We start from the raw sequence: 113,866 nt of genomic DNA on the forward strand, positions 1-113,866 counted from the left end.
TTCTATTTTTAAAAGTCATTTGTGCTCTCTCAAATCTTTTGAGAAGTAATTTGGGGGTAAGACTATTATTAGAAGTATTAGTATTACATGTTTATATTATAGTAGCGCCTAAAAGCCACAATCTGTTTTGAGCCTCCTTGTGTGGGCTGCTGAACAAATATATGAGCCTAGACCAACAAAGAGACATAAGTCTCTAACTCTTATGCATCTAACCACCCAGGGGAATTCACAGACCCTCAGTTAGGTGCACAAGCTCTCTATACAGTGCATGAGGGGAGAGAGGCCCCTAAGAATGGGAGCCACAGAAGCCAGCCTGCTAGGCAAAAAGCTACATAAACTAGCCAATGGGGAGATCTGAGGAGAGGGATGTGTCTGAGCCCCACTTGTCTGTGGGAGTTAGATACCCAGATTTGGTCAGGAGGGAGATAGATACCTATCCACACCAACCAAACAATTTGGGGTTGCTTCTCTTTGGCACCCGTAGAGTCCTTCCCCTGCTTGTGGTATATAAGAGTTTCTCCAAACAAAGAAAAATGGTTCTTTCCCTCTCCTTCCTTGAGGACCAGCAGAATCAATTGTTTTTTTGTTTTTTTTTTAAGAGTGTTTAACCTCTTAGGCAGTCTCTCAGGCACCCCTTTGGAGCTCGGCTTATCTGCGGGCTTTCATGAGGCAGAAGTTTAGGTGCCTAATAACTTTTACAGTGAAAATGTAGGCACCAAATGAGCTTAGGTGCTTACAGGGTTGGGCAGCAACTGAGTGTGGGGGTTGTGGGTCACATGGGCACATAAATCCCTTTGTGGGTCTGGGCTGTAATATGTAACCGTCGCTGCCCAAATAGCTTACAGTCTAAAGACAAGACATAACAGGAGAGGACACGACCAACGCACAGTCTGTAGTGGGAGACAGGTAGAGAGGGTAATGTGTCAAACAGAATGTGTGCAATTCTTAACTTGTCAGTAGCAGTGAACACAACTTGCCACTTGCCTAGCCATTATGATGCAATTCTCCTCTATGCATTCCAGCAGTGGTGAATTTTTGAGGAGGGATTTGTCTACCTGAGGGGTCATCTCTCTCCCTGGGCCATATTGCCATGGCTGCGAGCGGCAGAGGTGCTGCAGCTGCATCCTTCTTGGCATAAAACAGGATGGAGGGAGCAGCAGGGCATTCTCTGTGAGAATGTTCAGACTCTGGAACTTGCTCCCACTAAATAGCCCGAATTGGGGACTTCCCAGGCATGCTGCAAAATACAGCTCTTTGAGAGGTTTTTTTGAGGGCCTATGGTATGCTTTTTGTGATTAAAGTGAGAGGTTGTTGGGTGCCTGAGTTTCCATGGAACTGATGGCTGCTGCTGGGATGTAACTGAAATTGTAATTCCTGTATCACCATGTTAGGGTGCCAGCTTTGGGCAGGCATCTCTATTAATCTAAATAAATTAAAATACCTATATCAGTATTTTCCAAATCAGAAGAAAACTTGAGCTTCTATTTTCATGTGTTCTTTTGAGAATCCCTTCAGTTACCTATATCTCCAAGTGAACATTACTGCAAATTAGGATGCATCTATTCAACAAATCTCAGTGAAAAGATAATAGTATTGCTTATTGATATAAAATGCAGTATAAAAACTATATCTAACTACATCTATAACTACACAATAGAACTCTGCAATGAGCTGTCTTTTTGCATGTTTACTACTGCCCTCTGCTGGATAGACTATATCAGGCCTATTCAAGCACTTGTCACCTCCTTCTTCTGGTTGAGTGAGTACAGCTGCTCCTTAGGTCAATGGAGGATGTTTCTGAAGTGGAAAGACTTCAGTGGTAACCCAATGCTGCATGCATATATTCTGTTACCATTGTGTCTGTACACTGTCAGGGTAATATTTTTCATAAAATGGCCTATATTGTTGGTATTAATTGAATCTCATATGAGGCTGGATGAGATTGGTAATGAATTATAAACTATAAGGCCACTAGTGCAAATCCATCCCAGCTCAATGGCACTGAAAAGCTATTGTAATCTGATTGCTGCCTGGTCGTCTAAACTTTTCCTGATCACAATAAAATAATAAATAAATACAAAAAACCCTTATCTAATCAACACCCATAGTCGCAGTCCCAGAGGCCATGCACTGAATACTGAAGATGGTGACTCCTTTGACGCAAGGTTGTGGCACGTTGGCAAGGCTTGCACTTTCCTGGACTGTCCCTGTAGAAAATGTGAGGAATTCAGTTTCCAAAACTGTTGCTGTGTTGTCTTTATCTTTATTCAACTCGTTTGTAAGTCTTAAAAAGTGGGGGAATCACTGAACACAATTGCTTTGTTTGAATGAGCACTGGAGGTTAACCAGGTTAAACAAAAAACCTGCCAACAAATGGTGGAATAAAAATTCATCTCTTCTGCTTCCACACAGCTGCCTTATTTTGTAAACCTATTTACTAAAAAGCATTTGTGCTTCACATTTTTCTATCAGTGAGATACAGTTCTATACCCAGGTGTCTTTGAACTTCTCTTTTCCCTTTTTAACCTTCAATATCAACGTCCCTAACTAAATAATTGAGAACATTTTATTTCCTTATTTTGGTCTCCCATTAACCTTTCCTGTATCTCAAAGATTTACTGTCTATTCTTTGCTTGCCAGTGAATGGAATATATTTGTCATTTGACCACTGCGAGAGCTGTTGGGGGGCAGGGGGAGAATTCCCTTCTCTCAAAAATTCTGAGGTTTCAACATTTTGGTTTCATTCTGCATTGGGAATGAGGTCTTGCCAATTTTATTGGCAAAAATATGAGTGAGTGAGAGGGAGAGTCCCTCCCCTTCCTCTCCCACCCCAACAATAGCCTAGTGGCTTGGGCACTCCCTTGGGATGTAAGGAGATGAAAACATGCAACATTTTACAAATAACACCTTGCATGGCTCTGTAGTTGATGAAATCCTACTGCGAAAATATATTACATGATACAGCAAATACATTATACAATTAATTAGACTGGTATTTGCTAAATGCTGAGAGCCAATAAATGCAAAGCAAAGAAGCTGTGTGAGACTTTATGACGTGTAGAGTTGAAAGTCTGAATTGTGACCTGACAAAAGACAGACTGAACTTTTTTCTCTGTACTACTTCATTCTTTTACACCCTATGTCACACCCTTATCCCGCTGTCATTGAAGTCAATGGCAAAACACCCATTGGCTTTTATGGGAACAGATTCTGGCTTTTAGAGATTCAGCACTGGAGTTTATCTTGCTCTACCCATAGGCCAATTTCTGGCTCCCTGTTTCATCTGCAATGCAAAGAAAGTGGAAAGCCACCTTAACTATCTGCTTGGAGATTCCCTTGGTGTGAGGGAATTCCCAGGTGGAATAGCAATCCCTACATCCTCCCTTCTGGTGCCAGTCTAGAGGGCATGTCAGAAGTATATGGTGGAAAAGGGGTACCATCAAAAATAGCCACATCCTGGAGACTCCCAGCTGGCAGAACCATCTCTTGGGAGCAGTTGCCAGATTCTACAAGTTACAACAGCTCTGAAGTTGCTCAAAACAGAGCAAAGAACTGCATCAAGAAGAAGCAACTTTCCAGTTAATCATTGTTTCTTCAGCATCATGTGTGAGATAGAGTTTGCAAACATGGCCAAGGAATTAGATTTAAATGTTTTTTTGTAATGATTTTAATAGGATATTGAAACGCTATTGTAAATTAAAATCCTTACAGCTTCTCCTCAAACATAAGATGGTATGCGTTATATTCCTGGAAAGCAACTTTGGTAAACGGAAAAATAACAGGATTTATTTGGAATATAAGATTTTTTTTTATATTCAGGGGTTTGCTTGTGTCAAGACAGCTCCTTGAATGGTGTCTTTTTTGAGTAACTGATTTAAATACATTTTTGGTTCCATAGGTCTTTGGCCATTTATAAACTGTTGAGTTTATCCATGATGTACTGAATAAGTTTTGTCAACCCTTAAATTAAATTATTTATCCATGTATAAATTGTTTTAGTTATGATACACTAAAACAGGACTTGCCATTAATTTTGGAAATAAGATATGCTGGTCTCCTGCAAAGGTAGACCCGCTCTCGAATGTGTAATCTCTATCAAAACTCTCCACAGAGAGACATTGTAACTACAGTTTTTCTGTTTTGTTGGGTTCACCCCTTCTTTAATAATAGTTATAATTAAGAGTTGTGATTATTTTGCTCTTCTCTAACTGAGAGATCCCCTAAGGCATAGCAAAGAAATGCCCCTCAATTGGCATTGAGAGACCATTGGGTTTGTTTTGTCTGGAGAGAAGAAAACTGAGAGGGGACATAAGTTTTCAAGTACATGAAAGGTTCTTACAAGGAGGAGAGAGAAAAATTCTTCTCTTTGACCTCTAAGGATAGGACAAGAAGCAATGGGCTTAAATTGCAGCCAGGATGATTTAGGTTGGACATTAGGAAAAACTTCCTAACTGTTAGGATAGTTAAGCAGTGGAATAAAGTGCCTAGGGAGCTTGTGGAATCTCCATCATTGGAGATTTTTTAAGAGCAGGTCAGACAAACACCTGTCAGGGATGGTAGATAATACTTAGTCCTGTCATGAGTGCAAGGGACTTGACTAGAAGACATCTCGAGGTCCCTTCCAGTCCTACAATTCTATGATTGTTAAGATTTGGCCTGCTATTTCTTGTTTCTCTAGACTATCATTTTTTTGTAATTTTGGGGCCAGGGAATTACTTGAGGCTCAAGAACTGAAAACTCCTTTTTATCCCATATAATCCGAATCTAGGAAACCTACAAAATATATTTCACCTCTATTTATCTGTATGGAGATCACTAATACCTTATGAAATCAAGCCCATAGAACAAATAGAAGATCTTTCTGAAGATCATGGAGAAATTACTTTTTCAGTGCGCTATTGAATGACCTTCGGATCCTAATAGTCTAGAAGTAGCTGGAGAAGCTCCAAGACTTAGAATGTTTAAATGTATATGACATATTTATGTTAGTCTCTAAGGTGCCACAAGTACTACTATTTCTTAGAGCACTGATGTTTCATCACAGTTCTATTACTGTTGTATCCCCCAGTCCCTCTGCTAGGGGTTTTTTACAGTTTAATTTTTATCAGGAGACTTTGCATCAGTGTAATATTCCTTAGAAGTCTAGCATACACAGTTTAGCTGCTTATGGTTTCATAATGCTGCCAGAAGTGAAAAATACATGACATTTAATCCTTAGTCTTCAATTTATGAAAATGTGATTATTAAGGAAAATGAGCAAACCATAAGGATTTATTCTTTTATATGATCAGCTATGTTGATCTCAGATTATCATCTTAATCTGAGGATTATTTTGGCTGCATCTTTTTAATAGAGATCCTCAGAAACCTTGCCAACAACAAATAACTTTACATTGTATCTGCACCACCTTTGCCTGGGGGCAACTATAACTCCAAAAGGCAGTACATATTGGCACATGGCAGGCATTTTTAGCCCAATGTATAATTGTCAATTTTTACTCCCCAGTAGATTCCCAGATGTCAGTCTATTAAACTTGTTCTTACATTAGGTGGGATAATTGACATATAACAGATTGCTTATGCAAAGACACATGATCTATATGTATGTATTGCAAAGGAATACCTGAGGATAGATATACGTTCTTAAGTGTGAAGCTTCCAGTACTTATATGGTGATCATGATTACATGGGCTTGAGACATTCTTTGGAAGATTTCCATAAAGAGAGGAGTGTCTTACTCCTCAAATCCCTATGGCATTTTGGAATAGTTTTAATCCTACTTTCATATCTTTCATTCTCTCTCTCCTACCAGTCATCTGTGACATCAGAAGGTGCACATCTATCCATGTGAGGGTAAAAAGGAAAGAACAGAGCAAATCCTCAGCTGTCACAGAGCTCTGCTCAGCACAGCTGAAGAGAGGTAAGCAAAGTTCGCTTTAAGCCACCTCTTAGCTCTTTCAGTCTCTGGTGGTGCTTCAGGACTGCTTTAAATTCTTCCAGTTTGTACCAACAGGCTGTTACAATGGCTGGGCTTTGCCAGAGCATAGCACACTCTGGTGACACCCATCCCTCACAAACACGACCCCTCTGGCAAGGGGCTGGGAGTGGAGTGGCTGAGAACCAGCGCTCTCAGCTCCTCACTAGCTGGGAAAACACTCATCCTGGGGGAATCCTCATCTGCTCCATTACGGCAGCTTTCTGGTTGTTTTTGTCCACTGGCACAGCAGGTGCTGATAGTGGCGTGTGTGGAACAGGGGTCAGAATCTAGCTCTGAATATTTATGAAAATGTGTTTGGTATCAGCTTTTACACATCAGACTTCTGTGATGAGAGAAACAGTTACACTTTTAACTGTGCAGTAGTGTATGAAATAATGGAATGAAGATTATTTATCCAAGATGTGTGTACGTGTGTGACCCGAAGCACCCCATATTCATACTCTACATGCTATTGTAGTAATCTTTGTACAAAATAAGCCTTGTGAGGTATCATTTGAAAACCAATAATTTGCTGGTCAATAATATCATGGTGAAATGTATGTAGCAACATTATTGTAAAGTTATGAATTCCCCCATGTGATGTTATTTGTTCAAAACCAGACAGCCCCACTGAGGCAAAAGAGTTAAACGAGCCTATCCTAAACAAAGGAACTTACATTTAAGTAGTAAACAGACCCATCAAGCTAACAAGGGGGAAAACAAGCCTCCCACTAACAAGTAGGGGAGAAGACAGCATGGTATCTTACACCAAGCAGGAAAAAGAGGCTTGGTCTGGGTTTTACTTTTCAGAAGAATTCATTTACTGGTCTATAAGGATGGGGCTGAACCTCAAGTGACAATCAACTGATTGTATACAATATTACTGTAGTATAAAAGCATAGAGTGAGGTCTGTTCTGAAAGCTAATTGCACACTGGTGATTAATATCATTGTGAATTGTATGAATTAACACTACTGGAGGAATTATGCATACTCATATTATGTCTTAAACAATGGCTGTACAGTCTGCTCAGACAGGAGTGAATGTCACAGCTCTCTACCTGTCTCCTATGTAAATTAAGCCTGGTGGAATCAGAAACAATGGAAGCTTTATTTACATAGAAATCATAAAGGGGGATGGAAAGCCCACAAAATGGGAAGAACAGCATGAGGTCATCCTGCCTCTTGAAACAAGTTCATTGAACTTTGTATGATATAAGCAAGGAAAGAAGGCATCTTTGGCATCCATCACTGGACAGACACAAGGGAACAGAGCCCTTGCAAGCTGAGATAGATGGGTCCATCAACCAAGAGAGCGGTGAGGTCTCTGGAACTGGATGTAGATGAGAAACCTCTGTAGGCAAAGATCTTTCACCTAAAACAATGAGGGAAGCCAGCACCTTGTAGTTTTGTGGAAGGCGCTGACTGAGGGAAATTCAGCCAGGGCTGGAAAAAAGAATGACAGGTGAGAAAAACTATCTTGAACAAAGCCTGTATCTTGGTAGATTAAATTTTAGAAGCATATTTTGTTTTGTTTTATTTGTAACTCTTTATATCTTAATTCTTTGAAGAACTTGAACTCACTTAATCCTATGTATATTTTGTTAATAAATGTATTTCATTTTATAAACCAACTCAGTGCTATGTTTAAAAGGAAGTGTGTATTTACCTCCAAGTAACTTAATATGATGTAATATGGTTTTGTGTCGTTAGAGAAACAAATGAACCATATTATTTCTCTGAACCAAGGCTGGTGAAAGCAGAGTGGGGCGGTGAACAGCCTGCTATCTAGCATACACAGACATTAGAAGATAAGCACCTATCCCTGTGAGAGGAAAAAGGAAAGAATGGAGCAGATCCTCCGCTGTAACAGAGCTCTGCTCAGCACAGCTGAAGAGAGGTAAAGCAAAGTTTGCTTTAAGCCATCTCTTAGCTCTTTCAGTCTCTAGTGGTGCTTCAGGACTGCTTTAAATTCTTCCAGTTTGTACCAACAGGCTGTTACAGTGGGTGGGCTTTGCCAGAGCATAGAGCACTCTGGTGACACCCATTCCTCACAAACGCAACCCCTCTGTGAAGGGGCTGGGAATGGAGTGGCTGGGAGCCGGCGCTGTCAGCTCCTCATGCTGGTAGATGGGTTGTGAGCATCGCAGGTTGGGATCTACAACCGCAAAGCATTGTGAGGCACCCAAGGTTACAGAGCAGGCAGTGACTCAACCCCTCACTAGTTGAGATTGCACCCCAGAACGTAACAATGTTCACCTTTTGCAAATACAGTGATCACACAGAAGGGGACTGTGGCAGCCAAAAAGCAGGTATGTGGCTTCGTTGTGCTTTGACAAACATGGAACATGTCATAAAATTGTTCAACACCGAACACATCCTTAATTACATATAGGCTTAATGTAACATGGGGTCCAGCACATGAGCTACATAATTTTTGTCCTTTCAGTGAGATCTTTGGTAAATCTTGGCCAGAATACTCCATGGTGACACTATCCTTTGCATTATTTGTTGTGACCATGTTCTTCTTGCACTAACATGCTTCAGCTAATATTAGTCCCAGTGAGGATTACTGTCTGTGAAAATCCAAGATAGAGAACAGTAAGAGGCACAGTCTTTAGCGCCCCAAACGATTCTGCCTCTGTAAGCATATGCCTGACTCTAGAACAGATATAGCTTATTCTATTAGATGAACTCCCATTATGTGTTTAAGCAGCACAGAACTAGAAACTAGGGCTGGTTGAAAGTTTTCTGTCAGAACTTCACAAAATTGTCTTCAAATTTTGTTAGGGAACCAAAATATTATTGACTAAAATTGAAAAATATTCACAATTTCAGTTTGCTTTTTTTGACAGTCTAAAGTTCCTATGGAATAAATTAACACTTTCTGACCAGCTCTACTGGAAACCCATGCCTCAGCAAGATGCAGACTGTACGTAAGTGAGGGATTCATTTTAATTTCTCCATTTTTGTCTAGTAATCCATTGAACTCTCAGAAAGTAGAATTTAACTTCAAATAATGTCTGTGTGATAAACAACTGGGGCTCAGTTGTGACATTTAGCCACAACGCAAGTTGTAGCAATGAAGGGCGTGGTGTACTCCGGCAGGAGCTCTCTAAGGCATTGGGACTTTTAAGCAGGCACAGTGACTCCAGAGCAACCTGGCATGCAGGGAACATCTGTGGGGAAGGATGTAGGGTGTATTCCCCTCAATGGCTGGCCAGCTATGTTCAGAGTGGAGATGGACCTTTTGCAGAGGCTGTCACTGATAGTCCTAAGTAATCTTTGCATTCCCTGAAGGCAAAGACTTCCCTAGTGTCTGGTCGCCTTGTGGACAGCACAAAGTGACAGAAGCTTATTTTGCCTTTCTTGTATTCCTGAACAGGGACAGAGCACAGGTAGATCTAAAGCTACAAACTCTTCTCTAGAACTCACTCCATAGTCATAACTGAATGTTTTCATATTTTCAAAGAGATAACTATCCCCCATAAAGTAAATGTCTAGCTTAATGTTGTAGGCCTGATTTTTAGAACTGCTGAATATCTCAGTACCTCTGATAATGAGGCCGTAAATATCCTAGACTGGAAACTCAATATTTGAGATCCAAAATTAGTGGACATCTTTGAAGCAGTAAAAACTTTTCTCTAGGCCAAAGGAAAATTAAACAACTGAAGCCAAAATACTGCATTTGGAAAATTAAAATAATTTAAAAGCCTCAAAATAGTTCTAAAAGCTAGAACATATTCACATTTTTTGCTTTCTGGAATATTTATACAGGGCAAAAGTCTAGCATTGCTTAGTATTCTAACTTAAACATGTTTTGTATGAGTTGCCTAATTGCCTCCCTGTGTCCATAATCTATACAGGTGTAAAAAATAAATATGTAGATGGAGAAAACTACAAGGCCACCTATTCCCTCTCCTCCATTACAGAACCAGCACTTAGTTTTCCTGAATGGGAGTCATAAATGTTTGTGGTGATCATCTTCACAGCAATATCCTGGCTAGTATGTATGTTGCGTTGCCCTCTACTGGATGAAGTGTTCATTGTTTTATGATTGTCTTGCCAGGAGAAGCTAGTGTCGTCTAAAAAGGTTATATAAGCCTCATTTCTACTGATAGCTAAAGGTGATTCTCCTTTAGCTCACATTGTACAGGCCTGCTTGACTGACAAAAAGACTGAGAATGCTAACGCTGCATATAGAGTATGAGGTTAGGTCAGGGTGAGCTCAGGAAGAGTAGTCCGGTGATTAGGGTGCTAATTTGGGATTTAAGAGAGATGTTCAATTCCCTTCTCTGCCACACCTTCCTGCTTGACTTCAGGCAAGTCATGTAAGCAGTAAAATGAGGATAATAATACTTCCCTACCCACTGGAGAGTGGTGAGGAAAAATACATTAGTTTGTGAGGAGCTCAAATACTTCAGCACTGGGGACCATATGAGTACATAAGATTGTTGTTGTTTGCATGAAAGAGTCATGAAACTTTTGATATTAACATCCAACTGTTGAATTTAATTCCAGTTACTCTACAGTGCACTTAAAAGGTGATCACCCTTAGCTGGAGGAATTATCTAAATCCCTACAAGTCAGAGGTGGGTGATTTGGTTAGAGGTTAGTGATTTGGGGGGAGGGGGTTAACACCAAGGCATAATACAGGCTAGACAGCATCCCAGGAGAATCTAATAGTGAATGATAGATTCTGTAGGATGTAATACAATTCTATTAGCAAATTGTAGAATTTTCACAAGTATTTTCCCACTTCTTGATGCAACCCACATGTAAACCTTAGAGGGGACTCTAGTTTTAAGTGTTTTGATTAAATGAGGAAGGTGTTTGGAGGGAAAGTGCATATAACTGTGAAAAGTCTTTATTCCACTCCTATCTTCAGAGACCCATACCTTCCACATAAGAATAAATTGCAAAGACTCTCATTTGCGAACACTTCCATGATTTTCTTCCCAAGATAAATGTTTAGGATTAGTTTCCCTCCTCATACATGAGTCATTGGAACATTCACCTTAAGAAATCTTGATAATTGGTCTCAACAGAAGTCAGTACTTGTTTCTGCAAAATCATTTAGGGTCAGATTCTGATACACTGGTTCACAATGATTCCACAAGTTGTTCCATTAAGGTGAATAGAATTATTTGTTAAGCAGGGTACTACTTGACATGAATAAAGGGTATAATAATTTGGCTCTTCAAAACAAATTTTTAAATAAATAATGCACCCAAACCTGCATTTCCACTTAATGAAATATTGACTAAAAATTTTCCAATTCACTCTATTTCCTTATTCTTGGGTATGATTGTCATTCCTCACAGTTCTGGGTCAAGACATTCTAAAATGACCAGTTGAGATCAGAATACAGTGAGGATCAGCTAACTAAATTCTAGTTAAGTCAATATGGAGTAAAGATAAAAGTTAATACATCAGCCTGACTGAAATGTATTAATATTCTTTTGTTTCAGCCACTCATTGGCACAAAGGCTAATAGAGTAAGGCAGTGTTTCCCAGTAAACTAATCTGGGAAGGCACCTTAGAGACTAACAAATTTATTTGGGCATAAGCTTTTGAGGGCTAGAAACCACTTCATCAGATGCATGGAGTGGAAAATACAGGAGCAGGTATAAATACATGAAAAGATGTGAGTTGTCTTACCAAGTGTGAGGTCAGTCTAACAAGACAAATCAATTAACAGCAGGATACCAAGGGAGGAAAAATAACTTTTGAAGTGGTAATGAGAGTGGCCCATTTCAAACAGTTGACAAGAAGTTGTGAGTAACAGTAGGGGGAAATTAGTATTGGGGAAATTAGGTTTAGGTTTTGTAATGATGCAAGCACTCCCAGTCTTTATTCAGGCCTAATCTGATGGTGTCCAGTTTGCAAATTCATTCTAGTTCTGCAGTTTCACGTTGGAGTCTGGTTTTGAAGTGTTTTTGTTGAAGAATTGCCACTTGTAGGTCTGTTATTGAGTGACCAGGGAGATTTGAAGTGTTCTCCTACTGGTTTTTGAATGTTATGATTCCTGATGTCAGATTTGTGTCCATTTATTCTTTTGCATAGAGACCGTCCGGTTTGGCCAATGTACATGGCAGAGGGGCATTGCTGGCACATGATGGCATACATCACATTGGTAGATGTGCAGGTGAACGAGCCCCTGATGGTGTGGCTGTGTTTAGGTCCTATGGTGGTGTCCCTTGAATAGATATGTGGACAGAGTTGGCACCGGGGTTTGTTGCAAGGTTTTGTTCCAGGGTTGGTGTTTCTGTTGTGTGGTGTGTAGTTGCTGGTGAGTATTTGCTTCAGGTTGGAAGGCTGTCTGTAAGCAAGGACTGGCCTGTCCCCCAGGGTCTGTGAGAGTGAGGGATCGTCCTTCAGGATAGGTTGTAGATCCTTGATGATGCGCTGGAGAGGTTTTAGTTGGGGGCTGTAGGTGATGGCTAGTGGCATTCTGTAACTTTCTTTGTTGGGTCTGTCTTGTAGTAGGTGACTTCTGGGTCTGTCAGTCTGTTTCTTCACTTCACCAGGAGGGTACTGTAGTTTTAAGAATGCTTGATAGAGATCCTGTAGGTGTTTGTCTCTATCTGAGGGATCAGAGCAAATGCGGTTGTATCTTAGAGCTTGGCTGTAGACAATGGATCGTGTGATGTGGTCTGGATGAAAGCTAGAGACATGTAGGTAAGTATAGCAGTCAGTAGGTTTCCGGTATAAGGTGGTGTTTATGTGACCATCGCTGGTTATCAATGTAGTGTCTAGGAAGTGGACTGGTCCAGGACTGGTCCAGGCTGAGGTTGATGGTGGGGTAGAAATTGTTGAAATCTTGATGGAATTCCTCAAGGGCCTCCTTCCCATGGGTCCAGATGATGAAGATGTCATCAATGTAGCGCAAGTAGAGTAGGGTTGTAAGGGGATGAGAGCTGAGGAAGCGTTGTTCTAAGTCAGCCATAAAAAATGTTGGCATACTGTAGGGCCATGCGGGTACCCATAGTAGTCCTGCTGACTTGAAGGTATAAATTGTCTCCAAATCTGAAATAGTTGTGGGTGAGGACAAAGTCACAAAGCCACCAGGTTTGCCGTGATGGTATCAGGGATGCTATTCCTGAGGGCTAGAGGGAGAAAGTACAGGGTCCACCCCTTGGGAGCAGTGGACAACAAAGAAAACAGATACACCCAATGTAAAACAGCAAAAATAAAAGGAAAGAGGAAAAAAAAGAGAAAAACACACAAAAAAGAAAACCAAGATAAAGATGAAAAAGAAACAAACAAATACAAGAGAGAAAAAATAGACAGAGCAATGTAAAAGTGATGGTAACTGTGCCAAGGCACGAGAGGTGTCAAGGTTCCTCCCCTACTCTGAACTCTAGGGTACAGATATGGGGACCTGCATGAAAACCTCCTAAGCTTACTTTTATCAGCTTAGGTTAAAACTTCCCTAAGGTACAAATTAATTTTATCCTTTGTCCTTGGAATAACCACTGCCACCACCAAACTCTAACTGGGTTTACTGGGAAACGTAGTTTGGACACGTCTTTCCCCCCAAAATCCTCCCAACCCTTGCACCCCACTTCCTGGGAAAGGTTTGGTAAAAGTCCTCACCAATTTGCATAGGTGACCACAGACCCAAACCCTTGGATCTGAGAACAATGAAAAAGCATTCAGTTTTCTTACAAGAAGACTTTTAATAGAAATAGAAGTAAAGGAATCACCCCTGTAAAATCAGGATGGTAGATACCTTACAGGGTAATTAGATTCAAAACATAGAGAATCCCTCTAGGCAAAACCTTAAGTTACAAAAAAGACACACAGACAGAGATAGTCATTCTATTCAGCACAATTCTTTTCTCAGCCATTTAAAGAAATCATAATCTAACACATACCTAGCTAGATTACTTACTAAAAGTTCTAAGACTCCATTCCTGGTCTATCTCCGGCAAAAGCAGCATACCGACAGACCCAGACCCTTTGTTTGTCTCCCTCCTCCCAGCTTTTGAAAGTATCTTGTCTCCTCATTGGTCATTTTGGTCAGGTGCCAGCGAGGTTACCTTTAGCTTCTTAACCCTTTACAGGTGAGAGGATTTTTCCTCTGGCCAGGAGGGATTTTAAAGGGGTTTGCCCTTCCCTTTATATTTATGACAGGAGGAGACATAACAAGAGTCACCAGTAAATTAATGGCTTGATCTTGCAGTTTTTCCATATGCTAAACACTCAGTTGATCAGTGTGACACTGCTACAAATGTGTATGTCCTAGAACAAACTTTTGTGGTGTGTCTAGACTGGCATTTACAAACAGAGGAAACTAACCTATTAACTAAGTTAACAATTCTGTGCTAGAAGTTCCCTTGTAGTTTCCTTGATTGTAGCAGTAGTCCCCCTATATAACTGAAGAAGTGTCAATATTTAAAAATGTGTACAGAGGAGAGTAACAATGATCATAATAAAAAGTCTCTCTTTTACATTTGTAATACAATTGCTGGCCTTAAATAATTGGTACTGGTTGTTAGTAATTCTTGCTTTTATTTAATCCCTGTATCAGGCCCATAGAAATAGTCTGGAAAAATAACTAGTCAAAGATCTTTTTCTACACTGGTAGAAGGTTTAAAACTTAAAAACATGCCTGAAGTATTAGGAATAGAGTTTGTAGAAAAAAACTGAAATTTTCAACTAGTTCTCTGGTAGTCAGAAATATACTGAATTTTTCTTTGCAAATTTTATGTAAAATTTCATAGAATCATAGAATATCAGGGTTGGAAGGGACCTCAGGAGGTCATCTAGTCCAACCCCCTGCTCAAAGCAGAACCAATCCCCAACTAAATCATCCCAGCCAGGGCTTTGTCAAGCCTGACCTTAAAAATATCTAAGGAAGGAGATTCTACCACCTCCCTAGGTAATGCATTCCAGTGTTTCACCAACCTCCTAGTGAAAAAGTTGTTCCTAATATCCAACCCCCACTGCAACTTGAGACCATTACTCCTTGTTCTGTCATCAGCTACCACTGAGAACAGTCTAGAGCCATCCTCTTTGGAACCCACTTTCAGGTAGTTGAAAGCAGCTATCAAATCCCCCTTCATTCTTCTCTTCTGCAGACTAAACAATCCCAGTTCCCTCCCAAAAATTTGACCTTTTACTTAGGAAGCTAGGAGTAAATATGAAACCTGGGTACAAATACTTCCTGCAAAAGGTAACAAATAGCTAGAGTAGTGATGTTGGAATACAGTTGAAGCAGTTGAGTCTTGCCTTCGCAGTTTGAAGGGCACGGCGAAAAAGCAGATAAGCCAAGAAAAGGCACAAATGTTGGGCATGGTGCTGTTTAGCTCTTCCTCCTATTGTCATGTTTTCTTAAGAATGAAAATAAGGCTAGGTTGAAAATAAATCTAGTTCTTCAATTATCAAACAAAGCATGATCTATTCAGAGTACAAAATCCAAGATAATAAACAGAACAAGTAACAGTAGTTCAGTCAATATCAAAGAAAGACCGTATACTAGAAGCTGGGTAGAAAGTTGAGGTTTGTTTCCTCAGCTGTCTGAAGCCTGAGCTCTGTTTAAATGACAGAATTTTCATGTCTCTGGATTTCAATTAGACTGTGCCAATGGACAAGTGGGGAAGAGAATTTTAATGGTACAGATGAGACCCATGGTAGGAATTAGATAAGCCGACAAAACTCAGTAATTGTTTGTTTTAGGTTATAGCACATTAAACACTTACTTTGAAAATGGTGATTAAGAGGTTAAAAAGGCCACTGCAAATATTATTTAGCATTTAAGGGATTTCTTTCTTCCCTACTTATTCTTGTACAGACAAAGCTATTTTTTTTTGTGTGTCTTATCAGTATCTTACCACATTTATGTGTTCACGTTTACTCATGCATTGTCACTAGGGGAGGTCGTGTCTCGTGTATGTTTAATATGCTCATATCATCCGAACTTATGATTCATCAGTCGTGAAGAAAGAAATTAACCACGCAGCTCCTCTCTTTCCCGCTTTGCATTTTCACAAGGGTAGCACTCTAAACACACCCAATAAGAGGCTGTGTCTCTCTTTTCCTTTAGTCGTCTGCCAGTTTCATCTCAAATTAGATGCATCAACAGAAGAAGGTACCTCTTTCGTGCAATCGCCCTGTTTGCATTTCATCACCTGAGATAAAACAGACTACTAACAAGGAAGATCAAACACAACCCCATAGAAGAGGGTGGATAGGGCTTTGCAGCTGAGCTCTACATAACATGCTCTTCAATGCACATGGAGCTGACAAGTGAAAGGCTAAATAAGGAAACAACCCCACCCTCCTCCCCACTCTATCTTGCTTCAGTTGCTCTAGCTGCTGCTCGGCTGGTGCAGCGGCCGCACAAGTCACATTTCAGCTCCTCTCTCCCTCCTCCCCTTTCCAGTGCAAACTTCTTTGAACTCGTTGGGCTGGGGTGCGAACTGGTGGCAGGGACGATTGCGGTGGCCTGTCCGGACAGACCAGCGAGAGGGATGCCCGGAGGGGAGCAGCTGCAAGGGACAATCGGAGCCCCAGGGGGCGGCTGCTGCTGCTGCCCCGAGAGGCTCGCTGGGGGGAGGGGGCCGCACAGGGGAGCCCGTGCTGTGCCCCCGGTGAGGTCTGCGGCTGCTGAGAAGGAGATGAGGGGCAAGGAGGTTGGGCTTTGCTCCAGGACGCTCCTCGGAAGTGCCCCGCGCTGGGTGGGGTGCCTGGCGCTGCAGGGCAGCGGACCAAAGCATTCTCTGGGGCGGGGGAACCCTGGGCAAGCGCCTCCCTTGCCCGGGGTGGGCTGACGAGCGCGCGGGAGCCGCCGCTGCGGCAGCGCGCGGACTCCCAGCCCTCGTGCCGGCCGGCCGGCGGAGAGTCAAGCCCTGCGATTCCACCTCCCCCTCCTCTGGGGGGAGGGGGAGCGCGCGCCAGCTGTGTGCGCGCGCGCACACTCTCCTCCTCCTCCTGCCGCCCCCCCGTTCCAGCAGGCTCGCGCTGCTCCTCCTCGCGCACATAGCACTCCGGAGCGGCTCCTCTTCGCAGCGCCGCTGCAGTCTGGCTGCTCGGCTCCAAGTTTCCCCATCTTCAACATCCTCCTCTCTGGTGACTAGCGCACGGGGGGACTCCCCCTCGCCCACCCTTCCTCGGAGCGCCTCCTGCTGCTGCTCCCAGGTAGGGACCCCGTCGCCTCTCTTCTTGCGCTGCTGGGCATGCCCCCACCCCCGGAAAGTCTGAGTGTCTTCGAGGGGAGATGGAGAAGGGAGGGGGGGGGGCTCCGACAATGGCCCCCTCCCTTAACCTCAGACAAGACAGGCACCCTGCGTTGCATTAGCTAAGCTCCTTGTATTCTGCAACTTTGACCTGCACTGTGGTTGCCCCTTTTTGCTTTTTGATGTGAGTCTATGTCCATTATTATTATTTTTTAAACGGCTGTCCAGCATGTTCCGCCTTTGGCAGCAGCTGCACCGGTTGGTTCACAGTCATGCCATTGAACCTCTGCAAATGAGCATGATGATTATTTTGGGGTGAGTGGGTTGCGGAGTATTGTAGTGAACCGAGGAATGATTAAGAACTGATTATTTGTTTGGTCTTGTCGGGGCGTTCATATTACAGAAAAAAGAAGCATCTGATGCGTTTGCTTACATGCCACTTTTGATTATGAATTACATACTTGTACAAAGCAGGATCCTTGCAAAAGATGGAGCTATAAGTTGCTAGTAAGGGAAAGTGCTTCAGGAATCCAGTGTTTTCTCATCTCCATTGAAGTGGCATGTATTTTTCCTTTGGTTAAGTTGAAAGCCTTGCTTGGTGGAGACTCACTGTAGCTCTGAGTGGGTTTGTATTTTTCTTGCATGGTTAGGTTTTGCAACGAGCAGCTATGAAGGGGAAACTGACACTCTACAAGATGCAGTTGGGTCTTCTCCTTTTATTGGTGGGGGTGCCAACAAGGTGAGCACAACGTTTCTTATTGCTGTTCAACAGAAACGCATATTGTGTTTTGATCTGCTCCTAGTCACTTCCTGTAAGGGGTGATAAAAGCTAGCAGGGGATAATATTTCATAAAAAGTCTTGGTTAGTTGTTTTAATACAATATTTGGCAGATTCTAGATCAAGTGCAGTGACCAAAAGAGTTCTGGGGACAATGTCAAGTTAATTACTTACCTTAAACAATTCGCTACACCGGTGACTTCACATTTTTAATTCAACCATTTGAAAGACAAAAAATACACCCTTAAATATTTTCTTTGTAACATTCTGAGTTGTAAGAGATGTATTGAAATCAGTATGCCACTGCCAATTTACACCATAAGTTAATCACATAGAACAACAGTGTAGGCAAAGTAATAGATTGTTGTGAAGTCAAATAGCAAACTACAATTTCTAAAATAATGTTGGCATTTTTGAGTATGGGCTTGTCCTTTTTTTTTTTTTTTTTTTTGGTCAACACAACAGACCCCAGAAATGATATTTAAGCTTTAAACCTCTAGGTGGAGATAGCATACAACTTCACAGACCCATAAAATAAAAGAATAGCCTGGTTGATTAATCAATTTTTCATGTTGTTTAGAGATCTCCATTTCTAAAGTGACAACATACCAGAAAGTAATTTTAAACATAATTAGTTTAGTGTTGCCTACGCTCCCTAAATATGCAATTAATTGTAATTTGTAACTTCATTTTACTTGTTTCAACTGTGATCGCAGTACGTTTTCTGGATAATATGATTTTCAAAATTATAGGGGCCTCATATGGCTGAAAATCTCTTCATTTATTTTGGTCTGATACAGTTACCTGGTGGTTATCTCTCAGTGACTAGAATTACCTAATTTTTAAAAATAGGTCATCTATCTTATTTTGCACCCAAACATGGTGCAGTATTAGTTAAATCACAATGAGCTGAATCCTGTAGTCCTTACTCACATGAATAATCCCATTGATATCAAAGAGACAGTTTGTTTAATTAAGGGCTTTCATGTGAATAAGACTTGTAGGATTATGTCGTAAGGTGATATAACTATCTAAACTGGGGTTTTCAATCATATCTTGACTTCAAAAACTATTCTGTTTTTACAAGAGTAATATAAAAGGCAGATATTCATACTATCGAAGTATAGGTGAAGAAAAAACAGCAATAGTTTTAATTTCCACACAGAGCTTTTAATCTTATTTTACATGTGACATCTAGGTATTTGGTTTGTAAATTAACTGATTATGCTTGATTATAAGGGTAGTATCTTGGAAACCAGACTGCAATAATTTACATTTAAATACTTCCTCCATGATGTTTAATTGTAGGGTGAAAGGAAAATCCTTTCTTTGTTAATTTTTAGGTTGTTTTGTCATAAATTTAAAGATGTCACCTGATTACTTTTGCTGTAGATCAGACAAAATGTGTTAATTTTACATAGTACAAATTGTTCAATCAAAATTCCTTGATCAACACTGCAGTTGCAGAAGATAAGCACACAGAAAAAAGAAAAAATCTGAAAGATAAAAATACCTGCAGATTTTTGAAAAATAGCATGAACTGGTAATGCATCTAACATGTTGTTTTACTGCCCTAATGCTCCACACAGGTATTAAATAAAGATGGTGTTCTGATATAATTTATTTCACATAAATGATGCTTAAAATTTGGTTACACAAGAACATTTCAATATGAAGGCTCTATATAGAAGAAACAATTAAGGGTATACAAAGCCATGGTTTGGGTTTCCACACCCAGATGATATGTTCAGCACCATTCTTGACTGGACAGCAGAATCATATTTCATTGGATTTATTGCTGTTTTCCAAGAAGAAATGATCAGTGAAGAGAATTGGGTCTCTTTCTTCACCAAGGAAGTCTGATAAATTTAGATGATCTATACACTCTCCTTGATAGATTAATTTATGGTTTCACCCCAACATTTACAAGATGTGATTGGATCTGGTAAAACATAGGGAAATACTCTTGTCTTTTGAAAGACAAGAATTGTTTCTAAATACCATTTAAATCCACTACAGCTCTTGGGCTGTTCACAGCTCTCGCCCAGCTTGCTTGCTGCCGTCGGCTTCCTTGTGCCCACCCACTATGTACTGACATCAGAGGACTCCCTGAGCATGATCAGTGGAGTTTTCCCTTATGTCAGTAGTTCTGCTCATGTACGTTATATGGCCATTGGGTGGAGGCATAACCAAAGTATCTGTTTGAGAGAGAGTGTGTGCAGGGGGTGAGGGAGTAGGCCAGCAGCTCCAAGGAGATAGTTTTGTGTTGGAACTAAGGACACCGATCCAGGAGTAATGACCTGTGGAAGCATATGGCATTTTTGGGGGGTTCTGTACTGGAACAGCCATATTTTTAATTGAGCTCTTAGGAAGCAATATTTACTGTATTTTAATATGTGCTGAAAATAGAGGCTGTTAGAAAATGAAGTGCTTGAAAATTAAAACTGTTTTTCTTAGTATCATGTTTCCAAACCATTGTTTAATATATAATTAGTGTATGCATATACACTTACACTACACAGCACATATTTTTCATGTTTCAGAATACTCCTGAATGTACATTTTTATAGGGAAAAGGTGGTATGATTAAGATAATGTAGGTTATTAGAAGGCAACAACTGACTCATTCAAAGCTAAATGATAACATTAGTTGCATACTGAATGTACATAAACAAATATTTTAGTTTGTAAAATGTTGTTTTAGATCAGTGCTGGCTGACTCCCTAGAAGATGAAGCTAAGAATAACATCACCATCTTTACAAGAATACTAGACAGACTTCTGGATGGTTATGATAATCGTCTTAGACCTGGATTAGGAGGTAACAAAACATTAAAACTTGTTTTTTTAAAAAAAAAAAATATAAAATCAGATTCTATATTGCATAATTTGTTGTTTAAATAAATATATATTTTCCCTTAGGAACTTTTTTCCAATGATTTGATTACATATTGCTGCTAAATCATTTATGAATCCATATTTACCTGTTTGACAAAAATTAATGGAACAATAAAGGTATAATGGAAATAAAATCTCTTAACTAGTAGCAACCATTTATCTTTTTTAAAAAGAAAAGAAGTCTGGTGGTTAGAAAACTGAAATAGGATGTGAACAAAGTCTTCTTCCATATAGATAGAACTCCTTCAGCATCAGTCGCTTTTACTGTGAGATCTCGAAGGTGCATATAGGTCTGATCATTCCTTTGCACATCCCAAACCCTCATGAATGTCCATGGGAAATTTGAGTGAACAAAGATCCCTTGGAATTGAATGAGTATATGAATAGATACATGTATTCACAGAGTATTGGTGTCAATAACACTTGTTTCAGGCTAAATTCTCGCCCTGTTGAAGTCAGTGGGAATATTGTCATTGGCTTCATTGGGCCAGGATTTAGCCTTTAAAGAACATGATGTTAGGCATCTTACCCCTATTTCTTATTTTGAAAGTGCCCAAATAATAGAAAGATTATAGGGAGGAGTCAGGGGTCTGTTGTGTCCTGGTTGTACGTGATTTTTAAAATCTTTGTTTGTCGTATTTGTATTTTAATTTAAAAACTTTATTCCAATGAAGAAAATTATCCAAGTGGCAAATTTAAAGAATTTGCTTTGGCTACAAGTGATGGCATACGCTCCATGGCGTATAAAGAACGATCAAATATCTTGCTCTTGATATTTTGTGGTTGTGTCTATTTTTATTTTGTTTGAAATTTTAGTAGGTACAGTGCTAAAGTGTGAAACTGTTACAACTGGCTAAAGCCATGCATAGTGTGGGCAAGGACAAATTTCCTGAGAGCCCACTTCTGATCCCATTCATTTCTTTGGAATCAGGCCCTAACTAAGCAAGGGCCTGCTTCAGCTCTCCTTGAAATCAGTGTGCTGGTAGCTCCCCTGCTGTTCCAGTTTGGAAAGCCTTGGCTAGCTTATGACCAGCATAAAGTGGCACGAGCTACCTATAGCTCTCTCATTACACATTAATCCTGACATGGAATCCCTTTTAATTTCCCATCCTGGCATCCCTTCAGTAGATATTTGCAAATACATTATTTTATATTTTAAAGGGCTTTATATGTAGATAATTCATAAAATGAGAAGTACAGTACAATAATTGGATTTATGCACATTGTATAGTGATTGATTGCAAGGAGATACTATTTCTTTGCAGAATTATTCATCCTTTCTTAACCATTTTGATGTAGTAAGAACAGACTGCCATACAGATGATGTGCAGAACTAACTTGTCAGAAAATTGAATTTAATTTGTAATTATTTAAAAAACCTTTTTATTGCAAAAGTAATGGAAAAATTCTCTGCCTGTTTACAAAGAGGAACATGCTAATTAATGAAAACAGTCTGCAGTTGCTTTGCATATGGATCTTTAAATTGAGAAAATTGGAATTAAACATCGAAAGCGTGAATTTAAGGAATGTAAACTATATTTTTATCTTTTTCTGATGGATTTTCAAATTTTGAAAATAAGTCTATATAAATATCTTTAAGAAGAAAATCCCCAAACCTCCCAGGTAATTAATACATGTTTGGTGAGCATGAAAATAAAGGAATTAACATCTGTTCAGTATTGACATACATGCCATCAACCAATGCAGAACATGTGTGAAATGAAAGTGAGTCATGCATTTTGAACCAATAATGATTCATGATATGTGATAATGTTAGTCTGCAAGAATATTGGTAATTTAACAGAACATCAGTTTAAATCAGTTACATATCAAAGGCCTGGTCCTGGATATTATATATCTTACATAGCCTTTTTAGAGAGAGTATGTTATTTCTACAGAATATTACAAAAATTGTATAGACTTCTCTCTTTCTTTTTCTTTCTTATAATGGCTACCTATGGTAAGAATTTGAAAATATTGGTTACTGAAGTTTTCTTTTAAATTGCATTCTTGGTAGACGTTGGTAGGTTCTAATTGTGTCTTCATGTAGACTACTGCATTTTAATCTTGCCTCGATGTTAATCTTGGTATATATGTCATTATTTTGAGTTACTTGGACTAGATTCTGATCTCAGATAAACTTGCTGAATCTGAAGGAACTCAGCTGAAGTCATTAGAGCATTTACTTGGGCATAACAGATTAGATCATACTATTACAGTATTTACATTAGTATAACTCAGATCAGAACCTGGAACATCAGAACCTGTCTTAATTTATACTAAGACATAACTATCAAACGCCTAGCATGGATTCCTTTGAAGCCTTTTGAAAGGAAAATCCAATGCACCAGTTAATTGTTTATCTGACACATTTCCAAAAGTGTCACTTAGCTGAATTTTCTCCCCTATACTTAATTTTTATTGAACTCCACAGTTCCCTAATACCTTCGTGCTTAATATCGAAACAGATAGTGTTAGTTTAGCACTAAATGTTTTAGCTGATTATTGAAAAATAAAATGCAATACAAGGAAACTTTTCTAATAACTGCACATTCTGTCAAAGGGATTGTGTAATCTCTAGCTAAGTGGGAGTCTGTTTGTACCCCATTCCTAAATTTTGGAATAAATTCAGCAACTCCTAATATCAAGCCTATTGAGAAATTAGGTGTGTGTGTATGCTACATGACTTGATTTTTTAAATTATGGGTGCATACGTTTCAGTTCTGAACTCTATACTCTCCAGAGTGTTAAGGCAGCTTTGTGTTGTGTTGTTGGTGCAAAGCTGGTGTAAAACTAATAGTATTGATCACTGGAGGCCCATCCTAACAGCAGGAGTCCTCAAGTTGGGTGCACAACCACTGTGGAGACTTATACAGCACCTCCCTTCAGCCAACAAAGAGGATGCAGTCAGGGGCAAGGGGACAATGCAGTGTTCCTTGGGGCCATAGGTAGCAGGCAGACGTTAAAGCAGGTCTCAGGCTATTCTAAACTTGTTTCTATGGACCAAGCTGTCATGGAGTAGCCCTAGGACTGAGCCTGCAGATTGGTGGATTAAAGCCACTTCATACCCCTCTCCAGTTTTGCCTGACACTCCTTGGTTGCAGCTGCAGAAGTGGGCCAGAGTACCTCTTCTAAAGTATGTTGTTCGCTTAAACTTAACAGTTCCTTGCAATCTTCTGTTGGGACATCAGACTTACTGCAAATGTTGCTTTAACACAATAAATACATAAATATATGTATCATTTGTAATATTTTATATGGTTTAGATCCAAATTTATTATCCTATTTTCATGCAAATATTTTAGAAGGAGTGTCTACCTTATCAAGGTTTACATACTTTAAGTTGATTTCTGCTGATGTGGATGGGGACCAATAGTCCGATATGGACATTTTTCTCCAAGATAATTTATTACATTGAATCCTGGGGTTTTTACTCTTTTATGGGAGCAGCTAGTTGGGAGTATGCTTTAGGATAAGGTGGGCACATCACACATGTTCAATTTTGTGTGCTTGCAGAGAACAGACATTTGTGGATCTTTGTCCTTCCTTTTTTTGTATGAAAAATGTAAAGACATCAGTTTATTTTAATTTAGCTTCCCATAAATATAAAGTGCCTCCATGTTTTTTGTTCTGTTTGCACAGTACCTAGCACAATGGGGCCCTGATCTATTACTGAGGCTCTTAGGCACTACCACAACACAGATTACAATGACAAAGATAGTACCAGCTTTGCTTTCTCAATGTAGTTTTAGAAGAACAAATACAGGTGTGACGGGTTCGGTCACAGAGACCCCCTTGGAACTGTCACCTGACATGCTGAGATTACCTCTGAGCCTATTTTCCCTGCCAGCTTGGGACTCCAGAACCTTGCCTTGTTGAGCCAGACACGCTAGCCTGCTGCAATAAAGTCCCAAGTCTGGTCCACGCCCCCAGAGCTGCAGACTTTAACCAAAAACTGCTCAGCAGGTCGTCTATCTCCAACACTCAGCTCCCAATGGGATCCAAACCCCAAATAAATCCTTTTTACTCTGTATAAAGCTTATACATGGTAAACTCATAAATTGAGTTTACCTCTATAACACTGGTAGAGCTGATATGCACAGGTATTAATCACTTACTCTGGATGAATTAGTAAACAAAAGTGATTTTATTACGTATAAAAAGTAGGATTTAAGTAGCTTCAAGTAATAACATACAGAACAAAGCAAGTCACCAAGCAAAATAAATCAAAAACACGCAAGTCTAAGCCTAATACATTAAGAAACTGATTACAGGTAAAATCTCACCCTCAGAGATGTTCCAATAATCTTCTTTCACAGACTAGACGCCTTCCTAGTCTGGGCCCGATCCTTTTCCCTGGTACAGTCCTTGTTAGTTCCAGCAGACATCTTAGGTGTTAACTAGGGGTTTTCACGTGACTGGAAGCCCCCTCTGTCCTGCTCCATCTCTTTTTATAGCTTTGGCACAAGGCGGGAATCTTTTGCCTCGCTGGGTTCCCACCCCTCTTCTAAATGGAAAAGTATCAGATTTAGGATGGATTCCAGTTTCAGGTGACAGGATCACATGTCCTGTGAGACATCCGATGAAGTGAGCTGTAGCTCACGAAAGCTTATGCTCAAATAAATTGGTTAGTCTGTAAGGTGCCACAAGTACTCCTTTTCATGTTAGAGAGCTTATTCCTTCACTCTCCCACTTCCCTGGTCCTTCTCGCGTGAACAGAGAGCAACAATACCCGAAGTCCGAAGGTGCAAACAATTCAATGTTTATTGGGGTGAACTTCCAGCAAGCTTAAATCCAAGTTCCTTTTTTCCTTATTTTCGAATCCCAACTTACTTCCTGTTTGCCCCTAATTTATATAGTAATATTCTTAGCTATACCTTAACCATTCATTCTACTGAAATTTAGCTAACCAATCCTAAATATTGTTAGCTAATCATGTTACCAATTATATCCCACCACCTTAATTAGTTTACACCCAGCAAAATTAATTATACAGCAGACAGAAACAATCACAGAACCAGACAGAGACCATGCCAATAAACAATAGCAAAGTGGGAACTATAATGACAAAACAATACAGAAGTGAGGATTTCACAAGTACATCTATAAAGACATAAGGGTTTCCCAGCTATGTCTATTGATAAGTGAGTTCTTACCAGACGGAAAACTATCAACCTAAATTTCCTTTTACATCTTCTAGGCTCTTCCCTTTCTCTGGAGGTGATAGATCGGATCACCTTCCTAACAGCCCCATATTGACTAGTTTGGAATGTGAGGAGGTGACTGGTTGCTTCCCAGCTTATGGCTGCCTCTACTGCTTAGCCAAAGGCATTGGCCTAAGAACAGGGCCTCAGACTGTCACAGTGAGAGAAGGCCCTTACACAGATTCTTTCTTGTGTACTTCAATTAATAGCTAAATGATAAACATATACGCACATTCTTAGAGTATAGGCCTTTACAGACAGGCCTGAATATCTATATCCTAACATTATACTTCATATTTCTAGCTTCAGATACAAGAATGATACATGCATACAAATAGGATGAACACCCTCAGTAGATTATAAGCTTTGTAATGATACCTTACAAGAGACCTTTTGCCTAAAGCATATTCCAGTTCACAGTATATTCATACTCATAAGCATATTTCCATAAAACATATGGAATGCAACATCACAGCGGGATCTATTTATTTTCTCACTTGGACTAATTTTATTCTGGGACAGTTCTATTGACTTTCAGCATAATTAGTGCTGATTTACAAGTGGGGGGAGCAGAAGATTGCTGCAGATTTTAATTTTAATCGGTGACAGGTGAAAGTATAATAAATTTGACAACTTCAGTCCTTAACTACAATGTTAACCAAGAATATATATTTAAGTGAAAAGATGAAACTATCCGAAGGAAGTAGAAAATCATTCATAATTAGTATATCGATGACAAGGTGGAAGAACTGGAGAGAATTTGAGAGGGCTGGGAAAGTCTAGAAAACAGATAACTTTGCTCTCTTGGATAGTCTTTGCCTAAGACTTGGTGGTATTGTGAAGAAGCCAGGGCTGCACTGGCAGGTGAAAAGTGGACCAAGCAATGTATTTTGTCCAGTTCCCACAATACCATGAGATCCTACGAAGTGTTGGGTGCCCTTAGTTTCCAATGAAGTCAATGAGAGTGCTCAGCATCTTTCAGGGATGCACAATACTTCACAGAATCATTCCAGTAAGGGACTAATATGCGATACTAAAGGTAGGTGTAACAAGTCAGTAGTGGCTCTGGGGGTCGGGTGGCATTTGAAGGCGGGAATATTAACACCTTGGAAGAAGGTCTTTGGTATCCTCCTTGAAGAATAAAAACAAAACAAAACAAAAAACCACCAACAACAAACCCTGCCCTTCTGCACATCCCACAGGCCAAAAACAAACACTCTCAAACCTTCCCCTTCACAAGTATCTTTGAGGCAAATTCTTTCTCTCTTCCCCTTTGTAAAGTTTCCTCTCTCCCCTCTTAACAAAAATCAATCTTTCCCCAAAACTCCACATCATCTGTTATCCTTCCAGAAAATATCCCCCTTTCCCCCTCACCCAAAATTCCAGAATTCGCTCCACTTCATCTGAAAACGCCCATAGTTTCCCAGCGCTGGTCAGCCCCCCGACCGCAACTCTGTCTTTGGTTTTGACCCCAATTACATCTCACTGCAATCTCTCACTGTCCCAAACACCAATTCCATTGTTGCCTTTGCCTCTTCTCCTATACCATCTCTCATACACGGCTTTCTATTCTGTTCTGTTCTATGTATTTTCTTATACTACACTAATTACTCTAGTGTATGAGCACCTTCCAGTAATGCGCTAAGCAATGTGATTAACATCTGTCATGTGTTCGTTCTCTCATCCTCCCCCCTGCGGGGAGAAGCATATGCAGTGGAGTTCCTTGTTGTGGTAGGTTTTAGGGTGTTTGTGGGTTGTTTGTTTGTTTGTCTGATTGATTTGTCTAATGAAATCAATCTGTCGTGGGATTGGGTAAGCAGAAAAATCTCAGGGCGGCTTTCTGGCTGGACATGAGAGGACGGGTTCCACTCCATGCCCAGCGTAGCCTAGGCTCTTATTTTCCGTTCATGCCAGTATAATGCTGTTGGTACTAGTGGTGGTCTATCGCAGATCTGCTGCTTCTAGTAAAATTCCTGATTGCATACCAGTGATGCTGTCTAAGAGGGATGCCATCATTTCATCACCCTCTTTACCAAACCATCCCCTCCCAACACACTGAACTACTGCACTCAATATTTACAGCTACTAGGGTGTGGGGAGGATGTAGTTTGATAATAGGGTGTGTGCAGAAGGCCAGGTTGTGTCAGTTATGTTTTGTGTAGTAACTTCAAACATTTTGCAACAACATATTGTGTGTGTTAGTTATTGTAGTTGATTATATATATTATGGTAGCACTCAAAGATCCCAATCAGGAGCATAGATGAAGTGACAGTTCATCATATTATTAGCATACCCATACAGGTGGTTTGTTAAATCGTTCATTTAGGTCTGTAAATGATGCTAAGTGATTAGGCACAACACAGGGACTGAAAAGGGGATACCATACATTGGTCCGTGGATTAAACAGGTGACAAATTAAGGATGATAGTATTTTCAAAAACCCAGCTCAAAACTTCAGAATGAAACACTTAACATAATCAGTTGGATCATGATGGTTCATCCATTTTTTTTCATTTCTGACAATGGATTCGAATGATGAGTCAGTCTCAAAAGCAGATATATTAGTTAAGCTGCTGTGTTGTTTTGTAATGCACTAAATTATTAAATCAGAACAACAGACAACGAATCTGAATTAAGATAGTAAATTATCTAATTGTTTTTAGTTATAAGAATCGGAGAGCTTTAATATGTCAAGATAAATCCTGCAGCAACTGGATGTGTGAGGTAATATATTTTATTGGACCAACTTCTGTTGGTGAAAGAGACAAACTTTGAAGCTTACTCAGCGTGCTTCAGGTTTCTGAAGAAGATCTTTGCAAGCTCGAAAGCTTGTCTCTTTCACCAATAGAAGCTGGTGCAGTAAAAGATATTGCTTCATCCATCTTGTCTTCTAATTTCCTGGGACAAACATGGCTATAGCAACACTGCAAAGATAAATCCTCACGTGCATTTTTTTTAAATGTCATCTTTTCAGGCTGATACACAAATGAAGTTAATCACCAGGGAAAGGAAAGTTTTATTTACGCCCCAAAATATTTGCTTTTATATTTCAAAATCTATGGGAGCCAGGTTTCTAAACATTTGGATTTGTTGGTAGGGCCTGATCCTGCTAACCTTTACTCATGCATGTGGTTCCATTAATGCTTTGCAGAAAGAGAGCTCTTGGATATAAATTCTACTCTTGCATGCCATATGTTTCAGAATACATACTTAAAGCAGGTATTTTAGTAAAATATGCCCCAAATCAGCATTCTGTTGTTTGGATTATTATGTGCAATTTGGGCCACAAAATATTCTAGGAAAGTTATTCTCTGGACCAAATTCTGTCGTTGGCTACACATGTGCAATTTCTGTTGAAGTTAAAGGGAGTTATGTGCATATGTCAGAGGTCTGAATTTGGCACTTCTTTAGGCAAACTAATGCGTGCCTTATAGTCACTCAAGTGAATCTGTGATATGTAAAAATGCTAAGTAAAAGTGTTACATATTTAGTAATCTCATAAATATATGACTAGTGGAAAAAAATCATTGCATACAAAATTTCAGATACTTGACCTTTGAAAATCCTTATATTCTTGTATGTATATTCAAAAACTTTCACACACAGTTATCTAAGCATAATTAGTTAAAAAAAGCATAAAAAAGCATATTTTGAGTATATAAAATATAACAAATCACGTCATAGCATGTCTCAGACCTGTAACTAAAATTAGAAATATCAGATGTAGATCTAAAATACCAAATAGCATAGGAATGTAAACATAATACATTTTAATTGAATATATTATTTCTACATATGTTCTCTTTTTTATACAGATTACTTTTCTCATTGAAATATACAAAGGCAGTGTACGCACAAAAGGCCTATTCACACAGGTAGCTGTGTGGTTTCCATGGGACTACTATCATGAGTAGAACAATGTGTGTCCCAAAGATGTTTTTGATTTTAGTTTGAATTTAAAAAAAAAAATTGCACCCACCTAGTTCAGTTTTCTTCCACAAAGATGTGGGAGAAAAACAATATATCTTGTGATCAAATGACTGCCTTGTCATTTAGAAATTCCTAATCTTCTTGGGTTTCTCTGTAGAGGAAAAGCAAGGTAAACTGTAAAATAGGAGAAGTTGTAGAAATTTTGTGATAGGCTAATTATATAATTAGCCTATCACAAAATTTTTAAAAAGGTGACCCTACTCTGTTAACTTGTCAGGTCTACATAGGACTTCGGTTAATATTTCACTCTGTTTTTGACCTGTAGAATGCTCTTCCCTTCAGCTGCATAATTACAGTCTGGGAGCATCACTGTTTTACGGAATGACTTCTCAGAAATAGATAATTATTTTTATGGATGAGCTGCATATCCTGAATTGTTTGAATTGGTCATTCTCATGTTGCTGAGTCTCTCATCCAACAGAGGCAATTGTCTCTCAACACATCCATTGCTCTTGCACCCATCCTCTGGTGCCCTGAGATGATAGATTCTTTTAGGCCACTTTTTGCCAGGAGATAGAGAGTGGTTAGACCTCCATCCATTTCCACCCCCTTCACAATTTATAGGGTCACTGATTGAAGGATTAGACATCTCTGGGTGAAACACAAGTAAGTGGCTGTAATGGGGAGTAAATGACAGTGAAAAAAGAGAGGGGAGAGTGTTGGATTCAATATTGTATTGATAACAGCTCTGTATCAGGCTGAGGACATACCATGCTATTTTCACTGATGTCTTTACCAGTGTCCACATGGTTGATAAAGGGCAGAATGATGAGCTTCTTGCTGCTGGGTCTTCCTTTTGGGCTTGGTTCTGTGTCACCAGCTACCTTTTGTGGGCGAAAGGGAAAGTATTACTACTGGAAAAGTTTTTAAAGAAGGAAAGGGGGAAAATATAATAGCCTGTGATACTGGACTACAGAGCATCACATCATTAACTATCTCTTCTGTTCTGTGTAAGGTTTTAAAGCTCTTCACCGAGTGTAGAATGCTTTATTCCCACTCATTCATTACTTTGTTGATCATAGGACAATCAAAGAGAAAACCTTGCTGGTTACTAAATAACTGGTTACCCTGTACTTATAAAAACAAGATATTGTGTTCTCTGGTAGGGCACACAATGTGCTAGGTGCTGTCCATGTAGACATGAAGGTATGATCCATGCACCAAAGAGCTCCCAAGCTAAGAAAAAAGAAAAGGAGTACTTGTGGCACCTTAGAGACTAACCAATTTATCTGAGCATAAGCTTTCATGAGCTACAGCTCACTTCATCGGATGCATATCTAATAAGATCAAGCACGGTCATGGAATTCCCTGCAGCCAGTCTGGATGTACACATTTGCATAGGTGATCTGACTGGATAATTTTGTTCCAGATCTTGGTATGACTGATTTTCAGCTCCAGACTGCTCCCGCCCCAGCTGCACCACGCTGTCTCAGCACTGCTGCTGATCTGCCTGCAGCAGTGGAGGCAGATCAGCAGCAGTGCTGAGACAGCGTGGTGCAGCTGGGGCGGGAGCAGTCTGGAGCTGGAAATCAGTCATACCAAGATCTGGAACAAAATTATCCAGTCAGATCACCTATGCAAATGTGTACATCCAGACTGGCTGCAGGGAATTCCCTGACCATGCTTGATCTTATTAGGTATGCATTCGATGAAGTGAGCTGTAGCTCACGAAAGCTTATGCTCAGATAAATTGGTTAGTCTCTAAGGTGCCACAAGTACTCCTTTTCTTTGTGCGAATACAGACTAACACGGCTGTTACTCTGAAACCAAGCTAAGAAACTGGATCATATTAATTCAAAGTGATGGACTCATATTACACATTTGTTAGACAACATTTTGAAGAACAATTAAACTTTGTGCTTTCTCTGCAAAAGCTTCATGGTTAAATGTTAAGGGTGAGATCTTCACCTCCCTCCCCATTCCAGCCTGTTTACACTACCTAAAAGTGCTGAAACAGTAAAAAGGAGCCCCCAAAGCCCCATATCTGGCCAGGGGAGGATTCCTATGCTGTAGAAACGGTGGAAGACAGCCATAAGGCTGCCTCCCGAGGGCCCACCTTGCAATCCCCATCACGGGGGAGCATGCTGAAGGTGGGAGAAGTGTCAAGAGCCAGGATTCCAGGCAACCCATAAGACAGCCTGGGGAGGGTGCTGTAATTTGGACGCAGGGCTGTGAGGTCTGTGCTGTGATGCTTACAGGGGCAGCACAGAATCTCTCCCTAAGTCTTTGCTGTTCTTTTTATTTTTAAGTTTTAACTATGAACAGGTGTTAATGGAGAACTAACTGAAAATGGTAATTTACGTATGGATGACGTGTTCAACTTTTGGTTACAAAAAAGATGTACAGTTACCCAAATGTCCAAATTCTGATTTCTGGCTTCTTGATAATGACTTTTTTCCATTTGAATTAAGTCAGAAACTAAACATTCTTAACATATGTTTAAATTTTAATATGGACCCAGTCCTGAACCCCTTGCTTCGTCAAATCTCTTATTTGGCAAGAAGCTCGATTCCCTTTTCCCACCCCTTTGATTTCTGGGGAAATCCTGATGAATGAGGTGTGTTAGGATCAAGAGAAGGCAGGCCCCTGAGGCTGCTCTGACCTGTGCTAGGATACAGCCCCGGGGATCAGGGAAGTGTAAAAGTTACTTAATTGCTCTGGTCCATCTGAGGCTCTGAGCTGTTAACTTTAATGGGAGTTTTGCTGGAGCGAAGCGTTCAGGATTTGGCCCTAAAAAAAGCTACTGTAAAACATGTAAATAATATAAACCAAACCGAAATCTATACAAAATTCAGCAAGGACACTGCAAAGCTCCCTGCACTGGAGTAGCTCCCAGTTAAGGCTTAGCTACACAGTGAACTATAGATAAACAAGGAGATGCAAGGTGAAATCTTGGCCTCATTGAAATAAATAGGAGCTTTACTGCTGACTTTAGCAGAGTCAGGATTTCTCCCACAATACATACAAAAAATGAGTAGTAAGTAGGGCTGTCAAATGATTTTTAAAAAAATCACAATTACTCATGAGATTTAAAAAAATAGTCATGATTAATCGTCGTTTTAATCACCCTGTTAAACAATAGAATACCAATTTAAAAGTATTATAAATATTTTTGGAATTTTTCTATATTTTCAAATACATTGATTTCAGTTACAACACAATACAAAGTGTACAGTGCTCACTTTATATTTTTTTTTAATTAAAAATATTTGCATTGTAAAAAGGATAAACAAAAGAAATAGTATTTTTCAATTCACCTCATACAAGTACTTTGATTCACGGGGTTATAGCGATCCTGAAACTCTGTAAGCGTACTCTGTTGTGGTTGCCGGCATTCATTTGCTGCCCGTGGGTTATCTGTAGCACAAGAACTTGAGGCAAAAGCATGTTTAGTGTGTAGGTGGGACTACAGACTTGAAGCACTTTGATGGTATTGGAACTCAACCTTGCAATAGCTACCAATAACCATTTTTTTTTATCCAGAGAACCATCTGGAAGTTTTTTTAAAAAGAAACTTCCCATTCAAAAGACCTGAACTTTTGCGTCTTTCCTCCATTAACTTTTTCCTGATATTTAATCACTCCAGATCATGAGAAAAATCAGTAGAACTGTGCCAATGTCCGCCAAGTGATGAAGTACAGTAGGTGAAGAGGGTCAAAACAGAGGTGTGTGATTAACTCTCGTTAAAAAAATGCAGTAATTTGTTTTGTGTTAATCCAGGGGTGGGCAAACTTTTTGGCCCGAGGGCCACATCGGGGTTGCCAAACTGTGTGGAGGACCAGGTAGGGAAGGCTGTGCCTCCCCAAACAGCCTGCCCCCCGGCCCCTATCCGCCCCCTCCCACTTCCCCGTGACTGCCCCCCTCAGAACCACGGACCCATCCAACCCCCCCTGCTCCTTGTCCCCTGACCGCCCCCTCCCGGGACCCCCCACCCCTAACCGACCCCCCAGGACCCCACTCCCTATCCAATCTCTCCTGCTCCCTGTCCCCTGACTGCCCCTAAGGACCCCCTGCCCCTTATCCAATCCCTCCCACCCCCTTACTGGCTGGAGCCAGCCATGCTGCCCGGCAGGAGCTTGCAGCCACGCCGCCCAGAGCATGGGCTGCGTGGGGAGCTGAGGCTACGGGGAAGGAGGGGTGGGGGGGACAGCACGGGAGGGGCCGGGAGCTAGCCTCCCCGGCCGGGAGCTCAAGGGCAGGACGGTCCTGCGGGCCAGATGTGGCTTGCGGGCCATAGTATGCTCACCTCTTGTGTTAATCGCTTGCTTTAACTGTGATTAATTGACAGCCCTAATAGTAAAACTTCTAATTCTTGTAGGAGAGAGAATATTAAATAGATTCCAGACCCAGAAATATAATTACTAACATATCAACAACAGTTGGCTCGCTACAGATGGTCTATGCTAACTTTTTATGCAAGTGTATTTATTAGAATACTCTGGCTCAAGATTAACTTCCTGTGCTTAATAGTTCTTTCACCTACAGTGAAATAGGGACTGCTGTCAGGTTGATAAATAGATTTAAAGGATCTCTAGTTTCGTTTGGGCTTCTCTAATTGCTCTGCCTCAGCATCCTCTGCCGAAATTCTCTTTTGTAATTTCTTACAACATTTCTGATTAAAATAAAACAAATATTTTTGAGCCTCTTACTGCAGCAGTACATTGTCAGTGCTTCACTGACACAAAAGCTATACTTAATGAAGACACTTAGCTTTTCTACCCTGGTATCAGTAGCTTCTGTATTTCAAATACTGAGCTAAGAAGGAAAAATAAAGGTATATGAGCATTTTTAATCCACCCATCACTATAATAAAATAGTCTGTCTGAAAGGACCATAGTATCCTTCATTTGCAGTACTTCCATAAGTGAATGTTCTTGCTTTGTCTCCAGGAGAGACTGTGTCAGCCATTCTGAAGATGTTTTATTCATGGAAGGCTCGTGCAGAAACATACAGGCAGAAAGACTTGGGCACATGCTGACCTCCGGTGACACATGAGGGCTTGTCACAGAGCAAGCATGGTCTTTGGCTTCCCAGAGTTTCATCCTGGGCTCCATCAACTGCAACAGCCCAGTTGATTGTATGTGTCATAGTGGATCACAGAAATGGGGCGGGGGGGGAGGGAAGAGGGAAAAGGTTGTTCTCTAAGGGCCTCATCCAAAGCCCATTGATGGAGTCTTTTCCACTGATAGCAATAGTCTCTGGATTGCCCTTCACTGCACAGTTAACTTAGGTCTGATCACCTGGGTTGGCCGAGTCCAGGTGTGAACAGCCACACTGCAAAGCCATACCCAAGTTACTGTGTTCTACCTCGTGGTGTACTCACCATGTGTGTCGCTAGGACTTCTGGGGGCATAACCTATGGTTCTTTGTGCTACAGTAAAATGAGCCACTCTGATTCTTTCCCAGTGAATTGTGGGAGACCTTGACTGGGCATGTGGGGAGAAATGTTGGAAGGACTGTCAGCACTTGGGTTATTTAGCCTGCGTCTTCACTACAAAGTAGGTGGCTTACCTGTCTGAGTGAGAGTAGCACCTGGGCTCTAGCACATGCCCCCAGTTGTGCCAGCTAGCCTGGTTGAAAGCACCACTAAATTTGTGTGAGAGGGTTTTGTGTGGGGACGGGAGGGAGATTAGGTGCAGCAGCTGAGTGAGAGACCAGGTTAAGTCTGCAGGGAAAACATACCCTAAGATAGCTGGGCCTCAACCTATTGATGGACTTCAAAGAGAAATATCAGGAGCTTGAAGCCTGTCTGGAATTGGGTAGGGAGCAAGTGCAGAGTACCAATGCTGGTGTGATGTGCGTTTGTCAGTCTGTTATCTTGTAGGCAGCCCACTGCATATTGGACTGGTCGAAGCATCTGTCTGAAATTCTCAGTCAAATTAAGTCAGATCATATTGCTTGGAGGTGAAGAAGATTAGGTCTGCACCTGAAAGGAAGGGGCATTAGGCTTATGAAGATGGGGAAAACATATTTCTGGGTATTGCTTCTGTTTGGAGGGCTACCTGTACTGATCAGTCCAGAAGAATTCTGAAACTGCATCAGACACCCCTTAAATCCAGTAATAATTAAGGAGGAACATGCAAACATAGCACTCTTTCCCTGAGATATAATCCACAGTCAGGGGAAGAAACAGGCACCCACTGCCCTTCAGAAAGATAAGGAAAGCAATGTCTGATGGGACAATTTCATTACTTTTTAGCAAAATGTTATGGTAGGCATAGCTTATTTAAATACCTTTTTAATATGATATTGCTTCTTTGGAGGGAGGGGGAAATGATTGGTGGAAACAACAGAAGCAGACTGGGTCCTGAGGTGCAAAGATCCAAATTTGCTGATCAGGGAACAATACATCCTTGCACATGCCACTGAGATGTTAAACCAGGAATGTGCTCAAAGAGATACTGCTGCAGAGACTGACAAGGGTGTTCCTGACTGGCAAACAAATTAAGGTTGCCAAACTCAAACATTTAAAAAATCAGATAAGCCTTTTGCATGTTAATTTCTAACCTGAAATGCTGACCTGATGTGTTTCCAGTGTTTAAACCACTTTGTCCTGCATGTGTATTATGATACCATTCCAAGTAGCCCTGAAAAGAGTAGGAACCTTAGAGGAAAACACCCTAGGATGGCAATGACAAGCAAGGTGGGTGAGGTAAAAATTTTTATTGGACCAACTTCTGTTGGTGAGGAGGACAAGCTTTAGAGCTTACCCAGAGCTCTTCTTCAGATCTGGGAACCATACTCAGAGTGTCACAGCTAAATACAATCTGTTCCACCATGTATTTAGCTGTGACACTGAGTACATTTCCCACACCTGAAGAAGAGTGCTGGGTAAGCTCGAAAACTTGTCTGTCTCACTGACAGAAGTTGGTCCAACAAAAGTTATTACTTCACCCACCTTGTGCCTCTAATATTCTGGGACAGACTACTGCATACCAGGATGGGAATGGATATTTTGTTTCGCTGTTTTGCCAGTCAAACAGCATTGATTCAAATGGGCCCATATCAATTCCTCCTCATCTCTACCTCACCAGAGACTTCTATCCTCCCACCCCAGAACTCTCTCTCATATTTTGAACGGTGATGCAAGCCCTTGGGCTTCCCAGCCCTTTTTAGCTTTACATCATGCCCACCCTATTGATCTAAACATGGTAATAGCCCCATTAATAACTCAGACCTGGTTATTATATGCAAGCTCTTTGGATCCTGGGGGAAGCTGTAATGGCTCAATGGATGAGGCTGAATGCCAAAAGGTTTGCTTTTTACTTTGGTTGACATAGTTTTGGCTCACTGCCAAACACCTTTTTTTTCACACCAGATAACTAAGCTTTACCTCAGTCTTGTGACGGTTGGACTATCTCAATACAATCAGACATTTTAGAGCCAAACTCTAATCTCCTTTCAGCTTCCAATTTTAAATCTCCAGTACACTCTGACTGAAAAGAAACAAGCAGAACAGGACCCAACTCAACAGTTCAGCTTTATGCTCTTTAATTATCAGTTTAGAGCAAGATTTTTATATGTAACTGGATATTCCCTGTTGGGGTTTTTTTCCTTTGGTTTTTGCAGCACGTGGGTGGGTAAGATGCCTGGATTTTATTATGAATTTGTGAGGAGTGTTTTATCTTCCTTTTAACAAATCCATTTCTGTTTTAGTCAAAAGCTAGCTTTATGGAAAGATAATTAGTTTTATCTTCAGGTCACAGAATCACAGAAGTGTAGGACTAGAAGGGACCTCGAGAGGTCATCTTAGTCCTGCCTTGAGTGCAGGGGACTGGACAAGTATTACCTGCACAATCCTTGACAGGTGTTTGTCTAACCTGGTCTTAAAAACCTCCCATGACCCAGATTCCACAACCTTCCTAGGCAATTTATTCCAGTGTTTAACTACCCTGACAATTAGGAAGTTTTTCCTAATGTCTGATCTAAACCTACCTTGTTGCAATTTAAGCCTAATGCTTCTTGTCCTATCCTCAGAGGTTAGCAAGAACAGTTTTTCTCTCTCCTCCTTGTAAACGTTTATGTACTTGAAAATGGTTATCCTGTCCCCCATCAGTCTTCTCTTCTGCAGACTAAATAAACCCATTCTTTTCAATCTTCTGTCATAGGTCATGTTTTCTAGACCGTGAATCATTTTTGTTGCTCTTCTCTAGACTTTCTCCAGTTTATCCTCAACTTTCATGAAATGTGGCACCTGGAATTGGACAAAATACTCCAGCTGATACCTTATCAGCACTGAGTAGAGCAGAAGAATTACTTCTGGTGTCTTGTTTACAACACTCCTGCAAATTAATTCCAGAGTGAAATTTGTTTGCTTTTTTGGCAACAGTGTTAACTTTTGACTCATATTTAGCTTGTGATCCACTATGAATTCCAAATCCCTTTCCTCAGCACTCCTTCCTAGGTATCGTTTCCCATTTTAAGTGTGTGTAACTGATGGTTACTTTCTACATGGAACACTTGCTTTTGTCCTTACTGAATTTCATCCTATTTACTTCAGACCATTTCTTCAGATCACTTTGAATTTTAATCCTATCCTCCAAAGCAGTTGCAATCCCTCCCAGCTTGGTATCGTCCACAAACTTTATAAGTGTACTCTCTATGCCATTATCTAAATCATTGATGAAGATATTGTATAGAACCAGACCCAGAACTGATCCCTGCAGGACCCCTCTCAGTATGCTCTTCTAGTTTGACTATGAATCACTGATAGCTACTCTGGGAATGGTTTTCCAGCCAGTTATGCACCCACCTTAGTGTAGCTCCATCTAGGTTGTATTTCCCTGCTTTGTTTATGACCTGCAGCACAAGGGTCTTTCTCTGTGGATACATGAGGCTCAGCACCCCTGGATTAGTGCAAGTGAGTCTAATCGAGCCAACATAAAGGGCTGCTAGTAGCTGTATTTCTTTATATTTATGAGAAGGTCATGCAAGACAGTATAAAAAGCCTTACTGAAGTAAAAATATACCACATCTACCACTTACCCTCCCCACCCCATCCACAAGGTTTGTTACCCTCTCAAAGAGACCTATTAGGTTGGTTTGACATGATTTATTCTTGACAAATTTATGCTGACTGTAACTTATCACCTTATTATCATCTAGGTGTTTGCAAATTGATTGCTTAATTATTTACTCCATTATCTTTCTGGTTACTGAAGTTTAGCTGTTTGGTCTGTAATTCCCCAGGTTGTCCTTATTCCACTTTTTATACATTGCCACTATATTTGCCCTTTTCCAGTCCACTGGAATCTTTATCGTCTTCCATGACTTTTTGAAGATAATCACTAATGGCTCAGATATCTCCTCAGTCAGCTCTGTGAGTATTCTAGGATGTATTTCATCAGGCCCTAGCTACTTGAAGACATCTAACTTGTCTAAGTAATTTTTTACTTGTTCTTTCCCTATTTTAGCCTTAGATCTGACCTCATTTTCATTGGTGTTCACTATATTAGATGTCCAGTTGCTATCAAACTTTGGTGAAAACTGAAACAAAAAAAGTTGTTCAGCACTTCTGCCATTTCCACATTTTCTGTTATTGTCTTGTCTTCCCCCCACCCCCAAATTGAGTAACAGGTCCACCCTGTCATTTGGTCTTCCTCTTTCTTCTAATGTGTTTGTAGAATATTTTATTGTTAGCTTTATGTCTCTAGCTAGTTTAATCTCATGTTGTGCCTTGGTCTTTCTAATTTTGTCCTACATCCTTGTGGTGTTGGTTTATGTTAATCCTTTGTAATTTGACCTAGTTTCCACTTTGTGGAGTGAATTTCAAATTATTTGAATTTCAAATTATTGAAGATCTCCTAGTTAAGCCAGGGTGGTCTCTTTCCATGCTTCCTATCTTTCCTATGCAGTGGGATAGTTTACTCTTGTGCCCTTAATAATGGCAAAAGAGCAAGCTATCCTATATCCTTCCCATGTTTACCTCCCAAGTAACTTATTCACTTGTTTATTATGCATCTCTTATCTGTTTCCCTATTAGTTAATACAAAAAATCATGCACAATGAAGTACACTATCTTAAGTACTTTTATGGACCCCATTGTCTGGGCAACTGAGTCTTCAGTGTATTTATCCTCACATCCATGTGGGGTTGGCAAGTGCTGTTACAGCTGGGAACAGAGGCACAGAGAGACTAAGTGACTTTCCCAAGGTGACTCAAGAAGTCTGTGGCAGAGCGAAGAATTGCGCACACGTCTCCTGAGTCTCAACCTAGTGCCCTAACCACTGGACCATCCATAAGTTAAGTTTATTTCATTACAGTAAATAGGATTCCAAAGTATATCTCTGTTATGGTAAACGAGAGCAAAATAGAAAAGTTTAAGTGAAGGGTCTCTATTATGTCAACGTTTGTCATAGATTCATCGATCCATAGATACCAAGGCCAGCAGGCACCAACTAAGCTGACCTCCTGTATAACACAGGCTGTAGAACTTCCCCTAAATAATTTCTAGAGAAGATCTTTTAGAAAAAACATCCAATCTTAAATTTAAAAATGATCAGTGATGGAGAATCTGCCATGACCCTTAGTTAAATGTTCCAAAGGTTAATTACCCTCATTGATAACAATTTATGCCTTATTTCCACTCAGAATTTGTTTGGCTTCAACTTCCAGCCATTGGCTTGTGTTATACACCATTGTCTCCTAGACTGAAGAGCCCATTATCAAATATTTATTCCCCGTGTAGGTATTTACACACAGTGATCAAGCCACACTTTCATCTTCTCTTTGTTAAGATAAATTGTCATATGGGGGATTCCCAGGGTTTGGACAAGGATCCCACATCCCAGCCACATATCTCTGCACGAACACCAACCCTGCCACGAGGAGGGTCAGAGTAACCCCCTGGAACAAGTACCACACTGAACAATAGAACAACAGCATTATCTAACCCATGCAAAACCAGGAGTAGACCCAGGTCAGGCTATCTAGCTCTTGTTAGTAGTGTGTTGTTCCCTCAGATGCGTCAGTCTAGGTCTCCAGCTCCGTAAGCGGTGGCACAACTCATTTATCCTTAAAGACTGTCCATAAACTGGGTGAGTTGCCTTGGGATGTGACCTGAGGCTCTTTGTTGATATTTTGACATGGAAGCCCTTACATAACGATCATATTTCAGCACCATGCAAAAGGAAGCCTGTTTAAAAAATTACTTCATGCTGCTGTGCCAGCCTGGGTCTCTTCCCTCCTTCGTGATTGGGGAGTGTTGTTTGGAATTTCCCAAGGGAAAACTTGGTGAAAGTGGATCATGATAAGGTTAAGGGGTGACTAGATCACCATTTAAGTACCTACAAGGGGAACAAATATTTGATAATGGGCTCTTCAGTCTAGCAGGCTAAAGTATAACACACTCCACAATCAAGATTGGATGTTTTTCTCAAATTTATGCTTGAGGAATTATTTTGGGGAAGTTCTATGGCCTGTATTATAAAGGAGGTCAGACTAGATGATCACAATGATCCCTTCTGGAATCTATAAAACTGTAGGTGCTACTGTATAGAAATAGATAATAATAATACAATGCAGATTCATTGGTTTTCTGGACTCCAACACCTTTCTGGTTTGCATCACTGGAAATTTGTGGTCTAGGACTAGTTCTACATATGTCATTTCATCAGTCTTTTCTCATCTTCCTGTTCTTCTCATTCACTCCTCACTCTGTGTGAGTGTGTGTGTGTGTATGCGTGCGCACACACACACACACAAATATATGCTTCAGCAGCTGATCTTAAGGAATCTTCATCTTGGCTGGTTACTTGTGACATAGGTATCTCTGTCCTTATCTCGTTGGTGATAGGTGCCATCTTCTGTTCAAATATCTAACCTAGCTTCTTTCTTTGGGTTTTTACATAAGACTGAAATTGCAATATGGTATTGCCATTCACTAATAGAATATGACATAATAAAAACTATCCATTCCTTCAGAGTCATCCTTTTGATTGCATAACTTGATATGCTTACACTTCAGGAGGTATAAAGAACAATTTACAATTTTTTGTCTCAATCTTATTCCCATTGGAAGTGGGATCAGACCCTTCCTACTTCTGTTCCAAAGAAACAGTGAAATTGATTTTCCTCACACTTTTGCCAGGTTTATACCAGTGTAACTTCATTGACTTCAATAAGAATATCTCCTAATTTACTCTGGTGTGAGATTAGAATCAGGCACGATAGTTGCTTTATCATGGCATCAGTTTTGAAGCTATAATATTGCCATCAAGTAGCTTTGTTCTGTGGCTACCTTTTTGGGACTGGCAATACCATTTAAATAGCTTTTGTTAAGCACTCCTGTTGCTGGAGTGGACAGGAGTGGTTAAATAGAGTCTAGTCAAGTAGACAGAATATGTACGGGTACTTTCACATATAGATAGCATTAAGAAATCTTCTTGAAAACAGATCAAGGGAAGGCTGAGGAGAGGGCAGATGAGGTATTGCAGTCTGGAGTGGGGAAAATTAATCTGTTTCCTTTTCTCCCAAAACCCAGCTTCAGTTTACAAGCTGAAATCCCTATGTACATCCTTACTTTAGTACCCATACGTGGTTCAAAAGTGTTCTATTATAACTGATGACAGTGGGTAACAGTAGAAAAAGCTGAATAATTGGACAGGTACAGCTGTCCTTAAATCAGTGAAGCAAAATATTCACTGAAATATTTACATTCCCTTTCCTTCCTCCACTCCTGGAGCTCCCAGTTATCTAAGCCCCAGCCCTAAAGTGTCTTCAGCTGGCACTTTCAGCTATACTAACAAGCTTGTCAGCTAAGGAGAGAATGTTGAGTTGGAACACTGATGGATTAAGGCTCTGGCTGTTTTACTTGTCCAGCTCCTGGACTGTATTATGAATCATAATTTCAGTGTCTTTGGGCAAAATTGCCAAGCATGTCTGTAGAGACCATATTACAATGTCAGAACAATGTCAATTCTAGTTAAATAATATATTTTAATCAAAAATAATTAAAATAACATCAGGGTTTTGACAGCTTTACCACCCAAGCTGGGAAATCCTGGCTTAAGGCTCCCATAGGACTTTAAACTAGACCCTCTTTTTAATTTTATGTTGACATAATTAATAAACAATGCTTCATTTTCACTTTGTTTTATGTCATAACAGCTCTTCAATCCAATTACAACATTGTAGCTTTCTCCAGGATACTATTTATTGCACGTACAAAATAATCTTTATATGATAAAGAGAAATTGTTGCAAGCTGTGCGTTAGAATTGTGTGTTTGCATATTTTGGATGCCCTGTCCTATTAAGAAAAAATGGGGTGTTTAGCTTTGTTAAAACAATATATTTTCCTAAAGGCTGCAGGTTATTCATAGATCCTCCCAACACAGCCAGTCTGAGCTTGGCTTTGGGGTCCATGTAAAACCATGGCATAGGTTCTTTCATTTTCCAGGGGAAGATACCAGATCAATTTATAGCTGAAGGGGGCAGTGCTATTCAGGCTGTCATTGATGGCACTAAGGCCACTGCAGATTTCCTGCCGACTGCCTTCAGCTGAGTCAGCTCTTCTGCCTACCAGCCAGACTGCATGACTGGAGGCCACAAGGAGGGCCAGCTCAGGAACATGAGAGGTGGCATGGTCAAGCTGACTAAGCAAGGGCCTAATCCCAATGCTGACACAGACTCCCTCTGTGACCTTTGTCCTGTTACATGCACACAGGTCAACATTTTCAAACTTGGCCCTGGTACAGTTTAGATCAGCCTAAGTGGTGCTCTACATTGCATCTGGCTGACAAAGTTCTAGCAGCTGAGAATCACTGTACTGTTTGTCTTTTTCTCCCAGCCACATCTTTGACCTGCTCTGAGGTTGGGGCCTCTAAAGGAGGTAACTTAGGGACAGCTAGAGGAATCTCCAGATAGTTACAACAGCTTTTCAGCTGTTCAGTGTTGCCTCTTTGATCTCCCTCAATATTGCGCATTCACTTTCTGTTTTTCAAAGGGGGACCAGGCGTTTAACCCTACTAGTGTGTTTATAGTCTTAGAATTTGGGACTGATTTGCTCGCATTGATACGTAAAACTGAAGCCAAGTTCAAGGATTGTGTGCATTATAGTTTACTGTATGTAAAATTGGTAATGAAATTCCAGTTTGTATTATATATTGTATTATTTGACAAATAATGTATAACAATATCAAGATCTATTATAAGATATAACAGGACTATGTTGAGGTCCCTATCATAGCTCTACTTTTTTTGGATCAGTTTCAAATCTGTTATATTGGAGTAACTCCCGAGTGACTCCTTTGCCTGCAGTGGTGTTACTCCAAATTACACCAGGGTAACTGAGATTAGATCTGGCTTCCTGCCTTTTGAAAGCTTGATTGTCAGTAATGCATTAACACCTTTTTTGCATAGAATTATAATTAGGGTTGTGAGTTTTTGAAATAGTGCAAGCCAACTTTCACAGTTAATCTCTATAGCACTGTTTGATGCCCTGGAGAGAGAGAGATTCTGTCTTGTCACTTTTAATTTCCTCTCAGCCTGTAACAGGTGCCCATTTGGAGATGACTATCCTTGATTTGAGATTTCCTGACAGACAATATTCAGTCTCTGTATTTTTGAACCATACTTGTGGTTTCCATATGTTATTTCAGCGACACCTATGCTTACTCCTAGCCAAATACTGAGAACATTAATGCACCCCAACATCTTATGTTGTCCCTTGTCTTATACTTAGATTGCAAGCTCTTTGGGGCAGGGACGGTCTCCTTGCTATGTGTTTGTACAGTACCTAGCACAGTGGACGCCTGATCTACAACTGAGGGCCGAAGTGTTAATACATAATACAAATATATAATAATCTTCATTTGGACACACTGAGGAAGGATCTTTTTTTTCTTTTCCTTGTTTTTCTTTTTGTTTTCTAAAAAGGCAGATAAAATATAAGTAATCCCAAAATAAAAGTATTGTGAGGAGCAAAGAATATATTGAATACTATACTATAACAAATGTATAGCTACCTAGGAACTTTTGCTACTGAATATGGCTACTTGGAACTTCATGGTAGCTGTGGGGACAGAATTTAGATTGCCCTACTCCAAAAGCACAGGCCCTCACCACTAGATTGAGTGGCCCCTTTAAGGTGTACAGGCAGGAAGGCGAAAAAAGGCTTTTCCCACTTTTCTTGCACTTCACATCCCCCTGTGTAGCAGCAAGGCATAATTACAAGCTCCGTGCTCTCCTTCAAAAGCTTCTTTTAGGACCCACTGGGCACAGCTGGTTGGCTGTGAGGGGGAGTGCATGTTTCATCATAAGTGACAACGTAGGGATGCATTTCCTCTATGCTCCAAGAAGCTCCAGAAGGGATTGTACCAGCACAGTTCCTCCTGGTGTTCCCTCTTGGGTGGGGGTGCATCTCTACACCATTTCCAAAGCACAGCAATATATAATGGCCCTTAGCTGTTAATAAAAATAAAAGGGACTGTTCGCCTATAGAGCCTATATAAACAATTAAGCACTTTTGATTTTATTCAGTAGAGGGCAGTGGCGCACACGCACACTAGCATGTTCAACTGCACTGCTCTTTGTCAGGAAAATATTGATTATATAAGAAACTAATCTGTGCAGGTCTCCATTTTGTGCTTCTAATGCAAAGCCTCCATTATTGTGTTCATCAGTGGAATGAAAAATTTAAATCTTATCATACAACGTCTTGATCAAAAGATTTTTTTTTATAACAGCTTTTAACCAGAAATAGAAAGGACTAAATGTCTGTTCCTGTGTTTTGATCAAATATGGAGGTCAAGATAAAGCAAAGAGCAGTTACGAGGTGCAATGCTCTTTTTAGGAAAAGGCATGGTACTTTCATTGTCAAATTGCACTTAGCTGTGTTTAAGTATCCCTTTTTTTCTTCTTCCTTTTTCGTCTAAAAATTTGTTGTAAGGCAGATTTCAGAGTAACAGCCGTGTTAGTCTGTATTCGCAAAAAGAAAAGGAGTACTTGTGGCACCTTAGAGACTAACCAATTTATTTGAGCATGAGCTTTCGTGAGCTACAGCTCACTTCATCGGATGCATACCGTGGAAACTGCAGCAGACTTTATATACACACAGAGATCATGAAACAATACCTCCTCCCACCCCACTGTCCTGCTGGTAATAGCTTATCTAAACTGATCATCAAGTTGGGCCATTTCCAGCACAAATCCAGGTTTTCTCACCCTCCACCCCCCCCCACTCTCCTGCTGGTAATAGCCCATCAAAAGTGACAGCTCTCTACACAATGTGCATGATAATCAAGGTGGGCCATTTCCTGCACAAATCCAGGTTCTCTCACCCCCTCACCCCCCTCCAAAAACCACACACACAAACTCACTATCCTGCTGGTAATAGCTTATCCAAAGTGACCACTCTCCCTACAATGTGCATGATAATCAAGGTGAGAATATTCAACATTCTAGGTGCCTGATACCTACGTGGTAGTTGGAAACCGCTGTGGGAAATTTTCTGCTGGTGTGGTCCATCCTAATTAGCTCATGTTATTTAGTTTGAGCCTCATTGAAAACTGAAGATAGAAAACTGAGCAATTATTTTTGCCTACAGCAAAACAGATAATATGCTGGTATCATGGCTGTCCAGCTATAATCATTAGGAGGACATTTTTTTCTGCAGCTATAACAACAGTTCAGCAGCATGGTGAACACAGGGAAGGGACTATTGTGCTTAAACATCTGTCACTTAAAAGCAATTGAAATATAGGATGTGGTTGCACAATTATTTTTAGCATCATTAGTAATTGTATTGTAAGCAGTTTCTTTGGCTTTGAAAAAAGCTGTTCAGTCTGAAAAAAATAGCCTTGAATTAGAAAGCTTTTAACAGCAGTGATCTACAATACTGGGCATAGTAGCTCTGCAACAAAGGTGTTTTATGTTTAGAATTGTGGCACCTTATTAAATACCAGGCAATGTAATTATTTTTACGGGCTGTGAAAATGGGAAAGATGTTTGTATTTGCTGTAAGTGAAGCACTCGGGGGGGCGGGGGCGCAAGTTTTCTTCTAGTAACACCAGAGTAACAGCAGAGGAATTCTAATGAAGTCAGTGGAGTTACTCCATATTTGCAACAGTATGACTGAGAGCAGAATCTGGTTCAGAATGTTCCACATCATTCTGTGTGCAGAATACAGAAAATGTATATGCTAAAAATGTGTTTGTTTCTCTCTTCTCTTATCAGACAGTATAACGGAAGTCTTCACTAACATCTACGTAACCAGCTTTGGACCTGTTTCAGACACAGACATGGTGAGTTCCTGAGTGAGCTAAGAAAGGCTGAGGAGAGCTACTGTTGACCTTAAAGAATGTTTACATTCTGCTCCCATTTACACTGGAGCAAATCAGAAGTGTCACTGAAATCAATAGAATTATGGCACTATAAACTTGATATACATGTCAAAAGATGTAGTGTGTGACTTAGGTGGTCATAGGTTTTCTTTTGGTCCTCTGCACTTGGGTGGATTTCACCTGGAGTGAAGTCAAGTCAGGGAAGCCTATCAGTAACAGTCCCCAAGTTGTTATAAATGTTTTGTTGAATGGCTTTGTTTATATCCACTCTTTATAAAGAAGAGCATAGATCCCTAATCACTGGACAAGTTGAGGAGCTTTCAAGGACTTTGGGTGGATGGCTTGGGACAAAGAGATAGAAAGTAGGCTGTGAGGTTTGTTCTGGGTGGGCCTCAAACTCCGCCCCCACAATGAAATGATCTGAGAAGAATTACTGGAAGGGAGGGGGCCCTTGTACTTTTGAGTTTCTGACAGGCAGTTTTGAACAATGGCTCCAGTCCAGCAAATACTTGTGTAAATTATTTTTAGGTAGTCTCCTGAAAGTCATTGGAACTACTCAGGTCAGGAAGGACCAGCAGGATCAGGACCAATGGCTATTAAAAGAAAGAAGCTAACAATATTGGCCTACAGGGCCAGTCCCAGGTGTGCTGTCACCCAGAGTGGAAAATGTTTTCCCCAAATGGCTGCGAAAACCCCCCACCAATCTCCTTCCCCCATTTGTCTCCCATAATGATGGGAATTTGCTACCTCCAGAGGTTGGCATCCACAGTAGATGCTCTGAGCTCCTTCCCCGAAGTCTGGCCTCTCCCTGTTCTGGACTCTTTCTGTCTCTAAATCATCATGTTATGATATGGATCATTCTGTAATTGACAACTATTAACAGGTTAGTTGGTAATAGGGCTGTGAAAAATACAAGGAATTTGAGAAATTCATAACATGAGGTTTTGGAGGGGTTTTTGATTCATGAAATGGGTGCAATTTTGCAAAGAAATAACATTTTCTTTTTCTTGAAAGAAGCACTGTTTTTGAATAATATTTGCCAGTTGCAACTGACACACTATATACTGGATTTTATTAGATATTTCAAATAAAAAGCTGATTTTAGAAAAAAAAGTATGTTTGTTTTCTTGGGCGGCATTATAGATGGCCTTGATTCTTGTGAATAGCAGGAAATGTTTTTTTCCCCCTAAGGATATGAAATGAAGCTTCTAAAATCATTTATATTTTGTTAGCTAGCACTATAGGTTTGATTCTCCACACAATATACGCCAGGGCAAAAAAGGTGTAAAATTTTATCTATCTTAGGTACTTATATGGCCCCCTTAACCGTAATATCTGAGCACCTCCCAGTCTTTAATGTATTTATCTTCACAACACCTCTGTGGGAAAGGGAAGTGCTGTTATCCCCCCATTTTACAGATGGGTTATTGAGGCACAGAGAGACTTAGACCTGGATCCACAAAGGGCTTAGGCACCTAAATCCCACTTTCAGGTGTGATCCACAAAACTCCTGTGTAGCTGCCACCTAAACCTGTAGGTGCCTAAACTAACATGGCACATAAGTTCTGTCTGAAAAAGTTCCCTAGGCACCTATGTTTCTGCCTCAGGGCATTCTCATTGCTGCCTCACTCTGGGCACTTGGAGACCTATATCCACCTAAGCCCCAAAGTGATCTATGAAGCAGGAAAAGATGGGCTGATGATAGGATCCCACATCGCAGATGAGTATCCTAATCACAGGGCTAACGGTTCCTCCTCTGCTACTGCCATTGCTACCACCTGCCATTTTGTATGGAGCAAGACAGCTGCCTAACACTTAATCACAAGAAACACCTTAGGCATCAAACTGCTTGACTCCAGCAGAGGGGTTCCCAGTTGTGGCTCGGAAGCTGAAATATTGCCTCCTTGCAGCCTGGAGATAGACACTGAACTCTGAGAGGGACTGGGGTTAGAACACACTCCTCTCCCGGGCATCTCCCATTGGCTAGCTTAGGCAGTTTGCTGCCTAGCCTGCTGGCTTTTGTGGATTGTGTTTTAAAGCAACTGTTTCTCCCCATTCATTGTATAGGGAGCTAGGCAACTAGCTTAGGGTTTGTGGATCCCCTTGTTGTTCAAGTGATTTTCTAGGTGCCTAAAAGGGCAATATCCAAGTCCCTTTGTGGGTTTGGGTCTTAGTGACTTCCCCAAGGTCACGTAGGAAGTCTGTGGCTAAGTAAGGTTTCAGAGTAACAGCCGTGTTAGTCTGTATTCGCAAAAAGAAAAAGGAGTACTTGTGGCACCTTAGAGACTAACCAATTTATTTGAGCATGAGCTTTCGTGAGCTACAGCTCACTTCATCAGATGCATACCATGGAAACTGCAGCAGACTTTATATATACACAGAGAATATGAAACAATACCTCCTCCCACCCCACTGTCCTGCTGGTAATAGGACTAAGTAGGGACTTAAACCCAGGTCTCCCAAGTCCTGGCTGCTAACCATTTGATCATCATTCCTCCCCAAAATATTGTCACTGGTATATGTGGAGAAGTTTGACTTTGCAGTAAATGACCACACAAGGTGTGCAGCAATGGAGAATCAGGTCATATGATATCAGTCCTATTAATGCAATTTTCAGGGGAATACTTGTGGAAATGAACTACAGTGAATCAAAATGACAGTTGTTACCATTGGCTGTAGATCTGTTTGCAGTTATGTAGTAGATAAATAGAAGTGGTTTAAATTTTCACTAACACCAAAGTTTCAGGCTTAAATAACATGTGCAATTGACTCTTACAAAATTACGTTTAATGCCAAGCAGGAGTCAGCTTCAAAAACTGAGTTTAAAATAATTATTGATTTCCAAGTAATCACAGATCTGTCAAACATGAAAATGAATTTATGGCATTTACACAAATACATCTTTTAAGCAAATATTACGTTCAGCTGGACTCTGTGTAAATTTAAACCACTATACATAGGTCCACAGAATATCTGTATGAGGAGGCTCTAAAGGGAGGAAAACTCTTTGATATTCCCGTGACTGATATGGCAATTTCCTTCAATATCTTTGGAAGACCTTATTTTATTAAGTTTATGTATTAAGTTGGGCAAAGATTGTATGTAACTTCCCTTGGGGAGAGAGATGACAGATGTGAAATCTGGGAAGTTTAAAGGGGTTCAAGAGACTGTATTGAATTGTGCCAGATAAACATGGACTTGTGGGGACGATAAGAGTTAAGTGGATTCCCTGGAGAATTCCTAGAGAGTAGCTAATGCAAATTCCACATCTCCTGTTATGCAAAAACCCAGTCTTTTGAATCTGTGCCCTGAGGAGAGGGTCGTTGTTTGCTGATTACCTGTTACAGAAGGTCAAGATCAAAGACCCAAGCTGTATAAATGACTGATCTGCTCAGACTTCATTCCGGTCCTAGAGCTAAGATGGATGAATGTGTAATCATGGGGAAAACCCAGCTGTGAGTTTTGAAGGACTAAAACCTACCAGAGCCCTAGGTTGGAGCTGGGGGTGACCTCTGGTAAACTTTTTAGCATGCATGTAGGTTCTTTTATTGTTTTAATATGCTTCTCTGTAATGCTTTTTACCTTAAGAATAAATATGCTTGCTTCAAAGGAGCTGTATGGTGACTTACATCTGCAGACAATACACTGGTCAGAGCCCTCAAAGAGAAAGCAAATTGCAGGTGCTCGCCTTTTAGGGTGTCTGGCTTGTTGGGGATATCACAATGGAAGGCAGGGAGTTGAGCAGTCTTAAGATTCCTAATTAGGAGGGAGTGAGATGCTTGTCTCCGGCCAAGAGAGGTGGTGGCTGAGGAGCCGGAAGCCTTAAGTGGGTGCCCTTGGTTGACTACAGAGTGGGAAGATGGGTTCAGTTGCTCTAAAACTGACTGTTCCCTTTCAGAGTTTTTCCCAAATTGTTTTACCGGGAGGATGGGTTTGATCCCCCCTGGCCTTCTGGGGTGGCAGGGTTATAGAAATTTTGGTGGTGCCCAGAACCCGCCCCTGCCCAAACTCTGCCCCCCATACTCTGCCCCCCACCTGCCCAAGGCTCTGGGAGGGAGTTTGGGTGGGGGAGCAGGTGGTATGGGGTGCAGGCCCTGGGCTGGGGAAGGGGACTGGGGTGCAGGCGGGGTCTGGGGTGCAGGCTCTGGGAGGGAGTTTGGGGACGGGAGGGGGTTCAGAGGTAGGGGGTGCAGTTCTGGGAGGAGTTTAGGGATGGGTGGGGTGTGGATGAAGGCGTGCAGGGGTGAGGGCTGTGGGGTGAGGCTGGGGATGAGGGGTTTACAGTGCAGGAGGGGGCTCAGGTCTGGGACTCAGGGCTGGGGTGTTGGGGGCACAGGCTCTGGGGTGGGGCAGGGCCAGGGATAAGGAGCTTGGGGTGCAGACAGGCTGCCCCAGGGCTAGGGTAAGAGAGAACTCCACCACTCCGCTCCCTGCCGGCAGCAGCGAGCTCCGGGTGGGGGACCCCTCCTCTTCCTCCCCCCCGCCCCCAACACAGTCACTCCCCCACTGTCACTGCACATGGTCCTAGGGCCCCTCTCAGGTTCAGGAAGCCCCCTCGCCTCCCCTATGGTGTCCCCTGTGGTGGGTACCGGGGGGGGGGGGCTGCCATCATGTGTGGCCTCCCATGCTGCTGCCCCTCACCGTAGCCTCACTTGGGGTGGGGGATGGGGCTGCGCTTTGCTCAGCGTGGGGCAGGAGTGATGGCTGCGGGGTAGGAGGGAGGGCAAGGTGTCACAAAATTCACTCAAGCCCCAGCTGCTCAGATCCAGGAAGCCCCCCACCCCGTCTCCCCTGCAGTGGGTGGGTGCTGGGCGGGGGAGGGGACTGCCATCACATGTGGCTTCCTTCCTCCCTTGCTGTCCCTCACCGTAGCCTCACTGGGGGTGGGGGATGGGGCTGCCCCTTGCCCAGCGTGGGGCAGGAGTGGTGGCTGCAGGGGGAGTGGGGGGGTCAGATTATAGGTCAAACACTCACCAAAGCCCCAGAAGCTGCTCAGGTGAGTGAGGTCCACTGTAGATGATCAGGTCTCCCACCGGAAGTCCCCTCGGCATCTCCTCCTGGTGGGTGCCAGGGGAGGGGATGGGAGGGCTGCCAAGCACGTGTGTGCCGCCTCCTCCCCCTCCTGAGTGCTCAGCCTGCTGCCAGCGTCTCTTCTTGCCACAGGCGGCAGCAGCTGGCAGCACGTGCAGGCAGGCAGGCAAGGGAGAGGCACCCGCAGCTTTCATTACGGCAGGGACGCTCCGGGCCGGGGGGCAGATCGGGGGTTGGGAGGCAGATGAGGGCCGGGGTCTGCTCCAGGTAGGGCCGGGGGAGAGACCAAGCTCCAAATATTGGTGGAGCAGGGCCCCCGGGTCTGAATATTCCTGGAGCATGGGCACCACGAGCCCATACAGAGGGGGAGATCCACACTGGAAATGATAGGATGGGGCAAATGGAATTGTGGTGGAATAGCATTGGTTATTCACATTGCTAACAAAACAGTTCATGATCATTATTACTGTTTGCTATCAAATTAATAGGAATCAGTTATTGCTCAATTTCCATTAGCGTTAATTTATTTTGTATCTAATCTGCCACCTGAAGCCAATGCCATAATATAGGTTTCCACTGAAATTCCAATTTTTTTCAACCAATTATAATTTTGGCAGAAATAAACATTACACTGTGAAGCTTTCAAAACTTGGTATCAGGCTGTCAAGGAAATATTGTGAGTAAATGTGACAAAATGTGGTTCAGCTGTTTAACATTGGAAGAATTAAAAAAAAGTGAAGACTTTTTGTACTACTAAGTTGTGATAAATCCTTTAATAGGGCATTGCTTTAGTCCTCGTCAAGATTTAATTAATTTGACCAGTTTGAAAAAAAATCTTATCTCCTATACATAAACTGAGTTACCTAATGTCCCAGTTGTTGGCTTCAGAATTGATGGACAAACTGAATTTCAAAAGAACTACTGCATGAATGTGTGCATTTGTGATAACTGTTTTTTCTCTGACGTTCAAAACTATTTACGGTGTGTTTTGAACAGTGTTTTTCTTAGGAATTTGACAAGCACACAGGGGCTAAGAGAACCCTGAAATCATCAATGTAGGTCATATATATACCCACTACAGAACTTGGAAATTGAACTCATAGTCACTCTTGCCCAGTTGTCCCTTCATTAGCTTGTTAGCTGTTGCACTTATATGTTATGATAGAAGCCTTGGGGAAAAACCCACAAAGAATATCAGGATTATTCAACCAGTTATGGGCTATATCACCATCTTCATTACATTATTGGTAGACTATCTGGGTAAGCTTTAATGCCTGAGTCTTGTGTCCTTTCTCCATCTAGCCCAATTTTCGTTTTCATTTTTTTCACATGATCATTGCTTTATACATTTAATAGCCAACCAAACCAAAATAAATGCCTGGTTTAATTGTGAGATGGATAAACTTTGTGAGGTGAGGCTCATGCACTTCAGGATTATGGGAAAGTGAAATGGGATGACTCTCTTCTAACTTAGAAAAAGTTGTTTGTATTTCTATACTGAGAGCTAATGGAAATTATTCTTCAGCTCTGTAGCAACAGCTATTTCTGTATCTAAATGATCTTGGTTTAAATTTCACCTGGTAGTATTCTTTACTAGTAAAGAAGCTTCAAAGTTCAAAGTAAAGAAGCTTAAATTTTCAGGTGGCTGTAGTGTTGAAGATATGTAAGGTTTAGTCTTTTTTTCACTGTCACGCAGAGTGCTTATGGACAAAAGACACACTGCAAAATTCACTATTGCCTTACTCCACTTCTATGTTGGCATAACTCCATCAATTCTGATAGTTACACTTGAATATGACTGGAATAATTCTGTGGTGAATTGGGCCTATTACTTTTTGAATATTTTTTGGTGAAATAAAGTACCGTAAATGCTACTGCTTTGTAACACAGTTCAGCTTTTTTTATTTTTAGTCAGAGTACTCTGCTTTTGAATAGATTTGAGTCCAGCAAAAAATAAATTGGATAACATTAAAAACCAAAATCGGTTACCATTTTGAATGTGGATACGTGATTTTAGAAGAAACTATACATTCGTTGGCAAAACACCTTTTAGTTCTGAATTTTTTTAAAAAAAAAATACCTTAACAGCTGCATGTCACCTGACATCATTTAGTGTATTAGTGCAAGTTTTCTTTAAACTACACTTTGTTACTTTCAAATTATGAATTCCTTTTCTTGTGCTCTCCTCTGCCACACTGAAACTCCGGCACGTGTATCTGAATTCAAGACCTTAGAATTGCTTTCTTACAAATAATACTATACCTTTTCATCAAGCTTTGCTTGAAGGTAAACAGTGTTATTTAAAGTTACTATTTTAGCAGCCTGTCAAGGTTCCTCCCCCACTCTGAACGCTAGGGTACAGATGTGGGGACCTGCGTGAAAAATCTCCTAAGCTTATCTTTACCAGCTTAGGTCAAAACTTCCCCAAGGTACAAAATATTCCACCCTTTGTCCTTGGATTGGCCGCTACCACCACCAAACAAATACTGGTTACTGGGGAAGAGCTGTTTGGAAACGTCTTTCCCCCCAAAATACTTCCCAAAACCTTGCACCCCACTTCCTGGGCAAGGTTTGGTAAAAAGCCTCACCAATTTGCCTACGTGACTATAGACCCAGACCCTTGGATCTTAAGAACAATGAACAATCCTCCCAACACTTGCACCCCCCCCTTTCCTGGGAAATGTTGGATAAAAAGCCTCACCAATTTGCATAGGTGACCACAGACCCAAACCCTTAGATCTGAGAACAATGAAAAAGCATTCAGTTTTCTTACAAGAAGACTTTTAGTAGAAATAGAAGTAAATAGAAGTAAAGAAATCACCTCTGTAAAATCAGGATGGTAGATACCTTACAGGGTAATTAGATTCAAAACATAGAGAATCCCTCTAGGCAAAACCTTAAATTACAAAAAAGAGACACAGACAGAAATAGTTATTCTATTCAGTACAATTCTTTTCTCAGCCATTTAAAGAAATCATAATCTAACACATACCTAGCTAGATTACTTACTAAAAGTTCTAAGATTCCATTCCTGGTCTATCCCCGGCAGAAACAGCATATAGACAGACAGAGACCCTTTGTTTGTCTCCCTCCTCCCAGCTTTTGAAAGTATCTTGTCTCCTCATTGGTCATTTTGGTCAGGTGCCAGCGAGGTTACCTTTACTTCTTATCCCTTTACAGGTGAGAGGAGCTTTCCCCTGGCCAGGAGGGATTTCAAAGGGGTTTACCCTTCCCTTTATATTTATGACACAGCCTAACCTCATGTCCTGTCTACAATGAGAATTTTTAGCATTTCTCCCACTGATGCATTGGGGTTAGACCAGTTGTGGGAGAATTGCTATAAATTTTCTATATAATCTGAAATCCAGATCCACCTGTACTAGCTGCTTAATAAAGATATGAAAGTATATTGGCCACAGAGTTTAGTGTCAAAGGGAAAAAATGGGAATATGCTGGAGCTGTTTTTCAACTTCATTATGCCAAGTAATGGGGACTAATCCAGAGAAGCAAAAGTGCAGAATAAAGCAGATTGCACCTTTAGAGCTTCAGTTGTTGCATTGTTATTTCTATGAAACATTATACGTTCAGTATTGTGATGTAAAGCCCTAAAGGCTTCCACCCAGGTCAGTGATGTAAATTTATTGTGACACTAGCCTGAGAGGAAAAACCTGAATACTTAAAAACAAAAACAGAGCAACTGAAAAACAAAGCAGTATCTCTAAATTGTTAATTACCATAATTGTCCAAGGAAAGTTATAGGACTAAATGGTAATTAAAGCAGTTAATTACAGCATCTGTAATTAAGCTTGCAAAAACTTTAACATTTGAAAATTCTGAGGTAGAAGGTAATTGAACTTTGGATGGAATATGGCTGAGAAGACGACAAAATCTGAAGTGGGTTTGTGAATTCAGCCAGTTAAAATTGGCTCTTTCTGTATGCCCTTTTCAAAAGTAATACTGTAATTAAGGAGATCTTTATTTTTTCATTGTATATTTCCTCCTCAATTCTCAGTGTTTTTACAGTTTTTCCTCAGAATTGAGTTATTGTCTGACAAAGCCTCCCTGTCATTCACCCATCTAAAGCTTCTCAAGAAGCAAAAAGTGTTGATCTCCTCAAGAGAAGGGCTCGTAAATTTTAAATGGTAAATATTATTTTTTACCTTCTGAGCAATAGTTGTCATATGGAGCACAAAATACACAGCCAGATTATAAAACTTGTACCACTGAGAGAAAACCGCAGCCAAGGTCCTCTCTATTTCTAGTCTTCAGTGGCAGTACTCACAGAGTGAGATATTAGGTGTGTAAGGTAACAGAGTCTGGATATGCATATGCAAAAACTGGGTTAAGCTTGATCTGAATATTATAACAGATAGACTTCCTGACATTTTTGTATTTTATATTTTACGCTTAACTTTGCATCAAGAGCCTGCACAAGGACCCTGTTTTGAGGCCCAAATGGGACTTCATTGGTGCAGAGACTTTGTACAAGACCATACAGCTGGATGGAAAAATTAAGGCTCATAACGGAATGGATCTTTTCAAATATAGGAAGGTTTTGCTATAACTCAATAGAGTAATATTACCCCCTTTTCATACTTCTAACATAGCAGAAATTACTTCTCAAATAAAAAGTTGAATACAAATTCCCTGAAAGTGAACTGATCATTTTGAATGGGATTTACCCGTGCATAGTAGGGCTGGTTGAAAATTTCCCATTTTTTTGACAAAATGATTTTTTTTAAATGGTGTCTGTTTTCTATGTTAAATTTAGATATTTTTTCAAAAATGCCCCAAACCCAAAAAGTTTGTGGCCAAAATATGTAGGTTTATTTTATATTTTATTGAAAAATCAACATTTGCTACAGAAGAACATTTTCCACAAAGGAAAAAACCTTATTTTTTCTATCCAGCTGTATGCTGCTGTGGTCTAGCACAAAGCCTTTGCACCACTCAAGTTTCATTTGGGCCTCAAAATAGGGTCCTTGTGCTGGCCCTTCAAACAGGGATGAATCTCACCCTTTTCTGAAACTGAAGTGAGTTTGTTGCCTACAGATGTATGTTAGTTTTTACTTCACTAGTAAGCATTCTTTTTTCCTCTAGAATCTATGAGGGTATGTTTGTTATTAATGCCTAAAAAATGTGTGTACAGCAAAAAGTTGTTAGCCTGGTTTTAGGCAAAAAGCAATGCCCATCCCCCTATCTTCCAAGTCATGGTGGGGAGCAAAGAGGTGGAAGTTGGCCTAAAGGGAGGCAAAAGTAGTGGAGGGGGAGATGGTTACAGACCACATTTCCCCCACCTTTCTGTGACTCACAGGAGCCCATGTAAGTCCCTCAGCATGGATGCCTCAGGGATGGGAATCCATGGATGTGGGGATAATCTTTGGACAGAGAAACAAAGGTCAGGATAGCCATGCTACGCTATGTGCGCCTGTGGAAATACATGTAAGAGATAATCTTGGCCAGCTCTAGCTTCCTCAGAACTGGGTTGTAGAGAGCAGGCATAGGGATCAAAGCCAGTGTACTATATTACTGAGGCTGTGAGTTACATGGAGCTCTCCTGCATTCCTGGACCCATGGGATTAGATTTGAGATCTCTGTGGATCTGGTGAAGCTATGCAGTTTCTGGCCAAACATTTTGCCATGAGAGAGTTCTTTTTTGGTAACTACAATTTTAGTTTCACAAATTTTCCCACCGTCTTCTCCCCCATATTTTTCCAGGCTCAGGGAACATTTAGTCCAGTGTCCTGTGTTATGAGAAAAAGTACTGGGAAACAGTACTTCAATATTTACAGTAACTCCACTAAACAATTGGTAGAATTGCCTCAAATCTCCTGGAGGTTGAATGAAAACATCTGACTTCCAGCTACTTGTCCTCTACAGTCTTTGGCTTGTGAAGATTAGAAGCTTGTCAGGCTTTGGGGAAAGAGAAATTGACTTTTTTTTTTTTCACTTGTATGGAATCAGGACTTACTGTCAGGCTAATAGCTAATGGTATGCAACATAAAGTGTTTGGTCTTCAGGTGGTAGAGGGCAGAAGAGTTGGAAGTGGAGAAATCCATCCCCAAGCCTTGTCTGCTCTTCAGTGCTGTGGCCTCAGTTTTGGCTGCTATTCCACTCCTGCTATTCAAGTTGCAGAAATTGTTGGTGACCATTGGATTAGTACAAATATTCCCATTGCAACATAGCATGCTGATTTGTGACGTGCCAACATGGGGTGGGGTGGGCTCTCCACACAACATGGTGAGTGTCCAGGTAACCATCTGCCTGCTGTCCTATGCACATCCCTGTGTGTGACATTGGCAGTGCATAGAGCCTTGAACTGGTCCTCTGCACTGTGAGTAAAGTCTTCCCACAGAGAACTAAATGATGAAGCCAAATAAAAGTTGGCTTATTGCTACCCCTGCAGAACTTACCTCAGCTTGAGTTTGGAAGCTGGGCCCAAATGTTTAGCATTTATTCAAAGAGAGCTGTGATGAATTATTCATCAGTAAAATAAGTTACAGGACTTACACTACTTTCTCTGAGTGCTCATCACTCCGGCAAATATCACATTATAACAAGGAGGCAGATGTGTTCCCAAGGCTCAGATGAGTCTGCTTTGAATAATTGCTTTTTCTTATGGGTCTTGCCTAAAACTGTTCCTTTGGTTTCACAGAAGTGTTTGACAGTTAGCTGCAGAGTAACATTATTAATAGCTTTGAAACTAAACTGAAGCAGGGCTAATTTAGTAGGCTGAATTGCCTTAAGACTCAGTAAGAAAAATTAAGATGTGACACCAGGAGCATTGGTACTTTAAACAACGAAACAAAACAACTGACAGTTTGTAAATAAATATCCAGGACCCAGTTCTGCCCTCATCTACATGGATGCAACTCCCAGTGAGGCCCCTGCTTCGAAAAGGAGGTTTGTAAAGGTCTTTTGTTATTCTCAACAGATTATCAACCACATATAAATTAAAGAGAGGGTGAGGGACTTTCTCTCCACACATACTTTTGACTGCCCTTGAAGATTCAGTAAAAAGGTAGTTTAACTTCTCATTGCTCCCAACTTACCTTATTTTAAATCAGTTTACATAGATTATGTTTGTGTATTACTTCAGAGAGTTAATACTATATAATAAAAGGCCAATCTGAATATAAAGGACCAACTGGGACAAATCTGAACAAGTCAGTAAATGAGGAATTTTGGTTTGATCTAGTCACAAAAAAGCTGGGTTACAGGACGTGATTAATAAATGTTCAACCTGCTCAGTGTCAGTGCTGCATGTGGATGGGCACTCACAATATTTGAAGTGTTTGGAATGTTTCCATCTCTCCTCCAGATGCAAAGGCTGCCACAATCTGTCAGCCATGGACAGATGAGACAGATAATTTATTCCCCCATCCTTCCCCAAACTCTATCTTTCCATGTCTAGCCTTCATAATAAAGATTGTCAAGTAAGGGGAGAGAGTTGCTCAGACTTGACTCAATTTGAAACTTTGCTCTAGAGATACTGACTTACATCTAATGTCTTCACTTACATAGGCGTCAAGTACAACAACTTTTTACTAGAAAAAGAATGAAATCCTTATCATGATTTTACCCCAGTGTCCAGTCACTGAGAAAACAGGCCCAACAATTCTAACCATGTAATATAAAATATTACAGCAATTGGCAGGATACAAATTTGATAGCTAATGCAACATGTATAAATGTACAGTATTGGAATCCAGCTGTCAAACCATGATCTCAAATACAAATCAACAGGGAGTATTCATTAGATCAGAAATCAGCACCAGAAGATTTCTGTAATACTGAAAGTATGCTCTTCTACTTTAATGGAGGTACTGTGCTGAATAATATTTTGACTAATACCGAGTATATAGACAATACATCTTTCTTGATGAATGAGTACCTGTAAAATTTACAATACAAATTCAAGGTATCAGTTTAAGGCTCTTTTTTTGTAGAGTCCATCTCTGCATTTATACAAAGCATTAGTCTGCTTTAGGAAGTGTTTACCATTCGCTACCATATAGTGGTATCTAAGAACACAGTTTCCCCTTCTGTTTAGACGAGGAAAGCATTCTGTAAATGTGTGGTGTCTTTTGGCAAATGCTGACTTTTTTTGCTGGAGACCACTGTGTTTCAATAATTGCAGACTTGCATATGTGCCCAAATATTTCAGTCCTCTGTATAACAATATAGAGGACCAGATTTGTATGAAAGAGCAACACAAGGAATATCACATTACATACCATCCATTCCCCTCAGGCTGCACGTTTTGGGGGGAAAGTTATCCTTTTTGATCTTCTGTTGCAGCGGTTCCTATGCTGTGGTAGGTAGAATACTTACTGGGGGTCCACCAAGAGTTGGCTGGTCTCAATGTGCTGACTCTTTTTTTTTTTTTGGCTCAAGTTCAGAAACAGAAAAGATGGAACAGGGCAATGAAATGAATAAACAAATGGATTAACTTTAGTCAAAAAGGACAAAGCATTTATCACACTAAAGACCGCCAAAATACTTTCCTAATATTATTTTTCCAATCTAAGTGCTGAAGTTGCCATGGGGACATTATATGATTATGGATAGGGTAGGAATTGGTCCAGGTGATTGCGAATGGGCAGGGAGGTTGACCACGAGAGACACTCATGATGATGTGGCTCAATCCCTGCTCTATTCCATGTTCTGCACAGAACACCATGCAAGTGTATGGATGGAAGAGGGGAAACTTGCCCTTAACCTCAGAGAGGTTAGAATTAGCTATAGAGCTTGAGAAATTTGCCGGAAGAATGTTTTTAAGGCTCTGATTTTCCCCTGCTTTGCATCTTCCGTAGACTGTTTCCATCTGTGTGAAGTGTGTATAAAATGCTGCTATTCTGATTTGCACATATATATAATTGTGTACGCAAGATGCAATGCAGTGATGAATAGGACCCTTAATATATTTTGTTTATGGACACACTAGAAATAGTGGAGGCAGACATTTCGATTTGTGTATATGCAGACAGATATTTTTAAAGGAACCTAGTGAAATTAGGTACCTGATTTGCATGGGATTTCAATGTGTAACTCCCTTAGGCTCCTTTGAAAATACCAGCCTGAAATCACATCTGTATGGCTCAAGGACTAATCTTCTAATGCACAGCAGTGATTTCTTCTCTTGAATACTTAGTACAGCTTCTCAATTTGGAACTGGGCAGAACCTCAGTTGAAAATCATCTTGAAGCTTTTTGGACAATTGTCATTTCTGAATTACCTGGCATGTCTAGCTAGGTTTCACATATTCCTCTCATCAATGAATAGTTCCTGCTCTTGATCTCCTCTGACTTTCAGATATCTGATAACTGAGGGGTATTAGGCAACCTGGGATTTCTAAATAGGCTCTTGAGCCACAAGAAATTTAGCAGCCAAACATTCAGGACAATTCACCCTGGCCTGCCATAGGGGAAAGGGAGTAATGAGGGAGTGTCTACAGAAAAGAACAGAGGCCTTTTACCTCATTCTTGTTATACATTAAATATTTGAGAAATATGTCCTTTCCTCACTGCTATAAAGGCCAGGTGTTCGTAACCTAAAACATAATAGTATCTTGGAAACTATGGCACATCTTAATTTCATGGGAGCACTCATTAATAAATAATGTTTAAATAGAGTATTTTAAAAGAAGTCCCACCATATTTGAGACTAGTCTCCTATTCAGCAAAAAGTCAGAGGCAGTACCATACCAAAAGATATAAATGTACTTACAGCAAACTCTGAAACATGTAGCAGCTACTGGAGGAGAAATACATTGGCCGGTAAAATAAAGTTATATAAGGTATGCATATTAAGGGAGAAAATATGGCAGTATGATTTGACACAATTTTCCAGGTTTTAATATGTTTTATAAATACTAAGGAAGATGGAGTTACTTGTGGATTTAAGCCAGCTTTTTCTTTTTATGATTACAAATAGAAGGTAGCATCAGAGGAAATAGAACTAATAAGTGAAAGGTAAACCATTATCTGGGGTATATTCAGTGTAGCTCTGGGATAGTTACCTTTGTGTCTTCCTCTCTCCGGCCCTGCATGAATGCAGTGACTTGGTAGCCATAAAGGTTTCAGCTATATGATTCCAGGAGTAATAAAGCATTTTAGTAAATTCAAAGTCAAATTGATTTTGAAGTTCTGATTTTGCTTCCTTTTGCATTTCATGTTGTGTGCATCTTACTAGTCCACTTTTTGTTAAATCACAAGCCCAATATTTGTAATAGATATGGTGTATTACAAATACCTGGTTGAGAGTTTCTCACGCTAGTTCCACTGAACTAGGTGGTTGCTTCTACCTCTGCAGAAAGTAGGGATATTGCAAGTGGGAATTGTCATGTTATATGCGCTTTCTCTGCCCAAGAACACTTGCTAATTTCATAAGGTTACTAATTAACAATATTTCTTTTGCCTACACATGCCTGTGTTTTTTTATTTCCTTTTTTCAGGAAAAATAAGGGAATACTTTTAGATTTGGATTTATGATTTACACATCAGACTCCCCACAACTCTTCTTGTAGTTTTAGAATATTCTGTATGAGTTGTGGCTGTTCAGATAAGGATGTTTACTGGTTCAGAATAGCAGGTCAGGGTTGGATTGCACTGGCAAAACTGAGGAAGTTTCCCAGTGCTTGTTCTTACTGTGCCTGGCTCAGCTCAGTGCCTTCAGCTCCTCACTTTATTGAGTGCTAATGTTGCCGAGAGTGCTATGTGGGTACATTGCAGGCACCACATAGTTGTTGTTGTTTTTTATGAAGGATGATGTCCTAGGAATGTTTTTATGTTTATGTGCTTGGGACAGTATTTCCCATAGCTCCTCTTCTGTATGCAGATCATCCGAATGAAATCCTGGTCCTGTTGAAATCAGTGGCACTTCAATAGGGCCAGGATTTCACCCCAGGCGTGTAGTTCCTGCCCGTGATCTTAAATCAGCATGGTTCTGCCCTGGCTGAAATCCACAGGGTACCCCCATCTTCACTAGTATTTGTAAACAAACATAGAAGGCCAGTGTGAGAGTTTTGTCAAAGGCCTGATCTCCCATCTCTACCTCTCCCCGTTGTAGGGAAGTTCTGTCAACTTCCAAGATCCACTTCTTCAGTCATTGGTTTGTATAAATGATACTAGGATTCAGTCAACAGAAACTTTGCAACTTGTACAGAAATGAATTTTATTTTGATACTAAAACTATGTATCAAATCACTCACCAGCAGTTTGGTTCATTCAGTAGCTGCATTTAGCAAAATTTCTTGTAAGGATTTGGGAGGAAATTTTAAAGGGATACCATTAAATTAAAACTCACACATCTGCCTGAAAAAATATTTAATTGCTAATTTTACAATATCTGTAAATGGAAATTCTCTCTTTTTTTCAGTTCATTTACTTTTTGCATATTTGTAGAACTAGTTTTGTTGTTTGCTCTATACAGTCTGGTAGGTCCCGATTTTTACAAGCAGCTCTTTGCAGATGGACCCCTGAAAGAGAGCCCCATTGAAGGTCCATGTGGGCACAGAGCTGCTTGTAGGATCAGGGCCTGTGTGAGTTTCCTCTGTTTGCATGGAGCTTTGCAGAGGGGTTGGAGGGAGACACACACACACACACACACACACACACCTCTATAACAACTGAAAGTGGCAGAGGCAGGTGTAGTAACAAACTACTTTTAACTCATTTTTTATACTGATTGGATTATAAGAGGACATTTAATTGTCATTCAAGCATAATGTGCACATAAGATTATCTCCATAAAGTGTAGTATTTGCAAAGTAATTACAATAGAACAGATTATTGGAACATACTGATTATTTTAAATGTACAGCTACATTTTGCAGCGATACAACAAAACTGCTGCTGCACCAGAAGATGTAATATTGCAACTGCATGATTTACAGTTTTATGCCTATAAAATTTTCATGTCCTTAAAATTCCATCTTATCTGCAGTACTGACAGTTACAAACCACTCGATAATTTGCACATACAATTTTAACGTACTTGATATACTCATACTTTTAATCAGTATTTTTCTTCGCTAGAACAAACAACAATCCTAAAAATGTGTACAGAATATCTATAGAATAGTGGGATAGCAGTTAGTGACTCATGCACCTGGAAGTAGAACATCAAATTCCTCCCAAGATTAAACACCAGGGCATACTTCTATCAGCCCCTTCATAGGCATGGATTTCAGCAGACAGTCTGCCCCCTTTTGTTCATCAGATGTCAGTGAAGTAGTATAACTCACTGTTCCCTCTCTATGTATTTATGCTAATCAAGTCCATAATTATTCAACAGCCTTGTTACATGTTTTTCCCTTAGGAAGAATCTTTCTTATATTAATGTTCCTGGATATATCCTGCCCTTTCTGAACATGCTTGTTTTCTTGGCTCAAAACATGGCCATTCTTAGTGCTACTGAAGTACTGGCCTCCTTCTACAGGCATGTTTGCCGCAGAACTGCATTCTAATTTGGTCTGTATTGATCTTCATTTCTTCAGAACAAAATGCAAAACTGTTTATGAAAACTAATTTTCACTACAGTCATCTAATCATTAGGGCTTATATATACTAATGTAGCATGTCTGTTAAGGTTAATGAGCATTACTCTATACTCCCCTTGGTAAGGGCACATAGACCCTAAATGCTTTCTCTCAGTTCCTCTTCATTAATCTCGATATCATACAATTATAGTTGTTGACCGCTCTTCCCCTTCAAATACTTTTATTAACAGATTTTATAAAACCAGCATTTTAGTGTTCTGTGCTTGGAAAACAGACTGATGTTCATTATGACAAAAATAATGTCTTTTTCCATTATAGGAGTACACAATAGATGTTTTCTTCCGTCAAAAATGGAAAGATGAGAGGTTAAAGTTTAAAGGCCCAATGAACATCCTTCGCCTGAACAACTTAATGGCTAGCAAGATCTGGACCCCAGACACATTCTTTCACAATGGGAAGAAGTCAGTAGCTCATAACATGACAATGCCAAACAAACTACTACGAATCCAGGATGATGGAACTCTCTTGTATACCATGAGGTATGTCTTTTTATCTGTTTGTATTCACAGTATTTATTTACATGGCTTTTCTAAGGAATGAATGCTTTATGGCTCATGCTTTATGCCTTAGTCCAACTGGAGAGATGGAGTCCACTTTCACAGTCAGTGCAATTCATTAAATATGTTCAAAGAAAATCATTTAAGAGTAAGTCAGAGGTTTCTGGAAATTGTTATGCAGTCGTTTTAAACAGGCCAGGACAAGTAACAGTATTGCAGTAGAATATGGAAATAGGAAATTACACATCATTTTCAGTCTCCAAGTTATGCTTTTGCTTCACTTGTGGCCTCATGGATACAACTCTGGACTGGAACTCAGGAGACCTGTGTCTTAGTCTCATCTCTATCACTGCCCTGCTGGGTGACCCGAAAAGTTAAGTCCGGTCAGTGGTGCTGCGGGTTTAAGGCAGGCTAGTTCCTACTTGGCACCATGCTGCGCCCTGGAAGCAGCCAGCAGCTCTGGTTCCTCGGCGGTGGGGAGGCCACAGGGCTCCACACACTGCCCAAGCACCAGCTCCGCACTCCCATTGGCCAGGAACTGCAGCCAATGGGAGCTGGGAAGGCGGTGTCTGCAGGCAAGAGCAGCGTGTGGAGCCTCCTCCCCTCCCCCCCCACGCCCGCCCACCTGCCCCGACCTAGGAGCCGGACCTGCTGGCTGCTTCCAGGGTGCAATGCGGAGTCAGGACAGGCAGGAAGCCTGCCTTAGCCCCACTACACTGCTGACCAGGAGCCACCCAGGTAAGCCCAGGCCCCAATCCCGAGCCCCAACCCCCTACCTCAGCCCTGAGCCCCCCACAAACAGGAGCCCCCTTCTGCACCAAATCCCTCAGCCCCAGCCCAGAGCCCATACTCCCTCCTGCACCCCAACCCCATTCCTCAACCTGCAGCCTCCTTCCACACTCTGAATCCCTTGGCCCCAGCCTGGAGCCTCCTCCTGCACCCTAACCCTTCATTCCTGACCCCACCAGAGCCTGTACCATCCTCCCATACCCCAACTCCCAGCTCAGAGCCCCCTCCTGCACCCTGAACCCCTCATTTCTGGCCCCACCCCGGAGCTCGCACCCCCAGTTAGAGCCCTAACCCCCTGCCCCAGCCCAGTGAAAGTGAGTGAGGGGGGGAAGAGCAAGCCACCAAGGGAGAGGGAATGTAGTGAGGGGGGGCAGGACCTTGGGGAAGGGGGCGGGTAGGGGGCGGGGCCTCAAAGAAAGGGTGGGGCTAGGGTGTTAAATTTTGTGCAGTTAGAAAGTTGGCAATCCTAGTTTAAAACCATTGTATAACAATTTCCAAAAATCTCTGACTTATTTTTAAATGATTTTCTTTGAACAAATTTAATGAATTGTACTGATTGTGAAAGTGGACTCCATCTCCCCAGGTACAGTAAGGCATAAATCATGAGCCATAAAGCAATCGGGTACATTGCAGTCTTCCCCATACAGCTCTGCGAGAGCACCTTAATCCTGATTTGCTGTACAGCTGCCAAGCAGTTACACTTCTGAGTCTTCATAAATAGACTGCTAATCATATTGAATTATGTGATGGTTTGAAGATGCATAGAAAAGTTTACTAGGAACTAAATTGAGGCTACCACCATTTATAGTATTTTCACTTGTGATCAAATCAATATTTGAATCCATGTTTGTATTAACTGACTGAAATGTCAACCGACCAGAAACTTGTCTTTAATCCTGTGTGGCAAATCAAAGAAAATGCTGTTTCCACCCAATTTGAAGAGATTAGAAAAAGAGGCAGCTAATGTAAACCGACAGATTATGCCAAATAAAACTAATCATGCAGTTGTGTACAATTATAAATCAACTAGTTAGAGATACGTTGCTCCTGAAGCTGTGAAATTCATGTCTTAAACTACTGTAATTTTATAAATTCAGAACTGGCTATTGTACATGTCTCAAATTACCATATGATTAATACAAGCCTTCTGCTTAACTTCTGACTATGAATTTTGAGAAAATAAAGCTAAAGGAAGCACTAAACCTATGTGATGGAAATTAAGGTGCATGTTTTAAAATAGACAGTTTTGTTTTTCAGTCTGTGATTACTAGTATTTATTCTTTTCATGACTTACTATAGCTAGAGATGGTCTGTATTGGGGGCCTGTCCATTCATGCAGTTTAGTGTTGAATCAAAACTAATCCAGATTAAAACATTTGGAATAATTTCTTTCAGATTTTTCAAATTACATTTGTTCTTGAGTTTGATGTAAGCATGGTGCTCAGGACATTCCATGTATTTATTGTTAACGTTTTGGCATTAGTGTGTGCACTGTAGTCAGCTGAGGAATGGGGAGAGCCATTTTTTCACTTTCCATTTAAGAAGTCAAAAAAAACCCCAAATGTTCAGAGGCTAGTGGAGCACATTCCTTGAGCAAATCCAGCTATGCTTTATGTGCTTTTGTAACACATTATTGGGAGCCATATAGCATGTGCCTCTGAATATTAAGAGAAGAAAATGACTATGCAGAACAACCTGCCGTTATATAAACTATGTTTTCATTTAAATGGCCTTTCCTCATAGTTTTGAGGTCAGCTGCAAGTTTTTGATGTGATAAATCAATGTCTTCTGAAGGACCACAAAAAAGTGAAGAAGCAAGAGGTGATTTAAATTTTAATTAGTTTAATATAACACTGCAACTTCATCTCCTTAATCAGCTTCATCTCCTTAATCAGCATGAACTCTGTTCATTTTTTGTGGAATTGATTTTCTTGTCTTGTTAACTGACTTAAACATATAGTGGTGTGTTGCCTTTTAGGCTTACAGTCCAAGCTGAATGTCCAATGCACTTGGAGGACTTTCCTATGGATGCTCATTCATGCCCATTGAAATTTGGCAGCTGTAAGTACATAGCTAGAAGTATAGCTGTTGGCTAATGTATATCTTGTGTGGTTCAACATCACTTTGTTTCACAAATTGTCATTGCCCAGGTTTATGTAGGCACAGAAGGTTATACTGTATCATGTATTTTGACATGCTGAGATCTTTTTCAGTGATCTATCCAGTAAGGCATTTGAATAATTCCTGGACTCTGCTTTAACTAAAAATATTATAGGGCTAATTTATCACTGCACTGTTCCAGTTTTATGCTAGTGTAACTCTGTTATTTTCAGTCACACAGTGGTGAATCAAGACCTGTGTGTATGACATATAAATATTGTATTTATACAAAGTAAACTAAAGCCTTCTAAACAAAGATACATATTCAGAAATATATTTATGAAGTTTCTAAAGATTCTGACTGGCATACTTTAGAATGCAGTGCATTTTCTCTCTTAATGGTATGTGTTGTTTCATTCTTAGTCAGTGAAGGCTGCAGCAAATGACTTACTGAGATTAAAGTTACAGTGTACATTTTGTAGTTTAATATGTAGGGTCTGATCCTGATCTCACACCACTTTTATACCAGCATAACTTTATGAACTTCAGTGGCATTACTCCTGCTATAAGTAAGATCAGAATCAGGCCCATATTTTATAGTAGCTGGGGCTTTTTAAATATTGTATCTCTCTCCTTGGTTTCTTGCATTTATTTTCCTTTAAGAGGTAGCAGCAGATTCACTGCTGGGCACAAAACAGAAGGTGAATTTCAAGGGGTTGGTTATTGCTGTTTGATTCTCTGGCTGATTTCACACTGGCCAATAGAGTACAAAGCAACCCCCACATTCCACCGGGTGGTAACTAAAGGGGTAATTTGGTTCATAAGCGAGGCAATGTCAAAGCCCTGTACATGCCTCTGATGTGTCCCCTTCCCCAGGAGTGGATGGGGAAAAGACATAGGAATAGGCTGCACTAGGTCCATGCCCTCTGGGATCATCTCCATGTGGGAGAATCCCCGGTTGGAGAGATACAGGGAGTTTTTATTGTGCCTGGTGAGGACTGAGTAGGGTCGACTCTTACAAGCCTACTTTGAATACATATCAAATTTCTTTCTTGCGGAAGTAATCTTTTGCTTTATATTCTAATTTAGCTATGTGTTACCCAAACTACGTAACATAACAACATAACCCCAGAAGTCTTACATAAAATCAACTAAGAAATAATAGCATATGGGTCTTGCAGCCAGTGCTGTCTGTGTGCAGAGAGAGCGCCCAGGATCTGGGATACAAATAAATGCATATTTGCCAGGTGTAGTAGTAAAATAACAAGTTTTATATAGCAGTGAACTGGTCTGAAGACAAAGTATTATGAAAGGCTGAATGCCAAAGGGAAAGTATAAAACTAGAGGTAATCCCAAAACATGAAACAAACCCATTGAAATATATACTTGGACAAGGCTATCACTGTATAGCTGTACTTCATTTGTACACAGCGGTTTGAAACGTGTCTGTCTGGAACTGAATATGTTAGACTGAGTGAGTTTCTTCTGCTTTTTGGTAATTGAATTGTTCTGTGTCTGACAGTGGTAGTGCTTATTTTGTTTATTTGGCATCCTCCCAGGCTTCAGGTTCTGTAGGAAGAGGAAGAATTGAAACCTGTTCACAATATTTTCTCTTTTGAAAAGCTGACTCTCTTTTCCTGCAGATGGCAGCTCCCAGTGCTACAGAACTGCTGAAGTTCTCACACGTCTTTGCGAATGCCCACTTTCCGTCTCTCTCTCTTGTTCTTACTCTTACTTTTTTCATTGTTTAATTTCTCTACGTTAAAATCATTTCTAGAGTCCCATGTATATTTCCGTTTTTAATGAGGGAGAGAAAACAAAGAAAAAACTACTGAATAATTATAAAAACAAAGCTGAGTGCTTGAGGGCCTGTGGTTTACACATATGAGGACAAATCTTCAGTTGGTGTAAATCAGCATAGCTCCATTGAACTCAGTGTCAAACATTACTGTCTGGAATTTCTGTATGAGGAAAGCTCAAGAGAGTCTGGCTATGCCAACTAGGGTTCTTGGGTTCTTATCACGATCAGCATTATTATCAAAGGGTACCGACGAGCCTAAAAAAATCAGAATGGACACTTAGGGTATGTCTATACTACAATAGAAGACCAGTGACTGGCGTGGGTCAGCTGACTTGGGCTGCCAGACTATAAAATTGTAGTGTAGAATTTGGCTTAGGCTGGAACTGGGCTCTGGTATCTGTCCCTCTTGCAGGGTCTCAGAGTCTCGTCTCCAGCGTAAGCCCAAATGGCTACACTACAATTTTATAGTCCCGCAGCCCAAGCCCTGTGAGCCCGAGTTAGCTGACCTGGGCTAGCTGCAGCTGTGCTGCGGGTCTTTTATTGCAGCGTAAACATGCATCCTCTGTCTATCACTAGGAGGATCATCAACCAGCAAGACTGTTGCAATCTCTCTGCCATACTCAGAACAAAAACCAAAGTGAAAGAATCAGAGAAATCATAGGATAACAGATGATACCAGAATTGCCTTACTTCATGCTTCTCAATAACCTAACCCTAAATGGGAAGGTTAGGGACAAGACTGTAATGGTGATTTGTCAGGCGAGAGACTTCCAGCAGCATATATGTAGGAAGCTGGCAACACACTATCCTTCAGGGAAGTGTTAACAGTCTCTGCAATTTTGGTCTCTGCTAGATTTTATTAGCCATTAGCTCCTCCATGAGCTCTAGAGCTTTCTCAAATGAAAATGACTGAAACTCAGCTATGTGATATGTTGTATTTCTTTCTCCACCTGCACTATAGCCACAGCATAGGATTTAAATTTACTTATCACTATCAGACTCTGAACATGATTTCTTCCATCAGTGCTTTAGCCTCCTCTCTTCACGCCCCATTTGCCGATTGGGGATATCAAACTGGAAAAGTATGTTCCTTTCTTTGACAAAATAAATGTAAGGGACAGGATTATATTATTTCTTGAATTTTATTCCCCTTGGTGGTTTTATTTGGATTACATGGACAGTTTTTCTGAATCACTTGCTAAGTGTTGTGTATAGCTTCTATTATTGCAATGGAAATATCTTTCTCATCTCATGGCCTTTGTTCTGCACAAATCTCCCTCCTACTGTTTCCTTTGTACTTTCTCCCACTCTGCTCTTCATGTCTTGCTCAATGCTGCACCCCAGGCTTGAAACACTCACCTACTTCTTGTATAATAAACAGCCTCAGGCATCCCATGCAGCAAGTGTTAAGCCAGTGTCCTAACAACACATAGAATAACACATTCACACTCTGTATGACTGCATCCACCTTTAAGGGAAGCTAGAATTGCTGAACATACTCATCTTTTCCTGTCTCCCAATCATTGAAGATGCATTAATGCTGGCAGTTTTAGTTCCTTTTATTTTTAGTTTATGTTGGCAGTGCTATTAGTTTTGCAATAAAGTTCCTGTGGGAGGGTTGGGGCTCCCCTGAGCCCCCAGAAGACCCCAGTTTAAGTTGTTTATAATGTCCTTCCCCGTTTGCAGCTCATGAGGGGTTCTCCAAATAAAATCAAACAAACGAAAGAAAGGTCCTTTTCTCTCTCTTTCCCTTGAGTGAGAGGGGAATCAGAGTAAAAGAAAAGAAAGGCAAAGGTGGACTGTCTCTTAGGCAGTCTTTTGGGGTCACCCCTTTGGGGCTTGGCTTATCAGCTGGTATTGTGTCTTTAATTAGGGTCTACATACAGCTTCTTCTCTTAGGGTACCCTGCTTTTGAACTTGTCCAGGTGGTTTCAAGGGCAGTGAGGCCTGCGACTGTCTCCCTCTTGGTTGATCTGTCTCTGTGGTCAGCAGTCTCTGAGATGTAGCAATCTTCTTCCTGTTCACAACCCCTTCCTATGGTGGTGGTCCATTTTTAAGCTTCCCTGCTCCAGGCAGAGTAAGTCTTACAAGTGTGCCTGGTTAGTGCTGAATGAGCTCAGAATAGCTTGCTAGTCTCCTCTCTACAGGAGTAAGAGTGGGCCCCTTCATAGTGCTCCTTGGCAAAGTGGGTATTTTCCCTTTTGCTATCCTCTGAAGTGGACTGTGTGAGCAGCCCCAACAGTCTGCATGTCCCACTCCTTTCAGAGGGGCCCGGTTATGGAGTGAAATTTAAGGGAGAAAAACCAGACCCAGAAACAGCAGGGCGCAGTGACTCTTGTTGCAGTGTTAGGCAGACCCACCATATTTAGATATGAACGTCAAACAAGCAGGAAAAGCTTGTAGCTCATTTCAGACTCCATAGATAAGCAGAAACAAATTTCCAGAAAGTTAATCTGTCCTACACATAACAAATCATTGACACAGGCACCCACTCCAATTCAGGCTTTAGGGCACATTTAATAAGTAATCTCCAATGAATATTTTTACAGTTTATAAACTGATTTTGCATGTAACTTAAGAGCAATAATGTTCAGTTGGTTATATCAATGAAAATTAACAATATATAGTCCTGTGCTGCATGTATACTGTGAGGCCAGCATACTTATATATTCTCAAGCAATTTAAATATTATTTTTCCCTATCAGTCTTAGACTATGATGGCAGTTTTAGGAAAATAATTAAATAGTTCTCCTAATTATTTACGCCCTGAAGTTGCAAATCATGAACACTTTTTGTTCTAAAATGCTGACGAAATATTTTCTTAATATTTCCCATAGATGCATACACAACTTCAGAAGTGACCTACATTTGGACTTACAATGCATCTGATTCCGTACAGGTTGCACCGGATGGCTCTAGATTGAATCAGTATGATTTGCTAGGCCAAACAGTTGGAAAGGAGACAGTTAAATCGAGTACAGGTTAGTAAAATGCATTGGAAGAAAAGGATAGTTGCTTTATAATAATAAGCATAAGATGCTGATGGTATTATGTCATTAGACTGCCAAAACCAGTATTGGCAGTAATAAGATTACTCCATTTCAGTAATATTGTATATTATGAGCAGCCTGTAAAAACAATTTGCTAATTCCTTGAAGCTTAATGAAATTACAAGTGGCAGTGGAGGTAAACCGCTCCCTATCGCCGTTTTCAAAAGGCTCCCGTGAAACCTAATATCAAGGGTTTGTATGAATCTTTGTAACTCAAACCTTGGTTAAGGTGAAAGATGGGAAGTGTCATTTTCAGTCTACTACCTTCATGGTATGATTTGATTTTTTTTTCCTCCTGGACAATGGATTATTAGCATTGCCTATTGGTATGTCCCACAGGCTCATACATGTAGTTGACCCTTGCATCTGCATAGAGCCCTATTGACTTCAGTGGGGCTTTGCATGTCCACCAGTATCTGCCCACGTGTATGAACATGCAAGATCACCAAAGGTCTTTGTCATGGCACACAGTTTTTTCTTTGTAAATACAGTATAAAAATTCACTTCTAGAATATATTGTGGAGGACAAATATTGGATCCAAGTTTGCTCTCATTGAACCCCATGACAACACTTTCCTTGAATTCAGTGACAGTGACAGCCCACAGAGCCAAAGTCAAAAAGTTCATTTACATTCAGTAGGATTTTTCTGCCTAAATAGTTTTGTAGACTGCATCTACAGCACATTTGTTTCACATAGATTTACCATGCTACCTTTAATTGCCAGGAAAATGAATTGTCTATAGAGGCTAATAGTTCATTTTATAGGGTTTTTTGTTTTTCTCTTTCACGTACTAGGTGAATATACAGTAATGACCGCTCATTTTCACTTAAAGAGAAAAATTGGTTATTTTGTGATTCAGACTTACCTCCCCTGCATCATGACAGTCATTCTCTCCCAAGTGTCGTTCTGGCTGAACAGAGAATCTGTACCTGCAAGAACAGTCTTTGGTGAGTATTCTGAGGAACACATGGCATGTGCATTAGGCAACTTCTGCAGTGGTCAGTAAGCATTTCTGAAACCAGCTGAAGTCCATTTAGTTCTTTTTATAGGGTGGCTTGCCCTGTATGGGCTGGAGAGCCTGGGGCTAGCAAACCCTGCTGACTGAAAGAGTGGAATCAGATGATTCCCCTATTAAAAGCACTCAGAAGTGGCAAGCATGTGTGTGTGCTTAGGAAGAGCAGAGACTTTCAGGAGCGAGCAGAGTCTTGGGATTTGGGACTAAGACTCTATCTAGGAAGGGCTGGGGGTGGCCTGCTGAGGCTGGGGAGACCCTGAGAAAACATGTTTGTTGGACTTTGTTTTATTTTGAGTTTACTTTCTGTGCATAAACCCACAGCCCAAGGAGGGTTCTTTTGACCACAGAAGAAGTCTGTGTAAGGGGCCCTGAAAAGGAGGGAGCAGAGGTGGGGTTCCACAGATTGACCTCTGGCTATGAGGGGTGCTCAGGAGGCAGAAGAACTTGTTACAAAGATCCTTTCTGATTCAAGTTCATTATAGAAAGTGACAAAGTGCTGTTGTTTGTAGTCCATAGACCCTTCAGGTGCAGGCTACAGGTCTCCTGACAGCCCTTTCAGGAGAATTAGCATATGAAAGTGGCATACAGATATTTCCTTGACTTTTTTTTTTTTTAAGGGATCAGTTTGCATATAAAGTAATAAGGTTCTAATCTTGAATGTTTTCAAGTTAAATATTGTTATTATATTGAGGTTTGGTTCTGAAAGATTTCATCTATACTATCAACGAGTGTTAGTGTGGTGTTGGTGTATATATACTTCTAGCTCTATTTATAAACTAAGCAGAATGGAAGTCCCACTTCATTTCAAAATATTGCAGTGTGCGAACTACAGTTCTTTTTCTAGTGAACATGTGCTTTTAGGCCAAATCCTTCTCCTTCAGCCAAACCAGAAAATGATGCAAGGAAGGAGGTAGTGAATGAGTTCAGCAGCTGAGATCAAGGAGTTCTGTCTATCTAATACACTTACATGCCCTCTGTTACTGAAGTATCTAAGTGCCTCACAATTTTGAACGTATTTATCTGCACCCCGATAAGGTAGAGGAGGACTATTATCTCCATTTTACAGATAGGGAACTAAGGCACAGAGAGACTACATGACTTAGAGTCATAGAAATGTGGGGCTGGAAGGGATCTTGAGGTCATCTAGTCCAGCCCCCTGTGCTGAGACAAGACCGAGCATACCTACTCCATCCCAGAATGATGTTTGTCTAACCTGTTCTTAAAAAACTTCCAGTGATGAGTATTCAATTATTTCCCTTGGAAGCCTATTCCAGTACTTACCTATTCTTATAGCTAGAAAGGTTTTCCTAATATCTAACCTAAATCTTCCTTACTGCAGATTAAGCCCATTACTACTTGTCCTACTTTCAGTGGACGTGGAGAACAACTGATTGCTGTCCTCTTCATAACAACCTTTAACAGATTTGAAGACTGTTGTTAGGTCCCCCCTCATTCTTTTTCCCTCTCAAAACTAAACATACCCAGTTTTTTTAATCTTTCCTCATAGGTCAGGTTTTCTAACCCTTTTATCATTTTTGTTGCTGTTCTCTGGACTGTCTCCACATTGTTCCTTAAGTGTGGCACCCAGAATTGGTCATTGTACTCCAGCTGAGGCCTCACCAGTGCTAAGTAAAGACCATTACTTCCTGTGTATTACATATGACGCTCCAGTTAATACACCTCAGAATATTAGCTGTTTTTGCAACTGCATCCCCTTGTTGATTAATATTCAATTTGTGATCCACTGTAACTCCCAGATCTTTTTCAGAAGTACTATTGCCTAGCCAGTTATTCCCCATTTTGTAGTTCCTTCCTAAGTGAAGTACTTTCCATCTTTGTTGAATTTCATCTTGCTGATTTCATTCCAATTCTCCAATTTGTCAACATCATTTTCAATTCTAATCCTGTCCTCCAAAGTGCTAGCTTGGTTCCATACACAAATTTTGTAAGCATATTCTCCACTTCATTGTCCAAATCATTAATGAAAACATTAAATAGCACCAAACTAAGGACAGACCCCTGTGAGACCTTGTTAGATGAGTCCTACCAGTTTGATAGCGAACCATTGATAACTACTCTTCTAGTATAATTCTTCAAGCAGTTGTGCACCCACCTTAGAGTAATTTTGTCTAGTCACGAGGCTGTGACAAAAGCCTTACTAAAATCAAGATGTATGACACCTACAATTCCCCCCTCCCTCCCATTCACAAGGTCATTAATCTGGTCAAAGAAAGGAATTAGGCTGGTTTGGCATGATTTGTTTTTGACAAGTTCATGTTGGCTATTCCTTATTACCCTGTTATTCTCTAGGTGTTTACAAGTGGATTTTTAAAATATTTTGTTTCACTATCTTTCCATGTATCAAAGTTAGACTGACTGATCTATAATTCCTTGAGTCCTCTTTGTTTCCCATTTTAAAGACAGGCACTATGTTTTCCATTTTTCAGTCCTTTGGGACCTCACCCATCCTCCGTGAGTTCTCTAAATTGATCAATCACTAATGTTTCTGAGATTGCTTCAGATAGTTTCTTAAGTACCTTAGCGTTCAGAGTTCCATTTATGTCCTGCTAGTGTGATTTATTGATTTAGAAGTAAACCGTGCTTATGAATAAAAGGGAAAATATTATTACCCTTTGAAAATGAGATCACTTATTTGTCTAATATGGAGTTAGATGCCTACATTTGAAAATGTTAGCCAAGGTATTTTATGTTTCTGTAAGAATATTTCTTCTTTGCTATTCCATAGATATAATCGAGTATCTTTATAATAATATTTTCTACTAGCCTAGCATGGCATTGCCACCCTTACTTCTGTGCCGCTGATAGTGGCAGCACTACCTTCAGAGCTGGGCGCCCGGCCAGCAGCCGCTGCTCTCCGGCCACTGAGTTTTGAAGGCAGCAGCTGCCGTTCTGTTCGCTCTGCCTTCGCAGCCGAGTGGCTGGAAAGCAGCAGCTGCTGGCTGGGCGCCCAGCTCTGAAGGCAGTGCCGGCATCAGCGACAGAACAGAAGTAAGGGTGGCGTGGTTCAGAGGCAGATTAAGGTTTCCTGGGGCCCTGGGCCAGAGCAAGTGAGGGGCCCCTCCCCACCCCTTCTGTCTGCGGTGCCCTCCCCTGTTCTGCCCCTTCTGCCTGTGGTGCTGCCCACAGCCCCACCCCTTTCTGCCCTTTCCCAAGGACCCTGCCCCTGTTCCACCCAGGGGCCCCCAATTCTGCCCACCCTACAACCTGTTTGCTCCTTTCTGCCCCCCGAGCCCCAAGACTAGAGAAGCTTTGTCCCTGCACCATGGCCATGGGGCCATAGTGGGGAGCCAGAGGTCCTCTAGTCCCAGGGACGCAGTGGGGGTCCGGGTGCTGGGGCTTCCACTGCCACCTGCCACAGTTCTGCAGGGGACTAGGGTCAGGGCTCTGGGGCTCCTCCCTCCCTACCTGCCTGGCGCTTCTGCCAGAGAGCTGGGTAAGGCACTGGTGCTTCCCCTGCCACCCCGGAGCTTCTGCCAGGAACGGGGTCGGAGTACAGCGGGCTTTCTCTGCTGGAGGCAGGACTGGGGGTTGCTGGGGGACTTCCCTCATCCCATGGCTTCTGCTGGGGACGGGTGGGGTGGATGCTGCAGGGGTCTTCCCCCATCCCGCGGCTTCTGCCGGCTATAGGATTGGGGGACACGGGCTTCCCCCGCCCCACCCGGTGGGCAAGAGAAGCTAGTGGCCTCCCAGTTGGCTGAGGCCCCTGGGCCTGGGCCCAGTGGCTAATCCAGTGCTGTACCTGTTGCTCTGGGAGGAATGTCTACGGGAAGACTAAGGCAAATTTTGGGGTGGTACAGCTCCTGCGAGCTCCTCTAGCACTATTCCAATCACCTTCAGAAAAGGCAAAGTGAGGAGCATCAAAAGGAAGTTGCATATAATGTTTTTGCACTTCAGCTAGCTTTATTTACTGTAGTAGTTATCCACATGTCCAGTGTATTGAGGGCACTCTCGAGTATTCATATTTGTACTAGAAATTAAACTGAAATGAGTTGATATTGAATTCTAGGACATTGTGAGTCCGTCTCCTGTACACTGAATAGGAGAGGGAAGAAAGGCCATCCAGTCTGTCTTTTGGGGCCAAGGACCATTTGATGCTCATTTCTATGCATCAGTACTAATTTTTATTTTTATTTGATTTCTGATTTGGAGCTACATCTGTTAGTTCATGCATGTAATGCTAAGATATAGATAGGGTTCAGACTAATACAGAGCTTCTCAAAATGTTTACAAGTGGAATACTTTTTAATAGCAAGATTTTCTCCTAAACCATCTCCTGTCCTATATGCAGTAGCGTAAACCACATTCCACTCCCATTGCAATCATATAATATCCCTATTGCAGATACACTTCTTTAAAAGAATCACTGCCCAAGTGCAGGAATGGATAGGAGATGGGGCTGCTGCACAAGTATAAATGAGGGAAGTATTTGGCCTGGAAAACCTTTATTACTGGTTGTAAGGCACAAGAAAGGAAAAAACCAGCTTGGTTTTCAGATCACAGATTGGGTTTGCAGGGCTGACAGTTAGAAAAGACATCTTCATACTTATAAACTAAGTATATTTGACATAAAATCATTGAAACATTAAACATGAAATCCCACAATGTCATTTTTATAGACTAGAACCATATTTTAAACAGTAAAATTAGAAAATGCCAAAATTAAGGTTTTGTCTGTCACTGTTTGTGGCCATCTTACAGTCTGACATAAAAGAAAAGAAGCGTTTCTTGCCATTGATTTGGTGCCATATCTGCAACATGATTGAGAAAGGGTTAGGATATTATTGCCTGAGGTCAGGTGTAGTTGGAGACTGTTCATCTCCTTATCAACCTTCTCTCTTATGAAAGAGTGATTAGTCATTGGGCAATGGTTATGAGGCCTGTTGAGTTGGTAGCATTGTTCAGACTGTTGCATGATTGAAGGCAGGAGACTGCTTTCCTCAAAAGAGGTGTTGTCTGTGTTACTTACCAGAGGGCCCATCCACTCATGACTCTCACACCAGTGTTACACCAGTGTTTCTTCTCTTAAATTAAAACTTAGGTAATGGAATGGAAAATCAGACCCTTAATATACTGTTTAGAGCAACATGCATTCTATGTGCTTGCTAATGTACAGATGTGAATTTTCTTCCATCTTTGTATAGTACATGAAATATATGTGCTTCCTTTTACACTAGTTAGGCCTGATTCCTCAGCATTACTGATTTTTTCAGTCATAGTAGGTCCAACAGTGAGAAATAGGTAAATTCTCTTTATACAATGCTTTGCCCTAAGGGAGACCTTATAATGCAGAAGGTTTTTACATTTTCATTAATCCTAATAATTCAAAATCTGTTGTCTGTTGATTGAAGAACAGAATGCCACAGATTTCCACGTTGGAAATCTGGCATTGCAATATAAATTCTCTTTATTTTTTTCAAAAAGAAAAGGAGTACTTGTGGCACCTTAGAGACTAACCAATTTATTTGAGCATGAGCTTTCGTGAGCTACAGCTCACTTCATCGGATCACATTGCATCCGATGAAGTGAGCTGTAGCTCACGAAAGCTTATGCTCAAATAAATTGGTTAGTCTCTAAGGTGCCACAAGTACTCTTTTTCTTTTTGCGAATACAGACTAACACGGCTGTTACTCTGAAACCTACCTTTATTTTTTTCTTCATTCAGTCCAGGTTATACAAATGTGATCACTTGGACATCATTCAATTTATTGAATAGATAAATAAAAGTCCAGAAACCTTCATTAACAGCTGTTTGGTGATTTTGCAATTTGAATAGGGTTTGGGATGCAAAGTGTGCAGCTGAACATTTTAGAGGAACTGGCAACCAGTAGCAGTTTATAGGATGTAAACTAATGACATTTAAAACAAGACTAGAAAAGGTCACCAACAAATCTTGAATTAGAATTCTGAAGAAGCTAATGTGGCTTCAAGAAAATTAGTCTTCTCCAAACATTATGAATTAAACAGAACATTGTTGGCTGCTGTATATATTTATAGAGGAGTTCCTGTCATCTTATCTTTGAGAAGCAATTACTTCATAGATACCTGTGTATAATGAAATTGATTTATCTGAATTACCTGAATAGTAGTACAGTTTGTATGTATTACTTCTAAGTTTAAGGTGTGGTGTCCCCTTCTCTCTTTTGGGGAAGGAATCAAAAGTAATCAGCAAAGTTCTTTGAGCCAGATAATAGAAATCTAAGAAGGGAAATAAATGCTTGAACAAGCATTTAATGCATATCAGCATGTTTTCATAAAGTATTTATTCTGCATTGCCACGGTGTACAGTGGGATAGCTCCCACCTGACACAACAGTATTGCTGTTGATTTTGTAACTATTGCTACCTCCCTAATAGGTGGATTCTAAAAATAGAAATATCTGATGTGTGGCCTGATGCCTGGAAACTATGTGCAATAAGCAATAAACTTCTAGAGAAGTCCTCTTAATCACTGCGGGGAAGAGAAGAATGGAGGTTTTCTGCCTAGCCTCCTTTTCCCTTCACAGTCCTCTCAGAGAATGAGATTCCTTGCTTAGGGTCTGAAGGGGGACAGAGACAGCGAAGGCAGAAGAGGACTGAACAGACCCACTCTCTGCTTCCTTTCCTTTCCCAATGGTGCTTAAAAGTACCTTGCCAGTAGAGGAAACATACATGGTGGAGCCCCATTCTGCAAAGCCTGGACTACTGATTTCCAGTGATGGAGGATCTTGCTGAGTTTCCGTCAGAATTCTCCATTCTTTGTTTGATGCTGATATTCCTTCCTGTAATCCTGTGAAGTTAATATTTATTGCTGCTCTTTTAGGGATTTGGTTTTATTTCCTCTTAGCAACTGTAACCAGTTATAACAAATATTTTTTGTTTGTAATATTTGAATTGTGAGCTATGAGATGCTATTAGTAATTCTTTTTTTGTCACTGAGGCTCTTTTGACTACATGTCAATGTTAGTGTGGATATATTTATCTCTGGTATGTGTACAACTTTGTATTGTTTCTTACCCAGGAGAGAGACACATTTTTAATGGCATTCCAGAGATGGAAGAGTTAAGGGTGCCTGAGTGTAACTTTGGTAACTCTGGTTGGGTAGGGTTGATTTACTAGGGGAATTGTTGGTGTATTTGTGTCAATGGGTGGATTTATATTGGCATATGGCTTTTTTCTATATATCCTGTTTTTTGTATTGTTTTGAGTATGGCTTTATCTTCCACTATTGGGGTTTCATGAAGCGCAAAGTATTTTTGTTTGTTTTCCCTGTTTTGTTCAGTGTTTAAATACAAATAGTAGATCTGAAAGTTTCAATTAATTTGTTGTACTATAATATTATCCGTTTTACCTCAGTGAGAAATTGACCAGCTTACCTCACTTAATAATTGTACGTGGAAGTGAGACAGCCACTAGCAAAGATACCTGCAATCTCCTATTGTCCCCCATGGGAGTGAAACCACAGGCTGTACTTAGTCAGAATGGCTGCCAAACATGTATAGTCTTTGACAGTGGACACAAAAGACTACTCCTTGGAAAGTTAGCCATTAATTCTTTTCCATTGTTTGCAATGCAGTTGAAGCCAGGCTGACCTCAGAAAAGTTGACCATCCCTTGGGTTCGCTGGTTGGGAAACTGGGCAGGAAACTGTGAGGAGGCAGGGATTATTGGCACTGCAAATGCTCATCAACATGTCCTTTTTGCTGTACTGCTGCAAAGTGATTTGACACATTCCATAAAGCAAACTAGTTAATTTAGTTGCCTCGCTGTAGGGTTTTCTTCCAAAAGTCTGATTGATCAAAAAATGAAAAAAAAATCTGTATGTATTTTCAAGACTGTATCTTCAGACATTTTTCACCAAAATTTTATTTAAAAAAAAAGTGAATCAAAACTAGGTTACAAAGGAAAATTCTGCTGCCACCTTCCATATGGTGCATCTAGTATGCCACCATACTATATGAACATTATGTAAACATTTTTATAATTCTTAGAAATGTACTGTAAGATGTTCCTGTTCTCAATCTTATTCAATTTCAAAATTCAGTTAAAATTGCCGACATTTTCTTTTTTTCCACCCTCTACAGGAGTAACAACTGTGTTGACAATGACAACGTTGAGCATCAGTGCACGAAATTCCCTCCCCAAAGTAGCTTATGCAACAGCCATGGATTGGTTTATTGCTGTTTGTTATGCATTTGTATTCTCTGCATTGATAGAATTTGCCACTGTAAATTACTTCACAAAACGAGGATGGGCATGGGATGGAAAAAGCGTAGTCAATGATAAGGTAAATGATAATGAAACACATTTATATTTCCAGTCAATTCTAAGAAAGCATTTAACAGATATTTTGGTAGTTGCTTACTACTGAAAAATACTTGAAATTTCAAACCAATAGAAAGATTATGTCTTGTGAGATGAAAGTAGGTGTGGATAGAAAGATATTGTAAAGTGTGTGCTCAAATTGCCAACCTCTCGCAGAAATTGAACTGCATACAAGAACTTTCTCTAGCAGGCTGTCCTTGGAGAAATGATTATTGTGTCAAGGCTCTCGCCATATTAATCAATAGCCTATTTGAGTCTCGTTAAATGTCAAAAATATAAAATCTGAGGTTATACCACATTATGCTCCTGAGTCCTTCATGTGGAAATGAATAAAATCAGAGTAATATTTCTGTAAAATATCTTTATTCAGATTTATTGAAAATAACTGTAACCCTTCTGCCCATCAGAGTTGGCAGCAAGAACGGCTGGGTTCAGTATCTAGGGGTTCCATTCCAATAACAATGCAAAACCGGCTCGAGCCCCCACCCAGTGACCTGGGACAAATATATACCACCCCCGCTGGGCGCTTCCAAGAGGCAATACTTCCCCTCTCGCAAGCACAGAGTCTGAGTGTAGCAAAAGCCTTTTAATAACATAGAGAAACAATGTGGCATTATGTTGTGGAAACACCACCAACAGGATTCATAACACAACCCATGAGCAAAAAACCCACCCCAAGCAAATTGGGACATGTCCTTTGCCTTTGGTTCTTGAGTCCAGCAACCCAAAGTCACAAAAGTCCAACAACCCAAAAGTCTCTGTCCCTGGTCAGGTTTCAGAGTAGCAGCCGTGTTAGTCTGTATTCGCAAAAAGAAAAGGAGTACTTGTGGCACCTTAGAGACTAACAAATTTATTTGAGCATAAGCTTTTGTGAGCTACAGCTCACTTCATCAGATGCATCCGATGAAGTGAGCTGTAGCTCACGAAAGCTTATGCTCAAATAAATTTGTTAGTCTCTAAGGTGCCACAAGTACTCCTTTTCTTTTTGTCCCTGGTCAGTGCAGCACCAGAGTTCGAAAGTTTATCTGCAGAGTTTTACCTCCCAACCTGGGTGGAGATGGGAGGGGGGGGTTAAGGGGTCCAAAGCCAATTGCCCCACCTCTCCATGCGGCTCTGCTCCACTCCACACTCCGCTCCACTCCACACTGCAGTCATCCCACAAACTGCTCCGCTTCACCAGCCACTCTGCTCTGCCAGCCATCCCATGAGCCACTCCAGCTGTTCCGCAAACTGCTCTGCTCCAAGAGCCGCTCTGCTCTGCTAGCTGTCCCGCAAACTGCTCCACAATATATCTTCAGGCTCCCCCACTACTTAACACAACACTCCATGATTTCAGCTCTTAGTAAGTTTAGCTCTTTTGTGATTTCAGCTTGTAGTAGGGGAGCCTCAGTGCTGGTGCACCATTGGCCCAAAGTGAATTCAGCTCAGCAGCCTGTAACTAGACTCCAAATGGAATCAAAATTAGCTCTGATATTCCACAGTGGAGAGAGGAGGAAGTGCAATTAGCGTAAGGGGCCCATACCACCAGGTATTAATACCTGTCCTCAGCCTGTCTCAATTCACTGAGTTTTGGAACCCATGTTCCTTGCCTAGCGAGTGCTACTTAGTTGATGGCAAGTCCCTCCATCATAACAAAAGGCCAAGTATAGTTCCACTGTCTTTGATTCACATAATCAGGATAATAATTTATTCTTCCTGCCCCAATAACAGAGAAACTGGGGATCCCACAGCAGCCAAAGTGACCATTTGGGCAGCTATGGGCTCATGCTAGGCTGGGTGGGTGTGCCTATGCAAATGAGATCAGCCCCTGAAGTTCTTTTCCACAACTTGCCACAACTCACCACCAGATGTCAGGGTAGAGCTCATCCTGACTCTGCTTACATCAGCTTCCTACACTTGCATCCATTACATTTCAGAACATTGGAGATACTGTCACAGTCACCCAACTTCTTTATTTCCTTATTTGTTTTATAGTTATCCATTTCCCTCTTGTGCTTTATCTGCATCACTGTGAAGAATGAGGGAGTTATATGTAGGGTTTTATTTATAAATATAATTTGCCCCTCAGGTTATGTCTGATATTAACCTGCCCAAATGCCAGGAGTTAAATCAAAGAGGGTGTTAAGAGGAAGCAAACAGGAACCAAAATAGTGGCTCCTTAACGGATTAAGGGGGGTAAACTTTTAATTAGGGAATGGCCCTGCTTGGCTCCCACCAGGCTGCATAGTTTACTCATCATAAGGCTGAAGGCCTAGGATCAAAGGGGGTCCCAGAATCTTAAAGATGCTTCCCATGGGAATGAGAGGGGGCTGCCCAGGGAGTGTCAGGGAGAGCTAACAGTCAGACAAGGAGAAACACATAGGCAAAGACCGCATGCTGCAGGCAGGAGAGTCTGCTCCTCCCAGCTAGAGATGGGAGTTAGCTGGGTTAAGGGGAATTTACAAAAATGTTCAAGGAAAGATTAAAGTGTAGGTAAGGGACAATATACGTGTGGGACTCTTTGCTCTTTAGCCCTTTGCTCTGTGTGCTTTCTACCTTTGGGTGAATGAATAATGCTTTGTTTTGAAGACGCTGTTTCTGGGTCACTTCAAACTTATATTGTCGTGGACACCTGAAGGGAAAAGGTTTACAAGTGCCAAACTCAACTGGGGCTGTTTAGCTAGCAGGTTGAGAAATCTGGGGTCAGGGAAGGGGCCTGCAGCCTAGAGACCCAGTCTCAGAGTGGCTGGACAGTGTGATTCCACTCAGAACAAGGTGCAGGAAGCTAGCTCTGTCACCTGAGGCGTGCACTGAAGAGAGGCTGTCCCTAACCATGGGACGTGCAATATCGGCAAATTCTAGGTGGACCAGCGTGTTGTGAGCAGCAGTGCAAGTAGGGCGGTCTGCTCCAGTACACAGTACTAGCAAGATATTTATAGCTGGTACGGCGCACCGGAAAGAGGAGTAGATTGTGGGGCTGCTGGGCGGCCCCACGCTGGCAGCTCCTCTGGTGCAGCTGTACTGCCCCAGCCCTTCCATGCAGGGTCTCTTCCCTCTGTCCAGCAGCCAGCCCCACTGGTGGACAGGGCTGGGGGAGGTACAGCTGCTGGCGATGCTGCCGGTGTTCTGCTTCTTTCCCTGCTGTGGTTCCTGGGAGAGCCCTGAACCGCAGGGCTCTCCCTGGAACCCCAGCGGGGAAAGGAGCCAAACATGGGGCTCCCGGGCGGCCCCATGCCGGCAGCTCCTCTGGTGTGGCTGCTGTACTGCCCCCAGCCCTGTCCTCCTGCGGGGCTGGCTGCTGTACAGAGGGGAGTCTCCAGCACAGCGGAAGAAGGATAGAGACCATCCCTCCCAGCCCCAAGATAAGGGGGGTGGATCATGGGGCAGGGATGGGGAGAAGTAGGGGCCCTGGGCTGGGGGCGGGGTGTTGAGTCACATGGAGGGTCACATGAGGAGGTCATGTGCCCCCCCCATGGAGGGGAGGGGCGTACCAGTAAGAAATGGATTCCACTTGTATCACTGGTTGTGAGGAACTTTGCAAAAAATAATTAAACTTGAATATGGGCCTGGTATCTAAATCCCAGAAAGCATGGAAAAATGCAAGCACATAATGGTCCTCTGACCAATTTAATTTCAGAAGATAAGGCCTGTTTAGTTTTTATGAATCTCATACGCTACCTGAAATTTCTTCTTGTCCATCTTATCATTACCCTAATCAGTGGCTTGGTCTGGCAAGGGTGCAAGTAAGTGCTGACCTATTAGTAGGACTTCTAAGCATGGTGGAGGAAGCTGAGAGTAGGAGGCAAGACAGCTGGGTAGGCTGGCAAGAATAGCCTGTTCAGACTAGGTCACAAGGCGTTATGCAGCTAGGAATGAGAGAAATTTTTTCCTTAGAACTCAGGACACATTTTTCAGTGGCTGGCCCATGTGGCTGCTCTCCCTCTGAGTTTCTTTCAAGTGCAGCTCGTAAACACACTCCAGACAAGCTGTAGGAGTACTGGAAAATCATTAAAATGCCAGCACCGTACTCATGGTTTTTACTGATTTGGATTGCATCTAAACAGCTGTGCTCTGACCACATGGTGTCTCAGGCTCTGTTGCCCTTGGTCACGGCCACTTTCTCCCTAAGCCATCAGTGCTGAGTTTAGTGCAGTTCCGGTTTGTTCATGGTGCTGATCCTTGTGCACATTTGTCTGCACTATGCGGAACCCTCTTTGCTCAAGTTCTCAGTAACAGCTCTTTTTGCGCTTCTATTGGCAACTCTCATCAATCTGCAAGAGAGTCAAGAAAATGTCATTTGGGTCCCTGTGGCCATGTTTGCTAAGGAAAGCGAGACTTCACTACAATCGTTATTTTGACTCTGATTCAATTTGCTTAATGTTCAGTTGAATATTAGGCTTTCTGAGATATAGAGAGTAGGTGTTAATAGTTTGCTGTTCTTTAGCATTCTTCAAATACCATAGAGCACTTTACAAACCTTCATAATGTAATTAAGCCTGTGTGAGCTCCGAAGTATTCTCATTTTACAGATCAGGAAAAAAGACTTCAGTGAAGTAACTTGTTCAAGGTCACACGGTGAGACTGTGGCCAACCAGAAACCAGGACTTGCCAGTCCTGACCCTCCAGTCCTGAGCTCTAGCCTCTAACATACACGTTATCCATTCGATTAATTGTAACCTCTTGTTGGTTGAAAAGCTCAATCTCAAATTTCTTTTTTACGCTATAGGACAACTTTCAAAGTAGGAGTCTAAGCAAGACTTTCAAAATAAGAACGCCATAATTAAACAGTTATCTTCATGCATTAAATAAGTAGTTGCATGCACAGAAACTTGGTTTGCATAAATAACTGCATATTTTGCACATGTAATCACCTTTTTTGTGCTTACAGGATCTGCATATTCTACAGGCACAACTTCGGCACTTGTTATTGAAAATATGGTCCTGTATATTTTACCCTGCAGACTCCTTGCCTATTGATAGCTTTTAGGCCCAAATCCAACACCCATATAAGTTAGTGGAAAGACTCAGATTGATTTCAGTGGGCACTAAATTGAATCTTTAGTTTCCACAATCTGACTGCCTGCCTTCACAAACAAGCTGAAATTAGTATATGTTCTATTCTTAGTGCCAACAAATGACATCTGAATGAATCAATGCAAGATTGAATCTTCAGTCACACTTGGTTTTATTGAAAGCATAGAGTTATAACACACAGTCATTATGCTGTAATAGCAGTAGCTGAGACACTATGAGACTTACAATATCTTGCAATAACTCTCATTATAATATTTCATTTAAGAAGTCTCCACACACCAAAATTTTGTGTGCTCTCAATTTATATATTATCAAATCCTAAACATACTTAGTTTAAGACAAAATTCCTGCTGAAGTCAACAGAAATTTTGCCTGAATTAGAAGTTCAGGATTTAGCTCATTTATTTTAAATTCTGAACAAAAACATACTCATATTGATGACACTTTGGCTTGTTGCACCTGTTTTCAAATCGCTTATACTCCATTATTGAACATCCTTTTAAAATGAAGTAGGTATGGGTTATTTTCAGTTGTGTTTCTAGCTCATCAGACAGTATTCACTTTATAATTTATTTGAGAAACAATATACCAGTAAGTTAATTTGATTCTTGTCATTTTTCAAGTCCAGTGCAGTTTAATATAATCCAATTGGACTGAAGGTAGCAAAGAGATCACAGAATATGAGAAATAATGTATATTAAAATGAGTGATGTCTGAGGACCAGAAACACAATGGGATGATACCAGACACCTACTGCTAATTGTAATGGATTCCGGAGGATCTGAAAACAGCTCAGTTAGCCAAAAGCAGTGTAGACATACCCTTAGGGACTCCTTAGATCAACAGAAGTTTGAATCAATTGAAAACATAAAGTACTTTTGATATTGGTGTAGAAGGGACAATGTGTGTGGAAACTTTTAACTTAATGTAAGAGTGTTTAAATCACCTGAATATACTGGCGTTATTGCAAGATTTGGTGTCAAGTCCTGTACATTGTTGTTGTAAATAACACAGAACAAATGTTATTGCTGTCTCTTGATTTTATATTATGTAATTACTCTCTCTACCATACCCTCATTCAGTAAATGAGAGAGAATGTCAGCTAAGGAAAACTCCAAGTTGTGGTTGCTCCTGACCCAAACCTGGGTACAATATTATATATTTCCCTAATAGGAGTGAAGCTAAGATTAACAGTTAATGTTTGCACAGTGGTTTGAATGTGTAAAGTGGTGCATATAAGTGCAAAATATTATATTAATAATAAGGAAGAACAGTAGAAAAAGTGACAGCGCATCCTTTTTTAACTCCTCTTGTTCCTAGTGAAGAATGAGACACCCACAACTTCAGGCATCACTCTCTAGGATTCTAGAAATAGATCCTGAATCACTTACCAACAGATTATCTGCATGTCAAACAAATGCAGCTTTTCTGACTGGCACATTGACACTCCATTATAAATGATATAGGAAGACCATATGAACGCTCCAATCATCCTTCAGCTATTTCTTTAAATTAGTGTAAGAGTGTTCTTGCATGATCTCAGAAGTGGCAGCTGCTTAACAGCTAAACTATGCCTTCTCTGGGCAAAACAAGCAAAATTCAAGTGACCCAGCATCAACAGCGTGTCTACTCAGGTTGTCATTCTTGATCTTAAATGCCCTTTCCTTATAAATAGGTTAGTTGACCTGTTCCCTATTTTATTTCTTACAACTCTCAAATGTACTGATGAGGAATCTAGCTCTGTTCCTATGTAAGTGACTACTGTAGGAAGTCATTCCAGCCTTTCTTTCAGTATTGCTACCTTAATTCTACTGCTCATGAACTGTCCATTCTGAAATTCATCTTGTTCATATATGACAAGATTAGTTCTGTAAAGGCTACCTACCGATTGTCAATTGAAAATATTCTATCTTCTAACAACCTATTCAATAATTACAGTCTTCCCATATCCAATTGTCTAAATATTTGAAAATTAGAAATTGCATTCAGAACAAAATCATGTTGGGATTTTCTACAGTACTGCAATATCTACTTCCCTGAAATCATGTAATGACTAAAAATTAAGCTTTCAATATTTCAATTGTTTCTAATACAAAACCCACAATTTACCATAATATGAAAAATCCCATTAATGGGATTACAAATACTGTAATAGATTTTTTTAAAAATCACAGTTCTTGGGTATGAAAGAAGGGATTTTGCAGATTAGCTCATATGCACCTATCTTTCTGTTCTTTTTCTCTCTGGTTTTACACACCCTGACCTTGAACACAACACAAAGCTCAGCCACTTTCAGCTAATAAGCAATGTGTCAGGGTCAAGGAGAAATGACTGTGTTTACATTCCACTGAGGTTCTTCTCTAACTCTGGAGTAGGCTTGGAACTTGTATTTCATTGGGGAACTGAGATGGGGATCATAGGAATTTCCATAGTACATAGCAGTCCGCATTCACACTCCAGTCAGTACACCAATTCACACCATGCCTCACATGAGGTGAGAACTGGAATGAAACTCAGCCCTCCCCAGACCACCTCCAGCAGCTTTTTTTCCATGGAACATAGGCTACATCTACAGTTCACACCACTCTTGTGGTGTCTGAGGGTATGTGTAGCTACACACCGCAGTGAAAGGCAGGCTATGTCCACACTGCCGTGTGTAGCTGCCTAAAGGGTGATGGTCTCTTGGAAAATTTAGCCTCTGAAGTCCAGATCTTGAACCTCCTTGCATGTGGTCAGACTCTTGAAGCTGGGCCAGTGAAGTCAACCTTGCTCTGTTCAGACAGAACACTTTGCAGGGTGTGGGCTTGTTTTCCAGGGGAAAAAATGACCCAAGACATGGCTCAGACTTGTATGTGTTTACCTACATTTGCTCACTCATTCATATATCTGATTGACACCATTTTAGAAAAGGTAGATTATCAGGGTCTGCTATTACAATTGCTTTTTGCATAGTCAAAAAGATGAGTCACCGTCAAGGAATATAGGCCAAAATATAGGGTTCGTGTAACTTAAGTCTTACAAAATTTAATATTAACAGAAATATTTTTTAGGTGATTGGATTTAAAAAAAAAGAAGCCAATAAAGACAATTTTTTGTTTTTGGTTTTAACATTCCACTACGACATTTGCAGCGCAAACATTGCAGCATTGTATTAGCACACAAGAAAAAAATGGAAATTATGTTTTCAAAATCATGTGGCAAGCAGAATGAAATACAAAAAGTAAGCAAATAGGAAAGATGGTGATTAGATTTTAAAAATGTGGGTTTTTTTGTATAACTTAGGAGCTGATCCTGCATAGTGCAGGAAAGAGAATGGAAGGGTTTTTTGGGCCACAGTTGTTGAAAAGACATAGCTGTTAGTTCACATCTTGTTTGGGTATCTATGTTATGGTACATAGACAGCCAACCTACCTTGTACAGACTACAGGTTTGTGTATTAAGGGGATGAAGGGACAGGGTGTGGAAGTGGCCATTGGCAGGCCTCCTTACCCGTATCCTCACCATCAGATCTGGGGCAGGGATAAGTAGATACATACCTCACGTAGTGATGATAATGTGAAGTAGGGCTGTTACTCACTAACAGATGTCTCTTCCCCAGGTTTTAGCCGTTGCAGGATTTTAAAATATCCTCAGCCACCCAAGCAAGCAATATAAATATAATTAAAAATATATGCGAGTAACTGGAGTATCTTAAATAATTGAATTATAGTAAGAGTTTGTAGTTTTATTGGTGTGGAATTATGGGGTTTATGAGTAATGCAAACATTAGATTTGGGGAGGAGAGATGTTCCACTTCCTAATTTTTATATAAATGTACTGACAGGTAACCTTAGTCACCTGGCTGTGCAATCAGTCTTTAATTATCCCCTTCAGCAGTCATTGTAATCCTCCTTTCACTTCACTGTGGTGGGAACTGGGCATTAGATCAATGAGAGTGGATTGTATCATTCTCACCTACGTTTTATTTTGGTGGTGGCCCTTTTCCTGATCCATTCCCTGTTCCCTGTTTACCGTTAGCTCTGTCAGAACACTGGGCCTCAAGACAAGACTAGATACTGTAATCCTTTTCTGAAGCTGGCTCCTACTCAATCAATCTAGGGAGAAGCCAGTCCTTCGAAGTTATCCACAAGCATGGACCCTTTCTCCCCTAGAGACTCCTGTTGACTTCAGTGGGACTCGTGTGGGCATAAGGGCCTATGCTTGCAGATTTCTTTACTAGATTGAGACACTATTCTGTAGCTTCCATCTGGGAGACTGAGGGCATCGTCTACATATGCTTTGTCATTATAGTAATCACCGATATTTATTTTCCCATCTTCACTTTTTTTAAAAACATTTGAAATGCTGTTTTATTGAATCTGATTTGGCAAATGTCCCATGCAGTAAATATTTAACTCCATGCTGTCTTCCAATAGAAAAAAGAAAAAGCATCTGTCATTAAGAAAAACAATGCCTATGCAGTGGCTGTTGCCAATTATGCTCCAAATATTACCAAGGACTCAGTGCTACCAACAATCTCCAAGAGTGCTACAACCACAGAACCCAACAAGGCAAAGCCAGAAGCCAAGCCGCAAGAAGCAAAGAAAACATTCAACAGTGTTAGCAAAATTGACAGAATGTCTAGAATAGTGTTTCCAGTCTTATTTGGTACTTTTAACTTAGTGTACTGGGCTACATATTTAAACAGGGAACCTGTCTTACTTGGGTTTGCTCCCTCAACCTAAAAGCTGAATTACACTGGGAATGTATAGCATCATTATATCAGTTAGGTTGTTTTGCTATGTACAGTACGACTAATAACTGCTAATCTGTGAACCAATATGTACAGAGTGTATATAGATATCTTATCCGTGTATCTCCAAAGGAGACACACAGTGTTTATTCATGGATCTGTAAACAGATAACACCCACGGCTAATATAGCCAACTCTTTAGAAGTTCTGCCCAGGGGATTTCCTTTAAACTGGGATTCAAATGCACAGAATTATATCTTCTCCATACAATTAGAGGACAATATGGTCCTGCATAACTATTTAGGAACAGTATTTTCTTAATTTAAAGTTAAAATATTTTTCTATAAAATAACTGATTCTACTTTAATGGGATAAGCTGTCATTAAAAATGATTTTTTTTTAAAAAAAACTTATTTCATACAATGGTAGTGCCCATGTACATATTATAGAGTGATGAGCTCAAACTATTCTGTTGTTCACAGCCATTTTGGAAAGTAGTTATGTTTAAAACTTAGTAAAGACTATTGGAATGCCAAAGCCATTAGTTCCTTACTTCAAGACCTGCTTTGAACTTGTTAATGAAGTATTCCAAATCATTTAAGTGAGTAGTGGTGAGCATCAATCAACTTCCACTAGAAAAACTTTTTTTTTCTCCTCAGTGTTTGTTTCTCTGAGGTTGCTGAACCAAGTTCTCCTTTTCAGCAAGGTCAGAAAAGGTTTTTTGTTTTTTTTTTAAATTAGATTGACATCAGGCTCATAAATATTGGTAATTGACACTCAGAAATTTTTCAGGGTCAAGTATATCAGAAATATAAAATGCTCTTTTTCCTGCTTCGTATTTACAGGAAAATCTGCCTTAAAAAGGCTTCCTCACATCTGCCCATAGAAGCCACTGTTTTCAAAGGAAACTGCAGTTTGGGATTGCAATCCAGGAAGTTGTCCTCATGGATAAGATTTATTGCTGCTTTTGTAAATTGCAACTTTACATTTCACTGACATCACTTAACAACTTTGTATACTAGAAAGGGTTTTGCTAAGATTTGAGTGTTATTTTTAATAAACTTCAGTGCATCATCAGTAATTGTCAATTATTTCATACACAAAATATAACAAAATTGGAGCTGCCATTTGCAATTTTATATGAATATTTAATGTTAGTAAAATTAATTTTCATCTGAACCTTTGCAAATATTCCTTATGCCCTGAAAGGCCTGGTAAATCATGGCATAACTAATAACTGTGCACTGTATTTAGATTTTAATATACTTGGCCAATCAAAAATATTTTGATTCACATATACATTAGCAGTTATTAGTTGGCCTTTTAAAATAGATACACCTTTATGATGGTGTGTTTACAGTAGAAACATATGTCATCGTATAGTGTCATTTATTGCAGTTTTGTACAGTACTTGAGTATAGTGCATAAAATAGGTATGTTCAAAGTTTGACAAACTTGTACAAATATTTCTAAAATGAATAAATGAATTATCTTAAGACGTGGAAACTAGCAAAAACAAAGAAGAAGAATATAACATTGCTTTTTTTGCTGTTTAATTTTTCTTGTCTTTTTCTTTGTTTTTAATGTGCTTCTATTTTGTGCTTTGCATGACAGTATAGATGCCAAGGTCACAAATGCATTTTATTAGTAGACTTTACAATGAAGACAGACTTGACTTTAGTCAAGCAAGATATTCCATACAACATCAGTAAAATAGAAGGGAGAACCACTGGTGAAATGTGTATTCCCTTCATCCCCTCTAATAAAACCATCTTTATTCATCAACGGTAGTTGAAAAACAAGCACTTTACTCAAAACATTAAAATAGAAATATCCTTATTTTCATATATATATTTATATATAAATGTAGATCTTCCATGTAATACAGAGATGTGTGCAATAGGGTGATAAAGTGTAAAAGGGTTGAAGGCAAGCAATAAAAAGTTTTTTCATGGTATAATTATACATTTTAAAAATGTTTTATTTGTAAATTATAAAAGATCCCTTTAATGTCATAGTGTCCAGGTATAACATATATACATATGTACATATGTAGAATATTTATAAATATTGGTCCAGTAGAAAAATCCTTTCATGTTTCTGTCTGTTTCTGGTAAAGGGCTGTGACTGTGTAGTATAGTGGAGGCCCAGGCTTATCTGCTCTCAGATAGCAGGTTGATTGCTGTTTTCATGTGCCTTTGGGCACCATCCTGCAATCTGATGGGGGCTCTCAACTCCCATTAACCTCAACAGGAGTTGAGGACTCTCAGCACCTCACAGGTTTGGGCTTATAAAAAGTAAGGTCTGTATTTACCCCAGTTACATCCCAGATAGCTCAGCAACGTTAGGTTTGCTGTCTCAAATAATGGGAAGTCAGAACTCTGCCCTCTAGATACATGAGCGGTGCTTAATTTGTGCCAGGGCTGAGCCCCAACACCTCTAGGCTTGGCATTTCATAGCCCCAGCACCTCTGCGCTTGCTGTATCAGTCATGAATGTAAAAAAAAAAAAAAAAAATGGCTTGAGCACTGGCACCTCTTTCATTGCAAATTAAGCACTGTATATGAGTGTGTCCAGAGGTCCATTTGATTGTGTGACGGGAGAGGGCTGTATAGTTTTTTTTTACAGCTACACACACAAAGGTATCTGACTTACAGAATCAAGCAAGTCCTGTCTTCGCTTGAGAAAAATAACGTGTTTAATTTATAGCTGCACCGGGACTGTGGTAAATTGTGCGCCCTCAACTTCACAGAGGGGCTGCTCCTGTTCCCACCTAAATCAATGGGAGTTTTGGGAGCAGAGTCAAAAATAATGCCTTAGGAGCAACTATTTAATTCACTGAACAGTCCCTCTAGACTTGTGCAACACCTAAAGTAAATTGCATAACCACCAGACCTTTATCGCATACTTACGACGTAGAGAAACAAACACCATGTCAATGCAATCTATGTGCATAAATATGCTTTCAGAGAGCTACATGCAGTCAGTGGGATTTGCAAGGGCATATCTGAAAGCAGTTTCAGCTTGAAGCCTTGTACAGTTGGTCTAAATTTGATGTTGGCTTCTTTTGTTTATTGCATTTTAAGCAATTTCTATCAGTTGCCCTTATGATTCCAATGTTAAATCATTTATGATGATGAAAATGACTAAAAATAAAACTGGTGTGTTCTTAAGAGTGACAACTGTATAGCTGAATGCAAAGATTTATGTGAACACAAGTACCCGAACATGAATTTTGAAATGCCAGCCTTAGGGGTTGTTTTAATTCATTTTAGTCTGTGGCTAAGATTTTTCAAACCTTAAAAGTTAGGCTCCTAAATTCATATTTAGGCACCTTCATAGATGCTGAGCACTTGGCATACATCTACAACATGGGGAAAAAACACATGGCTGGCCTAGGTCAGCTGACAATTGCGGTGTAGATGTTGGGCTAGAGCCTGAGATCTGGGACCCTCCACTCTCCCAGAGCCCCAGAGCTCGGATGCCAGCCCAAGCCCAGATGTCTGCACAGCAAATTTTAGCCCCACAGGCGAAGCCTTGTGAGCCCGAGTCAGCTGACTCAAGTGAGCTGCGGCTGTGCTGCGGGTCTTTTATCCCTGTGTAGACGTAGCCTTGGAAGCCTGATCAATTTCAATATGATTTGTGGATGTTAAGCACTTCCAAAAATCAGCCCACTTTTATTTAAGAGATTTATTTATAGATGTAGGAACCTAAATTTGAATGTTTGGCCTAACTTCTGTCCCTTTCTAGTTTATTCCCACCCCCTCTGCCCTCCCAGGCCATCCTCCCAAGCCTTCTGGTATTGCATTTCTTACGTGACCCCACAAATAAATACACTAATAATTTAAAACTGTAAAAAAATAAATAAAATGGCCTAACACTGTGGTGACTTGCACTGGGCTTAACATGGTTCCAAGCTAGGGTTAAAGAATAGCTTTTCGATGTAGGGACTGCAACATTTACTCCTTGATGCATAAGGCTAGAGAATAGTACCCAAATATTAATAGTAATTTGGAATTGGGGGTGAGAAAATATAGAGAGCCCAGGGTTTATCAGTCTTGGCACCCTCTGTGGTAGTCTCCTGTCTTAGTGTGTCTGTTGTAACGCACTGGCTTCCAAACATTTTTGTTGATATTTTTAAACAGACAAAGTAACTTCACCTTTCATTTATATTTAATGCAGCTGCGAACTCCTGTGCTATTGTGATGTTTTATTTATGTCCTCATGTTCTCCCAGCTCTTTAGTGCAAATTTTTGGCCTTATTCAAAATGGCCACCATGTCCTATTATTTCAATTGGTGTGAAGTTACATGGGCCCAGATATTCACAGGTATTTAGTCTCCTAACTTCCATTGATTTCAATGGAAGTTAAGAGTCTAAATATCTTTGAGGATCTGAGCCATGATGCTCTCAGGGAAAATGTCTGCCAGGAAGGCTCTGTTGTAGTTTGGAAACTAGAGGAGAAACTACGTGCAGTTGGGGGAGGTAAGCAGAATTCTGAAGGGAGTGCAAGAGAAGAAGGAGAAGGCTGAGGGAGAATGTGAAGAGAAGGGGACTGAAGGGGAACAGAGGCAGGATATGGGCTCAGGAGACTGTGGGTACTTGAAGTGAGAATGTGAAAGGGACAGCAGAGTGGTTGAGACGTGTGGGGAGCAATTGTGAAGAAATGGGGCAGCGAGGGATAACATAGCAACTCCACTTCTCCAGAGGAGATGGTAAGTAGAATCCCTTTCTAAAGAGCCCTTGGGAAAGCTTACGTACCTTTGTGTGTGCATTTGAGGTTGGATTTTGAACTTGCAGTTATCACACACCAATTGTGGGCAGACAGCTTTGCACTAAAGGCTAAAAGGCAGATCAGACCCCAATGGATTTTTGTAATCATGATTTTTTGGTGATCTGACTCATAATCTTGAATCCTCTGGATTGGCAATGCCACTAACCACTTCATAATGTGCTTAATTTTGTGCTCTTCCATCTCTCTGCAACTCCTGAAAAGAAAACAGATATGTCAGGAATAAAGTAAATCCTGTTAGTTCCCAATACATTTTCCTCAGGTTGTATGTAATGCCTTATTTTGAGGGCCTAAGTGGAGCCTCAGAGGTGCATTGGCCCTCTGCACAATCACAAATACCATTATTTGCACTTTTTAAGAAATCTGCACTCCTAACTTAAGTGTTTATGTGAAAAATAAGTCCATATCTGGATATGAAATTATGATCAGTACCAATCCCACTTTGAGTTAATACATGGCCCATACTGCCAAAGTTCAGATCAGCAGAACAGAGCCATGAAACAGAGCAAAAAAAGATGATAAAGTGAGTGTTATCAGCAGAACCAGGAAAATTATTTAATTCTTCTTTCAAAAACAGCAAGTAGAAGGATAAGTGTGCAAACATAGGAACAAGTCTAAATAGAGTTCACTGATCAGGGCTTTATCATTTGATATCACAGAAATAAGGAATTCTAAATTTTGATTAAAGATAAGTCTTTTGCAAAACCTAGAATCATTAATCAAATTATGTTTACCTGAAAAACTATTACTAGTTAGGGTTCCAAATAAGGGAACCCATTAATTTTAAAATATCAAACATTTTTCCTCAGAAACTGTATAATGTGTCTTCCATTGGATAACTAATTCTCAACATAAATTTATGCTTTAAAATACTTTCTGTTATGCTAATTGTATTATATATGGCGGGAGACTTTTTTCCTCGTTATTGTAAATAAATCCAAATCCCTAACAATTGGAAAATATGGTTTTATTATCCTGAATTTAGATTTCTAAATTACAGCTTCATAAGGATTTTCAGGAATCCATGAGTGAGCTGATAGATTCCCCCTTCACAAATAGAGGTGCAAAAGGCAAACACTTTGAGACTTAATTTTGGGAATGGTCCATGCTAATTGCATTGATAGCTTGTTTTGCTCTGCTTCTATTGTTTAAGTATTTATCTTTCACTTTATTTTCAACTAAACCCCCTTTATTTTTAAACTTAGTTCATGCTTCTGTGATCAGAGCCACTTGGTGGATCCTTGTGCCCATGTTGTTCTCAATGCAGGATTGGGGCCTTACTTGAGAACTATTCACTTTGAGGGCCTGATCTTGCTCCCACTGAGATCAGTGTCTAAACTCCCATTGATCTTAGAGGACTTTGATTAGATTTTAAGGACCTGTCCATGCACTACAAAAGTCAATGGAAGTCTTTCCATTGACTAATGGAAGTCTGATCCAGCCCTCCCTGAGAATTCCTCGATTGTTTACCTTTTCACACTGAGAAGATGAACTTTTAAATAAAGGAAGCAAATATATTTAAAATTGGGCTTTGATCATGCCTGTTTTACTCCCAGTAATGTATTAATGTTGGTTTAGGAATATTGTGAAAATACTGTGGATTACAAGTGGGGAACAACACTTGTGAAAAATAATTTGAAATGTGTTTTAAAATATGCAAGATGGTTCATACCCTTCTCTTAGTGCTGGTGTCTACATACACACTCTCACAAATATTTTTATTCTGTAACTTGATGATTAATTATTTAAATTAAGCTGTACTTTGAAATGTTATTTGCTTATTTTACATAACTTTGTGAATTCTTCACTCTGTCAGCTGGCCTGGGGCTCATGTATATGCATTAAAGGTGCTCAAAGATTTCACTAACTGATTTTGTAAACTGTTAAAGGAAGTAAGCTTCAAGGGTCATCTTTGTTTTCCATCTTATGGTTTTAGGCTTTTGGGGATGGATTCAAATACAGAATGGGACAAGATATTGCTTTGATCCAGTGGTTTTGAATTTAGATGTTCATGTTGGCTGTATTAATCAGTTAACAGGCTACTGTAGATTAGCTTTAGAACAGAATGCAACTTAGTACTTTACAGCTATATATTAGAATACAGATGTACAGTTCACACAGTATAAATTATTGAATAAATAATATCCAGCTGCTAAACAAAAAACTTCCACACATAGTCACTTTACTCAGAATTGTTTGAGGGCACTTTACATTTACTTATCGAAAATGATCACACTAAATATTAATGCACATGTATTTACAAATTCAAGTTTGATTCAGAGAGAAATCATTGGTAGTAATTTCTCAACTAAACAGGAATCAGAACATACCTAAACACTTGATGGTAAGTGTATTTCAGTGTGTCACCAGGGCTTGAAAATGTATAGGAGCTTGAAAAAAGCTGCTTAGTATACATTGCTAAGTAACAGGAAATAATAAGAATGGAGTTGATGCATATAAAAAAAATAGTCACAATTTTAAATATAAAGCACATGCACAATAAAGAAACTGCATGTTAAATGTAAGTATACTTAACCTTGAACATCAACATCCTATAAAAACTTCTGGGTGACAGTTCACTTAGCTAGTAGGTTTCATAGTTATAAATAAGTAAAGGGGATGATAATATTCTGTAATTTGTGACCTTGTTTTAACTGGACAGAGTTGTTACTTTTTTAAAAGTCTAAAAGAAATAACTTGACTTATGTTTGAATGTGTCACTTTGCTTGCTGTTAAAGAATATTTATTAACCACATACAAAATATTGCTTAACATTATCTTTTTGTACTTATTAAAAGTTAATTTAAATATACCACATTTTGTTTTGGTTGTTTTTAATTGAACAGCATAACTGTTTGACACTGCTCAAGACTTTTCTCTACAAGTGAAAGAATTTTAGCCTCTGCAAGGGTGTTTTTAGTTATAGATGGAGTTCATAGCAAAAAAATAATATTTTGGAAGAAAAACATTCGTTGGGGTTTTCTGATGTTATTTGCTATTTCATTATGGAATTTTTTTTTTCATTTCAAACATTAAGCTGGTTGTTGTACGCCAACACATTGACTCAAAGCTTTCATTAATGAGGGTATATTAAAATTAGTAAGACTCTAATGGGAGCGGGGTTCCTAACTTTTTAGCACTCGCAGTCTTAAAATCACCAACAAACCCATATTGCAGAATATTTTGCAGCTTCTGGTTTATTCCCAATCTAATTCACTATTTCAGAACAGACAAAACAGCAAAACATCAATGCAACAACTGGACCAAAGCTTAGATTCTATAACAATCTAATACTATATTTATCATCTCTTAATTTGTTGCATCATATCAGATTATATAGAAAGTCAGATTATATATATACAGATTATATTACACTGTAGTTCAGCACATTATGGATGTAACGCTATAAGAAATTGCATTTATATCACATTTATTTATATTAGTTGTTAATATTATTTAACATTTGTATATATAGTCACATAGTTGTGCATGATACTTTACATAGAAATAATAAGATGCAGTCTGCCCTGAGGAGCTTTTACTGGAAGGACATTAGCTTGCAAATCCATATGTGAATAAATAGTCCTGTGATTTTTAGGACTGGATCCTGCGCTGAGTATTGCAAGATAGGATGCAGAAGGAGTTGACACATATCCCAACTAAGAAAGGTTTGCAGCTGGAATCTCATCACTGAAAACCAAAAAAATCCTACACTCGTTCAGTTAGAAGCATGGGCAGGGGATAAATGAGGGGGGCAGGTGACAAAGATAAACAGGCAGCCTTGGGGCACCAGCTGTATCACTTTGCTAGTTGGTGCAGGTGAGTGACATCATGAAAAAGACCCAATGGGAATGAGGCTTTGAACAATCAGTGTCCCCAGCCATGCTAGGATTCAAAAGGTTTTGCCAATGGTCTCATTATCCACATACATGGATAATGAGAACATTGGCATTTATATTAGATGTCTTTGTTTTTTTTAATATAAGGGAAGAAAGCTCTCAATAATCAGTTTATTCCATAAATTGATGTGGGGGAAGTGTGGACTTAATGAACCTTCTTTAGAAGCATTTTGGCTACTGGCAGAGACTGGATACCAGATGACATGGCCAACTATAATGATCTAGTGTGGTAATTCCTGTGTACTCTGCCGCCCTCTATCTGCCCACGTCCATTCTTGTCTCACCATTACTGTAACCAGAGGCAGGAAGTAAAATTATCAGAACCTTTAATCCTGTTTGTTATTTGGACCAGGAAGCTTTTCGTGTCTCCAGATCACATTCAGCAATGCAGGAAGAGCAGAGGACAAAAAAAGTAAGTACAGTATTTTGAGCTTAAAGGATCTCAGTGGGATAGACCAGGGGTCGGCAACCTTTCAGAAGTGGTGTGCCGAGTCTTCATTTATTCACGCTAATTTAAGGTTTCACGTGCCAATAATACATTTTAACATTTTTAGAAGATCTCTCTCTATAAGTCTATATTCTGTAACTAAACTATTGTTGTATGTAAAGTAAATAGGGTTTTAAAAATGTTTAAAAAGCTTCATTTAAAATTAAATTAAAATGCAGAGCCCCCTGGACCAGTGCCAAGGACATGGGCATTGTGAGTGCCACTGAAAATCAACTCGCGTGCCGCAGGTTGCCTACCCCGGGATAGACCTTAAATATTTCAGAAATGGTCACCCCACATCTGCAACTGCAACCTATCAAGGCAAGTAGTGCTGCTTCTTCAAGTAGTGTCCCTATGGGTGCTCTACTGTAGGAGTGTGGCTATGTCCCTGCACTGCCGATCAGAGAACTTCAGTGGCAGTGTCCATTAGGTCCGCGCAGGCGTGGTGTCTCTTTGTGCTGCGCCATGAGGTTAGTCAGTGTGTGCAGGCTAATCCCCTCAGTTCCTTCTCAATCACCCCTGGCTAAAGACAGAAATATTCGCAGTCTGCTAGGACCGTTACTTTGGATTTGCATTTCTAAAGTTAGCCTCCTACTTCTTAGTTGTAGTTCTAGCTGTAGCTTTTTCTGTTTCCTTATTTTTTCCCCTTTAAAAAAAATGAAGAAAAGACTAGTTTCTTTTTTTTTCCTGCTTCTTTTCCTCATTGGGGACCCTTCTCCCAATGGGGAATGCTGACTCACTGGGGTTCAAGAAATGCCTCTCTTGCAAAGAGGCAATCCCTGTCAAAGACAAGCACTCCCAGTGCATTTTCTGCCTTGGGTTCGGCCACTTTCAACAAAAGTGTGGCCTTTGCCAGCAACTCGGACCCTGGTCTCATAAGGATAGAGAGCTAACACAGAAGATTATCTTCATGGAGGCAGCTCTCTGACTCTCTCCGGACATGCACCATGAGTCAACTGGCAGATGTCAGTCTTCCCTGCAGCTCTCAACATCTAAAGGCTGTCAGGTGAAAAAACAAGCTGCTGACCCCTCTCATAAATCATTGAAAAAGAATGTGAAGTCTTCACAGTGAGCACTGAGATAGCCGTAAATGTTCTCCAGCACAGTCAGTATCCTTGGTAGCTCTGGCACTGAGACCTTCTCAATCCCGTATCTATGGCTCACAGAAATCCTCAGCGGCAGGTACCGTTGACAAGCCCATGGCCCCAAAGGGTATGGGCACAGAGTCAATGACACCAAGGGACAAGGACAGGAGAAAGCACTCCTCTAAGAAGGCATTACCGGAATGTGATTTTACATCAGTACCATCATCGACACCTCATTTGGCACCAAAGTGACTAGTAGAGACAATATTTCGTCTCCTCCCAGTACTGCCAGTGGCATCGAGTCAGTCAGCACTGCCAGAATTCCAACGCTCTAACGACCTCCATGTATCAGACTTACTGGAGTCTCCTCTTCTTGGTGCTGGAACCTCCATACCAAGTCTTTGATTGGCACAGGCATCTCCCCTGCTGCCCTGTCATGCTCCCCCTCTTTAGTGAAGATTCAGACAGTGAACCTGAGGAGGTAGCATCACAGTACTCCTCCCAGGCTCCTTATGGTGCCCAGTATCAACAGGGTCCTTGAGCATACCCTCAGATAGCCCCATCACCACCATCTTGCTACGGTCACCCATGGGCACTACCACCTCCCCAGTGGCCATACTGAGACCCATGGACTACATATTGGCACCATACCTCTCAAGATTCTAGCCCCACCCAAGAACCCTCAAGGCACACCCCTTTGGCCATGGCTTCCAGAGCTTCAGAACCTCTGGAAGAAATTGTGGAGGAACATGAGGGTGCAGTTGAGGAAGCAGTGACCCCGAGGACTACATTCTTCTCTTCCCTGGATGAGGCCATCATGCCTCCTCCACCATCCCTGCTGGATGACATTTGCCTTTTCCAGGACCTGGCAAAGAGAATAGCAGACACTCTCCAAATATCACTGAAGGAAGTCAAGGACGCCCACCATCATCTCCTTGACATATTCCACTCATCCTCTTTCTCAAAGATCCCCCTACCCATTAACGAGGCCATTCTGGACCTGACAGATCCCAGTGTCAGTGGCACCTACCTGCAAGCAGCAGACAAAAATATTATGTCCCAGCAAGGCAGTCTGAATTCCTTTTCTCCCACCCTCCACCCAACTCCATCGTGGTGGAAACTATTAACTCCCATGGCTGTCCACACCAGATGAGGTCCACTCCCTATGACAGGGAAGCATTTGGACATTTTTGGGAGGAAGGCCACACTTCAGTTTCAAATTACCACTTACCAAACCCTCACAGTGAAATATGATCACATAAATTATTCAAAATGGAATGATTTTATTGAACAACTGTCCAAGTCGCATAGTGACCAATTAATGCCATCATTCAGGAGGCACATGTAACCTTTTATTTTATTTAAAATGAATTTGGCAATGTGGTATTACACCTCCATGGGTTCAGCTCTGGCGGCTACAGTTTCAAGCTTAACAGAGTAAAAGTCACCTCTGCTACTTGCTTCAGATTTAGAGTTTCTAGGAACACATAAAGACCAAGGGTAGTGACCACACATACATTCACAAGTACAAGGTCTATCTGTTTTACAAGTTTTATTAAAGTTACTATTAAAGTTATGATTACCCAAGCGTATAGCAATTCTATACAGCCCTCCAGAAGGGACACTGCTTGGGAGTCACCTACAGTGGAGCACCCACAGGGACACTACTAGAAGAAGCAGTTACTCACTTTGTGCAGGAATGATGGTTCTTGGAGATGTGTGTCCCTATGGGTGCTCCACAACCCATCATCTGCCCCTTTACTTTGGAGTTCCTGTCAATGACTCCATGGTACAGAAGGAACAGAGGGGGGTTAGCCCGTGTGCACTGACTAGCCTCATGGTGCAGCACAAGGAGAGAGAGGCACATGTAGGCCTAACAGACCGTGCTACCGACGTTCTCTGATGAGCAGCACAGGGACGCAAACACACCTAGAGTGGCGCATCCATAGGGGGACACATCTTGAAGAACCATCGCTAGTGCACAAGGTGAGTGACTTCTCCTCCTCCTCCAAGGGACTTTGCCCAAGGTGAAACCCACAAATGCAGGGAACTGGATTTTCTCAGTACTTGGACCAGAGCTATGGAACCTTCTTCTCCAATATATTAGCATGACCACAGATTACACTGCCTTCAAAAGAATATATAAGAGCCATTTGTAAACACCCTGCTCTGAACAGAATATATACATGCTGTATGTAGTCTAAACTTATTCCCTGAGGTTTGACTTTACAGGTAACTTACATAATATAATACCTAAACATAAACTCAACTTCAAGTTTGGCTGTTAGAGTTTTCTCTGTGACACCTCCTCTGCCCCAGTCCCTTGTTTCCTGAGCCTCAAAGAAATATTGGATGGAGTGACAAACTCCACCTGTCAGCATGAATCACAGAAATTACCGTGCATCTTTATGAAGGCTTCTAGCAACTGAGTTTAGGGTGATTCAACAAAACAACCTTTCATTCTCACACAGGGACCCTAGCACGTGCTATGTTGACACACCATGATTTTACTTTAGCCTTCCCACAGTAACTCCTCTGAAGACAGAAGAAAAGAAGGCAGGGTGGAAGAGGAGAAAAATCTTCCTTGTCTACATAGACTCTCGTTGATCCGGAGGTAAGGCCTACAATCTGACTGACTGCATTGTATAACTTTGGTTGCATTCAGGAACTTTGTTATCATGCTCAGTTCCTGATGTAGGAACCAGAAGAAGATTGGATAGGTACCCAGAAAAGAAAAAGAATAAGGGGGGAAAATGTTATTCAAACTCTTCCAATTCTCTAAAATGGTTTTTGTTCAAGTTTCGCTTGGAAGTTTGAATTGGGTCTTTTTTTTTTAATGTATCTTGATTCCTTCATCTAGATGCCAGTCTTCTCCTGTCACATGTGAAAATGTATTAAATAACTATTGACAATGCTCAGGAAGCAAAGAGAGTGAACATGGTGTAGCCTTCACTGAGCTGCAGGTAGTTATTAGAAGCTGCTGGAGCAGGGATAGCTGGCGCCAGAAACAGTGATGGGGTTGCAGGTAGCAATCTGCTCCCCCTAGGCTTACAATACAACACCCTCCAGGCTAAAAATGCAAACATACTCAAGCTCAGAATGCCTCCCCCTCCTATTGGCACCCTCCACCACCAGAACCAGAAACTCCTTCAGAACAGGACCCACCATAACCACCATTTGTTGCTGGGTCTGGAAAATTAGGGGTAGCTACAGTGGGGCACATGTGCAGACAGATGTATATGTTGCTTCTGTCAGGCTAGCCCACCCGAAGCTGGTAATTCCCTGCTCTGTGCTTCCTCCCTCTTCTGCCTGCAGTACCTCAATGGCTGCCAGGTAGACTGCAGAATCCAGAGGTCAGGAGTACGACAGCCCTGCCAGAAGTCTCCAGTGCCAGCAAGACATACAGTACTGTTAGGATATAGATATTCAGGCCTGTCTGCAAAGGCCTGTACTTTAAGAATTTAGGTGTATTCTTATCACTTGGCTAGTTCCAGAGGTATAAAAGAAAGAATCAAAATCACTGTCTGCTGGTGTAAGGGCCTTCTCTTACTGTGACAGTTTGTGGCCCTGTGCTTAGGCTCAGGCCTTTGGCTAAGCAGCAGAGGTAGCCATAAGCTGGGAAGCGACTGGTCACCTCCTCACATTCCAAACTAGTCACACTGAAATAAGGTGCTATTCTGCTGTTAGGAATACAATCCTGTCCTGATAGTTCCTATCACCTCCAGAGAAAGGGAAGTGCCTAGAAAATGTAAAAGGAAACTTAGTTTGATAGCATCCTGTCTGGCAAGAACTCACTTATCAATACTGGGATGTGAAATCCTCACTTCTGTGTTGTCTTGTCATTGTAGTTCCCACTTTGCTATTGTTTGTCTGTATAATCTCTGTCTGGTTCTGTGATTGTCCCTGTCTGCTGTATAATTAATTTTGCTGGGTGTAAACTAATTAAGGTGGTGGGATATAATTGGTTACATAATCATGTTACAATATGTTAGGATTGGTTAGTTAAATTTCAGGAAAATGATTGGTTAAGGTATAGCTAAGCAGAACTCAAGTTTTACTATATAATCTGTAGTCAATGAGGAAGTGGGCGGGGGTGGGTGGGGGTGGGCATGTGGGTGTGTGAGATGGGAACAGGGAATGGGGGTAAGAAAATTGGAATCATGTTTTGCTAAAGGGGGAAATGGGAACAGGGAATGGGAGTAAGGAAGTTGGAATCATGTTTTGCTAAGGGCAGGAATGGGAACAGGGACACAGGCGTAAGGCTCTGTGGTGTCAGAGCTGGGAAGGAGGATACTAAGGAAGGAAACTGGAATCATGCTTGCTGGAAGTTCACCCCAATAAACATCGAATTGTTTGCACCTTTGGACTTCGGGTATTGTTGCTCTCTGTTCATGCGAGAAGGACCAGGGAAGTAAGTAGGTGAAGGAATAAGCCCTCTAACAAGTACTCTGAAGTATATCAGGCACACTACATAGCTGTGGCTCTAGTAGTGTGACTTAGCCCCAGGAGCCTCCAGTGACCACCCACCCCCACTCCACAGCCCCTTGTTATGTCAAAATATTGATGGATAGTTGAGGTGACTTCTCGTCCATCTCTGTACACTGTTAAATCATCCCTGCTAGAGATGAATGATCCCTTGGGCTCTTAACACCACTTCTGAAGAGCAACTTTTTCCGCCTTTGATTGCACCAAATGGGAAGTTTTCCCACAACTGTTGCTGGGGTGGACAGCCCTGGACCCTTCTACCCCTCACCCCTCTTCAAATGTGGAAACATTTCTCTGGTATAGCATATAAACATGTCCAATAAGAGTACTTAATATAAGTTTGCTTGACACGTTTTCTTGCCTTCTTCCTTCATTATGCCTAGAAGCCATGAGGAAAAGGGGCCCTCTTTCGTACTCTCTGCAAGCACACAGATGCAGGCAGAATAATTTTGTGGTAGAGCCTTGTTAAAATACTGGCACATATTTTTGTCAGCGGCAACTACCCAAGGGACAAGTGGAATAGCATTTGACTGAAAAGCTGGCTATTGATCTGATGATTGTTCTCTCTAAGATTCACCTGCCCCAATAGAGAGTTGCTGTGCAGTTACAGAATGCACAAAGATTAGCATTTCTGTGTTAGTTTGTCTACAGCACAGTGCAATTTCTCATGACATTTTTGCTTTGAATCCAAAGTCAGATTTTGTGGAAGGGAAGGTTTTGTGGCTTTGGGGTTTTTTGTGTTTTTCATTTTGTGGGTGGTAGTGATGGTAGTGTTTTTGGGAGGGGGGGGTTACGTACAGGTAGTAATTAAATGAAGGACCATGTAACGTTTTTAGAATCAAGGGGAAATATGGCAAAAGAGAGAACAACATTTTACCCAGCAAAGCATTTAAAACATTTTGAACAGTTGTGCTTGTCATTTGTGGATGCGCGAGACCACTAAAGTGGAAAATGAATATTCATAATGTTTGAAATATTAAAAGCAACTCTAACTTCAATTTCTGTGCAGATCTTGAGAGTCCCTGATATAAATTATTAAAGAGGATAGAGTTTAGTATCTCTCCCACTTTGCATAGACTAACACAACCTCTTGCTAACACTGTAGAGTAGTAGTAAGTGAAAAAGGATGCTACTGAGTTTTATTAAGGACCATTCTTTTGTATTGCGCTACAGAATATTTATCAGCTGGTCAAAAAAATTCTAGTTTCAACATTCCAAAATGTCCACAGTTTTAATTAAAAGCTACCATTTTTCAACCAGCTCTGTTTTTTATCACTTTGCCTGGCACATTGCCAGAGCCAGAGTTTCATTTTTGGATGGAACAATTTCATATCCCACTTCTCTTCCTCCAGTCCACTGTGACCAAACCACTGTACACAGGCCTGACTTTACAGTTTTGGGTTATGCCAACAACATGATTTTGTGAGGGGGCAGGGGAGAGGTCAAGCCTAACCTTCAGCTGCAGGAGAACGAGAATCCAACTGTGCTTTTGCTGGGGTCTGTGCATAGTGGCCAACACTTAGAAACAAATATGCTAGGGACAAATATGCTAATAAGATAGAGGTCTAGAAGCCCCTCATCCATCAGCCACTGGAGGATATTGTGAGAATTCTGGAAAATCTTAACCAAACACTAATTAACCAATCGTAACCCTGCCACATGGCAGAGATAAAAATTATCCCTAATTTACAGATGGGTAAACAAAGGAAGAACAGTTGAGTGAATGGTCAGAGCCCACATTAGAGCTAGGTGAATCTTTCTAGCTGAATCTTTATTAAGTAAAAAATGCAGATTTAGGTTTACTGAACTATTTCTCAAATTTGTATTGAATTTCTCAACTTGTTTTGGTTGAAAACAAATTTTGAAATAAAAAATTTGACATTTTGAGGGGTGAGGGCACTTGACTTTTTTTTTTTGGCATGGCCAGTGAGCTGAAAATCAGTCATTTGCACCTCTCTAGTTGTCAGCAGAAGGTAGGATTCATTTGTCCTCAGTCCCATTCTAGTTAAAACTAAATGGGGCCAGGATCCAATCCTACTCTCTGCAAAAGTGCACATGGGTCTCCTGGCTTCCTGCCCTGAAAAGCTACCTCCTGCTCCTTAGTCCTGGTGGCAGACCACATTATCATTGGATCCAAATTTTGTAGGTCTCTGCATTCCTTCCCAGAGAGGGACCATTCTGCAGATCAATCTATTGCTGGCCACAAGTGGCCACGTTACCTGCTCAAGATAATTGCTTCCTCAGCTCCAGGCAGCAAGCTGGGATGGACTTTGTGATGGCCTTAACACCAACAGTGGCAGGGAGTGTGACACTCCAGGCACAGAACTGAAAATTGGTCTGCACTTCCACACACAACCAATCCAGGGACACGGGCAATTTTAGCCCAATATCAGATTTGTTTTCCCTTCAGAAAATTATGAGCCTGTCAGATAAGTTGGTGTGTGTGTTGAGGGAATATCTTAAAAAAGAAAATCTCAACATAATCTTTACCATAAAGTTCTCTTGGCTGTTTTACCGGCACTAACCCTCACCGTGTTCCTTTTCAGACTCACTTTCTGTGCAACTGCTTCCCAATTAAATTTACTGCAGGTGTATGATTTCACTTCCACCCATTACATAGCAGCTGTTCATGCTTTCCAATACAACTGTTAGCCAGTGAAGATGGACATGCACTCTCACTTTTCACACCATCATCTGAGTCAAAGTGTACACCTACACCTTGAATACTGCATGAAGTTCTGGCTATCTCACCTGAAAAAAAGATATATTGGAACTGGAAAAGGTGCATAGAAAGGCAACAAAAATAAAGGGTATGGAAAGAGACGACTAAGTGGGGCTATGATAAGGGTCTACAGAGTCATGAATGGTGTGAAGAAAATGACTAGGGAAATGGTATTTTACCCCTTGTCAAAATGCAAGAACTAGGGGTCACCAAATGAAATTAATAGGCAGCAGGTTTAAAACAAAAGGAAGTATTTCTTCACACAATGCATAACCCGGGGGAGTCCTTTGCCAGGGATTGTTGTGAAGGTCAAAAGTATGATGGGGTTTATCAAGCTTCCTTCCCCACTCTGAACTCTAGGGTACAGATGTGGGGACCTGCATGAAAGACCCCCTAGGCTTATTCTTACCAGCTTAGGTTAAAACTTCTCCAAAGTACAAACTGTTTTACCTTTTTTCCTTGAACCTTTATGCTGCCACCACCAAAGTGTCTAAGAAAAATAACAGGGGACGTGCCCACTTGGAAATGTCTTCCCCCCAAAATATCCCCCCAAGCACTACACCCCCTTTCCTGGGGAAGGCTTGATAAAAATCCTCACCAACTTGCATAGGTGAACACAGACTCAAACCCTTGGACCTTAAGAACAATGAAGAAAGCAATCAGGTTCTTAAAAGAGAATTTTAATTAAAGAAAAAGGAAAAGAATCACCTCTGTAAAATCAGGATGGTAAATACCTTACAGAGTAATCAGATTCAAAACATAGAGAATCCCTCTAGGCAAAACCTGAAGTTACAAAACGACAAAAAAACAGGAATATACATTCCATTCAGCACAACTTATTTTATCAGCCATTTAAACAAAACAGAATCTAACACATATCTAACTAGATTGCTTACTAACCCTTTACAGGAGATCTGACCTGCATTCCTGCTGTGGTCCCTGCAAAAGCATCACACAGACAGAGCCTTTGTTTCCTCCCCTCCAGCTCTGAAAGTATCTTGTCTCCTCATTGATCATTTTGGTCAGGTGTTCATTCCCCCTAAAGAATCTGGCTCTGACCACTGTCAGAGACAGGATACTGGGCTAGATGGACCACTGGTCTGACCCAGTATGGCTGTTCTTATGTACTTCTCCAGTTCAGAATATAACATCTTGCTCATCTCATTCTAATCTGGGAGTATGAGCTGTGCATTTTCAAGGCAATGTGCTGCCATTTTATAAATAAAATGGGACATATTTTGCTTTGATTTACAACCCATGCCATGGCACTTAAGTAAGTGGTTGTGGTCAGTGTAAAATCAAGGCAGACTGAATCCCAACAAATCCAAAGAAAGAGATAAAGCAAAAACGCACAAAGAATAACCTACTACAGTGCATCTTGCTACTAACACATAAACGTACTTCATGAAATATGCTTTTAACCCACAATTCTATAGGAGTTATGCTTGAGCGATAAATTGTAAATTACTAACAGCAGCAGGTTTGTTCCTATTGGTGAAAGCTTAGTAAAACTTTAAAAATGTTTGTTTTGAGTCTTTAAATCCAAAGTATATTACATAAATCAGATGATTCCCTCATCTAGAAGAATAAAGAAGTCTAAAATATCCAAACAAATACCAAAGGTCTTTTCTAACGTGTTCAGTAGCCTTAATCTAAGTCTTTGGTATTTTCCTCTCTGTTGGAGTCCATGGGTGAAATCCTGGCCCCATTTTATTCAATAGCAACATTCCCATTGACTTCAGTGGGGCTCGGATTTAACCCTTATCTTGATTGCTGCCATATACATTGATCTATAACCTTTCTATTGTGTTTGAATGATAAAGAATGACATTAGAACACTAGTGATTTCTCACAGTAAGTAAGTTGTGAGTTCCAACAATGGCTTTTTGGTCCACTGAGTTGTTTTTAAGTATAACAAAATCTTTTCTGCTAGCCTATGTGGTTAGAGAGTAATTCAAGCCCAGCTAACTCTATGGACCAGCTCCTGCAAACATGCAGATGAGTATTTGCATTGAACCACTGGGATGATTCATGTGAATATAGTTACTCACTTGTGTAAGTGTTTGCAGAATTTGGCTCTTCACTTTTAACAGTGTGAGCCATATGCAAGAGCCTATTTTGATCCCCCTTATTAAAAGCTATAATTAAAACAAATGGATTTAAAAAAAAATTCTGAAGATGTTTCCCTCATAGACTGCATATAATTTTGGGGAAATGTGTTTGATTTTTCACATTTCCATTGGCTGTATTAGTTACCAGTGACTGAACTGGACCAGCTCGCTTTTTTTAAGTGAGCCAGTACTTTATTTGTATCTTGCCATTTTGTACTCCAAAATGTATTTTTATTTAAAAAGAAAAGTCTCTAGCAGCCCTTATTTTTGCAAAGAAAACTTTCACATTGTAAATGGAGTGTAAAAAGATGCAGTCGTGTCTGGCTGAGCCTGAAGAGTGTCTGACCTAACAGTTCAACTCTGAGAAGTATTAGCTACCCCACTTTGTGTAAACGGGAACGCTTAAGCCTAAGGATGACAATGCACACGTCAACATTAATTATTTCATGGCTGACAACCTCATAAAAGAAAGAAGAAGGGAAGGCCTATTAATGGTCTGTGAAGTCTGCTGTGAGCAACATCTCATTTTGGGGTCTCAAGTACCTGAGGCTGGTGAGTGAGCAAAGCCTGGAAAAGTACCATTACTTTTTTACCCATATTTTTTTCTATTTCAGCCCTTGATTCTAAAATCAAGCTTTCCACATGCTTGTTTTCATTGATTTGTTTTCTAAGGGGCTCAGTTAAGCCTTTTCCACATACACAAAATTACCATTTTCATTTAATGTTAAGGTTGTTGGTGCTTGGTTTCCTATGAAGGCAATCAGATCTACCTCCTTTTTATATTCAGGGGCACCAATTATTCTAACATTCATGCACCTAATTAGGTTTTCCAAGTAATGCTTGTCATTGCTAATAAATTACTTTTGATAGGTAATTGCTGTTCTGTGATTCAGTTATCAACTCATAGAACCATAGGGCTAGAAGGGACCACAAGGGTAATCTAGTCTAACCCCCTGTCAACAGGCAGAATTTGTTGTGTCCAAACCATCCAAGACAGATGGCTATTCAGACTCCTTTTGACAACCTCCAGTGAAGAAGCTTCCACAACCTCCCTAGGCAGTATGTTCCACTGTCTTACTGCTCTAACAGGTAGGAATTTTTTTCCTGAGATTTAATCTAAATTTGCTATGCTGTAGTTTGAACCCATTGCCTCGTGTTCTGCCCTCTGTGGTGAAAGAGAACAACTTTTTTCCATCTTTTTTATGGCAGCCGTTGAAATATCTTTCATATCCCCCCTTAATCTCCTCTTTTCCAAACATATCCAGTTCCTTCCTCCTTTGCTCATATGGCTTGCATTCCACGCTTTTGATCATCTTTGTCGCTTGCTTCTGGATCCTTTCCAGTTTCTCCATATCCTTTCTATACATTGGTGATCAAAACTGGGCACAGTACTCCAGTTGAGGTCTAACCAGTGCCAAATAGAGTAGCACTATCTCCTCCCGTGACTTGCATGCTATGCTTCTGTTAATGCAACCTAAAATTGCATTTGCTTTTTTTTGCAACAGCATCACATTGCTGACTCCATGTTGCGGTTGTGATCCATCACAACTCCTGGATCCTTCTCAGCAGTGTTGCTGAGAAGCCAGTTTTTCCCCATTCTGTACTTGTGCATTTGTTTTTTCTTCCCTAAGTGTAGCACCTTACATTTGTCTTTGTTGAATTGTATTTTGTTGTCTGTAGTCCAATTCTCCAAATTGTCATGATCCCTCTGAATTTTAGCTCTATCCTCCAAAGTACTGACAACCCCGCAACTGCTGTCTAAGACTTACACCAGTCTCCTCCATCAGAGTTTCTTTTTTGACCAGTGTTGAAGAGTCAGTTTTAGTCTTTAATAGCTAGATTCTCCAACATTTACTCATGTTAAGAAGTATCTTATTCTGCAAGTTGTGCCATTGATTGAAAAGTTTTAAAACCCAATCAAAATAAAAAATCTAATGCTGAATTCTTCTAAACATATTCCAATGGACTACTTTATTATTATATGTCAGAATTATAGACAAAAACTGTCTAAAATTGTTTACAGTTGAATGTACAGTGCTGTGCAAAAAGATAGTGTAACGCCAACAG

General features: G+C 40.6%; 1 protein-coding gene across 1 annotated transcript; it reads left to right on the top strand.

Annotated features, from left to right (window-relative positions):
• The first annotated feature begins 17,747 nt into the window (after window positions 1-17,747).
• GABRA2 (gamma-aminobutyric acid type A receptor subunit alpha2) lies at window positions 17,748-92,212 on the top strand. The gene is made up of 9 exons (XM_077814586.1): window positions 17,748-17,897; window positions 20,641-20,756; window positions 47,202-47,269; window positions 65,160-65,380; window positions 68,166-68,248; window positions 72,926-73,069; window positions 73,935-74,087; window positions 82,235-82,437; window positions 91,904-92,212. Exons 1-9 carry the CDS (start codon window positions 17,827-17,829, stop codon window positions 92,210-92,212), a joined length of 1,368 nt encoding a protein of 455 aa, XP_077670712.1. The 5' UTR covers window positions 17,748-17,826.
• Window positions 92,213-113,866: the final 21,654 nt, after the last annotated feature.

This window comes from Eretmochelys imbricata, chromosome 4 (genome assembly GCF_965152235.1).
Source record: "Eretmochelys imbricata isolate rEreImb1 chromosome 4, rEreImb1.hap1, whole genome shotgun sequence".
In the NCBI taxonomy this organism is placed as follows: Eukaryota; Metazoa; Chordata; order Testudines; family Cheloniidae; genus Eretmochelys; species Eretmochelys imbricata.

Coding starts and splice junctions, on each gene's coding strand:
- GABRA2 (XM_077814586.1), top strand. CDS start 17,827: ATGAAGGGGAAACTGACACTCTACAAGATGCAGTTGGGTCTTCTCCTT. Junction 17,898..20,640: donor TTGGTGGGGGTGCCAACAAG/GTGAGCACAACG, acceptor ATGTTGTTTTAG/ATCAGTGCTGGCTGACTCCC. Junction 68,249..72,925: donor CCCATTGAAATTTGGCAGCT/GTAAGTACATAG, acceptor TATTTCCCATAG/ATGCATACACAACTTCAGAA.